General features: G+C 37.6%; 2 protein-coding genes and 1 pseudogene across 2 annotated transcripts in view; all 3 read right to left on the bottom strand.

The window, feature by feature from the left end:
- CTHRC1 (collagen triple helix repeat containing 1) overlaps nt 1-8,372 on the bottom strand; it is a 22,978-nt gene extending 14,606 nt beyond the window's left edge. The window contains exon 1 of the mRNA XM_020968250.2: nt 7,973-8,372. Within this exon, the coding sequence (XP_020823909.1) occupies nt 7,973-8,134 (162 nt within the window). The 5' untranslated portion in view covers nt 8,135-8,372. The remainder of the gene's footprint in view (nt 1-7,972) is intronic.
- Nucleotides 2,290-3,470, bottom strand: LOC144457204 (heterogeneous nuclear ribonucleoprotein M-like; annotated as a pseudogene).
- A 26,240-nt stretch (nt 8,373-34,612) lies between the features above and the next one.
- FZD6 (frizzled class receptor 6) lies at nt 34,613-108,069 on the bottom strand. Its single transcript, XM_020969715.2, is given in 8 exon segments — nt 34,613-36,680; nt 51,276-51,704; nt 56,451-56,599; nt 59,283-60,135; nt 60,137-60,295; nt 64,740-64,936; nt 106,107-106,440; nt 107,855-108,069. Coding segments are annotated over 7 exon segments (2,127 nt in total). The 5' UTR covers nt 106,284-106,440; nt 107,855-108,069; the 3' UTR covers nt 34,613-36,517.
- Between the last annotated feature and the right edge of the window lie 36,110 nt (nt 108,070-144,179).

Genomic DNA, 144,179 nt, shown 5'->3' with positions numbered 1-144,179 from the left:
GATATTCTCCCTAACCTTCCAGTTTTCTTATGCCTTACTCCCCTCTTCCCCCATATAATATATAATCCAGTGACACTAGCCTCCTTGTTATTCCTTATACAAGATATTTCATCTCCCAACTTGCGGTATTTTCACTGGCTGTCCCTCCTGCATGGAATATTCTTCCCCTTCACCTCAGTTTCCTGGCTTACCTGGGAACACTTCAAGTGTTAGCTAAAATCCCATCTTCTACAGGAATCTTCTCCCAATCCTTCTTAATTCTAGTGTCTTCCCTCTATTGATTATCAACTATTCATTCTTTTTTTGTTAAACTTTATAGCTTTGTATAATATAATTATATATTATTTACATTGTATTTGACAGCAGGCATGATCTTTTGCCTTTGGTTTGTTTTGGTTTGGTTTGGTTTTTTTTTGTATCATCAGTATTTAGCACAGTGCCTGGCACATTGTAGATATTTAATAAATCTTTATTGACTGACTGATAGTGAAGCTTTCCAGTTAGAGTTCTGAACAGTCAGACTTTGCTTTTTCTGCATCTGATCTGCTTCCTTGAGCATTCTACCTCCAACCATCATTCCTTTAAAATCAGTATTTCTGAAACATTGTGTGTTTAGTCATTTCAGTCCGTCTGACTCTTCATGACCTATTTTGGGAGTTTTCTTGGCAAAGACTCTGGAGTGGTTTGCCATTTCCTTCTCAGCTCATTTTACAGATAAGGAAACTGAAGTAAATAGGGTTAAGTGACTTGCCCAGGGTCACACTGCTAGTAAGTGTCTTATGTCAGATTTGAACTAAGACCTTCCTGACTCCAGGCCCAGTGTTCTATCCACTGCATCATCTAGCAGCCATTGCATTATAGCCCCATCACATTCTTTTTATTTCCACCTGAACTCTCCTGTAGGAATTAGGAATAATTTCCTCTTACAAAGCTTCTCAGCCTCTCTTCCTCTAAATCCGTTCCTGATCACTGACCCCTAAAAAAAAAATCCAACAGGAATGCCATGGGGCCACACCATATCCCTTACTGAAAGTCTTAATGTCCCTGTGGAATCAAATAAAAACTTCTATCCCCAAGTGACCTAATTCACCTCACTCTCTGCTAGTCAGCTCCATCCAGGCCAACGCTACCCATTCCCTCCTCTGAGTCTCATCACTAGCTGTCTTCTCTATTTTCTACATAGAGCAAGGTTAGTCCTTTTCCCAGGATTCCAAAACAGAGATACCACCAGGGGGCAGACCTTGCTGAAAGTGTGAAAGGAACATTTTGAAAGGTAATTAATATACAAAGAATTTTAAAGGATAGATTCAGTTAAATAAATCCTGTTTTCTGAGCTGCAACTGATCTGAGATGTAGGAGAGCTTTTCTTATTTTTTTTCCATTTTAAGAGGCTTTTAGAATTTGATTATTACCAAAGTAGTAACATCAACAAGATACCACAACTACAAAAACAATTGTGTACATCTCATCCTCAAAAAACAAAAACAAAAACCCAATCAAATGGAGTCCTAGTCACTTAAAAAGTAATTGAAATCACCGTCCCTCAGAAAACAAATGAAACATCTTTATATATCCAGAAAACAAATCAATACGGTTAACAAAGAAAAAATACAAATTTGGAAGTCTGGAATTGTTATTTTAAAAAGGGTAGCTCCTAGGGGCAGCTAGGTGGCACAGTGGATAGAACACAGGCCCTGGAATCAGGAGGACCTGAATTCAAATATGACCTCAAACACTTCACATTAGCTGTGTGACCCTACACAAGTCACTTAATCCCAATTGCCTCCCCCCTCAAGAAACGGATAGCTCCTTAAGCATTTTTATCAATCTGCTCAGCAATCTCTCCACCTCTGATCTTTATCCTATGCAACATCTAGCAAGTTTTCTTTGACACCCCTCACAACTCACACTTTACCACACCACAGCCCTTTGGGACTGCCAATTCTCCAACTTGATGACTGTATAAAATATATGGCAACATCAAATGAATTTGGTTTTTTGGCCATTTGCCATAAGAAGTCAAAAGGGAAGTTTCTTACAATATCTGGCAGACGTTTTGAATAACTATAAGCATATGGCCACTAGAATCTCCAAAAGTCCCTGTGAAACTGTCTTCAAAGTTTTCTCAAACCATTTCCATAGCTCTGTCAAAGCTATTTCACATGTGCTAGATTCCTGAGCCTAGAACTGGATCCATAATGGGTCTAATTTTATGTTATTGGCCCTTATATGGTCCAATCCCATGCAATCCACATTATTAGTACTCATAGGGCCCACACAAATAGACATTTAATCCATAATTTGGACCATATAGGCTATACCAGCTCCCATGCCAGTAGGTAATAAACTTGATCCCATTCAATCTATAGTTGAACCAACCCAACATATAGGAGTAGCCATTTCCTCAATACCAAAACCCATTTCCTCTACCCTCATACCTGTCCTACCCATTCTCTCAATGCCTGTGGTTATGTAGCCTATTTCAAGAGGATTTTTTTGCTCTATTCCTGATCCTGTTCCCTCTAGAGTGGAAACCATTCAATTCATATTAGATCATATTCTGTCTATTCCATGACCTAGGCCAGAACCCATTCCTTTCATCCCAGGTCCATTTATGTGATCAATTTGAGGGCCCATCCATTTGATTCCAGGGTCACTGCCACTGCTACCACCCATTCCCATCAGAAGAGTTTCTCAAAAATTGTGAGCCATTCCCATCTCATTTTAAGCAAAGTTTCTCTCAAATCTTCCAGTCATTCCACAATCCATCTTACTCATTTGGTCCATGTTCATGCCAGATCTAAACTGACCCATGTTTTGCATGTCACTACAGCTAAAGGGACCTTCCAAGTGTCTATTTCAAATTCTATGCTTTCCATTTCCATTTCTTAGGTCATATTTTGACATTCTTATGTCTTTTTTTAGATGATTGGCATCAATCGGAATTTCATCTGATTCTAGTCCCATGCCAATGTTATCAAGTCTATGAATGAGTTACTAGAGGTATCTCAGAACAAAAAGTCCCCTTTTGGCAAGGTCCTCTCATCCATTTTCACATGTGTTGGTCTATAAAACAGAAGTTGATCATTGCATATTACATTTCAATTAGCTGTTCAAAAGTAACAGTGTTGATTCCATGACTTTTCCCATTTTCATCTTCAAGAATGTCTACTCTAAATACATTAGCCATACAGAACACTTCCTTCAATTTATCCCAACCAACTTTATAATTTAGATTTGACACATACACTGTGCTTCCAGATCTTTAACACGTATTTAATCTAATTTGGGATAGTGGGTGAGATATTAATTATTCCTGGGTCAACTGGTCCCATAGCTATGCCACCAGCTGTAGACATCAACTTTTGTCTTGCTCTCTGGGCCTCTTCATCATCAGGATTTTCTATGACTTTCAGACCTTACTTGGTTAAAACTTCACTAGTTTTTTTCATGCTTTCTTCCATCTTGAATTCAACATTATAAAGAAAAACAACTTTGACAGGCTTGAGAACTCTCATCAAGACAATGACCAACAATGATTCCGGAGAATTGAAGCATTTTATCTGCCACTTCACAGAGAGGTGATGGATTCAAGATCCAGAATGAGACATACATTACTGAACATAGCCAATCAGGAATTTGATTTGCTTGACTGAGCATATTTCTTACAAGGATTCAATTTTTCTTTTTTGCTTCAATGACGAGGGATAAGGGCAGGAAAGAAAATAAGTGTTTGTAACTGAACTCAATTTAATTTAGTTTTTCATTTGTTTTTCCTTAAAGAGAATGAATGCTGGAGTGTCTAGAATAGCTTTTCCAAGCTGGGTGGATCCAATCTGGGTGACTACAGCAAAAGAAACATGCATAGGAGAGAGTTTAAAGAATAGCCAAATGTTAAAATTAAAAGCAACCTCAGAGGATATCTAGTCCAACCCATATCCATGCTGGGGAAAGAAGTGAATGCCACAGGCTTCAATAATAATAGCTGGCATTTATATAAAGCTTAATATCTTACAATGTACCACCTATCATACATCTCACTTGAGCCTCATCACAGTCTTGTGATGGAAGTATTACAAGTATTGTGATCCACATATCACAGGCAAAGTAACTAAGCTCCTGGATGTTAAGTGATATGCCATGACCACACACAGCTAATAATCAAAGGCAGGACTCGAACCTAGGTCTCTCTTAATTCAAAGTCAAAACATTCATTTCACTACTCTGCACTGCCTATCACATCTGCTTTAAAGGAAAAGCAACAAAGAAAGAAAGCGATTTTAAGTCTGTACCATGTAAATGGCATGCAAACACCAGACAAACTAGTAGACTTCTAGAGTTGACAGTTGGTATGCTTGAAATGTATAGATAGGGAGTGGACCTGGAGTTCATTGGTTTAGGATGAAGACACTCTGTCTACTAATGAAAGGGCATCTTTTCTGAAATTTATAGTCTCAGAGAGTTAGAGGTGTCAAACACCCATGCAGCTTACAACATTCTCAAGTGCAGCCTGAACCAGATTAAACTATTATTGGGAAACATTTAACAAAATAAATGAAAATACAATACAACAGATAAAGTTATTTTGTGGTTTTCTAAGTCAATATGTGGCTGTAGGAATCTTCACATGAGGTTAAGTTGCTCCTGTTTCTATTTGATTTTGATATCTAGTTTAGTCCAAAGAATTGAGAGTTTAAGTGACTTTCTCAGGGTCACAGAGCATCAGAAACAGAGGTCTTCCTGGCTTCAAAGTGAGCTCTTAATTCATAATAGCATGCTGCGCATAATGCGCATGTGCACACACACCACACACACACACACTATATATATATATGTATATATATATGTGTATATATATATGTATATATATGTATATATATATGTATATATATATGTATATATATATGTATATATATATAATAAGTTTATAACACACATACTTATATATGTTATTTATACAGTGCTTTAAGACTTGCAAAATGCTTTTATGTTTCGTACCTTATTAGACCCTCTCAACAGCTTTGGGACGTAAATATTATTATTCTCAACAATCTTACAGATGAGAAAACAAAGGTTTACAGAGTTTAAGTGACTTGCCTAATCTCACACAGTTTGTAAGTACCTAAGGTAGAATAATAATAGTTGGCATTTATATAGCACTTTAGGACTTGAAAAGTACTTTACATATGTTATCTGATTTGATTCTCACAAAAACTATGTGAAGTTGTTGTGCAGTTGTTTCAGCCATGTCCAACCCAGTGTAACCTCATCTGAGATTATCTTGGCAAAGATATTGCAGTGGTTTGCCATTTCTTCCTCCCACTCACTTTACAGATGAGGAAACTGAGTTGAGTGATGAGCAATACAGATGAACAAATAGCATTAAGTGACTTACCCAGGGTCATACAGCTAGTAAGTGTTTGAGGCTTGTCTTTGAACTCAGGTCTTCCTGACTCCAGGCCCAGTACTCTATCCACTGCACAACCTAGCTGTGAACTAGGTATTATTATCATCATCTGCACTTTACAGATGAGTAAACTGAGGCCAAGAGAAGTGAAGTGACATGCCTAGGGTCAAACAGATAAGTGTCTGGGACAGGGAGACTCAGGTCTTCCCTACCCCAAATCCAGAACTGTTTCCACTATGCTTTACTATAGAGTAAGCACAGGAAGATTACTAATAAATAAACACACTTATTCATCATTGGAAATGTCCATTGTGTCTTCAATAGTTGAAGGTTTTGTAATTTCCATGGTGTGGGCCCTCCCTGCACCCACAAGGACTACAACCCCATTCTCTGGGACAGGTGGCCTTGCTGAGTTGCTACTTCCAAAAAATTCATCCCTCCTTTCTCTCCTTGCCCCTACCACTGACCAACTTTTTTTTATACTTAGCTAGTACATGTACTCAAAGCCTTTGTGGGTTAGTAGGATTTCCAGAGCATGGGCTGTGTTCTATTTTTCCTGTGATTTTTTTTTTTGGCCTGACCTTTCCTTTTTTTTCCCTGACCTGTTAACTCATCAACGTAGGAAGCAGGCTTTAGATGGGAGAAGAGAGGCTTGGAAGTCTAAGGGAAAGAGAAAATGGAATGGAGAACGGGAAAGGCAGAGAGACTTTTCTTCCCTGAAATCCTTGATTTGTCCTTAGTCCCCTAACTAAGGAGTGGACCATGCAACGTGTCCTTACTTGGCTGAAATGAACCTCTCTGCCAGCAGGAAAGAATAACAATCCACAAAACCCATGTTGTCTGACTCCCTTTGTAATCTGAAGACTAGGAGAGAAGAGTCCCCATGGGTTGTCTACGTGGGAGTAGGAACTGCAGTTTACTTCTTTTTGGTGACCACAGCAATGGTCAGAAAGAGTTCAGTGTAAGGGGAGGAGGGAGAAATCAGGTTTCTAAATATTAGCAGGCAAGCTTCTCTCTGATTTGAACAACAGTTCGCTAAATATGCAGCCTTTCCAGCCCGTTAGGACTACTGCCTGAAGTTCTAAACCTTTTTTTTTGTTTGTTTGTTTGTTTACTAGACTAGGGGGGAGGTGGGCAGAAATGGAGTAAGGGAGATAATTGTGCTGGTCACTGGCCATACAAAGATGAGAAAGGATAACTATCTTTGCCTTCAAGGAGCTTACATTCTCCTTGGTAAGAATAAGCCTCGATACACAGATAAGTACAAAACAAAGTAATTTCAAGAAGAAATAACTCCAAGTTAAAAGGAGAATCCTTCAAGAGAGTAGGGAAAAAAAACTGCTCCCTTATACCACTTTCCTTCTATAAGTAAACAAGATCTTAATGGAAACCAGGAGCAGAGAGAAGAAAACTGCCTTACTACACAACTTTTTCCTGACAACCATCAGAACAAGAAGGTTATGTCCAAGATCAGAGGATCACTTGATACATAATTTCACAAACTCATAGGATTTATATCCTTAGAGATCACCTGGTCTAGCTCTTTCATTTTACAAATGAGTAAACGGACGCCCAGCTTTAAGAGACTTGTTCACGGGGCAGCTAGCAGGGGATAGAGCACCGGCCCTGGATTCAGGAGGACCTGAGTTCAAATGCGGCCTCAGACACATAACACTTACTAGCTCTTACTAGCTGTAGGATCCTGGGCAAGTCACTTAACCCCACTGCCTAGCCAAAACAAAAAAACAAAAACAAAAAAAGAGACTTGTTCAGAGGTGCATAGGTACTAAGAGGCAAAGCTGGGATTTGAACACAAGTCCTTGGACTCCAGATCCTCTTGAATCTCTTCTAGTAACTAACAGCTTCTAGATATTTCAGTAGTAACCCATAGGGAGCGCCGGCGAAGTTCTGCTCCACTGCATTGTCCAGGCATAAAACTAAGCCTGGTTTCTTGAATCCTGTAAGACTACAAGTTGCAAAGGTGCTAACCTGCGTGATTAGCGAAAGTTTCTTATGGGGAGCTCCTCCCTCTTCACTGTGGCAAAGCCTTCATCACTCCAAGATTTCTTCTTCAAATTAATTTCCCTCTCCAGAATCCCAAGCCCCATAGCACGTCCTTCCTTCCACGTAGACAGACATTAGACGACCCTTTCCCGCCTCCGCCCCCTCTCCCCGCCCCCCGCCTCCACCCCCCAAGTTCAGTAGACAGTCACACACACAGAGATGGGCAAGCAGGCAAGCAGACAAACACATAGATGAAGGAAGCGGGGCAGACAGCCACACCCAACGGTACCATCTGTAACTTTTGATCATCTCTCCAGCCTCAGCAGCCCGAGCTCCCTCTCCAGCTTTGCCAACACCACCCCGTTTGCCCCCACGCAGCTGGGGCCAGTCTCTTACCTCCATCTACTCCCTAGCCTGTGGTTCCAACTACCCTCTACTCCCCAACTCCCTGGACTCGCAGCCCTCCCACGGGACGAGATGGGGGTAGACTGGACGGGACGGGATGGGATGGGATGGGATGGGACGGGGTGAACTGGACGGGACGGGATGAGACGGGCTCACCAGGTCCACAACCTCCCTGGGACGGAGCTGCGATTTCTGCTTTCCTTTGGGGTTCTCCATGCCGCCCAAAGGCGCGGGCCACAGCAGAAGCAGCAGGAGCTGCAGGAGGCAGAGGTGCAGCCGGGCAGAAGCGGAGGCAGCAGCCGGGTCGGAGGAGCGCATGGTCACGCCGAGTGAGCGGCTGAAAGGCTTGGCTAAGCTCTGGCCCGCTAGAAAGAGGGGGTGGGAGACGGCTGAATTGGGCAGTGTCTGGCCCCGGCGCTCTCTGTAGCCGCTGCTGCCTCCGGCCGCATCAATGCGCCTTTCACACGCGCGCCCTCCCTGCGGACACCAGGAATTTTCATCCTGTGAGAGGCTGGGAGCCCGCCGCCCCCCGCCCCCTGCCCAGCCCCCAGAGCCTGGCCTCGGGGCAGGCCGAGACTGCTGGGGACTCCGCCCCTTTGGCTCTAGCCCCGGAGCCCCTTCCAGCAGCCAGAAAGCAGACCGACCCTCTGGGGAAGAGGGGAGGGCAAGAGAAAATTGTGGAGGGGGTAGGTGAGATTTATGGAGACGGTCAGACACAGAGCAGGGAGGGAAGCCGAAGATCACAGATTTCGAGCTGGAAGGGACTTTACTGGGCATGTATTCTCACTCCCTCATTTTACAGATAAGGCATTGAGGCCTTGGGAAGTTAAATAACTTGCCCAAACGTACAGATGTATTAAGTAGCAGTTTTAAACCCAAGTTTTCTGGCTCCAGATCTAGCGCTGTTCCCGCGGTACCTAAGCAAAATCAGGCACCAGAAGCTGGTGAAAGGATTGGAACTCCGGCATAGAAAGTTTGCACAGATGATATCCTCAGGCAGGAGAAGTAGCTGAAGAGGTAGGGAATAGCTACCGCCTTAGATGATATTGTAACGGACCGTCTATTCGATCTCCCACTATGTCTCCAGGATCTCCAGGGGTGGGGGGGAGAGGAGGAGGAGGGAGGGAGGGAGAGGGAGGAAGGGAGGGAGGGAGCCTTAAGGATGAATAAATTAAGGTTCTGGTGCTCAGTCCTACTCTGCTTTGAAAGCAGCAGCCTCACTGTCAGTAGATTAGATAACTGAGACAAGTGGTTATTTCTCTCATATTAACAGTCAATTATTAAAATTGGGGAGACCCCAGCTTTTTTTCCCTGTCCTATTTCCTAATCTCTCAAGGACAGGGATGATGGAAGATAAGATTAACATTTTCTTCATTCTGGGTATTGTTACTCTACCCAACTGGCTCAGGCTTGGGTGAGGGATATAGATTCTTTGTCTAGATTGCCCAAGACTAGGGGTGGTCTGGGTATGGGGATAGTTTCTCTAGCCAAGCCCCCCTCATTGGAGTGAGCTCACTTCTCTTTGTAAAGTCCACCTCTCATTTATTATTAACCAATCGGAGTTGACTGTCACCCTCAGGAACATTCCTCTTCCAAAGGGTATATAAACTGGGAGCCCACCACCATGATTGTCTTTGGTCTAAGAGAGAGACTGCCAAATGACCGTCCTTTTATTAATAAATGTGCTGGCATTATTAATAAAATGATTAAATTACCCAGAAATTGTATCTCTTGAACTTTTTAGACGCTACACAACCAGCCAGAATATTTTCATCCTTACATTTTAATCACTTGAGATGTGCACGAGAAAGTAGGGAGCCTGTTGTTTCTAGCCGACTCTTCCAAGCTGATGCACCTTCTTTGACCTCATTCCTGCTTTCTCTGTTGTCAAGAAGGAGGCAAGGTACTATCCCAGCACTGGAAGTTGGTATTACTGCATTCTTTTTAATATCATTTGTAACATTTTCAAATTGCTTTTGTTTCCCTGCCCAAGATACCTCCCCTCCAAACCCCATCCTTCACAAGAAACTCTGGTTTCGTGGGAGTTGGGTTTGATCCTGGGACTTAACCTCCAAAGCTAGTTCTGCCCCCATCCCTGAGTAAAATCTCAAGGCAAATCTAAAACAGAGCTTAGTTATGTGAGTAAATGTGAGCAGCAGGATGTCGTCTCACAAAGGTTCTCAGTTCGTAATATGGATATCGAGAGAGAGAGTCCCAGATCTCAGCCAAGAGAAGGTTCTTCAAAGTCTCTAGTATAGCAAACTGGGGGTAGGGACATGCTGGAGACTGCCAGATCCTCTCCTGTCTTCCCAGATCCTTTTCCTTCAGCACCTGAAATGGGGTTGGCCTTGTCCTCCATCTTCTTTCCTGAAGCTGGAAGCCAGAAGTGCCCAAAGTGACTTGAAACTAATTTAAAGAACACTTGATAAGAACTGAAAAGGTCTCCTCTTTCCTGCTCTCGCCAGCTCCACCTTTCCCTTGACACTGGCTCAGGAAATTAATCTACATCAATAAGAACAAAGTCCTATACTAATGGACTTTGGGAATGGAGTTACATTTAATTTTTTTTTAAATAAAATCTCTCTTCCCTATTCTGATCTGGACTGGAAAAATGACTCATGATTTTTTTTCTTGGATTTCCCAGTCAGGACTCAATGTGATATATTTTCTGCATCTTTGTGGCATAGTTGTGGGGGGAGAGCTTGACTGTACTGCTTCCTGCTACTCCACCATCTCGGCTGGTCTTCTATTCTAGAATTTTTATCTGACAGTCAGCAGACCAGTTTGGTTGTATCAGAGGGAGAAAAGTCAACAGAAAAGATTGAACCACAAAATCAGATCATCTTACTGTTGGAAGGAATCTCTGCAGCCATATAAGTCCAGTCTATTCCTAAGCAAGCGTCTCTTCTGCAATATCTGCAGCATACAGCCTCTGCTTAAAGAAGTATGATGGAAAGTGTTGGTTTTGGAGTCAGATGAACTGAGTTCTGTGTGACCTTGGATAAATCACTTAACCTCCCTGCATCTCATTTTCTCATCTGTATAATGAAGAGATTACATTCCGGGAGCTTTGAGACCCCTTCCAATTCTACATCTATGAGTTCTAACTTGAAGAACTCTGTTGATCTAGATGGGGAATTCACTACCTCCTGAGGTAGCACTTTGGGACGGCTCTAAATATTGGGGAGTTTGTTTCTATATCAAGGCAATATGTTTCCTACAGCTTCTACCTTTTCTTTCTAGTTCTATCCACTGGGTTCAAATAGAACAAACGTAATCTCCCTTCTGTATAACTATTCTTCAAAATACTTCAAGACTATAGCTGTTTATGCCTCTCCCTGACTTCTCTTTCTCCAAGTTAAATATCCTTCATTCCTTTAACCCGCCTTTGTAGGTCAGTACCATTATCTTACTGGTCACCCTCCTCTGGCTGTGCTACATTTGCACAATCAGTATGGCCCAGTCAAATTATGCAGGCTTGAATTCCAGGTTAATGAATCAAAATTGATCCTGTATGCAGTTAGAAACTAGTGATGTTTTTTAAACAGTGAATTGGCAAAGAAGCATTTTAGGAAGAAAAATAGGAGCGACAATGAAACACTGGATTTAGAATAGGGGCACCTAGGTGGCATAGTGGATAGAGTGCCGGAACTCGAGTCAGGAAGACCCATCTCTCTGAGTTCAAATCTGGCCTCAGATAATTACTAGCTGTGTGACCCTGGGCAAGTCACTTCACCCTGCTTGCCTCAGTTTCTTCATCTGTAAAATGAGCTGGAGAAGGAAATGGCAAACTACCCCAATATCTTTGCCAAGAAAACCCCAAATGGGGTCACAAAGATATGACTGAACAAAAGGACAGCACTGCTACTACAGAAACATCATACATACCTCCTATATTACCTTGGAAGAGTCCTGCCAGCTGTGAATCTATGGTCTATAAGTTACTTGCATTACTCTGACTGCCCTATAAAACAAAGTGATACATCCCGACCTATTATGAATGTTCTCATTTAAGAAAATGTGCAGTTAGTAAGTGATATTCGCCCTTCTCTCAGCTGGGATAGGAGACTCCTGGAGTGCAATGTTTTATATATTATCAGATTCAGCATGAAGTCACTGTCTTGAGGGGTTTGGCTTGTTGCCTGAATTATTTTGTCGTAAAAGAAAGTTCTATTTAGAGGGGAGTGAGGGAAAGGCATTTCCAGAATGACCGTAATATAAAAGGCAAAGGCATGAAAAAAAGAACTTAGAAAAACAAAACAAAATAAAAGACAAAAAAGAAGTGATGTTATTTGACTTGGGGGGGGAGGGAGGGTAGAGAAGATAACAAGCAGTCCCCACAGCTTCACTTTTAAGTGTGTTCTGTAGCTCAGTAATGTAATTGGTGTCCTATGTAAATATGACTGATTCAATAAGGTTCATTGTAGATAGAGAAGAGGTCTGAAGCACCTTGGCAGAAAGCATTCATGGAAGAAATATTTACATTAGCCCATATGGTCAACAGTGGGGAAAGTGTAATTTTTTTTTCTAAACCAGTTGCCAAAAATCTACAAAAGAACATGTGTTATTAGCTACTTGATTGGTAAGGCACTCTGGTACAGTGGAAAATGTGCTGCATTTGGAGTCAGGGACCTGGGTTTACACTGTGGCTCTTCCACTTACTACCTGCATGACCTTAAAGAAGTCACTTAACCTCCCAGGGCTTCAGTTTCCTAATCTGTAAAGTGAGGGAGTTAGACTAAAGGGCCTTGAAGACCCCTTCCAGCTATAAATCTATGATCCTATGAGCTTAGGCAAGCTATTCCCCCTTTTCTGGGCCTCAGTTCCTTTATTTGTAAAATGAGAGCAGTTGGACTAGATAGCCTCGGTGGTACCTCACAGCTTGAGATCTTTGATTCAAGGTCCATGGATTGTCTTTGGAGGAGCTTTGGTGACTCCCTGGTTTAGAACATGCTTTAACTCTGCCGGGGTTCAGCTGCAGAGCCTTCCATTCTGAAAAGAGATACCCTGTTGTTCTCCTTGTCTGCCATTCAACCTTGCTCTTGCCATATGATACTTTGTTGCCCATGTAGATTGGGCAAAGATGCTAAAGATGATGATGTTATTCCTAGACATTCCAGTGAATGTATGTGAACTGACAGAGACTGTAATTAATGCTAATCTGGGTTACTCTACTTTGCTTTTCACTTGTCCTCTTCTAATAGGAAAATTAAGGCATCTGGCAAGACTACAGCTAAACATCACGTTGTTCCCGTCACCCTCCAGCTTGGCTTTCATAGTTCTCTACAATCTGGCATTATGCTAACTTTCTAGATTTTTCTCAGAGTACTCCCCACCCAGAATTCAAGGTTTCAAACAGAGTCTCAGTGTTGGAAAGGGCCTCAGAAGCCATCAAGTTCAATCCATACTTAAAGAAAAGTCATCTTAATTTTCTTTTAAAAAGTTTCTTCAAGAGACAAAAATTCATCTTTCAACACCAATATTTTCTACAAGCAAAAAGTAGTGTGAATTGTGGAGAGTAGGCTTCAAAATTAGAAAGACCTGGGTTCAACTTGAACCAAATCACTTAACTTCTCAAGACTACCAGGGCAATTCTCTAAAAATATTTGATGAAAAAGAAAAGGGGGGGGGGGCAACTAGGTGGCGCAGTGGATAGAGCACCGGCCCTGAAGTCAGGAGGACCTGAGTTCAAATGTGACCTCAGACCAAACACTTGACAAGTACTAGCTGTGTGACCCTGGGCAAGTCACTTAACCCCAATTCCCTAAAACAAACAAACAAAAAAAGAATATTTGATGCAAATCAGTTCCTGATCTGCATTGGTAGGAGTTTCCTCATCAGGAGTTCCTTTACTAGGGAAATCACAAGTCTGATCCAGAAAATTCTGCTGTTGATGCTATATGACACTAAATTTCCACTAGATTACTTTGTGCCAGGCACTGTGCTAAGCACAGAGGATACAAAGAAAGGCAAAAGAACAGTCACTCACCTTCAAGGAGCTCACAATCTAATGGGGGAGACAATGCAAACAACTATGTACAAACTAGATACAGGATAAGTAGGAAATAGCCAATAGAAGGAAGATTCTAAAATTAAGAGGGACTAGGAAAGGCTTCCTTTGAAAGGTAGGGTTTAAAATGGGATTTGAAAGAAGCCAAGGAAGCAGGAAGGAGATGAAAAGGAAGTTTATTCTATGCATCAAGGAGGGCCACAGAGCGACACACGGTGGGTGCAAATAGGCTGAAGCACATTCACAATGACCAGTTACATCCATGAAACACAGTAAAAGAAATTGCTCGACTGGACTACTCTCTGCACTGAGTTGTCCTGCCTCTCTGCATATCCTCACTTTTACCCATGCCGGGAATGCCTTTCCTCCTACCTCTTTGACAGTTGAAATCCTATTTATCACTTAAAGCTCTCCCTGAATCTCTCCCCACCAGTAATGATTTTCCCTTTTGGACCTCACATAGCAAATACACTCCCCATACGCTTTGTATATCATAGCTATTTGTTTTGGTGGATTTTGGCCATACTTGAATGCATTTCAGCACCTAATAGGGCTCTGCATCTCAGTAAAAACAAATACATTGTTTGCTTTTCCTAGAGGAAGGCAAATACCATAGGACACCAGTGGCTCAGTAGGTGGCGCAATTCCCCTCCAGCAGTCCGCCTTGTTTCATCACTATGTGGATGAATTTGTACTTTGATCCTTCTCCCTTGACTCCACCCAACATAATTCAGCTTTAAACCACCTCTCCTCTTCCCTGCCCACCTAACTGCTGACCCTGTTAGCTTGGGAAGCCTAGGAATCCAACAATGGTGGTTCATGCTAGGTGAATGACCTGAAATTCTAGTCCGGTGGTGTCAAATTCAAATACAGATGGGCGCCATTAAACTGTACATAATGATTCCTGAAGGCCCATGTTGACTTAGAAAACCACGTACTAAACATTATCTGTGTTCTAATGTATTTTTATTTATTTTGTTAAATATTTCCTAATGACATTTTAATTGGTCCCCCCTTGAGTGTTGCAAGCTACACATGTTTTGATAATATAGCTAATTTATATGGCACCTACTGTGTGTCAGGAATTGTAGTAAGTGCTTTTCAAATACTATCTCATTTAATCCTCACAACAACCCTAAGAGCTATTATTATAATAAATTCTATTATTCCCATTTTACAGCTAAGGAAACTGAGACTAACAGAGGCTAAAAAGGCTTGCCCAAGGTCACACAGCTAGGAATCATCTAAGGCTGGATTTGAACTTGAGTTTTCCAGACTCCTGTACCACCTAGCTGCCTCTTCTGTACTGTAGGAGCTGGCTAGTAAATGTTTAAGTATCAACTCTCAGGGAAAAAAGTACTTACATAGGCACAAGTTTAATATGCATTATTAAAGTTTTCTCTCTCGCTTTCTTAAGTCTAGATAATCCACAAAACAATGAACCAAGCCTTCCTTTGTAGTGTTTGCATACTTCTGAGGTGTAAATACTGACACTGAAAACTTAAGGATAGGCTCAGGAGCTCAGCATACCCCTGCCTGGCTGGTGCTGGATGTATAACAACTTTTCTCATCCACCCACTCCTGGTAGAGTTTAACTATCTAAGGGCTTCTATGAACCAGGCCTGCTGGAAATGTCACCAAGTCATTTTTGCAGGACAAATTTTGATCAAATGAACTTATATATATAAAACACTTTGCAAACCTTAAAGCACAAAATAAATGCTAACTATTATTATTATTATTAATAGAAAAACATAGAAATGTTTTGGTGAAACTCATTGGTGAAAGAATAGTCCAAGCAAGGTATTTGCCAGACATCTTTATGCCAGAACTTCCAAGCCTCCTTGTCAAGTTGTGAATATTTGGACACCTGGGAGTTCTCATTCTGTGGAAGACTTGAGGGTAACCACTGGCTTTTGATGGCTCTACAGTATTTAAAGTTCTTTTATTTAAAATCATAACATTCTACGTGCTTTCACCATGGGTAGCCTTTCATTTCCTGCTGATTTTTTTTCCTTTTTATTAAATTACATGAAGTCACATAATCCTCCCCCACACACCTTCCCCATGCCCTGTGGGTAGAGCTTCTTAAATTGGTGTCCCCTGAACAGACTCTGCATTGTAAGGACCTCTCTCAGAAAATTGTGAACTACAGAGATTTGTGTTTGAGAATGGTCAAGGTGGAAGAGATTGCGGGCCAGTTCAGATGGCTCATTGCAGTCTCTATGTCTCTTTCAAGGCACAAAGAGCAGCCTGTTTTGTGATAAGAGAAAGCCAAAGTAAGTAGCCTTTTTTGGAATTGTATCTTGATATAATTAGGTTTATGACGTGCATTCAGTTTCTCCCTCCCCTCTACATGTCTCCACTCACCAAGAGGCAACTGTACCATTGTTTCATGTTCCTCTTTCTTCTGCTGTTGCTTATGTGAGAACTTTATTGATATAAAAACCAGCTCATTGGTGGGGAAGAAAGGAAGAATGTGGATAATGAAAATCTCCAGGTGTTGCAAAGACACCCTCATCACACTGTTAGCAAGTATTAACTCTTAGATGTTAGCAAGTATGAAACTGTTAACAAGTATTAAAAGTGATCAGCATCTTGGCTATTCTCCACTGCTGCTGAACAGTTTTGGGTAGAGATGTTAACAGGCAGGGAGATGGTACTAGATAGAGAGGAGAAGGAAAGGGAAAACAAGGGCATCTTGCTCTTAGACACAAAGAAGTAGCCAGATTTATCAGTCAGGGAAAAAGTTGTTAAGTTAGCTGTACTGCCTCAATCAGTGTTACAGCTTAAACATATCTATGAATGGCGGGTGTTATAATCTTCAGGATTAAAATGTCACTTAAAATAACTAGAACCCAATGACTCCTTCCCCAGAAGGCAAGGAGTTTTCTTCAGATCAGCCATGTTTCCTTTTCCTCTTACCTTGGACTATTAGTTCCCATTTTCCTGAACTTCTTAACCACTCTGATTACCCCATATGGGGTAATATTTTAGCAGTTTAAGAAGTGTTGAAGGGGTCATGAGTGGAAAAAGTTTAAGAAGCCCTGGATAGGAGACCCATTTATCAAACTTGCAGATGAAGGGGTGGTATGGGGAGGGAGGGAAAGAACAAATATAACTAATGACAAGACTTGAGTTTCATGAGCGTCATCTTGGCACATAGCAACAAGAATGAAATTTAACAAGGAAAATATAAACAAGGCCTCCGCTGAGGTTCAAAAAATCAATTGTCCATGGAAGAAAGGGTATTTAGAAAAATGGTTTGGGTAGTAGATCATTTGAAAACTATTTGGGGATTTTATTTGACCATAAGCTGAATGTGAATCATTGGTATGATGTCTCTGCTAAAAAAGCTAAGGAAACCTCTAGCTGGCTTGATGTAAATACAAAGTCCAGATCACAGGAAGTAATAGTCACATGGGATTGCATTGCTGGTCAGACCACTTTGGGAATATTATGTTCATTTCTGAGCACCACATTTTAAGGCCAGATGATTCCAGCACAGATGGACATTCAAGAGGGAGGGGGGAGATGATGAGGATGTTCAGGTTTCAGAAATCATATCATACTAAGAAGAGATGAGGTAACTATAGCTGTCAAGCATGGAAAAAAGAAGAGGGAAGAAATGATACACTCCAGCCCTTCAAAGGATTTGTGATCTCATCATTGTGGTCATAGCCTACAATGTTAGAAATTGTGACCCATATAGGCCTATCCAGAATCGCAAAATCTCAGAGTTGAAGGGGGCTGAGAGCCTGTCTTGTATGAAAAGGCTGTGCACCCTTCTAGCTATGGGGAGCTATCAATGGCAACTTTAGGGCAGAGGCACACTACAATTGTGCATGTTTCATCAATGCACCTGAGAGGTAGCAATGAGAGGCAATGGTAGATCCCAAAGGAATTGGATCCAGCCTTGGAAATGCTGTGGTGTAACTTTTCAACTTAAGTGATGACAGCTGTGGAAAAGGGAGTCTTGTGCCCAAGTTCTGGGAGTTCCTGATCTCTAGCCTTCTGGAAGAGTATCCAGATCAGCGTTCCTGGCCTGAGGGTCAAGCATGTGTCCCCAGAGCTGGAGGAACAGTAAGGAATTGAGCCAGGATTTAGAAGAGTAAATCTTGGATTTTGCTTTCTGCAAGTTATGAGTTATTCAGATGGTACAAATCCAATGGGAAAGGGGGTTGCCTCTCTAGAAACAATGTTTTTCTTTACCCTTCCAGAAGAAATCCAAGCCCTGAGGGCAGTCCCATAAGTATGGAGGTTCCTTGGGGGTAGGGGGATCATGGTGGAACTCACCAGAGAGTCAGGGGGTTGCCTGTCTAGCAACCTCAAGTTCATTTATCTTCTGAGGAGAATCTTGACTTTTAGGACAGTGTTGTTTGTCCCTTGTTTTCAAAGAGGACAAATGACATCACAGGGTGATGTCTTGACTTGTTCATGAATTGGATTTAAGTGAGGCAGAATTGCTCAAAGTTGTCAACCTCATTGTCTCTTCCAGTCATCTAAGTCCAATGGCAAGGCAAAAGTCAGGATGATTGGTAATGGCCCAGGATGCAGTGGATGACCTTGGCATCTTAGCTGTCTGACCAAGCTCTAAGCATTCCACAGTGCCTGCTTCAGCTACCTTTATGGCCACCCATTCCACAAGTCTCGAGTTTTTTGTTTTCGTTTTTTGTTTTGGTTTTGGTTTGGTTTTTTGCTAAGCAGTGGGGTTAAGTGACTTGCCCAGGGTCACACAGCTAGTGAGTGTTATGTGTCTGAGGTTGGATTTGAACTCAGGTCCTCCTGACTCCAGGGCCGGTGCTCTACCCACTGCGCCATCTAGCTGCCCCTCACAAGTCTTTATCATGTCTTGGATTACTCGGATTAGGTGGCAGTTGCCTGCTTATGCCCAGTCTTTCCCTTCTCTAATCTTCCATGTAACTGCCAAAGCAATATTGCCAAAGTGTAGGTCTGATTCTACTCAAGAAGGCACTGTGGCTCTCTTTTGTCTCTAGGATGAGATATCAATTCCTCTGGCTTCTAAAGCCTCCTCATCTGGTTCTAGCCTACCTTTCTTCTCTTAGTACAAAATACTCTCCTTCAAGGGCTCTACAATCCCAACAAATCCCTTACTTAGTATTGCTCATAGATGACATTTCCCTCTCCTCTTTCCATACCTTTGCTTGGGTTGTTTCCCATGCCCGGAATGTAATACTTACCTCCACTTCTTAGGATCCCTGTGTTCCTTCAAAACTCATCTCCAGTGCCTGGCCAGGGGAGGAGGTAGGATCACTGGGGACAATTAAAGAGAAACTCCTTGGACTTTTTCTCACCTCCACCAGAGCCATTCATTGCCAAGACCACCACTACCACCACCACTACTGATACTTCTCTGATCTTTTGGGAAGAGCTGGCCTTAAATCCTACCTCTACCTTGTGTGATCCAGGTCATATCACTTAATCCTGGGGTTTCCCATATATAAATGAAGGTGGTACACTAAATGACCTTGATGGTCCCTTCCAGTTTGAAAACCTTATGATCCTATTACTTTTTTGAGAATGCCAAGTTGTACCAGTGTCTGCTGACATTTCTTTCTTGCTATCAAAAACCCTAGGAGAATAAAGTCAGGGAGACTCCTCTCCTCTCTGTGCATTGCAAAGTGCTATTTATATTAACAAAAATTGGTGGCTTAAAGTCCAATCAAATCCGATATGACTAATTAAACTACAATTTTCCTGATAGATGTACACTGACCCTGGTCCAGAGTAGACCCTGTAAGTATTAGGGGGCTAAACCTCTGATTCTTTAGTGCATTTAACTCATGTGGTTATGACTCATAGTAATATGTTTAACAGCTGGCTTCCAAGCTGCACATCCAAAGTAACAGCTTTAATTATTATTTTTTAAAGAGATTCGTGCAAGTCTGCATACCAGCAGTCAAGTTTGGCTGCCTCAAGCCATCTTGAAATATTTAACTTACTAGACAGTAAAGGACTAAACCATTTAGAGCAGTTCCAAGAAATTCCCTTCAGAGATATCAATCATTCACCCAATATTCGTTTTAAACGAAACACTGGGAACAAGGATAAAATAAATAAAATGCTGATTGGATATTTAAGTTATTTGATACAGTGGATAGAAGGCTGACCTTGGAGTCAGGGAGATCTAGGTTCAACTAATATTAGCTGTGACCATGGGCAAGTCATTTCCCTCCCTTGGGCCTTGGTTTTCTCATCTGTTAAATGACGGGGTTGGACTGGCCTCTGAGGTCCCTTCCAGCTTTATGATCCTATCATCCCAACCTCTCAGTGCTCCCAGGCCAGAGGTGCGGAACTTGTGGCCTTCTAGGTCCTTAAGTGCAGCCTTTTCACTGAATCCAAATTTTACAGAACATACCCGCACTTAAGGACCTAGAAGGCCACATGTGACCTAAAGGCCACAGGTTCCCCACCCCTGGCCTGGGCAATTTCCCAAGGCTAGAAGCTGCAGAGTAATCTGTCCCGCTGATCAACCCCTCTATTTCTTAACTAGTACCAAATTGTTTTGATGATTATTGCTTTGTAGTGTAGCTTAAGATCTGGTACTAGGCAGCATTAAATCCGGGACTTCCTGATTCCCAACCCAGCTCTCTATCCACCATACTGTGCTATCACTGACCTCTCATTATTCCTGCAGTACTTTAGCAATCACACAAAGAAGTTTTCTCTGGACCTTATTATTTAATCGTATGGGTCCAGAGATTTGATATGGGGTTCAGTAATCATCTTTCTCCTCTGGAGACTGAATATACATACATATACATATCATAGAATATGCATATTCTATGATATGTATATTATACCATGAAAATAAGTAAAATATCTGTATTCTTTGACTGAGAGACTCTCCTGCTAGGTAACTGTATACACCATGAAAGTCAAAGATAGAAAGTCCCCATATATACTTATATATGCTTTCTAGAACACTTTTTGTAGTAGCAAAGAAGTGGAAACAAATTATAACAACTGGGGACAAGTTGTGATATATGAATACAATGGATTGTAACCATGCTGTAAGAAATGATGACTAAAAAAAAATTCACAGAAGCACTGGAGCACTATAAGATATAGAGTGAAGTAAGCAGAACCAGAAAAATATTCAATATGACCACAGCAATGTAAATGGAAATGACACACACAGAAAATCAAAATCAAATACTATGAAATAATGGTAATAACTAACATTTATATAGCACTTTAAGTTTTGAAAAGTATTTTACATATACTTTAACTGCATTTACCCCAACCAAAACAAAAAGAGATATAAGACGGCACTTCCCTCCTATCTTTACAGAGGTGGGGGGACCATGAGGATGGCATACTGCATGTATTGTTAGACCTGGGTTTGGTTAATGAATTGGCTAGTTTTGCTAAACTGCTTCCCCCTACTATTTTTTTGTTGTTGTTGTTGTTTAAAGGTTGTTACAAAGTTTATTTCTCAGTTGGGGAGAAGGGAAGGATCCACTGGGAAATGAAGGTGATGTGAAAAGTAAAGATATTAATGTAAATTTCTTTTTGAAAAATGAAAGCTTAAAAAGTGATTAATCTCATTTATTTATATGATAAATCAAATTAGGTTATCAGTTTAGAAAAAAACTAATAATCACCTTTATCATGTAACAATGGCATAGTAGCCACAGTGCCTAATTAATGGAAAGAGCATGTATTCATTCATCCATCCATTCATATATCCAACCATCCAATAAAAACACTACATGACATAAAGGAAACAGCCCCGGATTTTGAGTCAGAATATCTGGCTTTGAATCCTAGGTCTGCTACCTATGTGATTTTGGGAGTGATCTTATGAGCTTTCATACTTCAATAGTTGTTATCAATGTAAGTACCCTCCAGAATAGGAGTCATCAAACTTCAGCCTACAGGTCATATCCACTTGTTTCTTTACAACCAGCAAGCTAAGAAGAGTTTTTACCTTCTAAAAGAAAGTTTTATTGAATTTAACAATTGTATATAATTGTATTCAATTTTTGTATATGACTGTATAATGCAATAAGTATATTAAATTGCATGTAATTTAATAACTCTATTTAAATAGTTTTATTATTTAAAAATGTAAAAACCATTCTCAGCTTGCTGGCTGTACTAAAACAGGCTTGGGCCGTAGTTTGCTGGCCTTTGCTCTAAAACACTGCAAATTATATTAACTGCCTTCATATATCAGTTTAAGATTTCCAAAGTGCTTTTCACATAATGGTAACATCAACCCTACAAAAGTAAGTGCTACAGATGTTATTATCCCCATTTTACAAAGCAGGAAACTTAGATCCAGGTTGTGGCTTTCCAGGGATCACACAGCTGGTAAGTGTGTGAGACATCCTTACTCTACCCAACTGATTTAAGTGTTCACATCCTTCTTCCCAGTTGACTTAAGTGTTCTGATTTGATTTCCCTCATTTGTGAAATGGGGTATTACCTATGACATATGTTTTTGTGAGGATCAAATGGGATTATAGAAGCAAAGTTCTTTGTAAGTGGTAAAGCTCCCTTTTCACAAGAATAAAGATGTGAGCCATGATGCAATGAGGACTCTATATGGAAAGGAGAGAGGAAATTCAAGCAGGATGAACCAGCAAGGCAAAATAGATGGAATAGGACCTTCCCCCATTTTAGCGGTGTGGACCTCATAGCATCTGCCTGTTCCTCCTTGTCCTGACAAGTAGTCACTTCACTCATCCTAGCACCAAGCTTGTAGTTCTATTCAGTCAGAAAATCAGTCACTCAAATTTGTGCCAGGTACTGTGGAAAGCTATTCAGCTATAATTAGGTTTGAAATTTTGCAATTTTGTTGAAAACTCATATTTTTTTGTGATGTAGCTGTTATTTCTCTCCCTTTAGTATGCTTCCTAACCAGTATCGATATAAAGGGATGGATGGGCACAGCTTGACTCTTCTCTGTACAGAGGCTTCCAAGCAGAATGAATCTCCTCATTTTAGTGTGTACTTTGATCTACTTTCATGGTCGCTTCTTTCTCAAAGAAAACTTTCAAAGGCCCCAGTGTCTGCTGTATCGGACTGAAGTCACTGCCCAGGAACTGGAGACCAAACTTGCAGAGGCCATGCTGACCATAATTCCAAGAAATATGGTACTAATGGGTTGGTTTTTTTTTAAATAAAAATTCTTACTAATCCACAGTCTGACCACACAGCCCAGGACAGAAACATATGAAAGCATTCTTTCTCCATGTAGCTCATGATATTTGTGTCAATAAGATAATTTTCTAATGGCTAAAATTCCAGCAATAAATGAAATTTACAGATGTAAATTTAAATAACTAAAATCCTTTGATAATGATTAATTTTGTTTGCACCTTTTAAAGACAGTTCTTTTTTTGTTAAATTGTTGACAAATCAGTAGGGTGGCCATTAAGAATGAAGTAAATCTTCATTGAGTTAGGCAGAGGTAGAGTTAGGCAGCAGGATGGTACAATGGCTAGAGCAGGCCTCAGGCACTCAAGATACTAGCTATGCAACCCTTGGGCAAGTCATTTAATCTCTGTCTGCCTCCCTTAACTGTAAAATGGAGATAACAGCACTTATCAGCAAAGTTGTCGTGGGGATTAAATAAAATATTTGTAAAGCAGTTACCACAATGTCTAGCATGTAGTCGGTGCTTAATAAGTGCTTATTCCCTCCCCCTCTAATTCCTTCTAGTGAAGAAGTGACTAGAATCTGCCTCTACATACACATATATGTATATATTTTCCACCATATATGTGTGTGTATTTTTAAATATACATGACATATATACATACACATTATATATATATTTTTCCCACCAAAGAAAATAACTGAATGATGGAATAACAACTGAAAGGAACCAATGAGAAAACCAGATGGCTTTCTTCAGTGAGAAATGTTATTTTGCTTGATAAGACTGACTACACTGAAGGCATTTTCCCTCTTAATTTTAGAAAAATCTATTTTATTCATTTCTATTTGCCCTGCCTTTGGTTCATTTTCCTAACTTATGTGGATGACCATAGACAAGTCACTAAATCTCTCTTGGAATCTCTATTCCTTCATCTATAAAATGGGAATAATAATACTCACACTATCTACATCATAAATTTATTGTACTTTAAGAATTACAAAGCACTTTCCTCAAAATGTAGATACTTTTTAAAAACTTTACTAATTTTTCTGATCTATCAACAATCACTTCCAAAAGCTTTTGAGTTTTATATTTTTCTACCCCTCCTTCCCTCACTCCCTCCCCAAGACGGCCCACAATCTGATACAGGCTATAAATATACATTCCTATTAAACATATTTTCACAATGGGGATGTTGTAAGTAAGAATTAGAACTAATAGGAGGAACCACCAGAAAGAGGAAACAAAACACAACAGAAGAAAAAAATAGCTTTGATTTGCATTCAAACGCCATAGCTTTTTCTTTGGAAGTGGATAGCATTTTCCATCATAAGGCCTTTGTTTTTTTAATTTATTTTTATTTTTTTAGGCAATTGGGTTTAAGTGACTTGCCCAGAGTCACACAGCTAGTAAGTGTTGTGTCTGAGGTCACATTTGAACTCAGGTTCTCCTGACTCCAGGACCAGTGCTGTATCCACTGGGTGACCTAGTGCCCCTTATCACGAGGCCTTCAGAGATGTGTTAGATCCTTGTATTGCTGAGAAGGGCTAAGTCCATCAATGTTTGTCATTGCACAACATGGCTGTTACTGTGTACAACGTTCTGGTTCTGCTTACTTCACTCCACTTCATTTTCACACTAAAAAAATAGTATTTACATTGTACTTTAAGGTACAATTTATTTGTTATTTATTTGATTTTCATAACAATTCTATGAATAAGGTGACATTATTATTCTAATTTTACAGATGAGGAAACTGGATTAGACAGGCTTAGTAACTGCCAAGGGTCATATAGGTAGTTAGTGTTTGAGGCAGGATTTGAACCCAAGTCTTTCTGACTCCAAGTCCCATACTCTATTTACTATACCACTTGGCTCCCTAAATTTTTAAAAATTGTTATCTTTTGTTTTTACATTATCTAAATTTCTTCCTTTCCCTCCCTCCGCAGAGAGCCATCCCTCATACAAACAATATTTTGGAAAATAAAAGTAGGGGGGCAGCTAGGTGGTACAGTGGATAAAGCACCCGCCCTGAAGTCAGGAGGACCTGAGTCTGAATCCAGCCTCAGTCCAAGCACTTGACACTTACTAGCTGTGTGACCCTAGGCAAGTCACTTAACCCCAATTGCCTTAAAAAAAATAAAAGTAGGAAAAAGAGAAAAAAATTCAGTAGACCTTATCAACACATTTAAAAAAATCTGACATCATATACAATGTTTCACATATAGACACTCTCTACCTTTTTTTTTTAAGGCAATTGGGGTTAAGTGACTTGCCCAGGGTCACACAGCTAGTTAAGTGTCAAATATTTGGTCTGAGGTCAGATTTGAACTCAGGTCCTCCTGGCTTCAATGCCGGTGCTCTATTTACTGCGCCACCTAGCTGCCCCCACTCCCTACCTCTTTAAAAAAGTTGGGGAAGGGGGAGGCATCTTTGCATATCTTTTCTTTGGGGGCATGATTATTCTTTATGATTTTGCAAAATTCATTTTCAGTTATTTTATGGTTGTTCTTTCCATTTGCATTTTTGTAGCCATTGTGTATATTGTGTTCTTGCCTCTGTTTCCTTCATTTTGCATCAGTTAATATAAGTCTTTTCCTACTTCTCTATATTGATATATTCAATATGAACTGTTATTAAAGTTTTATATTTCTAGTTTTAATAGAGTATGTCCAAACATCCTCTACAGAATCTTACTTTGATGTCATAATGGCATCATAGTGATCCTAAGTTGTCAAAGGCAATGCCAAAAGAGTGTCAACAATGGTTGGATATACTATGCTGGAAAGGCTTTGGGTATGATCCCAGCAATAAATTGAATTTGTTTTTTGAGGACTAACCTAGCTAAATATGGAGGGGTTCTTGGTAGTCTGGGTACCTGAAGATGAATCATTTTTTTTTTCCATAGCTACTCATCAAACAGAAAAATGTCTCCCAGCCCTCTGTAGCTCCCTTCCACTTCTGCAGTGATAGTGGCAGAGTGGTAGAAAAGAGGACAGAGGGTGCGTAAGAATAACAGTTTTTAGATCCAATAAACTACAGAATTTGGCTGTTGCTACTCTGTGGAACCCTTGTCTGATTACCAATGAATCAACATATTATTGGAGGAATTAAATTATAACTTGATACTTTTGCTGCAAGCAAAGCCCAAAGACAAAGGAGCCGCACCCAATGGAGGACAGCTCAGATTTTACTACATTTGACATTCATGACCACCCTCTTTTCTGGATAATCTCTCCTTTCAGGTTTGTAGTGACACTCCTTTTCCCTCATTCTCCCCTTTTTTTTGGTCTGATCCAACTGTCTTTGGTGGTTTTTCATCCATGTGTCACCCTTAAGTGCTTTTCAAAGCTCTGTCCTTGGTTATTCACATGTTTCTCTGTCTGTCTGTCTGTCTGTCTGTCTGTCTGTCTGTCTCTCTCTCTCTCTCTCTGTCTGTCTCTTTCTCTCATCATTTTATTATAACAGAAATGCTTTTTTTCCTTGCTATTTCATACCTGCTACTCTTTATGAGACCAGACTTAAAAGATCTTTTGGGTACTTTTCTCCCTTAATTCAGTAAACTTTTATTAAGTACCTACTATGTACAAGTTGCTTCTCTCCCCTCCTCACAGTTTTAAAGTCTTATTCATCCAATTTGCAAGACTCTAGGCAATTATGTTTTTTTTACTAATTTATTTTGATTTATCAACAATCACTTCTATAAGCTTTCGAGTTTTAAATTTTTCTCCCCCTCCCTCCCTAACTCCCTTCCCAAGATGGCCCGCAATCTGATATAGGCTATACATATACATTCCTATTAAACATATTTTCACATTAGGGATGTTTGTAAGTAAGAATTAGAACTAATAGGAGGAACCACCAGAAAGAGGAAACAAAACACAACAGAAGAAAAAAAAATAGCAACTAGTATGCTTTGATCTGCATTCAAACTCCATAGTTCTTTCTTTGGATGTGGATAGCATTTTGTATCATGAAGCCTTTGGAGATGTCTTAGATCCTTGTTTTGCTGAGAAGGGTTAAGTCTATCAATATTAGTCATCACACAACGTGGCTATTACTGTGTACAATGTTCTTCTGGTTCTGCTCACTTCACTCAGCGTCAGATCATACAAGTTTTTCCAGGTTTTTCTGAAGTCTGCCTGTTCATCATTTCTTATAGCACTATAGTATTCCATTACATTCATATATCACATTCACAGTTATGATTACTATTTGTGTCTTTCTCTCCATCCTTTTTCTCCCTTGTTTATGCTTTTCTTTCTCTTTTCTCCTTTTCCCTCCTCACTAATGTTTTGCTTTTGACCACCGCCTCCCTCAGTCCCATGTCCCTTCTATTAGTCCCTTCCTTTTTCTTCCCCTTTACCCTACTACTTCTTCCTTCCCTCCTATCCCCCCTCCTTTTTCTTTCCCCTTTTCCCTCCTACTGCCTATAGGGCATGTTAGATTTCTATACCTAACCGATTATTTTATTCACTTCTTGAGCCAAATCTGATGACAGTAAGGTTCAAACAATACTCCTCTCCCTCCCTTCTTTCCCTCTGCTATAATAGGTTTTTCTGCCTTTTCTTATAATGTAATTTACCCTTGTCTGCCCCCTCCTTTCCTGTTCTCTCAGTACATTTTCTTAGATCAGATTAATTCATTTATTTGGATTCATTTAACCCACTTGATTAGATTTTTTTTTATCATTACATCAAAGTCAATTTATACCCACACCCCTTTACATATACCCCTTTAACATAGCGTAATAACAATGCAATTCTCTTTTCTTTTTCTTGTTAGGCAATTGGGGTTAAGTGACTTGCCCAGGGTCACACTGCTAGTGTCAAGTGTTTGGTCTGAGGTCAGATTTGAACTCAGGTCCTCCTGACTTCAGGGCTGGTGCTCTATCTACTGCGCCACCTAGCTGCCCCATAACAATACAATTCTCAAGAGTAATAAGTGTCATCTTCCCTTGTAAGGATGTAGACAGTTTGCCCTTATTAATAACATGTTGTTTGTTTCTGTCCCATTTACCTTTTTATGTCTCTCTTGAGTCTTGTATTTGAAGATCAAATTTTCTATTGAGCTCTGGTCTTTTTATCAGGAAGGTATGGAAGTCCCCTATTTCATTGAATATCCATCTCCTCTCCTGAAAGATCATGCTCATTTTCTCTGAGTTGGTTGTAATCCAAGCTCCTTTGCCTTATGTAATATCATATTCCACATCCTATGTTCTTTTAATGTAGAAGCTGCAAGGTCCTGTGTAATCCTGATGGTGGTTCCACAATATTTAAATTGTTTCTTTCTGACTGCTTGCAGTATTTTCTATTTGACCTGGTAATTTTGGAATTTGGCTACTATACTCCTTGGTGTTTTCAATTTGGGATCTCTTTCAGGAGGTGATCAGTGGATTCTTTCTATGGCTATTTTACCCTTTGGTTCTAGGACCTCAGGACAGTTTTCCTTTATGATTTCCTGAAAGATACTGTCCAGGTTCTTTTTTTCCATCATGATTTTCAGGTAGACCAATAATTTTTAAATTGTCTCTCCTGGATCTGTTTTCCAGGTCAGTTGTTTTACCAATGAGGTATTTTACATTTTCATCTATTTTTTCATTCTTTTGTTTTTTTTCAATTGATTCTTGCTCTCTCATGGAGTCATTAGCTTCCATTTGCTCAATTCCAATTTTTAACAAATTGTTTTCTTCTATTAGATTTTGTACCTCCTTCCTCATTTGGCCAATTGTATTTTTTAGGGACTTGTTTTCTTCAGTGTACTTTTTTTCCAGTTGACTAATTGTATTTTTTAAGGACTTGTTTTCTACAGTTAATTTTTGTCCTTCCTTTTCCAAGCTATTGACTTTCTCTTGAATACCTCTTGTTTGTTTTCCCATTTTTTCTTCTACCTCTCTCATTTGATTTTTAAAATCCTTCTTGAGCTCTTCCAAGAAGGCTTTTTGGGTTTCAGACCAGTTCATATTCCCTTTTGAGGTTCCAGATGTGGGTTTGTTGACAATGTCGTCCTCTTCAGAATTTCTGCCTTGATCTTCACTCTTTCCATAATAAGAATCTATCTTACTTTTGGCTCATGAGGTTTGCTTATTTCCTGGCCTTTAAAGAGATTGGGCTCTCCTGCTGGGGAGCAGAGGGCACTGACCCAAACTTCTTGTGTTGGGAGCCTAGGGCCTGGTCACTAGCTTTACATGCTGAGGCCTCCAATGTTGGCAGTTGGAGGCTGTAGGATTCTGGCACCTTACCTGGTGTTGGGCTGCAAACAACAATACTGGAACTCTAGGGGTAAGATTGGGTAGTGGGGCTCCTGGAGATTTCTTGCTCATCCAGTCCTTTCCTTCCTTTTGCTTTCTTCAGCTTTTTTCAGATGGATGTTGTAGGGTGTTTATCTGCCTGGGGCCCCTTGGAGGGCTGCTTCCCTTAGTTTTGCTGAGGCACTGGGAGAGCCAGTTGCTGTAGAATGCCCAGGCACCTGGTGGTTTTCCAAGTTGGTTTCCACAGGTTCTTCCACCCTTAGTGAGGCACTTGGGGGTCCAGGTGTTGGTGTTATGGCAATTATGTTTTTACAAGCCCTTCTTAGGTAGACTGCATCCCTAGCCAAGGGTTCAACATTCCTGTGATTTAAGCTCTCATCTAGAAATCAAATCCCATCTTCAGACTATGTTCATAGATACCTATTCATGTCTCAAACCTGCCTTTCTCTTCTGAGTGTAATGCCTTTAATCAGCATCATGGTAAGAACATAATCAGTGTTCTTTTCCTCAGGGCTTCAAAATCCTTAGCACTACTTCTTAGGCTCTTAGTCTGTAGGATTCACTAGGAGTAAGTAGGAGTTATTAGATTTGATAGAATCACAATATCAAAAAAAATTCAGAGTTGGAAGGGAAATGAGATGTAATCCATAGTCCAACTCATACCTGAAAATGTCTTTATACAAGGACCTAAGGTATATGCTCTCACAAAGAGATGCAATATACATGTGTAGAATGGATACCCATTCAGCTTGCAACTAAAGAAGCATACAACGTAGGAAATGTAGCCAAGACATAAATAAGAAAGGACGCTGACACCTTGGATACTGCAGTGTTTCAGGGCTGATGACATCCTTATATTGCTCCCACCAACCTTGGTCTTTCATTTTTTTTCTAGAAGCTGTTTCAGTGCTTGGCTGTAGTCATCATTACCTCCAGGCTCAGCTCACATTCTGGTCTGGGGTACTGAGGTACACTTTCAGAAAGAACCACAGCTTACAATCTAGGGCTGGCAGGATCCCTGCTTCAGGAGCCAGACTTCTGACTCCTCTCAAAGACTTGCTTGATTGCACTCTAACAGCTGACCTCCCCAGACCTCCTCCCTGCTTGGTGCATCTTCTTCTACAACCACATGCTGCTGCCACATCATTGTTAAATGTACATGTGGGAAAGAGAAATCTTTCTTCCCCTTCCCCCCACTACCCAAGCTTGACCACATTCTGGAAGAGGCACAAAGGAAAAGCTGAAGTGTGAATTCTTTCCTCAGAGCTCATTGTATCAGCTGACCCTGTAGTGTGATTCCTGAAACTCTCATCCAGATGATCTCCATCCAGGAGCAAGTTCATCCTTTCTGCCAATTCTCAGTTGAATTTGCTGCCCTGTCATGTTCAAATGGGCCAAAGTCCAAAGAAGTGTGGCCCTACATTCTACAAATGTAGTCACCCAAAATCTGAAAGAGGTATATACCCTTGTCCCTCACTGTCTCTGTCACTTGCTCCTTACATCTGATAATTTCATCAAGTGAATGGTGGGGTATTCAGTTATTGAGGGGTCCCCTGATACAGTCACAAATGTCCATCTATTCTCAGCTTGAAGATATTCAATGGAGAGGGGGGCCACTAAATCCGAAGGTAGCTCACTCTACTTTGGGATAGCTCTAATTAGGAGAAAGTTTTTTTTTTCCTTTTTATCTCTTTGAAACTTCCACCCCATTGTTTCTAATTGTGTCATCTACACCCAAGCAAAACAAGTCTAATCACTCTTCTATGGGAAAACTCTTCAAATACTTGAAGGCAGCTATTATGTCTCTTCTGTTTTTTCTTTTCTAGCCTCCACTGACACAGACACACTCTTTATGCTTATACTTATGAATCAAATGACCAGTCCATCTTTTTTCTCTCATACATTCAAGACAAAAATAATCAAATGTACTTTCCATATTCTCATTTCATAACTATTGGTTACTAACAAATCTCGCATCTACTGGAGGTCTAAATTAGTCCTTTCATCATCTTCAATTTACTTTTAAAAATAACTCTCAGATCAACCTTTCCATTGTTACCCATTTCTTTGCAACTAGTGTCATTTTCCCTCTCTGATTCCTACACTTGGATTTCCTGGCAAAGAACATGTAAATTATCTGCCCAATTCCTCAATCCCCTCTTCTGTAATTTCTCCAACAGTGGGAAAGATAATTACATCTCCTAGGCATTTAGGAATGGAATATTAATTTCATGCTGCAATACTCTCTTGACATTCTGTCTTTAGAATGACACTTCTGTAACCTCAAAGAGACATTTCCATTCCAGATGCTCCATACTCTGGACTTCTTGCTCTAAACTACTTGTGTGGTGTAATGAAAAGGACATTAAACTTGCAGTTCACTGACTTTGGTACAAGTCCCAGCTTCACTTCTTACTAGCTATGTGACCTTGTGTAACTTATTTGTAGATATGAATGTTACTTTCCTCAGCTATAAAATAGTACTTTCACTACCTACCTCACAGAAGTTGTTAGGAAAGTTCTTTCTAAACCCCACAATTCTCTATATGGCACTCAGGCTTGAAACCTTGACATCTAAGCTTTCATATAGTAGAGTGCTAGATTTAGAGTCAAATGATCTGGGTTTAAATCCCACTTCTTATTAACTGCATGACCTTTGTCGATGCTCATAATTTCTCTGGGCCTTTTGTCATCCTTAAAATGAGGCTGTTGGACACAATAACTTCAAAGGCACCTATCAGCTCTAAATCCATGATGATGAAAGTCACTACAACATCCTAGATGTATTACCTAGGAAGATGGCAGCCCTTGCTATTGTTAGGTTGACAGAAAGCCACTCCTGTCAATCTCTACTAGTCTTCTCTTCATCATCTGGCCATTACTGGATGAGTGCTCACTTAATAAGACCTATGGATTCCTTGGAACATAAGAAGCTATATTCTTTTGAGATAGTGCAGCACCTCCTCTGTAGGAATCAATCAAATCACTCAGCAACCTTTTTAAAATTTTTTATTTTTAGGCAATTGGAGTTAAGTAACTTGCCCAGGGTCACACAGCTAGTAAGTGTTAAGTGTTTGGTCTGAGGCCGGATTGGAACTCATGTTCCCCTGACTCCAGGGCTGGTGCTCTATGCACTGTGCCACCTAGCTACCCCTTCAGCTACCTTTTAAAAAAGTAACTACTATGTGCTAGGAACTCTTAGTTGTGGTGATTAGGAAGACCAGAGTATCCTCCTATTATGGGAAAAAGGACAAAGAATGAACATAAGCAAAACACATAGTACTTATTACTTCCCTCTAGTATCATTCTTTTCTACTCTCCCATCTCCTGGTACAGGTTAGAATTGCATTCTTCTTCACAGACTTTTCCCTTTTTGTTTCATCCTTGAAGTACCTCTTCCATTCCTTTAAAGAACACTTCATTCTCCTTGATAATCTAGAGAGTAGAATGCACTCTTCTAGCCCTTTCACTTCAACTATGATGGAGTACAGGAAGGAATCCAAACATAGCATAACCCTCCAATCTTACTGCTGAGTCTTGAAGGAAGTCAGGGAAGCCAAGAGGCAGATGTGAAGAGGAAAAGCTTTCCAGGCTTGGGGTACAGCCAGTGAAAAGGCAAGGAATTGGGAGATGGAGTGTCATGTGCAAGGAAAAACAAGGCCAGTGTCACTGTATTGTAAATCACGTGGAAGACAGTAAAGTGTATGAGGACTGGACAGGTAGGAAGAAGACAGTTTTTAAAGAGCTTTAAAAGTCATCAGAAGATTTTATATTTGATCCTAGAGGTAAAGGGAGCCACTGGAATTTACTGAGTAAAGGGGTAGGGGTAGGGTGATATGGTCAGACTATTCTTTAAGACAGCGCTTCTTAAACTATGGGTCATGACTCCCAAAATTTGGCAGCAGTAAAAGGTTTCTGGATGTGAAATGACCAAAAATTAATTCAAAATCTAATGTGTAATGAATCCGAGGTGTTTCTGGCAGTGCTTGCCCATGCTGGATCCCGCAACTTCACTGCAGCCTAGGGTCTGAAGGCAAAGCATGAGCACTTCGCATTGTGCATGTCCTCATGCCACACAATGCCAACTAAACATGAAAAAGGGTCCCAAGTGGAAAAAGTTTAAGAAGCCCTGCTTTAAGATGATTTCTCTGGCAGCTGAATGGAAGATGTCCTGGAGTGGAGACCAATTAAAGGCTATTTCAATTATCCAGAAAGACAGTATTCCTGCTCCTAAAGAACCAATATTGTGTACCTATTCTATATGGCAGCTAGTATAGATCAGTGTTTGAAAAATCTAAATTATTAAAACAAGGATTTCACACTTTTTACTTCTCTCCCTTTTTCTCCTCTCCTACGGCCGCTGCTTTAGTTTGGACTCTCATCATGTATTGCCTGAAATAGTACAATAGCGTCATATTTTTTGGTCTTCCTGCCTTGAGTCTTTTCTCACTCCCATCTGTCCTTCACACAGCTGTCACTGATTTTTCTAAAATGCATGCCATTCCTCTTCCCAACTAATTCCAATGGTTTCTTACTGCCTCTAGAATCAAATATAAACTTCATTGGTACTTTAAAGTTTTTCACATTTACACATATTATCTCATTAGATACACACACAGAGGAGGTTTCCTGGGTATAATGCAAGCACTTTAGGGAAGGAACCATTTCATTTCTGTCTTCATATCCTCAGAAACTAGTACATAGTAGGTATTTAACAAATAACTTGTTTGATTATTCAAGGAGCCATGAATTCTTAACAGGGTTGTCTCATAAGAAGTAGCAGTAACTAGAAATTTATGGGTTTCTCTTTGCAAGTCCCAAAATAGCCTTCCCATGAGTCTTTTGGGCTATTTTTGTTGTTTTGTTTTGAGACCTCCCATACTTTATTTTACTGTAGCTCTTTGTGTCTTGTTTCAGGGCATCCTGTTTAATAATCTTTATGATAGAACCCTTTTGGTCCTCCCTTTGCCCCCTATATCTCCCAGCTCCTAGTTTATTCACTGACAACTTTGTCTTGCTTACTCACTTTGTTAGAAGCAACTTAGATACTAAAGATTTTAAATACTTGCATATATACATAAATGTGTGTATCAATGTAAGGCTTTCCTGAAAAATTATAATTAAGTGTTGTGGACATCTTGTCCCCAAGCACATATCAGAGAACCTAATTCAAATCTTGATCTGAAGCTTACAGACGTTTATATAACATCTGCTCCAGGAAACCATATTGCTCTCAGGTCAGGTCTGTTCATATAATCAATCTGTCAACAAACATTTATATTGAATACCTATTATGTGCTAGACACTGGGGATAGAAAAGGAAAAAAAATGAAACAAGCCCTATAACGCGCCGAATACCCTGGAAAAACTGTCTTAAACAAACATCATTTTATTATGGGAAAGATTATACAAATAGTTGACAAAGTACATAAAGTTACATATAGCTGAAAGTGTCTATAAAGCTCACATTTATAAATGTAAAAACAATATTTACAACATTTTAATATAGCATATTGGATATCTTCTTTATACTTTAACTGTATTTAAAATAAACAGGAAAAATCAAAAGCATCAGGGAATCTTATTTAAGGCAATAAATACTAAACATTTTATTTGGTGTGAAATAAAATCACGTGAAGAAATATTTAAATTTCAAAGTATGCTGGAAAGTTTTTTTTGTTTACCATAACTACATTTCTTATTTTATTGACACTAATATTACTTATACATGTTGAATGTTCAGCAAAATCCTAAGGCATCTGAGTAAATTCTATACAATTTATTTGAAGAATCATGTATTTTGTTCAATAAATATTCAAAGTATTTTGATTATTTTAAATGTGCCACTTAAAATAAACCTATTACTAATAAGAGATACAATTTAAAAATGCTGTGAAGTTTTGATACCTCTTTTTGTGTAGGCAGAACAACTTGATTTGCATTACATGCTTTATTATCCATTTTTTGATAAAAATTATCATACAAACTTACCCTTATCACTGAAAATAATATTTTCCTTTGGGGAGTTAAAATCAAGTTATCTGTCAACTGTCAAAGTCTTAATTACATTCTTAGTAGATCATAAACATTTTTTTTAAAGAGGAGCACAATCTCATATAGCTAGATTAAAGAAGGAAACATCCCAGAATCCTTCAGAATATTGTCTTAATGAGCTTAAAAAAAGTAAAAGGACTGATTACAGAAATGTCATGAACAGCACAATATCATATTACACTTGAAGAAAGCATCTTAAATTCAGCTGCACTAAAGATCTGTTTAATTTTTAAAATCAATAGGCACTTCATATCAGTAGGAATTTCTAATATTTGAGGCATACAAAATTATTTACAGATTTTGGATTTTAAAGACAGATGGCAAAAAACTTAAAAAATTGTCATTTTAAGAACATTTAGATGGTAATAGTAATGGTGATAGCCAGGAAGACCTGGATTCAAGTCCTGCCGTTGATACTAGCAGCAAAGGGGCAATCTATTTACCTTCTCAAGTGGCCCTGACTATTCTCCAAGACCAGAAGTTGCAGGGCAGGTACCCAGATGCATTGGTAAAGAGATTTCCTATACCTATGAAGTCAAAAATACAGTTTTAGGGGGCCAATTTTTTTATTTTATCCTGAACAAATGAATATTAATAATATTAATAGTCACTAACATTTATACAGCGCTTTATGGTTTACAAAGTGCTTTACATGTATTATCTCATTTGATCCTCACAACAATGTTGTAAGATAGGTGCTATTATTGTCTCCATTCCGCTTCCTATTTTCTCTTTAAAATTCAGTGTAAAAACTACCAATGATAGTGTTAAAATGAGATAATGGCCCAGCAGTATAGTACATAATTTAAATCGTTTTGGCAAATCTTTATATACTTACTTTTAAAATAAAGAAGACAAGTAAGAAAATTTGGATTAAAATTATTGCAGTAAAATAAAATCTTGACAATCTCACAAAAGTGAAATCGTCAGCTTACAGTAAGTTTTAAGAGACAATGTTCATCAACTTAAGAGAAGGATTCTTCTCTCCACTATCTCCATATTTGTCCTATTATTGTTAAACCTGTGCCATTCAGTTCTTTGGGTTTCTTGCCATCATTAACCTCTTCATAAACTGACACAAGCATCCTTGAAATCCCTTCTCTCCATAGTAACAGCAGGTAATGTAACTCTATGTGCAAAACGAGAGAGTTATACAAAGGTGTTTGTAAGGCTTAGTGCATTGTTCTTTTCCAGTGTAACAATGAATCCCCTTCTAGGTTAGTAGTTAAGTGAAACTGTGGAGATTTTCCTTTTTCAAGTATCTGAATTATTTCCAGAACTCTGTTCTTTCCCAATGTCCAAAGCAGAGTGGATGAGCAGTGATGTAGAGCCCTTAGGACTATCTGGTTGTGAAGTGCTGGGTAACTGCAAATTGCTACTCTGCAGAAGGTGAGTTTCAGTGGCTTTTGGAGTTACCCTAAAGAAAAAAAAAAGATCAACTTTCATCTTAAATTAAACACATTGAAAAACACATCTGCACAAAATTATACTGGATTTGACCTTGTAGTAAGAATGGTAAAATTATCACTTAGAACAGTACAGACCTCTCTGGCCTTTAGATAATTTTGCTAGAAATGCTTACATCATTGCTGACTCGTGATAAATAGATCTCTCCTCTCTATTAATGTGTTGTTTTTTTTTTAAATGGAGGATAAAGGATACCATCTCACTGAAGCTGACTTAACAAAGGGAGAATAGGCAGAAGTCTGCCTTAATGTATCATCTAGACTAGACCCTTAGTAAAACAGAAGTATATTGTTATAGAAGGTAAAAAATGTATCTAAAAAAGACAGATTTTTTTTGCATAAAACAAATATCAGTTGCATATTGTATACAAACAACAAATGGGGTTGTCAGTGTTATGCAAAAGGATATGTTTTCCCAGTTCCAAAGCAGTTGCATCTGAGACAGTAAAATAAATTGGACTTGGTGGTAACTTTTAGCTTGATACAAGAAATTAATGAGAACTGACAGATTTTTCAAACAAATGTATTAGTGATGCTTTGGTTGTTCTGGCTGGTGGAGTTTGAGGTAAAAAAAAAAGTCTACTAGAATTCTATTAGTTCTGCAGTGGACAGAATGCTTGGATTTGGAGTCAGGAAGACCAGAGTTCAAATCTAGCCTTATGCACTTACTAGCCATGTGACCGTGGACAAGTAAGCTATTCTGTCTGCCTCAGTTTCCTCATCTGAAAAATGAAGATAATAATAGCACCTATTTCTTAGTGTTGTGAAGATAAACTGAGGTATTTGCAATTTTTTTTGCAGATGTCAAAGTGCTATATAAATGCTATTATAAAGTGCTACATAAATGCTAATGTTGTGAGGATGGAAGCAAAATGTGAAATGAATGTAGTGCTTTGTGAATTATCACATCTCAACTTCAGGTCATGATTGCAAGGTCCCAGATCCACACAAAGCAAGCTACAAAACTTTACAATTTGTTTCCGCTATGAATTATCTGGAGTCCTATCGTTATTTAGCTCCAAACAGCCTGGAAATAAATTTCAAATTTTATGAAGAATATTTGAAATTGTAAAATTATGGGCCCCATATACTGATGCTTTGCTGAAAGCACAGTATTTTTGTAAAAGATCGATTACTAGGTGGATAGGGACGTAAACTCACATCATCAGCATTAGCATGAACCATCAGTCTCTTTAGACAGATCTGAATAGTGATTCTGAATGGCTCAGTTAGTCAGGAAAAAGCTAATTTTAGCCACAGAAATAAGCTACCAGTTAAGATATATGTGGCTAATTTTACTCCGATGTCAAAAAGTTAATTCTAAAGAGTGAGAAACAGTATATTAGAGTGTTTTCCTGTAACTTGAAAATATTATTTAAAGGGAATAGAGAGTAAAAGGAAAAATCATCATCCTATTTTGTTTCCTAAATTAGCAGAAAACTTTATTGGATTTAGTGAAAAGATGATAGTGTAAGATGCCTGAGTAGAGGTGAGAGTGAACATTAGAAATTATAAAAACTCTAAGTCACTCTATGTCATTATTTTTAGCATTTCATTGAACACCTATTGAGATAAACATCATTCAAGTGATGTTACAGAAACTCCCTTCTAAAACATTTCTACTCTAGCTCCACTGGTTTCTTCTTGCCATTCACCTTCTGATTCTGCTGCACAGTGTCTGCTGAGGCTACACTAGCTTGGAAACCCCTTAGAGATAGATTTTGTGGAACAAACTGTTTTCTAGTGGTTTCAAACCTACCATAATTCAATCTCTAGGCCTGTACAGCCTTTACTTCACATGGGGTAGGTGTCCTCTCTGTCTGAGTCAAAAATCTGCAGTCTCTTTTCTGCATCACTATCCACATCCCAACCCTTAACTGTGGCTGCATCTCTAAGCTCTGTCCCTGGCCTTTTTCTATCTACAACCTTTCCTCATAGTGATTTCATTAGCTCCCAGGGTTTCAATTATAATCTCTATGCAGATGACTCCCCCATCTACATATCCAGCTTTTGTCTTTCTCCTGCACTCCAGTCCCACATATTGGACATTTTAAACTAAATGTTCTAAAGGCATCTAAAACAGAGTCATGAGTTTTGCCCTAAAAATTCATTCCTCTTCCTCACTTTTATTTTGGGGTTAAGTGACTTGCCCAGGGTCACACAGCTAGTAAGTGTCAACTGTTTGGTCTGAGGCCACATTTGAACTCAGGTCATCCTGACTTCAGGCCAGTGCTCTATCCACTGTGCCTAGCTGCCCCTCTTCCTCACTTTTCAAGACACTTGTTTCTCTTAAGGCATCACTATCCTTCTAGACATCCAGGTTTGAAATGAGAGGTCATCCTTAACTCCTCACCTTTCCTCAACCTCAATGTCTCATCACCTGCCTCGTCTTAACAATTCTATTTCTCCAACATCTTTTAAATATGGCCCCTTCTCTTGACTCACACAGTCACCACTGTAGTTCAGGCCTGCATCGTCTATCACCCTGTATTATTCAACAACCTCCTAACTGGTCTCCCTCTCTTTTCTAATCCATCACTCCTAAAGCAGAAAAAGTGATATTCCTAAAGCAAGAGTCTGACCATGTTATCCCCTCTCCCCCTCAAAAAATTTCAGTGCCTCCCTACTGACACTAGGACAAAATACAAAGTCTTGTTTGGTGATTAAAAATTGTCACAATCTGGCTCAGACCTACCTCTCTGGACTTATTACATATTATTTCCTTTCAGCAACTCTATGTTTTAGTGAAATTTTCTATTTGCTTCTCCTCACAAATATTCCATCTTCTCTATATGCCAATGAACAAACATTTATTAAGGATATAAATATATATGAAGTAGTATGGCCAGGTTGCCCCATTGTCCCCATGCCTTGAATGCACTCATTCTTCAAATTTACCTCTTAAAATTCCTTGTTCCCTTCACAGCCTGGCTCAGGTAACACCTCCAACATGTGGGCCTTTCTGATTATCCCATTAGCTAGTACCCAAACCTCATAATTACTTTGTATTTACTTAGAGGCAGCATGGCATGGCAGATAGAAAACTGGCCAAAGGCCAAGAAAGAGCGAGAAAGAGTTTGAGTTTTACCTCTGACACACCCTAGTTACATGACTGGGCAAGTCACCGAACCTCTCAGGGCCCTAGACAGTTCTCTAAAACTATGATAGAGAAGTTACCATCCTGGATTTGTAGGAGTTTCATCTGGGAGTTCCCTTCCTTATCCCAACCTACTTACTTTGTATATATGCTATATTTAATTATGTGTTTTCTCTCATAAGCTTCTTGAGGACAGAGAATATCTCATTTTGTCTTTGTATTTCCAGTGCTTAGCATAGTGTGTCTGACACACGGTAGGTGTTTGGTAAATACTTTCTGTTTGATTAGTAATGTCCTTACTTTTTCTTCTGTGGAGTTTACAAGTGAAGCAGGAAAATATAAACAACAAACTAACGGCTGAAACTCAATTTAACCTTCTGGTTCTAAGGAAAGTCTTAAATCTGGGCTAGGGCAAGAAATTAGTTTCAGATTCTTATGAAGATTTATACAGAGCATAATAGATTTAGAACTGGAAAAGACTTGGAGATCATTTAGTCTGACCCAGTCTAATTTAACCACAATTCTAGGCTTTAAAATGTGAGATTAATGTAACCATTTTTCACTTCCCAATACCACAATACTCCTCATTCTTCTTCCATTTTGTTATTTGTAGTACTTTTCATCTTCTATAATTTTCATCACTTAGTTCCCCAATCCAGTTTTGTTTGTTTTTTTTAGGCAATAGAGGTTAAGTGACTTGCCCAGAGTCACACAGCTAGTAAGTGTCAAGTGTTTAGTCTGAGGCTGGATTTGAACTCAAGTCCTCCTGACTTCAGGGCCGGTGCTCTATCTAATGAGCCACCTAGCTGCCCCCAGTATCTTTTTTTTTTTATTAACAGTGGCACAATGTCTATATATATAGGTAAGTGTCTTTTAGCATTTGGCTAGAAGTAGTTTTTTTTAAAAAATAGGTATCAATGGCCTAATTCTTTGTCATAAAATCCTCAGTTTATGCAAGTTACTTTATAATATGTTCTGAAAACCAAGGATTTTATGGGAACCAACCTTTGCAACATCCCGGAAATGATAATTTTGGAATTTTTTTTTGGTGAAACATTATTTTATTTCTTGATGCAAAGAAATAGCAGAAAGTTCTACTTTATGACTTACTGAGATGGGGTGATCAATGTTCACTGTTGGCCCCTAGGACTAGATATTCCTCATAGTTCAAATGTTATGTGACTAGCAGGAAGCTACAGAATTCACAAAAGCAAAGAAAGTTTATAGATTTAAAGCACAGATTTTAGGTTTTGACCTAGAAGGGACTTAAGGGATCATCAGGTCCATTCTCATTATTCTGCAGATAAGGAAACTGAGGCCCAAAAGTTAACTGACTAGTAGTAATGGTCATACAAATAGTAAGTAGCAGAGTCAGGATACGAATCTATGTCCACTGACTATAAATCCAGTGCTCTCTGCAGTCAAAATGTCCTTTCAGATACCTTGAGAATCTATTCTTTAACACATTCCATACTGTGCTACTTGAACATGGACCTACTCTGGGTAAACCTGTTCTAGTCAAGCTGTCCTGTAGTGCCCCTTCTGGGATATTACCCTAATTCACACTCACGGATTAGATTCCCCCAGAAGACAACTACTCTAGGTTCACGGTACTTTGTAGTTCTGCACTCATAAAACCACAGCTCACAAGCCTGTACTGGTATGTCTTGACTCTTCATTCTTATTCACTCCAAATATCCAATAGGTTGCCAATTTTTATCATTTCTACCTTCACAACATCTCAAATATATCCCCTTCTCTTCACGCACACAGCCACCAAACTAGTTCAGGCTCATACCAGCTCTCACCTAGACTACTAGAATAGCATTCTAATTGGTCTCTCTCAATTACAAACTGTCTTCTATTCATCTCCCATTAAATAAACTCCCTTGGCTCCCAGTACCTCCAGGATCAAATAAAGTCCTCTGGAACATAAAGGTCTTCACAACCTGACCCCTTCCTACCTTTTAGATTTTATTACAGACTGTAGATTTAATTTACTTCCATCCATCTCTACAATCTAGCCTTCTGTCTCCATGCCTCTGTATTGTCCCTCAAGCCTGTAATATTCTCCCTCCTCACTTCTCTTAGTTTCCCTTCAAGACTCAGCTCAAATCGCACCTTCCATAGGAGACCTTTTCCAGTTTCACCAGCTGCTGCCACCTTTCTTTATAAAATAACCTTCTACCTATTCTGTATTTTACATACACCTATTTTCATATTGGTCTCTCCTGTTAGAAAGTGAACTCATTGAGGATACAGACTATTTTTGTCCTTCATGTCATTAGCACTTAGCATAGTATTTGGAACATGGTACGTGCTTAATAATTTCCTTCTCAATTTTTCTTTGATAACTGCCTTCCTCTTTCCATAGGGACCAGATTAGCTAATGATTTCTTGATTTAGTGATTTTTTTCCTAAAAAAGCTTTTATTCTAAATATTCTTTTTTTCAATTTTATTTTTCATTTGATAGCTTCCTTCTTGTGAACTTGTTTTAGGATTACCAATTTGCTGATTTTCTAATTTTTAAAAAATTCATGTTCAACACTAGTGTAACTTCCTCTCTCTTTAGTTAATATAAATGTTCCGGGATATACATTCCTTCTAAGGAAATTGCTTCAGTTGCATTTTATCATTTGTGGCACATTATCTCATTGTTATTTTCATCATATTCTCCATTTAAGTCAGTCTCTTCTCTCTTTTTTTTTTTTGTTTGCTTTTTGGTGAGGCAATCAGGGTTAAGTGACTTGCCCAGGATCACACAGTTAGTGTCAAGTATCTGAGGCAAGATGTGAACACAGGTCCTCCTAACTACAGGGCTGGTGCTCTATCCACTGTGCCCCCAGTCTCTTTACATTTTCCTTACTGATAAAAATTTTTATTGTGTTATGGTCTGTCAAGAATAAATTATATATTTCTGTCTTTCTGCCTTTCTTTATGAATTTTATGCCCTAGCACATATTTTTTTTTGTAAAGGTACAATGTCATGCTGAAAAAAGTATAGTCAAAAATTCCCAGTCATAACTGGGAATTCTAGTATTCCAAAATGTCTCCTGGAGTTCTTTCTTGTTCTTTTAGATGTCTAAAGTCTGAAAAAGTCTATCTAAAGTGAACTACAATTATTGTCCTACAATCTAGGTATTTTTACAATTTAATAATGAACTTTTCCTTCAGGTATTTATGCTATAGAATTTTTTGCATTTATATTAATATTGATGCTATTTCTTTTATATATACCTATGAATATATATATGTTTCTCCCCCAATATAATGAAAGTCTTTTGAGGAAAGAAATGACTTCACTTTCATCTTTTAATATCTGATACTTTCCATAGTGCCTGGCACACAGTAGGTAGTTATTAAATTTCTATTAATTGATTTCATTTTCTACTACACTTTTAATTTTAATGTAGCTTCCCTATCTGTATCTGTTTATAGTACCCATTTGTACTATTAGATTGTTTGAAAACCTGATTGACACTTCTGCATTTTTGCATTCAGGGAGGCATCGCAATTTTACTCTAGCCCCTCACTTAAACTGCTTTACGTGTTTTTCTCACAAATTGGTTTTTCTTTTCTAATCCATTTTGCAGCTCATTTCCATTGTATGGGTGGCTTAGTCCACACTACAGTGAGTGTATGTATATCTTCACCACTTTATTCTATTTTTATTGCTATAACTTCATTTTACAATTTTTTTTTGTCTAGCCCAGATAAGGGTGTATTTCATGATTCTTCTTTCTCTTTGAGTGAACGTCACCTGTGAAAACCTGGTTCCACAAAACACTAAATCGCTTCATGAAACTTCCCTCTCCTTCTCTAGGATAATTCTTTCCCATTCCTCAAGCCCAAAGTTATTCTCTTTTGGTTGCCTCAATGCCTTTATATTCTGTTTGTTTTTACATTGATCATTTCTGGAAGTACCTATGCAACTTTTCTAGACTAAACCCTCCTTTTTAACAAAGAAAAATTAATCAACTCAAGCCACCAAGAACAATGGCCGCATCTGACAAAGCATGTTTCCTTAATAAGACTCTTTTTTTTTTAATCGTGAAGAGGGATATTTTATCATGTGTTCTCTGGGATCAGAATTATTTTTTAAAATATACTTTATTAATGTTTTTAATCTTTATATTATTGTCATTTAAAATCTCTCTGGCTGATTGAACCCCTTATAAGAAAAACAATTATGCAAAAAAAAACAAACCCGAAACAGAATGACATCATCAGATAATGAATATAACATTCTGTTCTAGTAGCCCTGTCTCTTAACATTGCAGGTAGTGGTGGAGATGCCAGAGGTATGTATGTTTAATTGTCTGTCCTCTGGGACTATCACTGGATTTTCAAATACTCAGAGCATGACTTACTTTTTTTGTTTCAATGATTCTCTCATTTACATTATAATAAGCGTGCTTGGTTTTGATTATTTTAGTCATAGTTCAAACAAGTCTTCATACACTTCTCTGAATTTCTCGCTTTCTTGCTACATAATATTCCATTAAATTCATATGCAATAGTTTTTTCAGACTTTCTTAAATTGGTGGCTAACCACTGTTTTCAGTTCTTTGTTACCACTTTGTTACATGTCACTATAAATATTTTGGTAACCAATTTGGAATATTTTGGTAAATATTTGGAAAACTCTTTACCCATCTATGACTTCCTTGGTTACTCAAAGCATACACAGTTGAGTTTCTCTTAAATTTTCTTTGCATAATTTCAAACTGATATCCAGAACAGCTGGATCACTTCATAGCTCCACCAATAGTGTGCCTGTCTTTCTCTAGCCCTTCCAACAATGACAGTTCTCATCTACTACTACCTTTGCCAATTTGCATAGTATAAAGTAGAATCTCTCCGTTGTTTTAATTTGCATTTGTCTTACCATTTGATATTTGGAGCACGTTTAAACATGGTCCTTTGTAGTGCGCATTTTGTAAGAAAAGTTCGTTCACATTCCTTGACTTTTTGAGGAATGGTTCTTGGTGTTGTATTAATTCTTTACTTTGGATGTCAGTCTTATAGGTAATATTTGATGCAATGTCTTCTACATCTATTGACAAAATTGTGTTTTCTGCTCTCTTTTTGTTTATGATCAATTATGCTACTGTTTTCCTAACACTGAACCATCTTTACATTCTTTGTAGGAATCTAACTGGGTCAAGTCAATAAACAAACACTTGTTAAGCAGCTACTGTGTGCCAGGCACTGTGGTAAGCAATGGAGAAACAAGAAAAGACAGTCCCTGGCCTCAAGAACCTTACAATCTAATCCAATCTACAATACACAAAAGGTAGCCAAAAAGGTTTGGGGAAGGAGGTAAGTACATATCCATGTTTGTGGAACTGAAAGCAAGCAGAGCAGCTGATAGAAAATGAAAAGTTACCTGGAAATCCTGAGCCCTCAAAAAGAAGGCTTTGGGAGGAAGGATTTTTATTGCTTTACCCTCTAGCCCTCCACTCAGAGGGGACGAGTAACTCAGGGTGCTAAGGTGTTGTGTATCAAAAGCTGAGTCACTCTGCATGATGATGATATTTCAGATGATGAGTTTATCCTGAGGAAAGTATGATGTTCGTGTTGTTGAAACTAATCAAAACAGTTAATGGAAAATGAAGAGTTACCTGGAAGGATTAATAACTGGGTCACTGCAAATTATTTTCCAGATATCTTCCTATAATCACTTTGCGAAGTTTTTTATAAAAAATTTTTATACTAAAATTACTTAGTGAGATTAGTCTATAGTTCTCTTTCTCTGCTTTCTTTCCCTAGTTTGGGTATCAGGACAAATGTTATTGTTTGGTCGTTTCAGTTGTGTCTGATTTTTCGTGACCTCATTTGGGGTTGTCTTGGCAAGACACTGGTTTGCCATTTCCTACTCCAGCTCATTTTACAAATGAGGAACTGAGACAAATAGGGTTATCTGGCTTGCCCAGGGTCACAAAGGTAGTAAGTGTCTGAGGCCAGTTTCGAACCCAGGAAGATAAGCCGTGACTTCAGGCCCGCACTCTCTTCACTGTACCACCTAGCTGCCATATATGTCAGGACCATATATCTGTCTTAGAAAAGAGGTTTGGCAAAGTGCTTTCTGCCTCTGTTTTTTTGCATAGGTATTAATTGTTCTTTAAGTATCTGATAGAAATCAATTGTAAATTCAGCTAGCCTGGGCTTTCATTTCTCCTTTAGCAGTTCATTTCCCTAATTTACTTTACATTTTGTTAATGTAGCAATTTTATATTTTGTACTCATTAAATTCTTTTGAATTTTCAGTTTTGCTAGCATATAATCTTCTAATGTTTTCTAATTCTTCTTATTTCCTCCCCGTTGCAAATTTCACTTTGTCTATTTAAAAAAATGGTAACTGATTTATCTTTTTCTTGTTCAGGTGTTTTTATTACTCTTTTCAAAAAACACTTCTCAATTTTGCTTTGCTTAGCAGTTCTACAGTCTTTATTTTAAAGCTTTTCTTATTCTAATTTTCAATATTCTTGTTTTTGTACTTGTTTTAGGATTGCTGATTTATTAATTTCCCAGTCTCTTTAAATTCTATGCTCAGTTCATTTATTCTAGCATAAATTTTCCAGTGACGTGTGCTTTAACTGTATCCTATAAGTTTTAGCATGTAAAATCTGTTATCATTATATTCAATGTAATTATTTATTGTTTCTACTATGTCCTTTGATCTATTCATTACACATGCTGTCATAACTTAATGTCTGTATCTTTCATTTATATTTCCCTTATTACTGTTTTTATTATATTTTGGTCTATAAAGCATTCATTTATTATTTGCCTTTTTACATGTTTCAGTTTTTTATACCTAGAACATGACTGATTCTTATAAAGGGATGATGAATTATTAAAAAAAATTTGTATTTAATATATTTTCATTCAGAAGTCTCCATATGTTGGTCAAGTTTAGTTTTTCCAACAATCTGTTCAGATCCATATTTTATAGTTTACATTCTAGTACTGTCTTTAGCAATATTCTGCTTGGAAAGTAACTCAAGCATTTACTCAATAAGGCATTTTCTGGGCTTTCTTAGTTGTCTTGTTGTGACAACAGATTTACATCAGTTAAATTTACTCTGCATAAAATTATCAAAATCAGTGCCATTATTTCTGCTTTCTGCTTACCATTTTTCATTGCTAATCACTTGTTTATATTTCAAATTTACTTTTTTGAATTGTATGCCATATATTTTTCTCACTATATTGTCCTTGCTTTTTCACTCACTGTGACTTTGTTGGTGGTTTGACTCTATAGATATAGCTGATTCAAAGATAAACGCCTACAAGGATATGCCCCTAAATCGATATCGGGTTTTTTAATTTTTGTTAAAAAATATACATATGTATATGCATATATATTTTTTGTGACGTTCTTTGATGCTAGACATGTTCACTACCTATAAATTATTTTCTTAATTCTATTCATGATATAAAGGTTTAAGGCTTGTGCACATCTCTAAGTCTTTAACTTTTCTCATTCCTTTTTCACAAATCATTCTTTTCCACATATTAATCACACTCCTCATCTTTTCCCATTTTTATATTTAGTACCAGAGTATATGCTGATTTAAATTTGAATGTCTTACCAAGTTCCTTGTGGAAAGTCTCAATCTTTAATCCTCAATAATGATACTGGTGTGGAAGCTACAATTGTTACTTTTACAAACACCTTCTTTAGCGATGCAAACGTGTTTGGGAATATGTCTTGACTCTATCAAATTTTGCTCCACATACATTTACAATGTGTTTACTGGATACAACAAATTGTGGAGTGGGGTGTGTGTATGTATGTTTGTGTGGTTTTCTCATCCATTCTGATATTCTTTTTCTTTTTATTGGAGATTTTAATCCATTCATAGTAAACTTAATGTGTTAAGTTTATGGGTTTCTTCCCACCATTAATGTCATTCCATCTTCCCTTTGAACCTATTATGCCCTGTTCAATCCCCTCTAAGTCACACCTTTCCAGTGGTCCATACTTCCTCTGAATAGCAGAAGTTAGCACCTAGTCAGTAACCCCATCATGTAGAATCTGATCTCTTTAAGTGATCAACTCCCCCAAAGAGTGTTTAATATAAATCCTTCTCTCATTCCTTTTTGTCTCTGAGGGGTCATTTCATGAAGTTCTCATAACATTTCCTTTTTGCTGTCTGTACTCAACTCCCATTCTTCCCCCCACTGTGATCGGTATACCCCATATTTGTTCTATCCTTATTTTCCCACAACCCCAAGGGAAGGAGGAGAAACTGAAGACCTAGGCTACCCTCTTGACTTCTTTTCTCCCTATTTGGGACATGTACACTTGTCCTATCTTATTGCCTACTGTGTAGTGAATAGAGTACTGGCTGGGCCTGGAGTTGGGAAGATCTGAGTTTAAAACCAGCCTCTGATACTTATAGGCTGTGTGACCCTGGCCAAGTTACTTAACACTGTTTGCCTCAGTTTCTCATCTGTAAAATGAGCTGGAGAAGAAAATGGCAAACCACTCCAGTATCTTTGTCAAAAAAACCCCAAATGGGGTCACAAAGAGTCAGACATGACTAAGATGACTAAACAACAAAATAAAAGGATATTTTCTTCCTGAAAAATTAATGCACATCTACCACCTACTTTTCTTTTGATTTTTCACATCATACCTTCTACTCTTTACATTCTTTAATACACTGATGCTTTCTTTGCCTTCTCGCTGCCTCTCATGTGATTAAAAAAACATACAAAGATAATTTTCCATACAACATTCACATTTTTGTCTAGCCCTAACCATGCGAAAACCAGTACTTCGTTTCTCAGTCTTCCATTATTAGCTGAAATTATTTAACTTTTCACTGTTCATCCAGTTTGGTTACTGAATTCTCTGCTTACCTATGGGTTCTTCTGAAAGAATAATTCAAGTTTTTTCCTTTTTTTAACTTTTAATTTTCTTCTTTGATATTTAGGTTCAACTTTGCAGGAAAAAATATTTTTGGATGTTAACTGATCTCTCTCCTTTTCAAAATATCATCTTTTAATTTCCCTTTACTTTCTCATAACCACAGAGTAATCCTATAGTATTCTGACTGGTTCTTTTTGGACTCTAAAGGGTTTTTTCCCTTGCTACCTGCAAAATTTGTTCTTTGAAATGTAGTTCTGAGCTTTATGATGTTTCATGATGAATTCAACTAAGGATTTCTTTCAGTTGGAGTTCTGTGGATTCTCTGAATCTATAATTTATTTGCCTCTAATATGCAAGCTATTTAACTTTTCTTTTTCGAGTTGTGTTGACACATGTTGCTAAATACTTTTCCTTTCATATTGTTCCCTTCTTTGGATATTTATTTATTTTTCATTCTTAATCAGCTTTTGTCTGTATTAATCATTCTGATTTTCCTATATAGTACCCTTACTAAAAACATCTTTGTCATTAAAATTCTGTAAGCTGAACACTATTTAAGGGATTAAATAATAAAAGGGTTGGGACTGACAAAGCCTTCAATGATTGTACTCTCTTCTCTAGGACTGCCAGGGTTAGATGAAGTCTGTGTCCCTTAGAAGGTGAAGATGACTAGTCAAAATACTACTTCAGGTAGAATGCTGGTGGCCATTGTAGTTATGTTTGTTTTCCACCTTTAGCAATACCTTATTTCTGAGTTCAGCCCTTCTCTCAGCAAATTGTCTTTCTTTAGTCTTCTGGCTAGCCTCTGAGTTCTGGCTGTGGAAAGGTTTGAGGAGGGTCCCCCAGCATATAGCTAAAAGAGACTCTCCAAAAAGCCTTTGCTTTTTACTCTTTAATCTGTTACTCTTTCTACTGACTACTTCTTCTTGTGCTATATTAAATCCCTGCAACCAACATAATATTTCTCTTTTTAAAAAAATTTCTTCCTCAGGCTCTACACTTCTCCATAGTCTCATCCTTTTATTCTTTTTGAGTGTTAGGGCTTCTCTGATTCATGAGTTTCAACATTCCCTGGAAGCAAAGCGTTAACTTTGAAATTCAATACCTAACACTGCAAAAGTTATGAAGGATTATCAGGCCAAGGTATAGATATTAGAAAGGGTGGAAAATTCAGGGGTGAGAGAAACTAGTGTGCCAGGACCTCTACCTACCTTGGGAATGGAGACTTATCTCCCTCTTCCCAGAAGTAAGCTGAGGGATCCAGTTGATATCTAAAATTATAGCAGCTAAAAGGACAACAGAGCCATCCAGGGTCTATGTGTAGGAAATGGAGGAATCCAGGAAAAGGAAACACAATAGGAGCACCAGGAATAACTGGCTGCTGATGTGGTATTTAACGTTTTTGGTTTTTTTAAATGAGATTGTAAAGGTTCTTTCACTTTTCTTCTTCCTGTTATTGCTAAGACGTCTTCTCTTGGGAGGGCAGGTTCTTCATTTTTATTATTTTATGGTGAAGGGAGAAGTCCCTTGGATATCTCTCATTATTGCATCTTCCCAGGAACTGGTTTTCCAGTTACTCAGTTCAATCTTTTAGTGATCCTTTAATTTAATAAGTATATGGTTCTTTTAGTTCTGCTTATTTCATTCTACATCAATGCATACCAATCTTCTCGTTTCTCTGAATTCCTAGCTTCTTATACTGCATAACATTTTATTACATTCATATACCAGATTTTCACCCATTTCCATTTCTTCAGGTGACTTCTCTCTTCTCTCTGTAAAGTCTACATTCATTAATGAAGCCTAAGATAACTTTCTTTGGTGACCACATCACATAATTTGTGGCATAACAGTATTTTAGAGATAGAAGAAGATCATCTAGTCTAATCTCATTTTGTAGATGAAGAAACTGATGCCTAAATTCACACAGGTAATAAGGGATAGAGCCAGGATTTGAAACCAGGTTTTTTTGGCTCTAATTCAGAGCTCAATTTACTATACCACAGTTTGTGTATTTGAATCTGCAGTCCACTAAGTCCTCTAGGTCTTTTTTTTCACATGAACTACAACCTAGCTACATCCCTTACAGCCTGTATTTGTGTAACTGAGTTTTTTTTTTTTAAACCAAAATGCAGACCTAGACAATGTCTCCAGCATATGTTAACTCTCTATAGAGAATCTATGGAAAAACAAAGATAAGAATGAAATACCTTAGAATAAGTGAAGAACTTATTAACTTAAACTCTTGCTAAAATTCATCTTGTTATATTTGGCCCATTGCTCTAGCTTAATTCGTTTTTTTTTTCCTCCTGAAGCCTTACTCTGCCAACCAAAGCAGTAGTGATCTTTCCTTTTTTTTTTTTTAAGGCAATTGGGGTTAAGTGACTTGCTCAAGGTCACACAGCTAGTAAGTGTCTAGTGTTTGGTCTGAGGCTGGATTTGAACTCAGGTCTTCCTGACTTCAGGGGTGGTGTTCTATCCACTGTGCCACCTACCTGCCCCTTAATTTTTCCTATTTTAAAGGGCCTGATAGTGGCTTTAAAAAAAAAGGAAGAAAATCTTACCTTCCTTCACTCCGCACACTTCCAGATATACTGTTCTTATCATTTGAATTTCCTGTCTTACACCTTCTTTCTATTTGCTCCACAGACAGTTTAGAACTAGAATCTGCAGGTGATATATGCTCTCCCACATTATTGTCTCTTGCTTTCTGAATGGAGGATCCATCTGCTCCCATATCTCTTACAGATGTTTCTGGGGACGTTTTGATTTCTGTCAAAGTCTCTTGCCCTAAGTAATCATGATTAGCAATCGCCACTGCAGATGTTCCATGATTTGCTGTAGCTCCTGTACTGGTTCCCATGGATTTGGAAATTACTTTCAGTTTGTGTGAACTTGATTTGTAGTGCTTCTTTTTATGTTTAACTTTAGAATTGTGTTTTAAGAAAAATTCACAGGATTCTTGCAACACTCTTCTGCTTTCACTGATGGGACTGAAAGAAAATCCCAGGAAAAATATTAATTTGGTAAATAAACATTAAATGCAATTATAAAAGTCATAAAATACAACACATATCTTTTATGGGAAAATGCTGCATATTCAAAGTCAAAGTGCCACAAATATTCAGGCAATAGTACAAATAATCCACAAAATCTGAGATTACAAATATGGTTGGTAACCTTTATTGGAAGTAATGCATTCTTAGTGAGTGCATTAAAGATCAGCAAACCAAAATCCTAATTATGTATGAGTTGTTGCCTTTGTCTATACTTTGGAGGGCCTAGAAAATTAAGCAGGTGAAGGCAGTAAGAAGATGAGATTGGTAAACTGTAAACTGGCCCCCCAAAAACCTGCTTATCTTTATTAAAAGCCAAATAATCAAACCAATAGGAATCAACCTTCACAATGGGCATTCAGAAAAGTCAAGAAAGATATGGCATGAAAGTACTATATTAGTGGTCTCTGTTTTCAAAGTTACGAAAATAAGTTAGAAAAAAAGTATAATAAATCAAGATCTCATTAGTTTTGACTCCATTAAGTTGGAATTTCCAAGAATCACAGAACTGAAAGGGACCTCAGATGTCATTTGTCTAATATACTCACTGAACAATATTTCCAATGAGAGGATATCTATCCTCTGCTTTAACATCTCTAGTTAGTTATGGAAAACTCTGCTAACTCATTTTACTTTTAGACACTTCAAAATGCTGGAAAGTTTTCCCCTTATGTTGAATTAGAATTTTTACTCATTATACTTAATTTTATTCTTTAGAGCCAAGCTGTACTAATCTTTTTTCCACATGATAAACCCTCAAATACTTGAAATCAGCTCTTACGTCTCCATGAAAAATTTTTACTAGTTCCTTCAACCCATTTTCATATGGCATGGCTTCTAGTATCCTCACAAATCTTGGTTACCCTCCTGTGGGCATATTCCTGTTTGTTAATATACCTTTAAAATATGACACCCAGAAATGAATAGGATACTACAGGTTTGTTCTAATTATACATACCAAAAGGTGACTGGCAGATCCTCAGTCAAGAAAGTTTGAACAGTATGCTTATAATTCCAAGTAGCTCCCTTGTTCAAGAAACTTCCCTATTTAGGATTCCCATAAATACTGGCATAAATAAATACTTCCTTCTACCCTGTAGTTTAGGAAATCTTTGCTATGTCTGATAAGAGCTATAAGCCGCTTCTACTCTGTAAAAGAAATAATAGTATTGTGCTGGGACAAGTGAAAGTTTCTCATATGAAATGGAAGCTATGCCCCAAAATTTAATTAAGGCTTTAGCATCAGCTGGGCCTAAGTTTTGTTTTCCTGTAAATCATGTGATCGGGTCATACATCTGTTGCCCACCCCCTCCCTTGTTTTGTAACCACCACCCCAGCCTTATCTTTGCCATATAAGGCAATCTTCTAGCTCCTAAGCTTGTTTTGGGTAAAATGTATCTCTTAGTTTCTAAATAGAATGTAAGGTCTCTCCCCTCAACCAATGAGGATAAAGAGACTGAGGTAAACAAATGGGGGTTTCTTAGAGTTGTTTGTCTAAGGGTATATAGCTGCTTGTTTGCTGCCTGTATCTTGCCTCCCTACTGGTCAGCCCTGGGTAGGTGATGACCAACCCAACTCTCCAGTGAGACGTGCAAAAAAGAACTTATGTTCCTACCTAGAGAAGCCTCTGAATTTTATTTTGGGTAAGTGGTCTCTATCTCACTCAGTATCTGTAAAGCTTTTGCTTGCTTGACAGTTTTCCTAACATTATCCTGAAATGCCTCATGCTATATAAGATAAAAAGTTTTGTCGAGGCCATACAGGTTTAGGCTATATGCCATTTGACAAGCAAGGCACTGACAAATTAAAAAGTCAAAATGCCCTCAAGAGAACATCAAGAAGCAGAAAAAAAGCAATAGCATCTCATCTCTCCAGTAATTAATGCACTGGAAGATCCAAAGCAGAAATCAAGAAGTGAGGTCATAGATAAGACCCTATAAGAGAGTACAAAATAACTTACGGACATTTGGAACTTGTCTTTGTTCATGGATGAAGAGCTATTTACTACTGAGCAACCATACTGAGGGGCCAAAGGCAGCCATGTATTACTCTAACTAGAAACCAGATAGCCATGGAATATATATCCTTCTGGAACATGGTGGAACAAAAAGTACATATAAGTATGTGCTAAGGGGAACACAGTGTTTGTTATTGAGTGGATCTTGAAGGTGGCTGGGACTGATAATCACATTTGTCTTGGAAGATCATGACACAATAGTTGCTAATGATATAGGTGCTATGACCTAGACCTTGCTACCTCAAAACCGTAAGGGCAAAGTAAAGTGGGACAATCACGTGCCTCATTCTGAACACTTAACAGCTTAAGATCTATTACCTTTTTTGACTGCCCTATCACACAGCTGACTTATATTCAATTTGCTGGTCATTAAAACCCTTGGTTCTTTTTCACATGACATATTTTCTAGCCATTACTTCCCAGTATTTGTACAGTTGAATTTCTGCCACCTAGGTTTGAAATGGGGATATACGTAAACTCTGATACTTAGGTTCAGAGACCACTTCACGTATTTAATAAGAGGGAGAAGAAATTGAGTCATCTGAAAAAGACCTTGGGTTTCTAGTGCACTGAAAGTTCAATGTGCCAACAGCATAATATAGCAGCCAAAAAAAGCTAATATTATTCAGGGTTTCATTAAAAAAACAGCAAATGTAAAGCAAAATGCTTAGAATTAAGAGTTAACAATGCCAGACAATCGGAAAATCTGAGAGAGGTAGCATACTATCCTTAGGTCAACAGGACCTACGTTCAAGTCCTGTTTCCAACAAATGCTGACTGTATTCCCCTCATCATATCACGATTTTTCAGTAATACCGAGTGGTATGAATTGATGTAGAATGAAATAATTACATTTTTCAGAAATGTAAATTTCTAAGATTATAATTTACTGAACAGTTGCTGACCTACAGTGATAGAAGGGGTCTCACTGGGAGCTTCACAATGAAATCACAGTTGGGGATCATAAATGTCCACTGATTGGCTGATAGGGTTAAAGATCTCAAGCTAGAAGATTACCTATTTAACCCCTTGACATTATACAGAGAAAGAAACTGAAGCTCAGAGACTTTAAGTGAACTGTCTATATCAAAACAAAATACAGCTCTCTAAAATTGAAATGGGCTGCCTGAGGAGGTAGTAGGGTTCCTCTCACTGGAAACCTACAAGCAAAGGCTGGAGTGACCACAACTAAGAGTACTGCAGTCAGTTTTAGAAATGACACTGCATGACACTGACAAGCTAGATAATATCCAGAGATGGGCAGCTGAGAAAGTGCAGTTGGACATGTGCACTGCCAGAATGAAAAAAATAGCTGGGCTAGAAATGAACAGGAAGAGGACAGCAGGCTGGACTGCTTTTGGGAAAATGTATAAGGCTTTTAATGGCCTCCTTTCCCTGAAACAAAGATTCTCCTGGGAATCAAGCAATATTACAGTTTTCAGAGAACTAGAGCTGTGGTTATGCAAAGGGCAATGGAGATAAATAGGGTGGGTGTGAACATGCTGTGATATATTATCAAAAAGGAGCACAGAAGATATCAGAAAGATGTATAACTAGAAAAGGAGGCAGCAGCAGCAATGTAGTAAGAGCAAAGGACAACTAACTAATTGATGGCCCATGAATGTACTCCACTGATATCCCTACAATGACAAGAGTAAAGGAATGCCCCAAACATGATGAGTGCACCCTTTCCCCCAACAACTGATGGGAAAATATGGACAAGAGTCAGAGAAAGTGACAAGATGTGGACAGTTTTGGACCTGCATATTTGAAAGGGTAAAGCATTTATGAGATCATACTGATATCAAAGTAATACATTTAAGAAACTGTAGGAGCCAAACGAAATACAAAGAATAAGAATCTTCACCACTAGAGTCCCAGTTATGTACTAAAGGGTAGGAAATATAAAAATGGTACAAATAATCTAGTCCTAGTAATTATTATGTGTGTGTCCTTCAATAGCTTCTGTGGGCCTTAGTTTCCTCATCAAAAAATCAAGATTAGGCTACATTTCCTTAACATCAACCAAAGTAGGATCACCACAATGTCACACCAGTACCTCAGCACCTGACTGTTATGTAAAGATGTGGAAATGTAACTCAAAAAGATTAAATCTGGAAGAGTGAGTGGGCCTGACATAGAGAAAACATCTGTGTTGGTGATGACAATTTAAAAGGCACTAAAGGAAGAGGGGAAGATATCAAAAGAATGGCAAAGAACACTGACAGTATTAAACCAAAAACATGACAAGATCTCAACGACTGACCCATATGTTTAATTTCTCCTCTGTAAAACCTTTATAAGAATAGTATATGCCTGTAATGAAGGATATCTGATGGAAATGAGAAAGGAAAAGACAGGCTTTCACAGATGGTTTTCTACAACAGATTACTACACCTTCATAGGCACACAAGGGACTGAGAAATATAGGCAACACAAGCTTCTGTCATGTTCGATTTAAAAAACAACAATGGATTCAATGGAGCAAAGTGCAGTCTTTGTATTCTCGATACTTAGCATAGTGTGGGACACAGTAAGTACTTAATAAATGTTTGCTGACTAACTACCAGCCTGCACATTTCAAAATATACAATTAACTGTTTCATGTTTAGCTATTAAAATACACACAGACAAAAAAAGAATTACAGTTTTAAAATATCTCTTACTCTCTCTTGCGATTTCTGTTGAAGAAACTGGCCCATTCTGTGCAGGTCTTTTTGCTTCCCACCCAAAAGACTGCAGAGATTCCAACAATCAGTGTCATCAGATACTTTATCATAAACAATGCCAATTCTGGACGTGCTAATGTTTTTGCCTAATGAAGAAAATCAGAGCAATGAAATCAGTTTTACGGTATTGCTTTTTAAAGGGTATAAAAGCTTCAGATATAATTTACCCACATAACTAAATCATCTATAATATGAGGATAATAATAGCACTTAGTTCCCAGGGTTGTTACAAGGATAAAATAATACTTTCAAAGAGTTTTGCAAATCTTAAAGGTCTAAGTGATGGTTATTACATAAAACTAAATGTTACATTAATTGTGAAAGAAAAACTATGTAGAGGTGACCAGAGTTTTAAGATAATAAGATTCTTTACTGAATCTATAAACAGACTAACATAGAAGGTATATCTATCAAACATGGTGCTTCAAGAGAAAAAAGATTGAAATCTATTAAAAAAGCTTTATAGCATGATCTCTTTTCCATTTCCATTTCCATTTCCCCCCCTATTTCTGGAGGGGAAACTTGTAGCTAAAATATCTAGCTCTTTAAATACTTGTTTATAGTTCATTCCTATTTTTAGATTCACTTAAATGCAAATGATAATCTAAATATTTAGAGGAAGAACAAGATAAATAAGAAGTACCACTGTCTTGTGTGTGTAAAAGTTTTATCTTAAAATCAGAGACAAGAAAATGGGCAAATCTGTTATTCCAAGTTCAAAGTTTCATCATGATCTGTTCAAGTTTTTAGTCACTGAAAAACCAAATAAGATCAGGAAAAAACCAAGTTAAACCATATTACAATATACCTATTCTAGATTTTCTACCTATAGTTTATTTCTATGTCTTAAAAGGTCTGATTGGCCAGACCAGTCTATGGATTATACCTTATTTAACATATATCGTAACACTGACACTCAGCAAGTGAGAACAAGTTGAAAAGAATTAAACCTGAACTCTGAATTTTTGTTCCTAAAACAGAGTTTAAAAGTTTTTAGCAGAATGTGTATTTCCCTTCAGTTTACATAAAGGCTCAAGAATATATAGCAAAAACCATTTTAACATATTAGCTGGATTTGGTGGTACTAAGAGCTAAATCACAAACCCCAAAACACATGGTAAAATCCAATCATAATTTGGGTTGTCTATATGCAGGTGTTACTTTGCCAAAGCCAAATGGGTTCAAATATGTTTATCCACTGACCAAATGACACACTGGTTGGCAAATTATTTATTATATTAATACCTATTTAGGAAGGAAGGAAACAAGAATATATTAAGCATCTACTTTGAGTCAGGCACAGTGCTAAGTACTTTATAAATATAATCTCATTGTATCTTCACAACAATTTAGGGAAGTGGGCACTATTATTCCAATTTTATAGCTGAGGAAACTGAGGCAGACAGAGGTTAAGTGACTTCTTCAGGGTCACAAGATAATAAATGTCTGGGGCTGAATTTGAATTTGGTTCTTCCTGACTCCAGGCTGACTGCTGTCTAATGCTGTCTCTAGGAGTTATTTAGCCCAACTCATCCCACAAACTGCTTGATTTAAGAGACTATGTTTTCACTTGTTTAATAAGATCTGTTTTCTTATGGCTCATACACTGATACGCCAACTCTCAGAATGTTGCTAAGATGGTCCTCAGATGATAGGACCCTTACACAATGCCACAACGCCTAGCTTGGTAGTACCTGTCAAAACCTGTATTTCATGGACATAGTCTTCAAGAATTCTGGGTAACGTCCCACTGTAATAAGGCATCAGAATAGGACTTAAATGGAAGAATATTAATATTATGTACTAGAAATAATTCTCTGCTAAAGTTCTACACTGATGCTTCACTAAGTAATGCAGATGACTAGATCTTTGAAGACTATGCTAGTAAAAGACAAGGTCTAGAAAGTCTTAACAAATTAGAAAGGCTTTGGCTACAGGCTAAGTAATTGATGAACTTTGTGCCTACCATTTGGGGTCCAGCCTAGCTACATTGAGAGAGGTAGAATCTGGCTTCACCAAGTGGTAAAAGATTTTTGTCTACAGAAACTTACATCTGGTGAGGTATAGTGGGCTCATGGTCTGCATCAATGGAAGGATTACCTATGCCAGTGAAATCATGGATGTTTTGAAGTACTAGATATAATAATAAATAATTAATCCAGAGAGGAATATACATGGTGTCCCAAAAGTCTTAGTGCAATTTTAAACATTAGTAGCTCAAAGCTGCACTGAGATTTTTGGAACACTGTATAAGAACTGTTGGCATATGAACTAAATTTCTATGAAAAACATTGTGAACAACTATGCTTATAGAACTGTATTATATTCAGAAATTTAAAACTTTAAATCTTAAACACTAATCTACAACTTTTATAAGCAAGTCTGACCAAAATCATAATAAGTAAAAAAGGATTATAAACTCTTTGAGGACAGGAATCACATTTTGTTTAAACTCTGTATTCTCCCAATGCCTAACTAACATAGAGCTTTTACACAGTGGAGGCTTAATCAGTGCTTGTTGAATAAATGGAATTTTAAGAAAACTGAAACCACATTTTATTTCAAATGGTGTATGTTTCCTGTTAGGAAAAAACAGACTGATTCAACCATATTTCTATTAAAATTATGCTGCTGAAGAATATTTTATGAGAAAATAAAATTCACTAAGATCACAACTTAAAGAAAAATACATATCTTCAATAAACAAAATTACATTTTAGTAAACATAATCTTCTATGTTAGTAAAATGATACATATGGTTGTTTTTACCTGATGGGGGCATGGGATATGGTACCGATGGCAATGGTCAGAGACCCAAGTTGTTTCCCAGATAATCCTGTATATCTGCTCGTAGACGTAACATCCAAGAAGTGTAACTAATGGAACAAGGTATAAACCACTGAAGACTCCAATTCTAATCATAAATTTCTTGAGTTTTTCTTGGTTTCTTCCATCATGCTGAATAACTTGCCGTACATGATTTAAAGAAATAATGCCAGCTAAAAGAAGAGACAATCCAACAAACACACAAAGGCACAGAGGCAATAAAACAAAGTACCGAGAAGCATAAAGGTCATAAAGGCCAACAAAACAAACACCACTGATATTGTCCCCTTCAACTTTGTTCATAGCCAGAAGCATAACTGTCAAGAAACCAGGCATCCCCCAAGCAAATGCATGAAACCACACAGCCTTTTGTTCAATCGCCTCACAACTCCACTTTCTTCCTGCAGCTAAGAACCAAGTAATGGTAAGAATCACCCACCATACAGTGCCTGCCATTGTGAAAAAATACAAAAGCATAAAGAGAACAGTACAAGCCTTATTTTGGGAACCCAAAACAACCGTTTCACCAAGCTCTAGTTTTTCATCTGCCTTATTACAAGCTGTGCTATTGCCTAGCAAAAATCCAATAAAGTACATTAATGATACAATGCTATAACAGACAGAATAATATATGATTGGTCTTTCTGGGTACCTAAATCTTTTAACATCAATTAGAAAAGTCAGGAAGGTGAACAAAGTTGCACATAGGCAAAATATTGAAACAATTCCAATGAAGCTTTTTGCAAATTCCAATTCATCATTTTTGAAATACATGTTGGGGCACGGAGGTGCACACAATTCCAAGAAATTTGTAGCCTTGTCCACCAGATGTCTTCAAATGCCTTGGACACCAAAATCCATAGTCTCTTTGAACCTGTTCTGGTGTTTTTGGTGGGTCATGAAACTTGGTGGTGAGGTCAGAAGCAACTGCAGCAGTCTCATCACAATATTGCAACCTGCATAGATTATATAACTTGTTAAAATGAACTGCAACTATTCTAGAGACTATATCCTTTAATACAATACTTGTGAAACTTAAAATATAAGTTTTTTATGAATTCACAATTTGGGGGAGCTAAACTAAATCACAGGAAAAAAGTACAGCATCAATTTAAAATTTTATCATAGCAAAGGTGATACTGCTTAAGAGTAACATTGCAAATATGTACTGGAAAAAATTGGCATATTTATGAATTTTTTTAAAAAAACACTTAAAAGAGACTTTAAAGAGATGTCACCACTAGGCATAATCCTAAGGAGGCTATAGACAAGAGGAAAGTCTTCAATATACATCAAAATAGTTACAGCAGTACTTCTTGTAATAGCAAAGCTTTATAAACAAAGTAGGTGCTCATTGACTGTGGAATGGCTAAGTAAATTATGATACATGAATGCAATAGAATGTTATTATGTTCTAAGAAATGATGAATAAAATGAATATAGAGAAGCATGAACCAATGCAAAACGAAGTAAGCAAAGCCAAGAAAACAACATACACAATGACTACCTACACCAATATAAATGGAAAGAACAAACAAAAAACAGATAAAATGAATGTTTCAAAATTATAAAGAACAAGCATGGCTCAAAAGAGGAGATATGAGAAGACATCCCAGCCCCCACCCCTCTGAAGAGGTACATTGTACATACTTTCAGATTTTTTCATTTTTATTTATTTTTTCTTCTTTTTTTGTCTTTAAAAATGTTAAGTTATATTGAATGGCTCTTTCAGAGGGTAAGAGGAGGAAAACTGGGGAAGAGTTTGGTGATATAAAAAAGACACCAATAAAAAACTTATTTAAAAATACATTTAAAGAGACCCTAAAAGACCAAAAGGATGCAAGTTGTGCCTATTAACAATGGGCATCCTCTAAGGCTCTCTCTTGGGGCTCTCTTCTCCCTATATACTATTTTGCTTGGTGATTTTATCAGCTCCCATGGTTTCAATTATCATCTGTATGCAGATGTTTCTCATATCTATACTCCCTAGTGCCCCATTACTGCCCTCCCTTTTCAGCTCCCTTTGTATGTTCACTATTTTTGTTTGCAAAAGACCTTAATTTAGACAGACCAGGGTCATCCACTGCATCCCAAGCCACTACCAATCATCTTGACTTTTGTCAAGGAAGACGATGATTGAACAGCTCTACCTCACTTAAATCCAATTTATGAGCAAATCAAGACATCACCCATGTGTTGTCATTGGTCTTAGAAAACAACTATCACCACCACTACCACCAACACCACCATCACCTCTCTACTGACCTCCAGCCTCATACCTCCAACTGCCTATTCGATAGACACCTTAAACTCAACACTCCCAAAAGCTGAACTTATTAATATCTCTCCAAAACCTCTTACGCTAACATCCCTATTATTGTAAAAGACACTCACCATCATCTTTCCAATCACCCAGGTTTGTAACCTAGGTGTTACCTGGACTTGCAGGTCTGACCATATATTACATAGATGTATTACAGTTCTCTTCCATTTACCAGCTCCAGCTCTACTATCTACCCAAACCAAACCACACCAAAACATAATCCCATATCCTGCCAAAAAAATAAGCCAAAACAAAACAAAAAAAACACACCCCCACCCGCAATTGAGATCTCATGAGAACACATCTGATCCAAAACCTTATTAAATATTATTTCTCTCAATATTTTAAATTTTTAAGTAGCTATCACAGCTATCAAAAGAAAGTAAATTCAGTTTATAAGGGCAAATACACATTAAGAAACATTACTACATTTTAGGAGAAAAATATTGCAGATATCAATTTACAGAATTTAATTATAATATGTAATTTAATTATTTTTAAGACAAAACACTTATATATACCTCAAACAACTAAGTGCCTAGAGAGCTAGTTGGACTAAAATTCACGTGTTTTTATACTCATACACACACACACATATATGCACACATGTACATATATGTATATATAAACATGCAGGTATACATATACATATATATCAAATATATTTTACACACACATAATTGTATCTATTCCTTTGCCTTCTCATCTTGGCCCTCTCCCTACACTCAGACAGTTCCCATTTCAGACAGCTGGCTGGCAGCTATTGCTTCTTACTTTGGACATGCTGTGTACCCCTTTGTCTTTTTCCTTACCTGGACTGCTTGACTGCTCAGAGGGTCTGAATGATATGGAAGCCAACAATTTGATTCCTTCTGATGAGATGGACGCCTACCAAGCCTTACTTTCTGGCTAGCCACTGTTTCCTATGCTTCAGCAGGCCAACCTTATCATCTGCCTTACCTTTCTGTAGTATAGTCCTTCAGACACAGTCAACTTAATTTCTTAAGTAACTTGACCTAAGGATCTTTGAGCCTTGTCATCTGTTCCACAATTTCACTGTTAGGACTTCCAATCTGCACTACTACTAAACTTTGTCTTACATGCTCTCCCAATTAGAGTGAGATCCTTACAGGAAAGGACAGTCTATCTATTTCTGTTTGCATCCTATTGCTTAGCACAGTGGTTGGCACTTAGTAAGCTCTTAATATTTTTCCTTCACTCGTGTCCAATCTGAAGACTGAAGGGTTTGAAATCAGCCTAAAATCAATCTACAATACATTATTTTAGGTTTTCTCCCCACTTTTCTCCCCATCACTGAAAGTCTTATGCTAAAGATCTGTTTTACACAATACATTATACCTTTGTTTTGTTTTGCAAAGAAAATAGGATCCACCTATGTTGCAACAAACTTATATGACTCACACTTTTTACTACTGTTTTTGTGGTATCTGAAAAACTGGATTTCAGTCCTGCTTCTTCTACATACTAACAAGTCTTGGGTCACATAACCTCTCTGGAATTCAGTTTTCTCATCTGTAAAAGGAGCCCATTGGATTAGATGATTTCTAAGCCCTTCTAAGTCTAACATACTATGGTTCTATAGTATTAATGTAAACTAAAAAATGTCATTTTTAAAAATCTACTTTGTTCCATTTTTGATAATCAGTCATAAGACTATTTTAGAATACTACTGAATGGCTAATATGGTTCATAGTATGTGCTCCTAAGAGATGAAAGGTTTGTCAGAAAAACAAATAATCTCTGAATTGGAAGGGAGCTCAGAGGTCATAACCCCAATCAATCTCCTCAATGGCATCCCTGAGAAGGAGTTGTCCAGGCTTTCTGAAAGTCCTCTAGAGAGAATGAAGTCCAATATATCCTCAGGCAGCCTACTTCACTTTTGGAAAGGTCTAATTGTTAAGAAGTCATTCATTACGTTGAAACTAAATCTGATCTTTGTAACTTTCACCCATTGCTCCTGGTTCTGTTGATATATGAGAGTAAAACTTAAGTTTAATTTGAATATAAAGTTCTGAAGTGGATATACAGTCCTATTTGAGAAGTCATTATAATTCAAATTATTTCATTATGGCATTCAAGAGCTTTCATATATCTGAAATATTATAATTTTATGTAATTGGTAAAAAAATTGCAAAGGTCATCTATAAGTACTTATCAAATGACTGAATAGTATTGTTCTAAAAACTGTCGAAAAATTAAGATTCAATACAAGACCTAGAAATCAAGTGACACATTTACCTTAAACAGGATATGTTTTTCAATTTTATTCATTTATAACACTTTATTTTTATGGAGATATAGACAAATATAGGACAAGTTTATGAATTATGTATACTTACTATAGTGATTCCAAACTTTGGTTTGGGGAAACTGGATGATGTCCCCAATGATATTCAATAAGATATAGGCATACTGCATACTTAAACACCAATTTTGTTTATCTTAGGAGAAAATGAATCATAAAAGTAATATTAAGAACTTTCTAGCAGGTTTTATGTGTGTGTTGGGAGGGAACACGCAGTATACCAAAATCAAACTATTCAGTACTGAAACTCCAAAAATTTATTAAGGTTATTACCTTAAAATTTATTATAAACTTAGCAACCATTCAAAACCAAACAAACAAATATGCAAAAGAACTCCTTATATCCATAAAGCTCTTTCACATATTGCATCAACATTACACAAGGTAGAAAGAATCAAATAAATAACCAAGCAAAATGTATTTGCTCTTGTTCCCTTTTGAGCCTGCTTTAGTTTTGACTATCTTTGTTTTTTGTTCTCTTTTTTCTATAATAACTTTATCCACATTCCACAGGTTGCTATTTTACAACGGAGCAAGAAACTGCCTTAAGAATGAATATTCAATTAATTATCCAAATGGCCAAATATAAACAATATGAAATAGTGGTCATCAGATTTTGGCCAAGGAAAAATAAGAGATGCAATCTATCTTTCCTTCATTTATACAATAAACCTGTCACAAACCTTCAATTCAGTTAGGGTTAAGGCACTGCATTAAAATACTTTGCTTATCAGCTAAAATAATACCATACCTGCTGCATTCAAGTTCCTCAGGCCACGTGATCCCAAAAGTGTCAATTAGTTGTTTACAATCAGAGTATACTCTCTCACAAAATTTTCGACAAGGAGGAACCACATGAATTTGCTCAGTGCAGGCTGGCACAAAAGCATTGCAGAGGAAAGTGTCAACATCTGGTGAACAGTGCAGATTTGCTAGAGGGAGAAAAGGCTTTCAACAAAAATAAGATCTGGTTAGAAATTCTTTTTAAAGACATATTTAACACCTGTTTAAAGTAATCTTTAATCTTTCCTCTCCATGTAACTGTATTTTAAAGAGATGGTACATTTACGTACCTCTCCTTTAATAACTATACAAATGGAAAATTTTGTTTTTGTTTTTCATCCAACAACTCTATTCTTGCTGAGAAAAGAAAAGAAAAAAAATCTTTCTTATAACTGAACTATTTATTTTGGAATGTATACAGAGAAGGAAAATGGAGAGCTGAAAATCATATCATTGGATTAGTTGAAGAAACTAGGTATATTCTGACTGAAAATGAGAAAATTTAGGGAGAATAAGATAGATGTATTTCAATTACTTGAAGGACTGTTAAGCTGATGTCAGTGGGGGTCAGGTTTATTTACACTGGCTCCAGACTGTAATTCAATTCAAGGAATATTCATTAAACAGGCACTGATGGATGGTAGGTTTAAAAGACAAACGTGATGCCCCCTTGGCCCTTAAAAACCTGAATTTACAATCTAGTTGGTTAAAAGCTTTCCCAATAAATTCAGTGAGGTAAAGCAAAGATTGCCCCATTCTCTACTGTTATTTATTCTAGAAATAATAGTGTAGCAATAAAACAAGAGAAAGAAATCAAAGGCATAAATATCAGTAAAGAAGAGACAAGATTATAGCTATTTCTAGATTACATGATGGTTTACCTAAAAAACCACAGGAAATCAGAAAAGAAACAAATTAATAACATCAATAAATAGCTAGCTAGCCAGCATTTATACAGTGCTGTAAGTTGTGCAAAGTGCTACATATACATATATGTATATGTATGTATATATGTGTGTGTACGTGTGTGTGTGTGTGTGTGTGTGTATATATATATATAAAACTTAACCTCAGATACATATATCACTTAACCCCAGATTGCCTCTGTTTCCTCAACTATAAACGACGATAATAGCACCTACCTCCTAGGGCTGTTGTGAGGCTCAAAAGAGATAATAATCGTAAAGCACCTAGCTCAGTGCCTGGCACATAGTAAGCACCATCTACACCTTAGCTATTATTATTATCTTATCTCATTTGACCCTCATAACAACCCTATCAAGTAGAAGCTATCACTATGTCCATTTTTATAGAAGAAAACTAAGGCTGACATTAGTAAAGTGACTTTGACCAGGGACACACAGCTACTATCTGAGGTAGGATTCAAACTCAGATGACTGCAGCAAAACAGAAATATCATATAGCAAAAAGATAGGCTTCTCTAAAAAAAATCCATGAAGCATAACAGAAAGTATCTGGACAAGGATCAAAGGAAAGATAAGCAATATTATGGTGGGAACATACTGCAGATCACCTGGGCCAAAGGTATAAATTGATGATTAATTCTGGAAGCAGACAGAATCCCAAGGTGACACAGAAGTATAATACAGTAGTAACAGAAGACCATAATTATTTGGATAATTTCTTTGAGGTATTTAAAGTATAACAGCTGGTGAACTCTTGTTTTGATGAGAATTTTATTTCTTAAATCTAAATCAAGTGATGAGGGGAATCTGAAATTATTTTGACCAATATGGAAGAATGGTTTGCTGAAGGAGAAATAATAGGAAGTGATCATTTCACCTTAGAGTTTTTGATAGATAAGGAGAGGAAAGCCAAGCACAGACTGAAGTATATCCTAGATTTTGGGAGAAGAGATTTCAAAAGAGTTCAGAGAAAGGGATAGGTAGGATAGGTCTAATATGTTAAAAGAGAAGTCAGATCAAGAGGGATGAGATGCTTTCAAGAAAGAAATTCTAGCTTTGTGACGGAACAAATCATCTCATCTCTCAGTGAGATGGCAACTCTCCAAGTCAAGTCAGTCAACAAGCATTAAGGGCCTAATATGTGCCAGGCATTGGGCAAATAAAAACAAAAAGCAACAGTCCCTATTTTTAAGGAGCTTATAGCCTAACAAGAGAGACAATATGCAAACAACTATGTACAAATAATACATATTAGCTGGGACTTGAAAGAAACCAGGGAAATCAGGAAGTGGACATGAGGAAAGAAAAAACTGAAGGCTTATGGAATAGACAGTGAAACTGCACAGGAGTCAGGAGATGTGAGAGGAATAGCAAGGTCAATGTCACTGGGTAGAAGAGTATGTTGAGGATGTAAGAAGATTGGAAGGACGGGATGGGGTAAGGTCATGAAAAAGCTTTAAAAACCAAACAAGATTTTGTACTTTATCATGTTGGTAATAGGAAACCACTGGAGTTTACTGAATAGAGGAGTGACATGGTCAGAATCATGTTTTAAAAAGATAAATCTGACAGCTGAGTAGAGGATGAACTAAATGTGGAGAAACTTGAGACAGGGTGAGTAACAGGAAGTTTACTGCAGTAATACAAAGCATGAGGAGATGACATCACCACCACGGATGGTAGTACTATCAGAGCAGAGAAGGGCACATAATATAAGAGATATGCTATGAAGGTAGAATTGGAAGGAGTCGGAAACTGATCTGATACAGAGAGTGAGATAGTGGGGAAGTGAAGATGACCACTAGATTGCTAGCCTGGATGACTGGAAGGATAGTGATATCCTTGAGGGTAATTGAAAAATGTTACACTGTGGTCAAGATATATGTATATATATACAATTACTCTCTGAAAAGCCTACATCCTATTACCATGACATAGTAAAAGACTTAATAGCTCAAATCGCTGTCTCACTTAAGTTCTTTTTCATTCTATCCTACAACTCAACTGGATCTCCAGGCATGGTTGACACATAGGTGAGTATCTTCAAAGAGACCTACTGAGTATGGTTTCACTAGCTTCCTAGAGAGTTCCAGTAGCAGCAGTCTGGAACCTTGTCTGTTTGAAGTAGTGAACAATCTTTCACGAATCTCTGGAAAAGAAATTTCCTGATTAGAACTCTACTGATATCTGGTAATGATGAATCTCCTGAAGTGGAACAGTACCATGTTCTACCCCATTAACTATGGATCTACTTTTAGGCTCTTGGCAGTCTCTCAGGAGCTCAAATGTATGCTCAATTATCATTTCAAGACAGATAACATCCCCTCGGTATCTCTCAACCCCTAACTGGACACTCCCAGCCTCTAACCTCTCCCAAGTCTAATCCCATCCTCTACAAAAAGGTAATATTTAAATAGTACAGGTCAAACAACTCCAATGGCTCCAGGTTACCTGTAGATTCAAACACAAACTCCTCTGTTTGGCATTTAAAGCACTTTACAACCTGGTTTCAACCAATTTTCCAGGCCAGAAACTCCCTTTCACAAAGATAAGATGGACAAAGATGGACTTTTCCAAAGTCCAGCCAAATTAGTCTTACAGTTGTTCCTCACACATGACATTCCATCTCCTTCCCTCTGTATGTCTACCTTGCCCGGAATGCATTCTTCCTCATCTCTGCTTCTTTGATTCCCTAGTTTCCTTCAAAGCTCAGCTCCAATATCAGTTCCTCCATGAGATGAGTTCTTTCCTGATTGCCCCACCTACTAGTGTCCCCCCCAATTACTTTGTTTTTATTTTGTTTATACTTATATGTGTGCATGTTGTTACCCTGGACAGAATGTAAGCTCCTTAAGAGCAGGGGCTTTCTTACTTTTGTATGCATATCTCCAGTGCCTAGTAAATTGCTGGGAACACAGTAGGCATTTAATAAATGCTTTGTCTTAAAGTATAAGACTGACCATGTCACTTCCCTACTCAATAAATTCCGGTGGCTCCCTATTCTATGTAGGGTTAAGCACATAGGAGACATTTAATGCTTACTGACTGACTGATTTAACTACTTTTCTATTGAGAAATAGCATATATGTATGTATACATACATATACACTCAATATACACATACATATATGTACAAATATATACATACACACATGTATGTGTGTGTATATATGCACACATATGTTACATTTACACACATGTACATATTCCAATTTTCTCTCTATGGTGTCAGACTTGTCAGCAATATTTGATAAAAAAAATTCCTGTTGGTAATTTCTCCTTTCTGCATTGATTTTGCTTCAAAATCTTTATATTTTATATAACTGAAATTGTCTATTTTATGTTTTACTATCACTTCTATTCCTTGTTTTGTTAAGAATGTTCCCACTAGCTACATATAGCTATAAAAGGTACCTACTTCTATTCTCCCCAAATCTAAATGATATGATGTTGTACATTTTGTTTCTATCTTTTCAAAAAATTATTTTGACCTTAAAACATCAAAAAAAGAGTATCACCATACACAGCTCAACCTCAAAAGAGGATTCTATATGAAACCATGAATCTCCACTTCAAAACACTTGCTTTTTTGAAACATACATAATAAATTTCTCATATTTCTAATACTGTCCTACTTGTCTGTGTTCTTCTGAATTTCCTTCAGTTTTAAGTACATTTTTAAAAGAGTGTTATAATGGCCCTCTTTTTTTTTTCTTGGCTAGGTAACACTCCCTGGATCCTCCTCTCAATTAACAGAGAGAAAAGGGAGTGGAGAGGGATCTTACAATAAATAAGCACAGTCAAACAAAATGAATCAAGAGTGGTCAGGTCCAAAAGTGTATGTCACTGTACCTTGTTTCTATGACCTCTCTGTCAAGAGAGTAACATGTCTCTCATAGGTCCTCTGGAGACACTGTTGGCTACTACTTTGGTAAGACTTCTTAATTCTTTCAAAACTGTTTTATGCACAATACTGTTATCTTGTCTAAATTGTTCTTCTGGTTCTCCTCACCTCACCTTGTCTCAGTTCATGCTACCCAGGATTCTCTGAAATCACTGTCTTTTGTCATTTCTTATGGTCCGATATTATTTCCTTAAGTTTATATAACAATTTGTCTAGCCATTCTCTAACTGAGGCAATTTAAAGTAACCTCTTAGATTCCAGTTTTCTTTATTTCTTCCCTTTTAGTTCCCCCTTTAGTATCAGAAGCTTGTTTCACTTGTGAGTATTCCTTCCCCAGTATTCTCTTCCCTTTTAACCTTCCCCCAATTCCCTATCCCCATGTTTCCTTGTTAAGTTGGATTTATTTCTACACCAACCTCTAAGTATGTGTGTTCAACCTTCCTTTTTCCATTTCACCTAAGAATTAGGTTTATCTAATGCCCCTTCCCCTACCAATCACTCTCCATGTTTATATGTTTTTCTAGCACCCTCCAATTTTGAGAAATATATTTCAAGTTCTACTCCTTTCTTCCTCCTTGCTACACTATGCTTTCAACTTGCCTTCTCTTTATCATCTTCAAACCTTTAGAATAGAACCAATCCACTTACAATTTCTTGAAATGGTATTCAAGCTTTTTTTTATTTTTTCAGTCATGATTTTTCAGGAAGTCAAATGATTCTTAAATTATCTCTACTTGATCAGTTTTCTGGGTTAGTTTTCGATACCAGATCTTCAAATTTCTTTTTTTCTATTTTTTTATTTTGTTCTAATATTTCTTGTTTCTTGGAGCCAATGATTTCTGATTGGTAAGGTGTGAAGAAGAGCATGACCTTCTTCTGACCACATCCGTGACCTCAGGCCTTGCTTCCTATCTCTTGCTGTTAATGTTCCCTGAAGGAAAGTGGTCAAGAGCCAGGCAGACTTCCATCTGCACTATCACAAGTTAACTTCCATCCACTGCTGCACCCACCAGCCTGATCTCCTGCCTTCTGTGATACGGCAAGTTTCTGTTTGGGGAGTGAGTGACCTTCCCTCTGATCTCAGGCTTTTCATCTCCTAATGAACCTGTCCCCTAGAGGAAGAGGAAGAGGAAGAGGAAAGATGGTAGGTAGAAGGATTTCTAACTCCTACTATAAAGGTTTGACCTCCATCTCCTGCTTCATTGACTCCTACCTAATTTCCAGCCTTCAGAAGAAGGAAGATGAGAAATGAAACAGGATGACCACATGCCTTTCTGCCATCTCTGGATGTGCCTGTCTCCTGCCTGATCTCTAGCCTCCTCTGGGAAGAGAAGTAGCACTGTCCACTCAACGAAGAATATACACCCTACACAACCCAGTAATTCTGATCATCCAAACCTTGTTCTCCACTGTTCAATTCCTTATTCCCATCCCCCTTAATCCTCCCATCCCAGATTCCCAAACAAATGCTACCTACCCCTTCCCGTGCCCTCTGGAATGCCTATTCCATAGGCATCAAACTTGTTTCCATCCAAGGTCTTTTACTCTTCCATCAAGATCCACCAAGACCCAGATTCTCTTAATGAAACAGACTCCCTGGTCACCCTTTCCAGTACTGACTGAACTTTACTCATTCTTCTTGGCTCTGGAGTTGAGGTGGGAATGTTGGAATACTCCTTCCTCCCCACTACCATTTCCCAGTTCTCTCCTTACCTCCATCAATCAGTAACCCCTCCTTCTTTAAGGTTCATGCCATTCCTATCTGCCATCCAATCAAAATTCTGGTACTTGTTGTCTAGAGATCTCCATGTCATTTCTTTTCCTTCCCTTCCTTATAGAATTCAGTACTTGGATCACAATTTTTCTGTCCTCTCCAACTTCTGCCTTCATACTAGGGAACTTCAACACATATAGTGACTCTCCCTCAAATGCCCTAAACCATTTAGTTACTCCAACTACTCACTTCCCATGACCTACTCTTCAACCCTCACACAAAGATGTTCACATCCATGAGCTTGCAATCACCCACAAATGCACGCCTCCTTGTTCAAGAATTCTGAAATCCCCTTATCTGACCATAATTTATTGGCTTTCTACCTTTCCCCTCTGCCATCCCTTACCAAGCCCTATTCTTTGTTCATATCATCACCTTCAAACTCTTTACCACTCGGCTCACTCCCAGGCCATTACCCGTATATTAGCTACTCTCTCCTCTTTTCCCCATCTTGACCCTTTAATGAACCAATTCAACCCTACAAACTCTCTTGAGTACCTGACCCTTTATCTTATCAATGATTGTACCCTGCCCAGATTCAGGCTTGGATCACTTCCACCATCCATCACCATTCCTACACATATGCTGCTAAACAAAAGTGGAAAAAATCATGTAACCATTCTGAGTTCACTGTAAATTTATATTATATGACCTCATTGCTTCTAGGCAATCCTTCTGCTCCTCCCATTTACTTTCCACAGTGGCTTTTCCAGCCTTTTCATTCTTCCTCAAACTTCCATATTCCTCTTATCCTCTCAGCTAAGAGCCTTCCCTCATATTTAATACAACAAATTGAGGCCATCTGCCATAAGCTCCTTCTTCCATCTTCTTCACATCATATTATTCAGGTGGTTTGCCTTCTACCACTCTTTCTTCCTTCAACTCTGTTTTCCACAAAGAGGAGGCCCTACTCTTTACCAAGGCAAACCTCTGTACTGCACAAGCAATTTCATTCCATCCTGTGTCCTTCAACAGATTGCTCCCTCTGCCATCTTGATTCTCTTACTTACCTTTAATCTCTCCTTGTCTAGCAGCTCCTTCCCTAGTGCCTAGAAACAAGATCACCTTTCCTCATCTCAAAAAACTCTCACTTGATCCTTCAAATCCCATTAACTACAATTTTGTGCTGATCTGGCTACCCCCTACTTAATAAACTCCAGCGTTTCCCTATTGTCTCGTGGATGAAATACAAAGGTCTTTAGTGTTTAAAGCCCTTCATAACCTAGCACCTCCACTTTCCTCGTCTTCTTCCATACCTTAGTCTCCTGTGCTCTCTGATCCAGTAACATTGGCTTCTTTGGTGTTCCACAAACAAGACACTTCAGTTCTTGGGTATGGGAATTTTCTCCAGTTGTCCCTCAAGCCTGGAATGCCCTCACTTCTCATCTCTACCTCCTGACTTCCCTGGTTTCCTTTAGATCCAAATTGGTATAATGTGATCCTCAAACAGAAGCAACTGGAAAACTTTACCGTATAAAGGAAGTTCCCAATAATTTGGACTCTGGACACAATTTCCTTCATAACTATGGCAAACACAGATGTCTTCCTATTTTATACCTCACTTAATGTTAATAATCATAGGACCAAACAAATGTTAGCTATCATGATGAATATTAAGGGCTCAACAAAAACGTCCTATTTAGCTTTATCAATCAACAAGCAAACTATATTGCAGGCACTATGCTGGATGTTATAGATACAAAGAAAAAGCAAAAACAGTGCCTAACCTCAAAGAATTTACATTCTAATAAGTGGAGAAAATAATAATAAGGTATGTGCAAGAGTCACAAATCACTTATAAAGATACAATAGAATAATAGGAGAATTTCTTGGATAGATATTGCCAGTAAAATATACTTCTCCTTATTGATGAAATTATGTCCCTCATCTCCTTCAAAACTCTGTACTGAAAATGCTCAGTCAGCAAACATTTGATCTTCTTGCCAAGTGGCAAGAAATGCCAGCCAAGGATAATATAGATTTAGATGAAAAGTTTGTTGTAAATTGTTAGACTTAAGTCAGATGGCAGTGAGAAGTTTCATCTAAGCCTATTTCCCCTTTATTACCTCAAAAGAAAAAGAAATGCATGAAATAAAATAATAAAATAACAAAAAAGAAATATCTATCAGGTGTTTTACAAAGAAAAACTATTGAAGGCAGACACTTCTGACATCTTCCTACTCAATTCTCCATTTAGCACTGAGTTTACCTTCTTTTCAGCTCCATGAAGACAACTACAATCTTTATAGAAACAGAAAGCTGCTGGGACTATCAGGTGTAGCAGTTCCCTACTAAGGGCTTTTACCAGACCCAGTGTCCGTGGCTGTCTCTTAGAGTCTCCCCTAAGCATCTATTAAATCTGATGCCTTTATCCCTCACCAGATAAAGCTAGTGAACTTATCCAATCCTAGTGCTATCTAGTACCTGTGGGAATGGGCTGAACAAAAAAAAGGTAAGTCAGGACAAGAAAGAGAAGAATTTCATAGAAATAAGGCTATGTAAGACACTCAGCTCCCTCTCAAAAACTATTATAATTATGTGTCCAAAAAACCCCCCCAAAATATGTGAAATTAAAGAATATTTATGAAAATATTAAATATGTATATAAGAAGAATAGAATATGGAGGATGTAAATAACTTAATCCCCAAAAGAGAAACTGAAGAAGTTATAAATGAACAGGAAATGGGGAAAAAAGGTACCAAAGTCTAAATAAATTTACAGGTGAATTGTATTAAATTTTAAGAGTAACAACTCACACTTAAAAAAGTGTTTCCAAAAATAGAGAGCACCTTAGTATTTTGTGAGACAAATGTAATTACTACCTCAATCTAGAGACAAAACAGAATAAAAGAGAATAACCCAATATCACTAATGAAAATGGATGCAAATATATTTTTAAAAGTTAAAAAGGAGTATACATGGAGGCATGGTGGAGAAGCTGAAAGTCCAAAATGAGTACAGCCAGACAGGAAATGACTTGCATGAGGGATAAGGAAAGACTTCATGGAGAAGGGTTGTAGTAAGAAGCAAATATGATGATATATGTAAAGCCCTTTGAAAACATTAAATCAGGACTTCCAAGAGCCAAGATGGTGGAGTAAGCAGTAAGTCACTGTAGCTCTCCCATATTCCCCTCCATAAAATCATAAAATAGCACCTTAGAACAAACTCTGGAACAGCAGAGCCAGTAGAAAGATGCGGTGAACCAGTCTTTCAGCCCAGGAGACTTGGAGGATTGGAAAGAAAGGTTCATCTCACTCAGGTAAAAGTGGTATGCATTCCAGGTCAGGAAGCTCTCAGCAAACCAGCAACAAGGCCCACCCCAGAAAACCAATGGGAGATCTTGAGCCCCAGTGTGATGGAGCAAGCAAATGCCAACACCAGGACTGCCGCCTCCCCCCCCCCCATGTACCTTAGCATAGCCAGAGGAACCTGCACTCTAGTTCAGAAAACTACCACGTACTTCAGCGTAGCCTAAGGTAACAGGCATCCTCCAGCTGCTGAATCTCCCCTTGATTCAACACAGCCTAGGGCAAATAGGCATCCTTCAGGGACCAGACCTCCATGTGCTTCAGTGTAGCCCCAGGGAAACACAGAAAAACCCTACATGGCCTCAGCACATGCCAAACACCACCACTAGGACCCCAGCTCAGCACCAGGTAGGCTGCCAGACCCCTGTAGCCTCTGGCTACAAGCACTTGAGGCCCCAGTGCACAAAGCCAGTGACCACATCCCTGGCCCCAGCTCAAAAAGTTTGGGGCAATGATCCCTGTGCTCCAGCAGGAGAGCTCAACTTCAAAAGCCACAAAACAGGCAAAAAAAGATGAGCAAGAAGCAAAAAACGAACACTGACCACAAGAGTTACTATGGTGACAGGGAAGATCCGAACACAAATTCAGAGGAGGACAACACTGTCAATATACCAACATTCGAAACCTCAAAGGGAAACATGAATTGGAAGAGCTCAAGAAGGATGTTAAAAGTCAAATAAGAGAGGTAGAAGAACAATTGGGAAAGGAAATGAGTCAACAGCTGGGAAAAGGAAGGGCAAAAACTAAGTGATGAAAACAATTTCTTAAAAATACAATTGGTGAAATAGAAATAAAAATCCAGTGAAGAAAACAACTGCTTAAAAAGTAGAATTAACCAAATGGAAAAGGAGGTACAAAGGCTAACTGAAGAAAATAATTTCTTAAAAATCAGAACTGGGCAAATGGAAGATAATGACTCTATGAAATAATAAGAATCAGTCAAACAAAATCAAAAGAATGAAAAAATAGAAGAAAATGTAAAATACCTCACTGGAAAAACTGACCTTGAAAATAGATCCAGGAGAGGTAATTTAAGAATTACTGGACTACCTGAAAGCCATGATCAAAAGAAGAGCCTGGATAGCATCTTTCAAAAAATTATCAAGGAAAACTGCCCTGATATCCTAGAACCAGAGGATTCTAGGATAAAGAAAGAATCCACCCATCACTTCCTGAGATCCCAAAATGAAAACTCCAAGGAATACTGTAGCCAAATTCCAGAATTATCAGGTCAAGAGGAAGATACTGAGAGCAGCCAGAAAGAAACAATTTAAATATCATGGAACCACAGTCAGGATTATGCAGGACTTAACAGCTTCTACACTGAAGCATCAGAGGGCTTGGAATATGATATTCCAGAAAGCAAAGGAGCTTGAATTACAACCAAGAATCAACTACCCAGCAAAACTGAGCATAATCTTTCAGGGGAAAAGACAGATTTTTCAATTAAATAGGGAACATTCAATCACTGCTGATGAAAAAAAACAGAGCTGAACAGAAAATTCGATCTTCAAATATAAGGCTCAAGAGAAGCATAAAAAGGTAAACAGGAAAGAAAAAAACCATTTTATTCAATAAGGTTAAACTGTTTACATCGCTACACAGGAAAATAACACTTGTAACTCTTAAGAAATGTATCTTTATTACAGCATTTAGAAAGGGTATACATAGACAGAAGGTGTAGGTATGAGTTGACTTTATGCAATGATAAAAAAAATTAAGGGGGTGAAAAAGAGGATTATTCTGGGAAAAGAGGAAAGGGGGAGGCAGAATAGGGTAAATTACATCACGTGAAGAGGTGCAAAGACCTATTGCAGCGGAGGGAAAGAAGGGAGGGGAGTGAGCATTGTTTAAACCTTAATCTCACTGGATTTGGCTCAAGGAGGGAATAACATACACATTCAGTTGGTAATAGAAATCTGTGTTACCCTATAGGGAAGCAGGAGGACAAAAGAGTAAAAAAAAAGGGAGGGGAGATGAATAGAAGGGAGGGTAGATTGAGGGAAGTGGTAGTCAGAAACAGGAGGGAAAGTGTGAAAGAAGAGAGAAAAGTATAAAGGGGGGGAGAAGGAGAATAGGATGGAGAGATAGAAACCATTAGGGATCATAACTGTGAATGTGAATGGGATGAACTCTCCCATAAAATGGAAGCAGACAGCAGGGTAGATTAAAAACCATAATCCTACAATATGTGGTTTACAAGAAACACATTTGAAGCACAGACATACACAGAGAGCAAAGGCAAAAGTCTGGAGCATTATGCTTCATTTGAAGTTATGCTTCAGTTGAAGTTAAAAAAAAAAAAACCAGAGTAGCAATCCTGATCTCAGACAATGCAAAAGCAAAAATAGATCTAATTAAAAGAGATAAGGAAGGAAATTACATCTTGCTAAAAGGTACCATAGACAATGAAGTAATATCAATACCAAACATATATGCATCGAGTGGTATAGCATCCAAATTCTTAGAGAAGTGAATTATAGGAAGAAACAGACACCAAAATCATACTAGTGGGGGACCTCAACCACTCCTCTCAGAACTAGATAAATCTAACCATAAAATAAGCAAGAAAAAATTAAGGAGATGAACAGAATTTTAGAAAAGTTAGACATGGTAGACCTCTGGGGAAAACTGAATGAGTATAGAAAGGAATATACCTTTTTCTCAGTGGCACATGGCACCTACACAAAAACCGACCATGTACCAGGGCATAAAAACCTCACAATCCAATACAGAAAGGCGGAAATATTAAATACATACTTTGTAGGTGCAATAAAAATTACATGTAATAAAAAGCTATGGAAAAACAGACTAAAAATTAATTGGAAACTAAATAATCTAATCCTAAAGAATGAGTGGATCAAATAACAAATCATAGAAACAATAACTTCATCAAAGAAAATAACAATAATGAGACAACATACCAAAACTTATAGGATGCAGCCAAAGTAGTTCTTAAGGAAAATTTTATATCTTTAAATGCTTAAATGAATAAAATAGAAAAAGAGATCAATGAATTGAGCACACAACTAAAAAAGCTAGAAAAAAAGAACAAATTAAAAACTCTGATTAAATACTAAATTAGAAATTCTGGAAAATCAAAGCAGAGATTAATAAAATTGAAATTAAGAAACCTATTGAACTGAAAAATAAAAGGAAGAGCTGGTACTATTAAAAAAAACCCCAATAAAACAGATGAACCTTTAGTTAATTTGATTTAAAAAAAGAATGAAGAAAACCAAATTACCAGTATCAAAAATGAAAACGGTGAATTCACCACCAATGAAGAGGAAATTAAAATAATAATTAGGAGTTATTTTGCCCAACTGTGTGTCAATAAATCTGACAATCTAGATGAAATAGATTAATATTTATGAAAATATAAATTGCCCAGATTAACAGAAGAGGAAATAAAATACTTAAGTAACCTCATTTCAGAAAAAGAAACTGAACAAGCCATCAATGAACTCCCTAAGAAAAAATCACCAAGGCCAGATGGATTTACAAGTGAACTCTACCAAACGTTTACAGGACAATTAATTCTGATATTATATAAATTATTTGGAAAAACAGGAGGAGTCCTACCAAATTCTGTTTATGACAGAAATATGGTACTGATATCTAAACCAGAAAGAGCCAAAACAGAGAAAGTTATAGACCAAAAGCTAATGAAGATACTGTGACAACATGTTCAAAAATAATTCACAATGACAAAGATAAAAATGATTATATCAACAGGTACAGAAAAAAGCCATAGACAAAATACCATACATTAAAAGCATTTTAAAATAGTAATAAAAGTAATCTTCCTTTATGATTAAAATAATCTATCTAAAACCAAAAGCTATAATTATTTGTTAGAGAAACATAAGAAGCTTTCCCAGTAAGATCCCAGTTTTGTAAAGCAAAGATGCCCACTGTCTCTACTTTTGCTTGACAACACAAGAGAAATGCTAGCTATAGCTATCAGAGAAGTTAAAAAACATGAGACAATAAACATAAACAAGAAGAAAGATATGAAAATTATCTCTGATTAAAAATGACCTAAGAACTAGAAGCAAATTATAGAATTTCAAAACTGGACCTCAGCAGTTATTTGGTCCAACTTGTCCAGTGTTTATTTGAAGACTCCCAAGAACAGGAACCTACCACTTCACAATCAATTATATTTTGGTATAGCTCTAATTATAATGAAGTTTTCCCCTACATGAAGCCTGAATTCTCTTCTTTGTAGGTTCAATCTACTATTCCTTCCTGATTCTTTCTGCTAAGGAGTCTTCTGTTCTTCAAGTTAAAAATCTCTAGTTATTTGGTCCAATTTTTATAGGCCCTTCAACACTGATTGTTCTCCTGTGGGTAAACTCTCCTTGATCAATGTCCTTCTTAAAATGTGGCAACCAGACTTGAATACCATACTGTAAATGTGGTTGAATCAGGGCAAAGGACAATTAAACTACTAGCTTTTTTGGCTGCCATATTGATTCTTGTTAAGCTTATAGTCCATCAAAATACCCAATCTTTTTCAGATAAATTGCTTAGTCTCTCCTAACATACTTGTAAATTTTCTGAATCCAAGAATAAGACTACATATCTAATCCTATTAAATTTCATCTTAATTGATTTGGTCCAATGTCCTAGACTTGGTCAAGGACCTTTTGGAATTCTAACTCTGTCAACTAGTACCTTATCAATGCCTCCCAACTTTGTATTATCTGAAAATTTAATAAGCATGCTGTCTATCCCTTTACCCAAGACACTGATATAAAGGTCAAACAGCACAGGTTCATATCCAATTCTAGACACTCCACTGGATATATCCTTATATGACCAGAGAAACAATGAAACAGATAACTGATAACCAGCAAAGAGGCAGGATACCAAAAAAAAAATCTACAAAACCATCAACTTTCCCATACATTGCTAAAAAATAACCCTTGAGAAAAAGAATGGAAAATAAGTTCCCTTTAAGAAAACAACAAAATGTGTAATATTAAGAGATTTGACCTACCAAGGTATACATAGGACTTAAATACAACTACAAAGCAATTTTTATATAGACAGTTCTAAGCAAAGAGATACTAGATGTTTATTGGTCGGATCAAAATATTACAATATTACCCAAATTACTCTGTAGACTTTGAAATTGAAATTATCAGACAGATGTTGTATAAAGAGAGACAAAATAATAGCTAAATACATTTCAAGGAATAAAAACTCAAGAATTTCAAGGTACAATAATAATGGAAAAGCTAAGAGGGTAGCAAGCTTGGGGTTACCAGATCTATACTACAAAGCAATAATTTTCTTTCTTTCTTTTTTTTTAAAATCACTGTAGTATCACCACACCCATTTGCATACTGCTTAATTTGTAGACCTGATGATTGATGATTTGCTTGCCTGTTTCGGCCGAACTAGTGATCATTGTACATTACCATCTGTCCTGTAATCACTGTATATCACCATCTGTTCCATCTTTTGTTTGGAGATTCTCAAACACACAATGATGAAAAGTGTGTTGAGCTCAGTGCACTTGGTGGATGATCTTCTTGATGTGGAAGCAGGGGAGTCCCTCGTGCTGATATTGGTCTGAATCTTCTTGACCTTTATGTGAAGACTCTTGAACTTTATGTCTATAAATCAAGACAAGTTGTTCAACAATGTTTCCACATTGTCAAGTTTGTCTATTAATTGGTTCCAAAGCTCTTTAAGATCACATGAGATGCTACCACTTGGGAGCTCATTTTCTTGTCTCTTTCTTTTGGTTCTGGCCTTCTTTTGTTGGGATTTGTCCTCTATTACAAATTCTTCTGGGGTTTGCTCCTCCTTGGCTCCAATGAGAGGAATAGGTCTTGGCACTTTGACACCTGAAATTCCCTCAGGGAAAGCTGGAAGAGTGCTAGATTGAGGATTCTGAGGTTGAGATGTGCCCTAAGATGGTGAGATGCAGATTTGGGTGCAGTGTCTGACAGAGGGCTGCAAGATGTAGGTGACTGCTAGTCAGACATCTTGATGTGAGTCACCTAGTTCAATTTTTTAGTCATTTATGTCAGAATTGGATTCAGGTGACTCATCAGAGTGTTGTTCCTTGGTGCCCACAGTTGCATCAACAATCTCTGGTGTAACTCTACAGGCTCACAGCACATTTCATTGCTCCTCGGTGAATGCTGCCTTGCCCTTCTTACACAGTTTCTGTTTAAATGCATCATGGAGTTAAGTCTCAGGTACGCTTCCAGGTATTAGGCGCCCTTGCCAGTAGTTCTTCATAGTAGAGTTGGTCTCACTGGAATGGTACAGTTCTACTGATGCTAACTTGGGAAACACAAAGGGAGCTATTCGAGTACAGCCAGGGTGATACACTGCTTTTGTGTAAGGAAACTACTCACACTGCTCTAGATGGGCCCATGCATCTCTAAACTTTGTGATCTCATCTATCACACCAGGAATTGGGATTAGTGGAGTCAGACTCTTTAAGGAATATGTTTATAGCAACCAGAGCTGTCATTTGTACTTGTCTTGCCACCATATGAACTTCAACCATCAACTGACCAGCTGGTCCTGTGACTTTGGTTGAAAGAATGGAGATAAGTACATCATGACACCAGGTACAGGTTGACATAGTAGCAACATGGATGGAAATATCAAGCTGCATGTAATCTGAATACGACATTGAATACTGCTGACGCCTTAAATGCACTGTATTTGTTATCTGCTGCTTGTACATGTGAATTATTCCAAGAATCTAGAATAATGCAATCAAAATATGCACTGCTGCACAGTATAATCCAGGGGTGGAGAACCTGTGGCCTTCTAGGTCCTTGCGTGCAGCCTTCTGACTGAATCCAAGTTCTACAGAACAAATCCTTCTATTAAGAGGATTTGTGCTGTGAAGTTTGGATTCAGTCAAAGGGCTGCACTTGAGGACCTAGAGGGCTGTATGTCACCTCGAGGCCATAGGTTCCCCCACCACTGGTCCAAGGCAGTGGCAGGCATCATCAGGAATACCTCTGATGTAGCACCATCCATGCCATAATCATCAGGTAACCAGGGAACTGGAATGCCATCAGATTTCTTTGGAAACGCAGGAACATCAAAGCTCTTGCACAAAAGCTGGCACTGTGCTGCAGACTATGTATGTACATATTGTCATAATGGTATACTTTTTTCTGACTTCATCACTGCATAATATGCGAAGTGCTGGTAGATGTGTCTTCTCTCATTGCTGGAGCAACATGCTAAATTTCTAGACTATGTATAAGGAGATTCTTTTTCCTAAGCTTAGTCAGTTCAACTTAGGGACATGACATACTAAGGGCTCTTCTCCCAAAGCAATAATTTTCAAAACTATTTAATACTTAATTAAAAAATAAAAAAGTAAAAAATCAATCAATGAAACAGGACAAACAATACCTAGAAATGAATGCATAGGGCATGACTATTGTTCAACAAGCCCAGGATCACAAATTACCAGGGAAGGTGATTCCTTTTTCAACAAAGGTCTTGGGAAAACTGAAAGGCTGTCTGGCAAAAAAAAAAAAGTCATTATCATAATCTATATACCATAATTCAAAAAGGACAGAAAAGAACCCAAAGCTATATATTTCAAAATTATGAAGGGAAAAATTTGTAATAAAAGAAAAGAAATAGTCAAAAAAGATAAAACAGATGTTTCATGATAAAAATTTTAAAGTTTTTCCACAAACAAAACTAATGCATTTAGAATCAAAAATAAAGATACACATTAGGAAAAATGTTTTGACATTAATTATCTCTAATCAGAGTATAATGTCCAAATAGAGAATTGACAGATATATAAAATAAAAAGCACTTCCCAAAAGACAAGTGGTCATAAGGACAAAACCACTTTAAAAAAAAATACAAAAATTGAAGGAATTAGAATAGGCACAGAAGAAACAAAGCTATCGCTCTTTGCAGATGATATGATGATAGAGAATCCAAGAGAATCAAGTAAAAAACTACTTGAAATAATAAACAACTTTAGCAAAGTTGCAGGATATAAAATAAGCCCACATAAATCATCGGCATTTCTATACATTACTAACTAGGACCAACAGCAAGTGACAGAAAGAGAAATTCCATTTAAAGTTGCCGTAGACGTTATAAAACATTTAGGAGTCTACCTACCAAAACAAACCCAGGAATCATATGAACACAATTAGAAAACACTTTTCACACAAATAAAGCCAGATCTAAATAATCGGAAAAACATCAGTTGCTCGTGGGTAGGCAGAGCTAAGATAATAAAAATGACAACTATACCTAAACTAATTTACTTATTTCAGTGCCATACCAATCAAACTACCAAAAAAATATTTTATAGAGCTGGAAAAAATAATAACAAAATTCATCTGGAAAAACAAAAGGTCCAGAATATCAAGGGAACTAATGAAAAGAAATGCTAGGGAAGATGGCCTAGCCATACCAGATCTTAAGTTGTATTATAAAGCAGCAATCATCAAAACTACTTGGTACTGGCTAAGAAATAGAGTGGAGGATGAGTGCAAAAGATTAGGTATTAGGCACCCTTGCCAGTAGTTCAATGACTACAGTAATTTACTGTTTGATAAACTCAAAGACCCCAGCTTCTGGGACAAGAGCTCACTATTTGACAAAAAATGCCAGGAAAAAACTGGAAAATAGCATGGCAGAAACTGGGCATAGACCAACATCTTGTACCATATACCAAAATAAAGTCAAAATGAGTACATAATTTAGATACAAAGGCTGATGCTATGAGCAAACTGGGAGAGCAAGGAATAGTTTACCGGTCAGATTTATGGAGAATAGAAGAATTTACGACCAAACAAGAGATAGAGAATATTTTGAAATGCAAAATGGATAATTTTGATTACATTAAATTGAAAAGCTTTTACAAAACAAAGCCAATGCAACCAAGATTAGGAGGGAAGCAGAAAACTGAGAATTTTTACAACCAGTGTCTCTGATAAGGGCCTCATTTCTAAAATATATAGAGAACTAAGTCAAATTTTTAAGAATACAAGTCATTCCCCAACTCATCAATGGTCAAAGGATATGAATAGGCAGTTCTCAGAGGAAGAAATTAAATCTATCTACAGTCATTTGAAAAAATACTCTAAATCACTATTGATTTGAGAAATGCAAATCAAAATGACTCTGAGGTACCACATCACACCCATCAGATTGGCTAACATGCTAAAACAGGAAAATGATAAATGTTGGAGAAGATGTGGGAAAATTGGAACACTAATGCATTATTGGTAGAGTTATAAACTGATTTAACCATTTTAGAGAGCAATTTGGAACTATGCCCAAAGGGCTATAAAAATGTGCATACCCTATGATTCAGCAATACCACTCTAGGGCTGTATCCCAAAGAGATCATAAAAATGGGGAAAATGGGGGAAAATGGGGGAAAAAAGGGAAAAAATGGCACCCACATGTACAAAAATATTTATATCACCTCTTTCTGTTGTGGCCAAGAATTCGAAATTGAGGTGATGCCATCAACTGGGGAATGGCTGAACAAGGTGTCGTATATTAATGTAATAGAATACTATCATGCTATAAGAAATAATGAACAGGTGGACTTCAGAAAAACCTGGGAAGACTTGTATGGATTGATGCTTAGTGAAGTGAACAGAACCAGGAAAACATCGTACACAGTAACAGTCACACTGTGTGATGGCTAACTTTGATATACTTAGCTCTTCTCAGCAATGCAAGGATCTAAGACATCTCCAAAAGACTCACCCAGAGAAAGAACTATGCAGTCTGAATGGAGATTGAAACATACTATTTGCGGTCCTTTTCTTTTGTTATTTTGTTTTGTTTCTTCTTTCTTGTGGTTCCTCCAATTGGTTTTAATTCTTCTTTACAACATGACTAATGTGAAAATATGTTTAATAGGAATGTATATGTAGAGCCTATATCAGATTGCACGCCATCTTGGGGAGGGAGAAGGGAAAAGAGGGGGAGAAAATTTAAAACTCAAAAGCTTATGGAAGTGAATGTTGAAAACTAAAAATAAATAAATTAATTTTAAAAATAAATAAATGCAAATGATCAATCATCTAAAAAAAATTCAAAATTACTAATAAGGGAAATGCAAATTAAGAGGACCCTGGGGAAATGGTGGCATGTTGGGACCTAGAGAAGCGTAGATCCCCCACAGACACTCCACTAAAGCTCTAAAAATCCATGAGAAGAATGAAAAAAAAAATCTTAAGGGAATCATCTATAAATTCCTCTTTCCTATTCAGGACTATACACAGACTACCAGAATCCTTTAGAAGCTCTGAGCAAAGACAGTAAGCTAAGATGAGTGGAAGGCACAGTCTGAAGTAGAATGGTCTCATCACAGAAGACAAGGCCAGAGTGGTACCCAATATAGGGAAATCTAGGGGCTCAGCCAGGGCAAAAGACAAGGCCAGAGAAGTTCCCAGCTATCCCAGCCACAACAGAGCCAGCGTATTAGCCAGTACATGGTAACTCAGGAGCGCTAGCCAGGGCAGAAGACAAAGCCTTAATGTCCAGGCAGCACATACCCTATTCAGATTCCTAGAAGTCCTTGCCAAATCTACCAACTAGACAGCCTAGGCCTGAACCCCAACAAGAGGCAAGGTGAAGAATTCCTACATAAACCAGAACCTAGTCTTCTAAGCTGGTGAATTCAGAATCAAGCAAGGCCTACACCATCATCCAGCATGGGAACAGGCACAAGCCAACAATCCAAAAACTGAGGTTGGAGAAAAGAGTAAATATAAAAAAAAAACCAAACATCTAATACAATGAAGAAATACAGTGTACTGAAAGAAGCTTAAGGGTAAACCCAGAAGTGAACAACTCCACAAGTCCAAGTAGAATCTCAGAGCAAAGGATGTCCAAACCACAAAGATTACAAAAATACCTCAAAGAAATTAAACAAGAGATAAAACATGGAATGACTAGAGCAGGAAGAATTGCAGAGTATTAGTACTTTAAACAGTGGTAAACCTTACCCAAGATCTGAATGCTCTGAAAATTACAATGGTCTAAATAGAAAAAATCACTATGAAGATTTCTAAGAAACAGTAAAACAAAATAAAAATATTGAAGAAAAGAGTGGAAGGTGTATTATATATTATAAAAACAATTGACCTAGAACATGATTCAAAAGTAGACATTCTAAGAACCAAAGGACTACCTGAAAATCATAACTGAAAACAAATCTTGCATACAATATTTCAAGAAATGATTAAGTGAAGAAAGAAACAATTGCCCAAATCTCACAGAAGCAGACAGAGCACAAAGTTAAAATAGAAAGAATCCAGTGGTCATCTCCTAAAAGAAAACCCCTAGCAAAGTCATACCTAAAATCCAGAGCTTCCAAGGCAAAAAACCCCCCAAAAAACCAACAACCTGTAAACAGCTAGAAAGAAAGAGTTCAAGTACCAAGGAGCCACAGTCTGGATCACACAAAACTTCACAGTAGCAATTGCCATTACATAAAACAAAAAGTCCTACCTTGAAAAGATAAAGGCTTATAGTCATGAATAATCTACATAGCAAAACTGAGTACTCATATAGGAGAAAAAGTGGACCTTTATCTAAATTATATTTCTAAGTATTCCTGACAAAAAGACCACTTTGAAACAGAAACACAGGGGACAAGATAAAGAAAGAAAAGCACATAGTTTTGATCAATTGGATGGAGCTAAGTAAAGAGGAATGTTTACTTGCTAATAGGTGGAGAAGAAACAATTATCCTCTCAGAACCTTGTAAGGGTCATTGTTTTTCAGTCATTGAGTTATGTTTGTCTCTTCTTGACCTCATGGATCAAAGCACACTAGGCCCTTTTATACTCCACTGTCTCCCAAAGTCTGTTCAAGTTCATGTTCATTGCTTCTTATGCAACTATCTATCCATCTCATCCTCTGCCACCCCCTTCTTTTGCCTTCAATCTTTCCCAACATCAGGGTCTTTTCCAATAAGTCCTGTCTTCTAATTATGTGGCCAGAGTATTTCAGCTTCAGTATCTGAGCTTCCAATGAACAGTCTGAATTAATTTCTTTAAGTATTGACTGATTTGCTGTCCAAGGAATCTTAAAAGTCTTCGGCAGGCACCACAATTTAAAAGCATCAATTCTGGGCACTCAGTTTTTCTTATAGTCCAACTCTCACAACCATACATTACTACTGGAAAAACCATAGCTTTAACTATATGGACCCCTTGGTCCATATATGGTCAGCAAGGTGATGTTTCTGCTCTTCAGCATGCTGTCCATATTTGCCATAGCTTTCCTTCTGAGTAGCAAGCATCTTTTAATTTCACAGCTGCAGTCACCATCTATAGTGATCTTCGAGCACAAGAAAAAAAAAATCTGACACTGCTTCCATTCCTTCTCTAGTTGCCAGGAAGAGATGAGACCTACTGTCATAATCTCAATTTTTTTTAATGTTAGGCTTTAAGCCAGCTTTTACATTCTCCTCCTTCATCCTCATCAAGAAGCTTCATAATTCTTCACTTTCTGCCATCACAGTGGTATCATCTGCATGTCTAAGATCATTGATATTTCTCCTGGAAACATTAATTCTAGTTTTTTATTCATCCAGTCTGGGATTTCATATGATACATTCTGCATATAAGTTAAATAAATAAGATGACAACATACAGCCTTGCTGTACTCCTTTTCCAATTTTAAACCAATCAGTTGTTCCATGTTGGGTTCTAACTTGTTCCTCAGCAGACATTAAGATGAATTGGTCATCTCATCTCTTTAAAGATTTGCTACATTTTGTTGTGAACCACACAGTCAAAGGCTTTGATGTAGTCAATGAAGAAGTAGATGCTTTTCTGGAACTCTTGCTTTCTCTATAATTCAGCGAATGTTGGCAATTTGGTCTCTACTTCTAACAATTCTGAGTTCACATACAGCTGAGGCCTAGCTTGCAGAGTCTTAAATATAATCTTTTTGGAGTGTGAAATGAGCATAACTGTTCAGTAATTTGAACATTCCTTGGCATTGCTCTTCTTTAGGATTGGGATATAAATTGATCTTTTCCACTCCAGTGGCCATTACTGAGTTTTCCAAATTTGCTGGCATATTGAGTGCAGCACTTTAACAACATCAGCTCAGCTCGAATTGGCCTGAGAGTTAGCAATGCTTGCTAAGGCCCATTTGACTTAATTCTCCAGGATGTCTGGCTCTAGATTGGTAACCACACCATTGTGGTTATCAGTGATGTGAAGATCTTTCTCACGTAGTTCTTCTGTATATTCTTGCCACCTTTCTTAATCTCTCCTACTTCTGTTAAGTCCCTACCAGCTTTTTTTTATCATGCCCATTTGTGCACAAAACATTCCCTTGATATCTCTAATTTTCTTAATGAGATCTCTCATCTTTCCCATTCTATTGTTTTCTGTTATTTTTCCATATTGCTCATTTAAGAAAACCTTTTTCTCTCTGCTTACTATTCTCTGCAATTCTGCATTCAGCTGGATATATCTTTCCCTTTGTCTTTTCCTTTTTGCTTTTCTTCTCAGCTATTGGTAAAGCCTCACCAGCCATTTTCTTTTCTTGCTCTTCTTTTTCTTTTGAATGTTTTCGTTGCTGCCTCCTGCACAATATTGAGAAACTCTGTCCATAGCTCTTCAGGCACTCTATCTACCAAATTTAATCTCTTAAATGTATTCATCGCTTCTACTTTGTACTCATAAGATTATTTAGGTCATACCTATACAGTCTGATGGGCTTTCCTACTTTCTTCAATTTAAGTCCGAATTTTGCAATGAGAAACTTATGATCAGAGCCACAGTCAGTTCCAGGTCTTGTTTTAACTGACTACAAGAGCTTCTTGATCTTTGGCTGAAAAGTATATAATCAATCTGATTTCAATATTGAACATCTGGTGATGTCCATGTGTAGAGTCACCCTTTGGGCTGTTAAAAAAGTGTTTGCTATAACCAGCAAGTTGTCCTGACAAAACTCTGTTAGTGTCTGCCCTGTTTCATTTTGTATTCCGAGGCCAAACTTGCCTATTATTCCAATCATCTCTTGATTTCTTACTTTAGTATTAGAATCACCTATGATTAGTGTGTCATCTTTTTTTTGGCTTCATTTCTACAAGGTGTTATAGGCCTTCACAGAATTGATCAACTTTGAGTCTCTTTGGCATCAGTGGTTGGAGCACAGACTTGTATTACTATGATGCCAAATGGTTTGCCTTGAATTTGAATAGACATCATTCTGTCATTTTTTAGACTAGATAAGGGTCACAGAGAATTAGTTGAGAGAGGCGGGGACCTGGAAGTGGTTTTGTCCTGTTTTGATGGTCTTAAAAGAAGAAGAAAATGAAAAAGACAGGAGACTATACTGGGGAAGAAAGAAAAGTAGAGAGAGGGAACTCTATCTCACATAACAGAGGCCTGAGATGAACAGTATATAAATACGTAGGAAGGGATGGAGCAAAGGGAATTCTATGAACCTTGCCTCCATCTGAACTCAACAAAAGAAGGTTAAGTACACACATGCATAAAATACATAAAAACATATTAAAATACATAAAAAAGACATAAAAATACATTAAACTCAACAGGGAAATATGTGGGGTCAGAGAAAGGGGAGGGGAGTATGAGTAAGGCAGGATATGTAAAAGAGTGCTCAAAAGCAAACAACAAAAACCTTCCAACATCAAAGGGGTGGGGGAGAAACTGAAAGGGAGATTGGAAAGAAAGAAAGAAGTGAAGAAAGAATAGAAACATCAAATTTATAGATCTCAACTGTTAAGCAAATTCCTCTTTAATGGATTATATCTTTGAGAAGAAAAAGTACTTAAGGATAACATGGAATGTGAGTGAGATGAACCTATCCATAACAGGAAAGATGATAGCAAAAGAGATTAGAAAGCAGAATCTGATAATGTTAATTAAAAAACATACTTGAAACATATTCATGCAGAGTTAAGATGAGGGTCTGGAGCACAATCTATTATCCTTTATGTGAATAAAAAAAAAACAACAGGCTTAGTAATCATGATTTCTAACAAAGCTACAGTAAAGATTAAATAAACTGGAAAACACATTATGCTTAAAGGCACTATAGATAATGAATCATTATCACCACTTAAAAATATGTACTGAACAATCTAGTATCTAAAAGTGAATAAAAATTTATTTGAATTATATGGAAAAATATATGATAAAACTTTAATGGTGGGGTCCTCAATATACCTCTTTCAAACTTAAATGAATCAGAAAAAAAATAAAGAAACAGGAAATACCTGAATAAAACATTTGGAAAATGAAAGAAGATAGATCCCTGGTGATTACTGAATGGTAACAGAAAGGAGATTACATATTTCTCAGATATGTACTGCACCTTTACAAAATCTGACCACATATTGGGACAGAACTACCTCACAAATAAATTCAGAAAAAAAGAAATATCCTTTACTGAACATGATGCAATAAAAATGATATTTAAAAAATAAAAATTTAACTGAAGTTTAAATAATACAATCCTGAAGCATATGTAAGTTAAAGAACAAATCAAGGAAACAACAGAAGTTTCATTTTTTAAAATGACGATGAGACATCATGTCAAAATTTTGAGGAAAGACAAATCAAACTGGGCATGTAATGAACAAAAGTTTAAGAATATTAAGGGAAATAATGAAAACAGAAACCAAGAGAGCCTAGCAGTGCTCTCTTAAAAACATTTGACAGTAGTTAAAAAAAAAAAAAAGATCAATCAGAACAGATCACGTACACAACAACACACAGAAGTAAATAATACAGTGCTTGATAAACCCATATGACAAAAACTGGTGGGAAAACTGGGAAGTTTTCTGGTAGAAAGTCTGGTAGATATTAGATATAGACCAACATCTCACACCATCTACCAAGATAAGCTCCAAGTAAATATATGGATATATAAAAAGGAGACATCATAAACAAATTACAAGAGCAAAGAAGAAATTATCTTTCTGATCTATGGGTAGGGAAGAGATCATGACCAAATAAGGATAGAAAAGCCCACAGAAAATAGACAATTTTGGTTACATAAAATTTTAAGTTTTGGAAAAAAAAATAAAACCAATGCAGTTAAAATTAGAAAAGAATCAGGTAACAGGGGAAAGGCAAGGGGAAGAGAAATCTCTGCAGCAAAATTTTCTAACTAAAGTTTCATATGCATGATATATAAGGAACAGATTTAAAAATTTTAAAACTATACCCTATACTTCCAACAAAAGAGAAATCTCATTTAAAAAAAGAGAAATCTCACTTAAAATAACTGCAGACAACATAAAATACTTGGGAGTCTACCTGCCAAGACAAACCTAGGGAGTATATGAACACAATAACAAAACACTTTTCACAGAAATAAAGACAGATCTAAACAACTGGGGTAATATTAATTAATTGCTCATGGGTAGCCTGCACCAATATAATAAAATGATAATTCTTCCTAAGTTAATTTGTTTATTCAATTCCATACTAATCAAACTGCCAAAGAACTATTTTATAGAGCTAGAAAAAAAAATAGTAACAAGTCACCTGGAAGAACAAAAGGTCAAAAATATCAAGGGAATCAATGTTAAAAAAAAATGTGAAGGAAGGCAGCCCAGCAGTTCCAGATTTCAAATCATATTATACGGTAGTAATCATCAAAACAATTGGGTATGTCTAACAAATAGAATGGTGGATCAGTGGAATAGATCAGGTACACAATACATAGTAGGACATGACTACAGTAATGTAGTGTTTGATAAATCTAAAAATTCAAGCTTTTGGGGTGAGAACTCAATATTTGCCAAATTGGAAAGTAGTTTGGAAAAACTAAGCACAGACCAACAGCTCACACCATACACCAAGATAGGGTCAAAATGGACAAATAATTTAGACATAAAGGGAGTTACCATAAGTAAATCAGGGGAATATGGGAAAATATACTTGTCAGCTCTATAGATAAGGGAAGAGTTTATGACCAAACAACAGACAGAGATTACAAGAACTAAAACAGATAATTTTGATTAAAATTAAACAGCTTTTGCATAAACAAAATTAATGCAGCCAAAATTAGAAGGAAAACAGGAAGCTGGGGTGAAAAAGCTGTGACAAGTTTCTCTGGTAAAGGCCTCAATTCCTCAAATATATAGAGAACCGAACCAAATTTATAAAAATAAGAGCCATTTCCCAGGCGATAAATGGTGAAAGGATATGAACAGGCAATTTTCAGAAGAAGAAATCAAAGCTATCAATAGTTACATGAAAAAATGCTCCAAATCACTACTAATTAGAGAAATGCAAATCAAAACAATTCTGAAATACCACCACACACATCAGACCACCTAACATGACAGAAAAGGAAAATGACAAATGCTAGAGGGGATGTGGAAAAACTGGGACACTAATGCACTGTTGGTGCAGTTATGAACTAGTCCAACCATTCTGGAGAATAATCTGGAACTACTCCCAAAAGGTTATCAAATTGTACATACCCTTTGCAATACCACTACGAGGTCTATATCTGAAAGAGATCAAAGAAAAGGGAAAAGGGCCTATTTGTACAAAAATATTGATAATAGTGCAAAGAACTGGAAACTGAGAAGATGTCCATCAATTGGGGAATGGCTGAACAAGTTGAGGTACATGATTGTAATGGAATATGCTTATGCTTATGCTATAAGAAATGATGAGCAGGATGATTTTAGAAAAACCTGAAAGACTTACATAAACTGATGTTGAGTGAAGTGAGCAGAACAAGGAGGATGTTTGCTATAAGAAATTACAAGCAAAATGGTTTCAGAAAACCCGGAGAAGATTTATATAAACTCATGTAAAGTGAAGTGAGCAAAATAAGAACATCGTACACAGTAATAACAATATTTTAAGAATAATCATCTGTTGGGGCAGGTAGGTGGTGCAGTGGATAGAGCACAGGCCCTGAAGTCAGTAGGACCTAAGTTCAAATCCAGCCTCAGACCAAACACTTGACACTTACTAGCTGTGTGACCCTGGGCAAGTCACTGAACCCCAACTGCCTAAAAAACAAACAAAAAAAAACAAAACAAAATAAGAATAATCATCTGTGAAAGACTTAGCTACTCTGATCAAGACAATGATCCAAGACAATTCCAAAGGACCCACAATAAAAAATGCTATCCACCTTCTGAGAACTGATGAAATGTGAATGCAAACTGAAAGATAGTTTTTTGACTTTATTTTTGTTTTATTTTGTTTGTGTTTTCTTTTGCAACATGGCTAATGTGGAAAAGCTTGGCATGACCTCACATGTATATTCAAAATCAAAGTGCTTGCCTTCTAAAGGAGAGGGGAAAAGCAGGAGGGAAGGAGAGAATTTGGAATGCCAAGTTTTAAAAAATTATTGTTAATTTTTTTTTACATATAACTGAGAAATATTTAACAAAATAATTTTTTAAAAAAAGAGCCATTCCTCAACTGATAAATGGTCAAAGGATACACACAGGCAATTTTCAAAGCAACACATGTAAGACATCAACAATAACATTAAAAAAATGCTCCACATTACTAAAAATTCAAGGAACACAAACTAAAGCTCCTCTAGGGTTCCACCTCATTTCCATCTGATCATTGAAGATCTTTAAAAACAAAAATGACAATTGTTGGAGGAACTGCAGGGGGAAAAAAGTACACTAATACATTGTTAGAGGAGCTATGATTTGGATTAGCCATTCTCAAAAGTAATTTTGAAATATGTTACTAATATTGTCATACTCTTTGACCCAACAATACCACTACTAGGTATATACCTCAAAGATTAAAAGAAACAGCAGAAGGATGCATATATAGTAGAAAAATATTTATAGCAGATCTTTTGTAGTAGCAAAGAATTGGAAACTGAATGGCTAAACAAATTATGGTCTATGAATGTAATAAGACTATTATTGTACCATGAAAAATTACAAAAAGGACAGTTTCAGAGAACCCTGTACAAACTGACGTAAAGAAAAGCGAACAGAACCAGGAAAACAATTTCTACAATAACACTATAAAGAAAAACAACTTTGAAAGACTTGAGAACTCTGACCAACTATAATCCAGGGGACTGATGATGAAGTATGCTTCTCACCTTTTGACAAAGAGGTGATGTGACCTAAGAAACAAAAAAGGACACATATATTTTCAGATATAGTCAATGTGGAAATCTTTGCTTGACTATGCATGTTTGTTACTAGGCATAGACCAATATCTCACAGATCTCAGAGCTTTGCTTTTCTTTTTCATTTTTTCAATAGTAGGGCAAGTAGGAGGGCAAGGGTCAATAGAGATAAGGCAGCTAAAAAGAAAATTGAAAGGGTAATTAAAGTACTTTTAAAAAAAATCTAAAGATACGAACAGAAGGAAAGCCAGAAAGATACATATACAATGTCACACCCAGAGCGGCAAAGACTGCAGAAAAAGGAAAATTACAATTGTGAGAGGGAAACAATCAATGCGGGAAAATGGGCCTGTTAGTGGTACAATTAATTATTCTGGAAAGCAACTTGGAATTTTATACAAAAAGTTACTTTAACCCACCTACACCACTACTAGGCCTATTCCCCTCCTCTCCACAAAAAAAAAAGAGGAAAACTTATGTACAAAAATATTTTTTACAAAAATATTTACAGCAGCTCTTTTTTTGGTGTCAAAAAAAACCCCAACAACAACTGGAAACCAAGAGGATGTCCAACAATTAAGGAATGGCTAAATAAGTTGTGGTATACAACTGTGATAGAATACTACTCTGCTTTAAGAAATGAGGAAATATATAGAAAAACTCATGTGAACTGCTACAGAGTGAACAGTTTATACTATGACATCAATATTATAAAAATTAACAATTACTTTTATAAACTAACAAAGAATGAAGTGAGCAGAAACAGGAGAACAATTTGTATGAAAACACCATAAAACCAAACAACTACAAAAGCTATAGGAACTACAATCAATATACCAATCATTCATGATTCCAGAAGACTGATGATGAAATATTCTATCCATTACAGAAAGGTGATGGAGTGAAAGGGCAAAATGAGATGGGGTGGGGAGGGATGCAGCACCATTGAGAGAATTTGTTTTGCTTGACCACATGTATATCACTAAAATTTTGCTTTTATTTTTTTCCCCCAGTGGAGTGAGAAAATAGATTTCTGTTAATTTCTTTAAAATAGAGGAGTGTTATAGATGTGAAATGTTACATAAATTTTCACATGAGGTCAGTGTATTATTAGTTTTACTTTGTTACAAGACACTTCTCGTGAAGCAGGAGTAATCTGAAAATGTTTGAAATGTAAAAACAAGACTCCAATAAAACTGCAATTGTAAAAATGAAAAAAGAGTAAGATACCTTTGACAGTTACATGTTGAATTTATTATATTTCCAAAAGTAAGCTATATATAACAGAAAGCTTCAGTTTCATGTATAATTTTTTGTTTTATTATGCTATGTATTATGTCATATGCTCATTTTATTTATAGAGCTTAAAATGAAAATAAATAAAACAGTGAAGCAAAAGAAAAGTAAATTAAAACAACTCTAAGATACATCAAGCTTGCCAAACTGCTAAAAAATAAGGAAACTCAATGTTACAGTGGTAACATTGGTGGAGCCATGATTTGGTTCAACCACTCTCAAAAAGAATTTGTAATTATGGCAGAAAAGGTATTAAACTGTTCATACACTTGACTTAGAAATGCCACTACTGGGAATTGCTAGGAGTCATTATGACACTAGCACTCTGTTAGTTTGGGTTCAACACTGGGATGAAATGAGGCATTCACAAATCATTGGAGAGTTAACAAAACATGGTTTACTAATCCTGGCATAGCAAGCATACAGCAGCACTTAAGTTCTGTAGACTTGCTCTCTTTCTCCATAAGGAAATGTGTTTGATCAGCAGGACAGGGTATAATGACTCTCATGATGTTTCAGTATTCACCAAGTGTAAGTGGCACTGGCCCCAGGGGGGAAGGACCTTTTATGTCCCTAGGTTACCAGGCGGAAGCCACCTGGAAATTGTGTTAAGAAGTACAATTTGAACCTTCCCCTTCCTCCCAGGATCAATCAAGTACGATCTTCACTACCGGTTAGGGAAAATCTAGCCTAACCCCTGTTGTAAGAAGGGAGGTGCCTTGGTCTTGACACTGGAGAATACCCCTAACAGGTAATTCACTAAGAAAAGTCCTACATGGATAAAAATTTCACTAGCAGCACTATTTGTTGTAACCAAAAACAAGTAAACAAAAACAATATTATTCTAAAACTCCAATGTAAGGAATTTCAATGTAGGTACTTATAATGACATCGATTGTAATCCAGCCATTCTATGGTACTTTTGTCTTCCAAAAAATTAGCCAAAAGAAGTCTATTCATTTAACTAGGTGATTCTTCACATTTTCCTAGGATTATAAGGATATCAATGGAGCACATGATTGTCCCCTAGCTATCCCTCAATCTTTCTTCATGACCAAGCCATATTATTTTTTCAACACTAAATCAATACTAAGAGGCAACAAAATTGTATTAAAATATAAAGGCAATGTTAGTACCATACTCCCAAAATTAAAGAACACATCCCTTCTATCTATTAATAATAACTATTCAAACTGTTCTCTCTGGGAATTTACTTTGTTCTGGTGTATGATGGGAAATATCTGTTGTATGAAAATGTGCTAATAATTTCTTTTTAAAAATTGTAAGGAATTTTGAAATATATGCATATGTAAGGATCTATAGAAAAGAAGATGGAATATTATAAGCAGCACTGCCTCACAAAATAGCAAAAAAATAGCATGTAAAAATGAGTCTTCTAAAAGCTTAGTGAGCCCTAAGCTAGAAAGCTTTTACAAGTTACACTAGGAAGGCAATAAAAAAATGTGAAATAAAAGAATTCTGCCTGTGTGTCAAAACAAGTGAATCTCATGCTCGTGGTGTGTGGAATCACCACATCTGTCCTCTAACACACCTCAATCCCTGATATGTATGTAATAAGGCAATGGCATTCAAGAAATTGAAGTTGGAAAGAGTGTCTGGACCCAACCAAATAAACATGCGGAAATCCATACCAGAAGGCACAACAGAGGTCTTCAAGTGAAGGTTAGGTGGTTACTTGCTGAAGATGTTACATAGCAGATATTTGATCAGATAAGGGTTGAGATTCCTTCTAACTTTGAAATTTTGTGATACTTTAAAGACACTCAAAAACCCATTTTCAAGATTTGTCAGAGAAGGGATATTGAAGAATATAAAAGCTCAAGGGCAGTATTGCCAAAAACTGGCAACTAAGAAGTTAGCATCATTGACCTTTATGCTAATATTTTTATCTTCATAAAATCTTTGAGAACAACCTGCACTGATGAAATTTTTGTGAAGGGAATAGAAAAGCTTTCAGATGATTCGCTATAGCACATTATCCGTTTAGTCATGCCACTGACAAATTCATGGAATATACAATCAAGGTCTGTCTCAAAAAATCTGATGCAACATTTATTAAATACTTACTATGTGCAAGGCTCTATGGGAGGCACTGAGGATACAAGGGCAAAAAGAAAAAATCCCCCAATAGTTTCTGTCTTCAAGGAACTTATATTTTACTATAATAAAATATGTACACAAATAAAAGTAGCACAAGGAAAACTGAGAAAGGAGAGTGCATTAACAATTGGAGAAATCAGAGAAGGCTTTACAAAGGAAGTGACATCCAAACTAAACTTAGAAAGACGTGCTCTGAAATAGATATGGAATATATTTCAGGAATGGGGGATGGCTTGTGAAGATGCATAGAGGTGCCTCATCATTCATTTTTTTGTCAGTCCAAAGGTCATTCCTCTTTGGCAGAGAAAATGAGAAGATTAAGAAATAAGTAGGTTCACCTTCTCAGTCAGTCATTATTATCCACCCATTTATCTCCAGCACTGGTCTTATCTTTAAAACTCAGGGATACTTGTATTGTGATATAAGTTAAATGTTTTCATGAAAACCGGCACACAGAATTATATGCACTGACAAAGGTCACTCCACAGCCCAGTTCAGGTGCTATCTCCTCCATGGAGCCTGGTCCAACACAGTTGAAAGGATCTTTCTGTCCTCCTATTTTCTTATGGCACTTGTCTTGTGCTCTACATCTGTCCTTCATGTATTCACCTAGTATCCCACTTGTTTGTGTACATATTAGATTACAAACTCTTCAATATTAGGAAATGTGTTATTTTTCATCTCTGTATGCCCAGTACCTAGCACAGTACCTTGCATATAGAATGTACATTCATTTCAAAATGAATTACTTCAAGGAAAAATTTTGGAAAAAATTAAACATTTCCTTTGGTGTCCAAGATCCTCTTCTTTCTTTATAACAGGATGAATGCACAAGGAACTCATTAGGAGAGTCATAAAAAAGAACCTCCAAAGGTGTTAAAGGTGTTAGCTGAAGTGGAAAAATACAACTATACATGCTGCTGAGCAAAAAGAAGCAAACCAGGGTAGAACAGTAACTTGGAAGACAAAATGATTCAGAAGTAGTGGGTATTAAAAACTGCAGAGAGTTTAAGGAAAATGAAAACTGCACTTCAGTTTATTATGTGTTGTCAATGCCTTTTACAAGGTGGTGATGATGAAAGTCTGAAAGCCAGTGACTGCCTGGAAATATTCTAATTTCATTACAACAAATGCCTAAAATGGCCCACTTTATTCCAAGAAATATTCAATACAGCAAAGTTCAGGTAACACACAAGAATTTCATCACGCTATCAAAATGGTCTTTTAATAATAATGATGATGATGATAGCTAACATTTATATAGTGTCTTATACGCCAGGCACTGTGCTAAGCTCTTTACACAGATTATCTCATTTGATCCTCACAACAACCCTGGGAGGTAGGTGTGATCATTATCTCCATTTTATACAGTTAAAGAAAATGAGGCAAAGGTCTCAAAGTCAAATGACTTGCACAAGGTAATACAGCTTATGTCAAAGGCTGGATTTGAACTTAGGTCTTCCTGACTGCATCTGGCACTCTATAAAACAGCTATATAGCCCAAAGAACACTGTTCTTTGAATCAGAAGACCTTGGTTTTAGCATTGATTTTTTTTTTCATTTAGGACAACTACTCATTTTAAAGTTTGCAAAGTATTCTGCTCACAATGACCTCCTAAGGTAGTTGTGCAAGGATTATTATTCCTATTTTATAAATGAGGAAAGTGGTTCTTTCTGCCATATAACACACCATGGAGGCAAGTCAATAATACTTGCACTACCTACCTCCCATAGTACTTAAGAAAAAACCACTTTGTAAATGGCAAAGCAATATATAAACATTTAGAATAACAGAAAATTAACCTGTATATATTATAGGAACTTAGAAGTGAGGAGAAGATAAAGTCAATTACTTCATAAAATATAAAAAAATGAAGACCTCTTGATTCATTTTCCAGGTAACAATCTTTTGCACTTCTCTTTCATTTTATCATAAAATGCTTTGTAAATTTTAAAATAGATAGAAATGTCAGCTCTTAATACTACCAGTATCACTGACTGCAATACTATCCTGTTTCTAAAACAAATTTTTATCTATTGTATACTTTTTTAGCTTTATAAAATTGGTCAGTTTTTTTTCTTAGATTCATAGTCAGTAATAAGAAGTAGCAAAGCCTATTGTTTCAATGTTTTAAACTCTCATAATTTTTAAATTTGAAAATATCCAGACACTGAACTCATAGGTTTTCAACTTCTAATTAATCTTACCTGATAATATATACTCTTTTTTTAGCAATGTCCTCTCAGAGTTGCGATAACAATTTTCAAATATCTCTATTGAGCCTGGCCTGTTCCATCTGGAAATTATCTAAAAACAAGCATTCATTCCTGTGTGAAAGGCATTAACCTAGGTACTAACATACAGAAACAGACAAAACAATTCCTGCTTTCAAAGAGCTGGGGGGAAAGTGGGAGAAGGAAACATAACATCTACTTTTGTGTTCAGTCATTTTTCAGTTGTGTCTGATTCTTTGTGACTCCCTTTGGTGTTTTCTTGGAAAGATATTGGAGTAGTCTGCCATTTCCTTCTCCAATTCATTTTACAGATAAGGAAACTGAGGCAAACAGGTTTAAGTGACTTGCCCAGAGTCACACAGCTATTAAGTGTCTGAGGCCAGATTTGAATTCAGGAAGACTCATCTTCCTGACTCCAGATCCAGCTTATCCACTGCATCACCTACCTGCCCAAATACAAAATATATACAAAATAAGTAGGAAGAAATTTAGTGAAACACTATTAACTTGGGAGGAGAGATTAGGAGTCAGAAGAGGGCCCTTTTATGACATACTACCTGAGCTATGCCTTAAAGAAGCTGGAGATTCTAAATTTTGATACTGGATATGAAGGGTTTTCAGGGAAGATTAGGAGAGATGGCAGCAGAAGTCGAATCCATTAGATTTCATAATAAAACAACTTACAAATATTTAAGAATCACTGGCCAATAGAAACAGAATTTTTTTGTCTGATTATCCTTTCTTCCTCTACTCCTTTACAAAAATGGAAATGGATATGGAAACAATACATTGTTTCTGTATAACACATTAACAGGTGGAAAGGAAAAGGAAGGTTTTTTGCTCATTTCCGTTTAGAATTCAACAAAAGTAGAGTCACCACATGCTGTTCCAAACACAATACATAGCTTTGCTTTTGCCTAGGCTTATATGAAAGCAATTCAGCAAGAAAAAAAATGTTCCTGTTTCCATTTTTCCTACACCAGTTTCAGCCTTCTCCGGAAAAGATCATAATTTCCCTCAGGAGGCTAGCCTCCAAATTTGAGAAACAATGCTCTACACAGCAAGCAAAAACTGACACAATGGAAAACTAGCAACCATTTGTTTTTCACTTAGGTAATTAGCCTGTGCAAAACAGCTTTTAAAAGCCAAACTGTACATGAGACACAATCATTCTTTGCAATACAAAGGAGAGACTTCTGATATCAAGTTGGAATATTTAATATTTCTTTCCCACTCACTGAATTCCTAGAAGGAATAGATCTAAGTGACATTCCATCTTTTTGTCCTAATGTTTTAATGACCTTTAGTGGTTATGGTGCTGACTTGGAGACAGGAAGGCCTGTCATATCCTGCCTTTAATACTTAATAGCTGTGTGACCCTAGGCAAATCATTTCACCTGTTTGTCTGTTTCTTCATCTGTAGAATGAGGGAGTGTCCTCCAGCTCTAAATCTATGATCCTATGATCTTCATTTATGTGTTAGAATTTTAGCAGTGATTAGGAAGTATCAACCTAGGCTGTTTTTAAAAAAATAATAATATGAACTATAGTTTCATTAAAATAACACTGCCAAAGACACTAAAGGTTAGTAACTCAACATTACTGGGCCATGCATCCTGTCTGAGCTGAAAGGCAAGAGCTAGTACTTGAGGCTAACGATCCCATATGATCCAGCCAAAAGACTAAATAATGTCCTCTCATTATTCCAAATACTTAAAAGCCAGTCAAAAATGGCTCTGAATACAGTTTGGCAACCGTGTATGAGGCTGGAATGGGAGTAAAGAGGAGGAAGATGACACTAAATTGCACAGTTCATTAGAACTAAGGCAGGGAGATGTCTACAACATCCTAAATGCCAATCATTCGATTTGGAGAATAAGGGTTTGGGCAAAAATGATTAGAAAGAATGTTCTCAACTGAATTGTTGAGACAGTAGTACCTTTTTCTTGATAATACTGAAATTCTATTTAGATATTGACTCTAATTAGAAGGTAAAAGAGGTAAGTAGGAAAAGGGAACTGACAAGAATCATTACAAGTAAATTGACTTTCTGATCCAAGGTTACATCTAGAAGATTTTACAGTTGGCAAAGACTTGAATCAACACATCTCAATCTGAATCTATAATAATACTCCCTGTTCATCTGATACAGTCAGGAAAGATCACATGAAATAGACACCATATAATAAGGTCTGGGAATGCAGGGTGCTGGAAAGTGTTCCCACAAAAGATTTATCATGCTTAGACAGTTTGGAAGGTCTCTTCCTACTCTACAAGTCAATTCATTCTAAACAGCCTTCTAACACTTCAAAAAGCCATTATTTCATAACAATAAGTATTCCCTCCACCAGTACAGTCTGTTGTAGTCAAATTTCATCACCTTGTAGCCAACCTGGTGATAAGCCTCCCCAAACACAAGGCTAGTTTAGTCCTTCGAACAGCACATAGTCTGTGTCACTGAGCCATATTTGAAATCTTTATAATTTAGGTAGACTCTAGTAGAGCTTGGATTCTGCTGGAAAAGCTTAAAAAAAAAAAGGATCACCGCAGAATGAAAGTATGACTTGGTGGATGAGGGATAAACATTCATTTAAAAAAAATGAAAAGGACTAAGGCAGAATAGGAAGGGGCAAGAAGTTACAAAATGCAGTGGAAAAAATATAAGCATCATTTATAATCTGCCTTATTAATATTTATAAGTCACTTGAAAAAGAATCTCTGCATTTCAAATTGGAGGTAAAACAAAGCTGGGATCTATAGCTAATACAGTAAATGACAGAATCAGGATATTTTAAAAAATCAATAAGCGAGGATAAATTCAATCTAAATCATTTTTCGCCTTTGAATTTTATTAATTTATTTTGATTTATCAAGAATCACTTCCATATGCTTCTGAGTTTAAAATTTTTCTCCCCCTTCCTCCCCACCACCCTCTCCAAGAGGGCACACAATCTGATACAGGCTGTACATTTACATTCCCATTAAATATATTTTAACATTAGTGGTGTTGTGAGTAAAAATTAAAACCAATAGGAGGAACCATCAGAAAGAGGAAAAAAACTCAACAGAAGAGAAAAAATTCAATTCAACTTTCATAGCTCTTTCTTTGGATGAGGTTTCTGGAAAAGTCTTAGATCCTTGTATTGCTGGGAAGGGTTAAGTTTATCTAAATCTAAATCTAAAAGATAAAATGTAATACAGAGATATGCAATGTCCTACACTTAAGTATTTAAAAATCAACTACACAAATACAGAATGAGGCAGACATGGCTAGACAATGGTATGTGTAAAAAAACCAGCTAAATGTTTTATTAACAACTAAATCCATCTAAAAAATGCAATAGGTTGCATCATGAGGCAGTAAGTTTCCCATCACTTAATAGTATTTAAACAGAGATTGGATGATCATTTGTTGGCAATTCTGTATACAAGTACAATACAACCTCTTACAGGCCTTTCACCTTTGAAAGTCTATTATTCTAAATATTTCCTGCTTTGTCTCTAGGTAGTCATGCCAAAACTTGCCTTATACAGTACCATATAAACTCTTCTGAGAACAAAAAGTCTAATGGAAAATGTTTTTTTTAAAAAGTCCATTTTACCTTCTCCTCTCCTTTCTCTGTGTGGCCAGAAAAGGAACAGGTGGCCTGCTTTTTTTCCTTTTAAACTCAGAAAAGTACTAACTGAAGCAATAAAACTCAAATAGTAAGGGCAATTGATATGCTTAATATACAAGGGAAAAGACATTATAGGAAAGAAAAGAAGCTCCCTTTCTACAGCCCCCAAATTTGCTAATAGCAAAACAAAATGATTGGCGCTGTTTTTTAAAAAGTAGTAAATGATTCAACATTTCACAAAGAAATTTTATGTTCAGACATAGTATAAATAGGGCATGCAACACAGACTAGTTCCTACTTACTTTACTATTGTAGTTATTTAGTAGCAAGAATATATCTCTCATAGCTTTAAAATACCTTTCCAAGGAAGAGACTAAGTAGCTGAATATCATATGATCAACACGAGTATTCAAATTTATCTTGTGAAAGGATGAATTATTTGTATGGTGCCAATAGATCAAACAGGTTAGGTAAATATACATGAGATTCTTAAGAAATGGGATATTGAAAATACCTAAAGCTACTCTGAAAGTTTAGTTTTCATACAAAGAATAATTATGCATGATGTAATATAAAGATCATAAATGATATAACTAAGAATGCAATGCATATTATTGAAGGCACCCTATTACTTTAAGAAATTGAAACCCTCCATGTTGCAATGCGCTAGTTAAAAATACACACTAAAAGAGTGCAGCTTTGTAATTTGTAGTACACTTCTAAAAATATTTTTAACAGCTCTTCTATACAACGAAGTAGCCTGAGAACTATTCTTTGCACAAATTAAGTTCAATACGGTATTTCAACTCTTGGTTATTTTCCCTACAGAAAATAACCTTTCTTGATAAAAGTGATTAAAAAACAAAATGAAACAGTGCTGTCTTCCAATATATGTTAAATCAGCTTTCTAGATCTGTACAGTAGGGCAAAAACCTGCTGCTACAGGTAACTCTTTATTCCCTCAACCTACCTGTATTTGCATATCTCTAAATAAGAGGTAGGTAATGATGAGTGGCACCTAAGGCAACATTTGTTACAACTATCAAACCATAAGATGTCTTCTCTTAGTCCCCCCACATTAGAGATAGGTTTGGTTTTCTCTTTCTCCTTTTTTCTTCTTCCTCTTGGCCCTATGATTTAACTGTATTAGCAACATTTATGCACACTTTAACCTAGAGTAAAAGTAAAGCTCCCAGAGAACCAATCCAACTCCATGAACATTTTTTCTCCTTTTCTTTCAGTTCTACCAGTCATTCATTCCCATTTTCCCAACATTACATAAAGAATAGTGCATGGCTAGCTAGTGATAGATAGAAAGACTGCATATATGTTATAAAAATATATATTATGTATTTGTATCTATTTTATCAATCAGGAAAGGCTTCATGTAGAAGATGCTACTTGAATCAGTCTTGGAGGAAATACATATTTGAGTTATAGATTCACCTAAACTCATTATCTCATAATTTAATATTAAACTATTTATATTATGCAAGTCATCATTCAAATAAGTAGGGATATATACCCAAGAGAGACAACATGGCATAATGGATAGAGAACAGGCGTCTGAGTCAGAATTAGGTTCAAGTCCCACCTTTGACTACATATTTGCTGTGTGACATGTTTGTGCTGCTCGAGTCACTTAAGATTTTTTTGTGCCTGAGTCAAATCTCTTAGACTAAAAATTGCAGAGAAGGTGCTGACCTACACTGGTGGAGGAAATCCTCAGCAAAAGCTCCCAACACTGAAGAAATCAATGGTCCAGTAAAAAAAAAAAGACAAGTATTATACACATACATATATGTTAAAAAGCATTTATTAAATGCTTACTTTGTTTTTGGGACCATGCTAAGCCTAGGGATACAAAGACAAAAGTGAATCTGTTCCTCCCCTCAAGGAGCTTACATTCTAATGGAAAAGACAACATAGACAAATAGAAGTACAGAATATATATAAAAGGAGTAAGTGGTGCAGTAGACGGAGAATGCTGGCTCAGAAACAGCTGAGTTCAAATCTGTTCTCAGACAATTACTAGTTGTGCGACCTAAGTCACTTTATCTGTTTGCCTTAGTTTCCTCAAATGTAAAGTGGGGATAATAGGAGCACCTACTTTGATATTCTTTTTTTTTTTCCTTTGCGAGTCAGTTGGGGTTAAGTGGCTTGCCCAGGGCCACACAGCTAGTAACTGTCAAGTGTCTGCTCTGAGATCGAATTTGAACTCAGGTCCTCCTGACTCCAGCGTCACTGCTCTATCCACTGTGCCACCTAGCTGCCTCTTGGAGCACCTACTCTGCAGGACAAAATGAGAGAGAATATTTGTAAAAAGTGCTTAGCAGTATGCCTAGCGCATAGCAGGCACTATTTAAGTATTCCATCCCTCCTCCGCTCTACAAGGTAGTTTGTGAAGGGAGTACACTAGCAGCTAAGGGGATCAGGAGAGGCTTCACGTAGAAAGTGGCAGTTAACCATGTCTTGAAAGAGATAAACATTTGTCTAGAGACTGTTAAGAGTTAAATGCACTATTTAAGAGAATTTAAGTTGAATGATTTCTTTACATTGTTTAAATTATTATTCAAACAAGTATGAAAACTTGTTTGACAGGCACATAGTATCAAGTTCTCATAGTGTCATGGTTAGATATGAAATGACTTTTTATTGAGGTAAGAAAAAAATCTGGTGTAAAATTTGAGGACAATTATATTCCATTCAGAGATGCCAGATATTAATTACTAACTACATGACATTTCAAAATTGTTCATTGCTATAATTCTGTACAAGTGTACTCCCATTTTAAGCAAATCATGTATTTGAAGATTGAAGTTTTTTAAAAACATAAGGAAGAATTCTTAACTTTATAAAAGACTTCCCCATAAGATTCATTTAAATAAGCTAATTTCCCATGTGTAAGTTATTTGACATACACACCTTGAGAAGTACATCAATCTATTGAATAAAGAAATTTATACCTGTAGTTTACTATTAGAATGCCCTACAAAATTTCAAAGTTAAAGGAAGAGAAGCAACTCACCTCCATTTCTAGTGCAGCAATAGACTGGTCATAATGTCCCATCAAATTAGGGAAAAATGTCATATTGTAGGTCATTTTCACACATTTGGGAACAGTAATTGGTTCACAGGTAAAGAAACTGTGACCTCTTATGAGGGGCAACGTTATACACATCACAAAAAACAGAATTGTTTCCATTTTCTTCCAATTCCTGATTTCACCACCACATAGTCTGGAATGCAGTTATTTCCACCCTCTTAGGCAACATCACCAAAAGGTTGCTCAAATTGCTCTTTTCGTTATTTTACCATCCTCTAGGACGTTGTTCTACTGAAATTTACTTCTTTATCATCAACTGCAAAACCAAACAAGAACACGCCATCAACATCAGTCACAATTTTAAATTCAGGCACAAATGTTAACATGAACCACGTTTAAAATGATGTCTAAGTAATAACTTTCATTTACAACTGCATGCCTTTTAAGAAGAAAGGCACACATTTCTATTATTTTTAAGAAATAGTCACAAAATCCTTGTATTATGTTGCACATTCTGTATACCCAAACATTAAGAATTCAAGTACAGAGTGTCAAAGCAGGTATGGGAAGAAAAATGCTGGTAAAAATGAATCACAAAGGAATTAAAGAATTATAGTAGCTTAGAGACCACAGAGGTCATCTAGCACAACTCCCTTATTTAATAAAAGCGAAAACTATCCCAGAGAAGTGAGATGATCACATAGTTACTTAAGAGGGCCTGGAATAAAATTCTGTTCCTCCGATCCCTAAATCCTGCAAGCTGCCTCCCCAGACTCTATTTCAACGTGTTGGAGATAAAGTCTTCCTCTTGTTGAACAACTAACTAAATCTGAACTTTCTCGAGTTCCTTTATAGAAGGCACTGCTGCATGCACAGTGCTGGAAGAACACTGCATCTGGCGTCAGGCGACGTGCGTTAAAATCCCAGCTCTGGCACCTATCTGTGTAGACCCCCAGCAAGGAACTTCTCCCAGTTTTAGGTGCATTTGTAAAATGAGGGAATTGGACTAGATGACCTCCAGAGTCCTTTCCAGGTCTAAAAAGATGACCCTACGAACCTACATCTAGTTGTTATGGAGTATAATCATCACCCTCAGCACACCCCCGCTCCCCTCCCCTCCAAAATGGCAGGAATGGGGGATTAACAATTTGATCAAGGGTGGGGAGTGCAAAAAGCAAAGGAAGCCCTTCCCACCTCCCCCACCCACCACAAATCTCCCTGAAATAAAGCCCCTCCACCGGTTTCCTAGCCAACCGGGGCCCAAGGCGAGATGCCCTCCTGGCCGCAGCAGGACTTGGTTGCCCCTGCCACCAAGCTGGGCACCTGTCCCTGCCCTGCCCGCCGTCTCCTCTCATGCACCGGTGGCCGATTTCCGCCAGTTAACTCAGAAAGTGGCTTAGGGGATTTGGCTCCCAACTTCGGGAGAAACTTTCGGCGGGTGCGGGCAAGTGACCACAGCCGCCTTCCCCAAGCACCTGTAGCAGCGAGGTGCGCAGGGGGCCCTCTTCGGCACCGAGGCCAGGACCAGGCTACTCTGGGGGTGGGGGAGAGCGCCACCCCCGCCTCCTTCCGGCTCGTGCAGCCCCGCAGCAGCCGCTCCCCGTTACCTGGACAACCGCCCCCTCCCCCACACCTCCAGCCAGCCAGCGCCCGGTGGGGGCTCGCTCCGCCAAGGAACCACAGGTTCCTCGCCTTCGGGACGGCCCGGGTCACGACGGCCGCCTCCTTACCTGTGGGGAACTCCTGAGTGGCCCCAGCGCCGGCGCCGCTATCGCCGCCTCCGTCGTCACCGCTGCCGCCTCCCTCCCCTCGGGTCCCCCGCGGCGGGAGCAAATGGCTCTGGCGAGTTGCCGGGATCCGGCCGCCGCGCGGGGCGCGAGAGCTAGGGAATCCCGCGAGACTGAGCTGGGGCAGGTCGAGGCGGGACAGGTCTGGGCTCGCGGCTCCGGGGCTGGAGGGGAAGGGCTCCCCCGCCCCCGCACTAGTCTGAGCGCCCGGCCCTCGCAAGATCCCAGGGGAGTGCACGGGACGGGGGCGCGCGGGAGGGGGAGCCCTTGCGCGAGCCTCCGATGCCTCTGCCCCAGGTGAATGCGCGGGGGTAGAGTGCGAGGGGGTGTCGCGCAGTGAAAAGTCCCAATTATATCTGGCGGCGAGGTGTGGGGAAGAGAAGCTCTTTTGCCACCTGCTTTTGTAGAGTACTAGAAAGAGTGAACCGACTCCAGGTCGTGGTTTACCCGCTGGGAAATGGCAGAGTGCTTGGGCTGTGCTGTGTTTTGTTCCCCAGGGTCTGGTGAGGCTCAGTGTAATTAGTATCTGTGAAGCACTCTCTGAACCTCAAAATGAGGCGTCCTTTGAAGAAGAAACAGCACAGCTTTTCATCTCTTGTTTTCAGTAGCTGAGCGCTCAGTGAAAAGTATTTTCCCAGGGTCGGTTTGCTCTGCAAAACCTGTGTTTCTAAGGAAATCTGAGCTAGCGATTAGGCGGGACAACCTCTGTTTTGGATATAGACACTCCTTGTGCACAAATGTCCAGAAAATGATCACGGTCACAGAATCTGCAGGTCGGAAGGGAATTCCAGATGTGACTTCCTTTGTACAACGGATGCATTTCTCAAGTTCTATCTGTTAAAAGTTTAAAATAACTAGAAAAGCAATCTTATTTAAATCTAGAGTTCCTTATGGATTCTTTTATAAAGTGAAATATCATGCCCTAATTTATCTTTTTAAAAACTTTAATCTTCCTATATAGGATTTGCTTAAAATGAAGGTTTACCTGTACAGAAGTATGCCAGTAATTAAAGAACTTGGCTTCTCAGAATTGCTTCTCAAGTCCATCTTGAAATATATACAAGGATTTTTCATTAAACTCACTTATCACCTGCTATAAGAGAGATTTGACATAGATATAAATAGGTATGTATACATATATAATATATACACACATATGTTTATATATACATATAAGTATGTATGTGTGTGTGTGCATATAGTCTCCTTGTTCTTCCTTGATAAAGAATTTCCCTTAAAACATCTAATACAAACTGTCATAAGTCTTTCGCAGGAAGAACCATAGTGAGAGGGGATCCTCTGTATCCCAAGGAAGCAACTTTCACATATTTCTAATTGTGAGGACATTTAGTCTTATATCAAGCCAATAGCTGAATCATTGCATCTTGCACATGGTCTAGGTCAGGATATCTGCTTACCTCTCTGGGTTTGTGATGAGGGTATATCAATGAAGAGACATCACTACATCACTGAAACACTACTGAAAAGCCCCAGACTGACCCAGGGAAAAAGCCCTAGACTTCAGAAGGGCAGCTACTGTAAATTTCCAATAGTCTTAAAATTTAGAAACCATGAGATGGGTGCAAAGTTAAAAATCATAAAACTGAGTTGCATGAGCCACTTACGCTATCTAATTTAAGCTATCCAACTACAGAAATCCAGATTTTTAGTGTCTAGATTACTTTGTGGAACAAAAGTAATTTAGCAAATTAATAATAATAGCTAAAATTTACATAGTGCTTTAAGGATTGTAAGCACTTTACAAATATTATCTCATTTTGTCTTCATAATACAAAGTTACCAGCCTCATCATTTAACTTAAACTGCTCTCTCCAAAGTTACCAATGATCTCTTAACTGCTAATTCAATGACCTTTTCTCAGTGATCTTTCTTCTTGACCTCTCTACAGCCTTTGACACTTGATCACCCTCTTCTCCTTGGTGTTCTCTTCTAAGTTTTCTTGACACTCCTCTCTCCTGGTTCTCCTCCTATCTATCTGATTGTTCCTCCGCATTCTCTTTTGCTGGATCTCACTGCTGGACCTCCAATCTCACATCTCCAACTGCCTATTAGACGTCTCAAATGGATATCCTTTGACATCTTAAACTCAACATGTCCAAAACAGAACTCATCTTTACCCCTTATACCTTCCGCAGTTCAGGTGTCGTGTTTGATTCTTTACTCTCTCTGGCCCTCATCCTTCACATCCAATCTGTTGCCAAGGCCTGTTGATTTTACCTTTGTAACATCTCTCTACTATACACCCCTTCTCTCTGGTCCTGCCACCACTCACTAGAGCAGGTCCTCATCACCTCATGCCTGGATTATCGCGATAGTCTGCTGGTTGGTCTGACTGTCACCAGTCTCTCCCCACTCCAGTCTGTCGTCCACTCACCTGATAAAATGATTTTTCTAAAGCACAGATCTGACCATGTCATTCCCCTACTTAATAAACTCCAGTGGCTCCCTATCACCTCCAGGATCAAATGCAGAATCTTCAGTTTGGCATTCAAAGCCCTTCATAATCTGCCTCCTCCCCATCTTTCCAGTCTTCTTACATCCTATGCCTCCTTCACTCTTTCGTCTAGACACTAGTCTCCTTGTTCTTCCTTGAACAAGACACTCCATCTCCTGACTCCTGGCATTTTCACTGGCTGTCCCTCATGAATGGAATGTTCTTCTTCCTCATCTTGGTCTTCTGGCTTCCCTGGCTTCAAGTTCTAGCTAAAATCCTACATTTTACAGGAAGCATTTCCTAATCCCTCTTAATTCTACTACCTTCCTTTGATTATTTCCTATTTATCCTGTATTTTGTGTATTTGTATATAGTAGGTGGCATGTTGTTTCCCCCTTACATTGTGAGGCTCATGGGCAGGGACAGTCTTTTGCTTTTCTTTGTAGCCCTAAAACTTAGTACAGGGCCTTATGCATAGTAAGCACTTAATAAATATTTATTGACTGACAGCCACCCTGGGAGGTAGGTGTTGCTATTATCCTCATTCTATAGATGAAGAAACTGAGGCAAATAGGTTTTAACTTGCCCAGGGTCACACATGTAGTGAGTGTCTGAGGCTGGATTTGGACTCAGGTTTTCCTGACTCCAGGTCCAGCATTCCATCCACTATGCCAACTAGCTGTCTACAATAACTTTTTTCAAGAAAAATTTAAACTGTTTTGTACAACATTTTTGGCATGTTGTCTTCTCCATTAGAATGTGAGCTCCTTGAGGTGAGGAACCATGTTTTTGCACAGTGCCTGGAACACTGTGAGTACTTATTAAATGCTTGTCAACTGATTAATTAACTAAACTTACAGACAGGGAAATATTGAAACTCACTATATTTTTTCCACAGTGACACTTTATTAGATCAATAAGCACTCCTCCCCTGTATATATTGGAACCCATCCGCAACTTATCCAGTTTAATTCTTGCCCATGTCTATCCATATTTTCTATACATGTAGCTCTTCCACTAGTTTCTTTTAATATTTTATAGGTACCCATTGCAGCACTTGAGCTATCCATCTGTTGTCCTTCATCCTTGATACATAATCAGCCTACATCCTTGTCTTTTCATAAGTGGCCTTGATGATGCCTTTATGCCACAGCTTAGCATTAGTGATATGCTGCAGCCTGCTCACACCCTCTCTTTAGCTTTCAATTGTTCTTTGAAGGTCAACTACAATTTTGATTCTTCCATGATTCACAGCCATAGAGTTTTATCAGGAGAGTATTGTGTTTAAAAAAAAAAGCCATCTGAAATCACTGAAAGGTTTGTGTAATTTCCCATATGTGATCCTGGCAGATTTTTTCCTTCTATTCAATTCTGAACATGGAGTGTGTATCTAGATATTGAAACTAAGGGACTAAATCATTGGACTGCCCACCCAATGCCTTTCTGCTAAATCTGAGGTCCTGAATACTTTCTGTGAAATTTCAGAAATCATGTTCTTAAATTTAAAATGTACAGATTTTAAATTATTGGAAGAAAGTTATTTTATATTTAAATATATATTTATACTTAAATATTAACAAGTTTATACTTAAATATGTAAATGCATGTACACTTAAATGTGTTGAATGAATAGAGATGTCATATACGAACGAACATAAATGCCAAAAAATGTACTCTTTGTTTCAGTCAAATTAGCCTGCTGGCCAGCTCTTCTCCATAAACAATATTATATCGCTTCTCTTCTACCTTTATATGTAATTCCCCACGTCTGGAACGTACTTCCTCCTCATTTTTAATGCATGGATTCATTAGCTTCCTTCAAAGGACAGCTCAGGTGTCCCATGGCCTTCCCTAATCCTCCTAGTTGTTAGGGCTTTATTCCCCCTGAAATCACATTGTATTTCTTTTCATCTTTGCTCATTAGTGTCCTCTTGGTGTTGTGGGAAGAGTACTGGCTCTGCATTCATATCCCACCTCTGACACTATCTCTGTGACTTTGGGCAAATGACTTAATCTCCTTGGCCTCAGTTTCCTCATCCTTAAAATAAATAAGGGGATTGGACTAGATAGCTTCTCGGTTCTTTTCCAGGTCTAGAGCTATTATCCTTTGATCTGTGAATAGCTTGTTTCTCCCAAGTCAAATGCAAATTTCTTGAGGTTTAGAATTGTTTCCTTGAATCTACAATGCTTGGGATGTAGTAGACACTTAATTAATGTTTGTGGAATTGAATTGCATTGGATGCTAATGAGTTTAGGCACCTTGAGGGCAAGGGCTTTTTTTTTTTTTTTGGTCTTGATATTCCCAGCCTTTTGCCAGCAGGTGCTAGATATCTGTTTAATTTTGTTTAATTGTTGAAATGTACATTGTATAGCAAGACTATGGACTCACTGCAACCCCGTCCCCATCCCAGCAAGGCCAGCTCCATCTCCTCCTCAGGGTCCTAGGGGTACCTCTGCCAATAATTAGTGCCCCAAGTTTCATTTAACCAATTAACACTTGCAGAGAGACATATACTGAAAAGATAAAGACTAGAAATTATAAAGCAGTTTCCTTAACTCTCAGACTTCCTAGCTGTATGACCCTGAGCAAGTCACTAAACCCTATTTGCCTCAGTTTCCTTGTCTGTAAAATGACCTAGAGAAGGAAATGTCAAACTACTCCAGTATCTTTGCCAAGAAAACCCCAAATGGGGTTGTGACAAGTCAAACACAAATGACTGAACAACAATAAATCCTCCCAGCACCTGGAGGCATACTCTGCCCTATATCATCTCAGTTTCTGGGGGAGAGTGGGCTCAAACCAGAGCAGTTTCTACATAGCATTTTCCCCAGAAATTTCACTCACTGAATTCAGCATAGCCAATAGATGAATCACTATAGCTCTATCCTGGCTTAGATCTATGCTGCATCAAACAGGTTGCTATGGACTTCACTCTTCACCGTCTTGCCTGGCTGCAGAAACTGGCATGGACCATACCTCCTCCCCCAGACTATGGTGTCTCATTTTTCTCACTCCCCTTCCCCACTTTTGAAGTGGTAAAGTTCTTCCCATTTTGAAGTTCACAAGGTTGTAGGCATTTCTGATATTCCACCTAAAAGTAAGAAGGAGAAACAGAACAGAGATAAAATCGACAGCAGGGCCATGCATTCATGAGCCACCTGGTAGTTGTGCTATTGGGAAAATAAAGACCTGAGACTTCCTCCTACCAAAGATTCACATCAGTTATTGCCTCCTCACTTGAACACAGGTAGGCAGGAAAGAGGAAGAAACTTACTTAGGTTGGTTAGTGACTTTTGAATGTATCCTCTCCACTGAGTAACTGGTTATATGATCAGAACTAGTTATAGGATATCTGTGTATACTCCAGATTGGGGAATGGGGCGCTTCTACTACATGTCACTTTGCCTTTCCAGAAACAGGCTCCCCCATTCTCTTCTATATGGATCACCAACAAGTGAAATGTGCTGCAATACTCCAAGAATAGAGCTCCTATTGGTCAAGCCCCCTTTACATAAGTTTTACCTTGAGTTGTATTTTATAATGGAATGGGCTGGGTATTCCTGGTTAGTATACACTAAAGAATTGCAGAGGTGTTATGAAAGCTTCCATATTTAGTCCATCTGTGCTGTCATTGATGTGGGTACCCTCTTCTACATAAAGATCAAAACCCACCCTTGTGTTCTCGTTATATGTAATTCTTTTCCTTGTCCTCCTTAGATCCTACACAGATCTATGTAACATCCTAGAGACCTTTTCAGGTAATAGTGTAATGCTTGGGCCATCCATTTCTTGTTTCTTACTCTGATGAATGATTGGGATGTGTCCTTTTCCAATAATTTTCTTGTTTTTACCTTTTATCCCACTTTTTGTATGTCTTTATTTACAATGTAGTACTATCTACTTGCACTCCCCTATATGATTCTCCATTGCCCTTTGGGTCCCCCATAGTTTTCAGTATTCACTGGGACTTTTTTTGAACCACAGCAATGTAGCAGTACTAGAAAAATACTGATGCTAAAAAGGTGAATTTTTGTTTCAGGAAAAAGTTGGGCTGCATGATTTCCCAAATGGAAGCCATTTCAATACAAAATGTATTTGTTATATTCCTTTCATATACTGAAGATACATAGAAGAAGAAAAAGGAAAAGAAAAATGCTGTTCCATTTTTCTTCTTTAATTTTGAGCCCAACTCATTTGTCTGTCTTCAGCACCCATCCCCAATATATGTACTCATAGACTAACTCAGTGGGCTGCCTATCCAACCATGGTATTGTGTGTGTGTGTGTGTGTGTGTGTGTGTGTGTGTGTGTGTGCGCATTCTTTATCCTTTTTTTGGGTACAGATTGTTAAGCTGCCTTTTTTGACTGAATCCTCACTGCAATAAGACAGTCCTTTTTGTTTTTCTTTGATTCTCTCATTCTCCGTGTGGCTGTTCCAAACCTTCTCTTCTCTCCTTAAGCTTTCTACATCATTCCCTTCAGTGACAGCAGAAGACATTGCCTCGTACTTTACTACTACAATTGCCACCACCACCACCACCACCACCCCAACCACTACTGCTGCTACTACTGCTACTCCTTACTACTACTACTACTAGTAATAAAAATCATAATCATCATAGCATTTATATGGTGCCTAATACATTCCAGGCATTGTGCTAAGTGCTTTACAAATATTTTGTTATTTGATGAGATAAATAATATATATGTATTTATGTATGTATATATTTACGTATATGTATACAGTATATACATATATGTAATTTATGTGAAATATAGCCATTGACTATGAGCTCCCTCTCTTCTCTTTATCTCACAACTCCTTTACTGACATCATCTCCCTTCTCTCCTTTGCTCTAATTTTCTGATGAAGAGGTGAGCCTTCTCACCAAAGCCAACCCCCTTACAAGTATCTTTCATTCCATTCCCTCCTGTCTTCTCAAGCAGATTGCCCCCTCCATCATTTCCTCTTTCTTTCTCCCTTTTTACTAACTCTGTCTCTAATACCTACAAATATACCCATGTCTCTCTAATCTTTAAAAAACAAACAACCCCCCCTCCTCACTAGACCCTACCACTTCTACAAGTAAATGTCCTACAATTCTCTATTTCTCAGCCAAAATCCTAGGAAAAAAGCTTCCTACATTCCTTCAATTTCTTCTCTGTTCGCTGTCTTCTAAATCCCCTGTAATCTGGCCTCAGTTTTTATCATTTAATTTAAACTACTCTCTCCAAAGTTACCAATGATCTCTTAATTGCCAAATCTTATGATCTTTTCTCAGTCCTCTTCCTTCTTGGCCTCTTTGCAGCATTTGGCACTGTTGACTAGCCTCTCATCCTAAATATTATCTCCTCTCTGGGTTTTCATGACAATACTCTCTCCTGTTTCACCTCTTACCCGTCTGACATCATGGTTTCCTTTGCTAGACCCACATCAATGTCTTGACCATTAACTGTGAGTTTCCCTCAAGTTTTGGTCCTGGATCTTCTCTTTCTTCTCTGCCCTATCTTATTTGGTGACCTCATCAACTTTGATAAGTTCAGTTATCATCTCTATACAGATGACTCCCAGATCTACACTTCTAACCCTCATCTTTCTCCTGAGCTATAGTCTGGTACTACCAAATGCCCACTGAACATTTTGGACTAGATGTTCCATAGATGTCTCTTTCCCTCTAAACCTACTTGTCTTTTAAATGTCCTTATTCCCGTCCAAGACACCATCATTCTTCCAGGTTTCCAATCTGATTATTATTTTAGAATCCTCACTCCCACTCACCTCACATATCCAATCCTTTGTCAAATCTTGTCATTTCTACCTTCATGAAATCTCTCATATCTGTCTTTTCTCCATTCACATGCCCTGGTTCAGGTCCTCATCCTCTCCTTCCTGAACTAGAGCTTCCTAGTTTATCTCCCCACATCAAATATTGCTCCACTTCAATCCATGTTCCACACAGCTGCAAAAGTGATTTTCCTTAAGCATGGCTGACCTTGTCATTCCCTTAGTCAGTAAACTCGAGTGACTCCCTATTACTTACAATTAAGTATAAATCCCTCTGTTTAGCATTTAAAGCCCTTCATAAACTGACCCAAACCTATCTTTGTAGCCTTATTAAATATATCTCCCCTTCATGAACATTAAACTGGTCTTCTTACTGTTGCTTATTCACAATATTCAAACTCCTGCCTCTGGGACTTTGAATTGGCTGTTCCCTATGTCTGTGATGCTCTCCTTCCTCACTCAAATTTCTTAGAATCCTAGTTTCTTTCAAAGCTCAATCACTACCTTCTAAATAAGACCTTTGTTGATCCCCCCAGCTGTTAATGCCTTCCCCTCCAAATCATCTTGTATCTGGGGTGTGTGTGTGTGTGTGTGTGTGTGTGTGTGTGTGTGCCTTGTACAGTGCCTGGCCTATAATAAGCACTTAATAAATACTTATTGATCGATGGACATATTAATTGATCTCTAGTATTCTGGGGCTAGATGCAATTAGTACAACGTCATTTGTAAACAGGAACATCTGGAAGCCACATCCCTCTATATGGAATCCCTCTTCCATTTAAACAATTACCATGATCATAGAGGACATCTGGTGAACATATATATCCTTGTTTTATATTTATTTGATATTGAGAGACAGAGACAGGTTGAGGCAAGTTATTTATGTGGTTATAATTGTCAAAAATTTTGTTAAACATTTGCATGGAAGCTACCTTATTAGAGAAGAATCTTTGCTCTACTCTCTAATACTTTTTATAGTAATCAGTGAACCATAAGTACAGCAGAATACCATATTCTCTTGATTATATGACTGGAAAAATGTGTATTATAGAAAATGAATTGCAGAAACCTGCTTGTTCCTGTCTTGTGTTTTCATCAAGTATGCCCTTAAAACGTGTAGATTATATTGCATTGACTTTATACAAGAGAATAATAGGCGTATGGGTTGGTAGTTATTGATGTCTTAATTATGGCTTTTGTTTTTGTTTTTTTCTTAATTATTCAGCAACTTCCTCTCTTTCAAGTGTCTTGAAAATTAGTCCCTGAATGTTTTCAAAATTGTGTTAGTCCTAACAAGGATTGCTTTTCTGTGTCCTTGATCTGGTTGTGTTGCTCTTCCTGTCTTTGTTTTGTTTTTTTTAGTGCCTATTTCCACTTCCTCATATAACATGTTGCAGACTGAGGTGTTAGAATCTAGGTATGGTAGTTCCACTAGCCTGAATAGTGGAAATAATTTGTTGTAGAAATGCAATCGAAGCTGTTCCATTTTTCTACTTGTTCTTGTCCTTCCAGTTTCATATACTCTTAGGATGACCTGATGTACCTTGGTCTCATGCCAAATTTTCCTTATATTCATTATAGCTTTAACTACTTAATCTATACCATTATCTTATGTAACATTTTAGAAACAAGTTTATGCTATATGTAGTTCATAGTCCCTGGTGACTATCCCAATTCCTACTCGTATTTATGAGTCAGATTTTCAGGGCATGGCTACAGTATCTCTACTTAGCACTCTAGGAGTTAATCTAAGAAGTTCGGGGGAGGGATGTCCTTTTAATGCTGTGGTTTGTGAGCCCCCACTAGAGTTTTTCTCCTTGTGATTATTGCTAGTTGGTTATTAATTTGTCAGATAGGATCAGTTAGCTCTTTTAGAAAGGAATATTTTCTAAGGTGGTACATTAAGAACAGTTAGTATAAAAATCTCCCCAAAAGTCTGTGGCATTCTCTTCATGAGTATATACAGAGTCCAAGGTGAAGTGGACTCAAGCTTAAACTGATGTGACAAGTCAGTGATCATGAAAGTCCCTTTCTGTTTTTCATAAGGCTCTTATAAAGTTTCACCTGGGTATGGTATCACTTCTGCTAAGCTACTTGGTACTTCCCTCATCATACCCAATCCGTTCTTTGCTCCCAGTTTAGGACACTGTCACCAACTGCTATTGTCCTGGAGAGCAATGCTATAATGCAAATGGGAAGATGAGAGGTCAAAAATTCTCCAGGCCCTTCTAAGCTTACAAGGTCCTACTCCATTTAAGGGGAAGAAGAGGTAGAGTGAGGGAGTAGGGAAAAGACCAAAACAGAATGGAGCCCAAGGCTCTGCTTCCCACCTTTCCAATCAATTGCTTCTTAGAGGTTTAGCTGAAATGCTGTCAACCTCTCAACCTGCAGGAATCTTTCCAGACTTTGAACTAGCTCCCTGTCATTATATAGGCTCCACGTGGCATTGTCTAGCTTCTTCAGTGAATCTAAACCAGGGCTTCTTAAACTTTTTCCACTTGCCTCCCCTTTTGCCCCAAGAAATTTTTACTTGACCCCAGGTATATAGGTATATAAAATAGGTATACAAATTAAACATTTACTGATAATAAACCATAAAGAAATTTATTTTAAAATAATTCTTTGGTATACATGTAATTTTTCTATGTATTAAAGATGAAAGCAAACTTGCATACTAATGAGATAGATGTGCATGTTTATTTTTACATAAAGAATTAAATCTTGGTAGAATATTTGATACTGTAGGACATAGAGCATCTTCAATGTTTTTCAGAGTTGATTGATATTTTGATTTTATAATTGTCAATGCTGAGAACGCTGCTTTGCATAAATACATAGTACAAAGTGGCTGAAGTATGTTTAGGGCCATTTCAGAAATGGTTGGAAGTTCTGTCCTAATCCCAAGACAAATTCACTTAATGATTTTTTTAGGAAACTTAAGTTTTAAAACTGTGTTGCTTGATAACTTGGTGAATTCTTCTTGAACTTTTAATGGCAGATGGCTGACATTTTTTATTTCAATGGAGTATGGTTTATGAATGCAACTTAATATTTTAGAATCAAAATTTGAAGGGAAGTATTTCTGAAACTGTGTCTTCAGGCACTTCAGATGATCAATTATAACTCTTAGAATTCGATCTTTGGGAAGGTTATTTTCAATTATAAAATCATATGTAGCTGTAAACATTTGTCTTTACTTTTTTATTTTTAGGCAATTGGGGTTAAGTGACTTGCCCAGGGTCACACAGCTAGTAAGTGTCAAGTGTTTGGTCTGAGGCCAAATTTGAACTCAGATCCTCCTGACTTTAGGGCTTTGTGCTCTATCCACTGTGCCACCTAGCAGCCCCTGTAAACATTTCTAAAGAACTGATTTCCAACCTATTCTTCCAAATGTTAACTATTTAAGTAAAACTTTGAATTTTATCTTTTAACATGAATATGTTACATTTTTCCCCTTGAATCACACATTTAAGTCATTGAGTTTTTTGAAAATATCTGACAAATAACAGTTTTGAAACCCTAAAAGCATCATAAGTCATTATGAAAAAATTAACAGAATTGGATTTCTGCTCAGTCAAAATTATAACAATTTCATCTTTCAATTTCAATAATATCTTTAAACTTTGTGCTCTTGAGGCCCACCTTACCTTTGGCTGTAGTAATAAGCTTTTGTCATTAGAGTCCATGTCTTTCCAAAGGTTTGAAAACAAATGACTATTAAGGGCACAGCTTTTCATGAAGTTAATGATTTGACAGTATCATGAAGCACATCATCTAACTCTGGTGATTTATGTTTTTGGCTATGAGTGCCTCCGGATGGATCATGTGGTGAGTAAAAGTGATATGTTCATTGCCACCAGGTTAACTTGTGCTGCAAATCCATCACTCACGCCCATCATTGTTCCAGCACTGTTTATACAGACTCCAATGCAGTTTTTTCCACTGTAAACCTTCATTTGTAAAAAAATTCCTTGACTTTAAAAAATATATATCTTCCCCTCTTGTGTGCCCTTACAAAGGGCGACAAAACCATAATTCCTCATGTATGTTTCCTTCATAAACATATCTTATGTAAAGTAACAAATGTGCTATGTTAGAAATATCAGTTGTTTCATCTAACTGAATTGCTTTGGGCTGCTCTTAAGCCTGATAATAAACTGCTGGAATTGATCATTACTAATTCCATAAATTCTTTTGGAAACAGTATCATTCAATAAAGGAATTTTATTAATTTCATCCCCATACTTTTTTTCCATGCACTATTTCTGATATTTTAATAGCAGCAAGTAACACGAAATCTTCTGTCACATAGGACCTTTTAGTTTTCGAAATTAAATAAAAGGTTTTGAAAGATGCAAGTAAATACTTTCCATTGACAGTAACAAATTTCTCAAAACATAGTTTTTCTTTATTTAAAGATTTTAAAAGTCATTCAAAATATTCCTTTGGTTTATTGCAGTACGCTGCATGCTTGGTATTAAGATGTTGTTTTAGTTTGGCTGGTTTTGTGCTCTCTACAGCCAAAACTTCATTACAAATTAAGCAAAGAGGTTTTTCCCCTTTCATCATTATTAGAAGTAAATCCATATTGCAAAAATGATTCAACATATTTTCTTTTTCTTGTCAATTTAGGTGTACCACAACCTGATGGTGAAGACTTTGCTGCATTGTCATCTGTATTTTTACCTCTTCTGTCTAAATTTAGCCACTTATCCATAACTGAAAAATATTTTTATCCTAAAATAGAAATAAATTGCTAATAATTTCTCAAATAATTACTAGGCTTAGTTTATGAAATTACATTTATTTATATGCTTAATTTAAAAAAAAATTGATGTTCACACTTACATACCCATACAGCAGCGATGGTGGAGGGTGTTTGCCTTTACTTCCTACAGTTAAACACTTCATGTCTCTGTAAAAGAAGAAGATAACAGCAATTTTTAAAATCAAACATTGTAACACAATACAATCCAAAGATAAACTGATCTGATGCTTACGTATCAAGGAATGACAGTAGGAAAATAATAGAAGTCTTTATTTTCCATAATTAAACTATTATGTTTCTGTAAGAGCAGAAAACTTTGTATGTACAGTAAAAACACTGCAATCTATAACATACAATAGTCTTGAATCTGAGTCGAGGTGTTTCTGACAGTGCTGCGTGGCATGGCAGCATATGCAGTGCAAAGTGTGCATGTTGTATGTTCAGAACCAAGGCTGCAGTAAAGTCGCGTGATGCAACACGGGCAAACGCTGCCAGAAACACCTCAGATTCATTACATGTATGGTTTTGAATTAATTTTTGGTCATTGCACGTTCAGAAACCTTCTGCTGTTGCCAAATTTTTTTCTACCCCCACATTCAGTTATGTGACCCTATGGGGTCATGATCCACAGTTTAAGAAGCACTGATCTAAACATGCTTCCCCTGCAACTTCATTCTGGTTGATCAAGGACTTTTTCAGCACTTACTCTAAAACCTATGATTAATTGATTGTGTTGTAGTCTTATCTCTTCGAAGTATCAGTACATAGTATTTTATCACTTGCTTTAAATGGGGTAGGATAACTTGATTGATTTGTTCAATCACTCCCCACCCTTAGGTATAAAACACTGTTGCTCTTGGTTGCCGGGACTCTCTGCTTGGCAAGGTTATTTCAATGCAATTTTGATCTCTCTATGGTGATCATCTTACGTTGGTTACATTTCTGTAGGAAATATTGATAATCAGAATCTGTGTCTTCTCCTTCATCCATTTTCTATTCTCAATAGCTTGCTTGAATAGATTGGATTTGTCTTAACTATACACTGTGTGTTCTTTTCATCTTTATCTTTCCTTATGATTTGGTGTTGGTTTTGGTTTTTTACTCTAATGAGTTGATGGCAAAAGTTAGTAGAATATGAAAAATCACATCCCTTAGGCTAACAATATTTAAGGAAGCAGATAAATGTAATTCTAGCCCAGTCCACCCCTCTCTCTGAGGAGAGCAGAGTGTCCTCTGGCCCCAACCTTCAGCCTCTCCTACTGACAGAAATTAAGGGCTGTGTCAGAGAAGGGTGGAAGGAGAAGAGGGAGAATAGAGAAGTCTATCTGCCTCCCTTTGATACCCCCGTACTACATATAGGAGACAGCCCTTGCTACATCTACTTTTTGAAAACTCCTCAGAAATACTCCGCAGTTCCCTCTTTGAAAAACACTCATTTTCCCTCTTGCTTGGACAAGAAGAAGACAGTGATGTTACAGGGAAATTGCTCTGCTCATAGCCTACATTCCCCAGCTTCTACTGAATGCAACTTTTCTCTGCATGCCTCTTTTGTTCTCCTATTCCTTTAGGATTTGAGTTTTTCCTATGACAAAAAACATCACTTATCTTCAATTCACCTTGTACACCACACTCTCCCAAAACAAAGATGTGACTATTTAGGTCAATCGTAACAATTGATCCAGGATTTAAGGACTGAACATTTATAGAATAAACCTCAAGTACTAACAATAAAGCCAGCATCTATGGGGCCAGAGTTTGCCTCTAAATATTCACATATGTTTTTAGGACCAAATTTAGTCTTGGAGAGGTTTTTTTTTTCCCCAGGAATAAAAATAGTATTTCAATGCAACGTAGGATGTGACTTTTTTGAACTTACACATGTAATGATGTAATTAAGGAGAGTGATATGAAAACATAAGCAGTAGGATAGCATCTGTAATAACTTTCACTTGGCATTAACTGTCCATTATCTGTCACTCCTGCAATAAAAGCTTATTACTATAGTGTGTTTGTAGTATAGCAATTAACCTTTTAATACGCTCTAGTCAGGGCCATTATAGTTGGCTACAACTGAGGCACTTTCTAATTGTTACCTCCAGAATTCTTTGAAAAATATATTTTTCAGCTCTATGTCAACAAAACATGTGCAGAAAACATCTACACTTTAAAAAAAAGAAAGCCACTTACCATGTGTTAGTTTACCTTTCGGATGCTCTGGTATTTCCATTTATTTCTCATTATATTTACATCTCATACTTTTAAATTTAAAAAAGTTTCAGCTAAGTAGTATTTTGGACCACATTTCATATCCCTGGCTTTGCCGTATTATTTGTTTTTTTTCTTTTAATGACATCAATGTAGAACATCTGATCATCTTTAATATCCTGTGGACATTTCTGGCAATAATTCTATGAAGTAACATTTTAATTTATTACTAGTGACAATTTTCTCCTCCACTTCTCTCTTTCAATTCCTTCCCTGACCAAGAGTTTTTTGGATTTTTTTTTAACCAGAACAGTGATTTCGTTAACAGACAGAACTCCCATTGAAGAAGTTCTCTCTACCAATACAGGTCAGCAACTCTTCTGTACTTTATAATCCTAGATAGTTGTCTTGGGCACTGAGAGGTTGTGACTTATTCAGGGTTACACAACTAATATATATCAGAGGAGGGACTTGAATCCAGGACATCCTAACTTTGAGGCTAGTATTCTATGCTAATGTTACCCAATTTAGTGGGAGAAATTAGGTGAGAGAGTAGTGATGGAGGAAAGAATTGGATAATAATTTTTTAAAAGTCAGTTCTTTCCTTGCCATATTTAATGAGTTGGCACATGACTATTATTTGAGATGTCTCACAAATGAGTGATACACAGAATTGGGGTGACAAGGAAATGTCGAGGATGTGCAGGTGGATTTCTTTGCCTTTCCTCTTCCTGGCCAAATTACTGTTATAGTTATATGTAGTTCCCTGTATTTAACAAAAATTGTTACATGAGAAATTTTAGCAAATATTCTGAGCCAGTGTGGAAACAGTAATGAAAGAACATTTGGCAATTGCATCTCTAATAGAAAATGTTTGGATTAATCTGCTAAGGCCGTTATTTATGGCAGCCACCCTGTTTAGGCCCCTCAAAGTTCATGTCATATGTTTTTTCAATCTCAATTTATGCTCATTTGCCATGTCTAAATTATGGAAAAATCTTTCCTGTTAAGAGAAAAGTCCTCTGAAAAATGATATTTTTTCCCATATGTTATCTAACTTTTGCTAAATATGTTTTAAAATTAAGATCCACTTTGGAATATTCATGAGACCAAATACTCAATATGCCAAGACTGAACTCATTATAGAATGACAGATTTAATGACAAAATTAATAATAACTAATATTTATATACCACTTACTATGTTCCAGGCATTGTGTTAAGTGCTTTACAATTCTTACCTATTTTGATCCTCACAATAACCCTGGGAGGAAGGTGTTATTATTATTCCCATTTTATAGATGAGAAAACAGACAAACAGGAGTTAAGGGATTTGCCCTGGGTCATACAGCTTTTAAGTGTCTAAGGCCAGATCTCAAGTCTAGTCTTCCTGATTCTAGGCCCAGGGCTCTAACCATTGTATAAGTGAGATGTGGAGAAGATAAGTGATTTATTCAAGTGCACACAGGTAATAGTGACAGAGTTTAGATTAGAATCCAGATGTTCTGACTCCAAATCCAGCCCACTTTGCAGCTACACTATTATCATCCAATATCCCAATTTGCTCCCCCTCCCACTTCCCTATTTTTATTAAAAGTACCACCTATCTTTCAGTTGCATAGGTTAGTAACCTTTGAATAATCTTTGATTTATTCCTGTCCCTTAACCCTATACATTCAATCATTTGCCAAGATTTTCTACCTCCTCATTTTGCCAAGATTTAAACCTCATAGGTTTACTATTTGGCCCCATCTCCTCCCTGCTGAAGGCGTTATATGTTCTAACATAGATTACTACAACAACTTCCTAATGGGTCTTTCTCCTTTCAGTCTGTACTGTGCCTTCTGTAATCCATTCTTCTTATCACTGCCCAAGTAATCTTCCCAAATAACTGCCAATCACTTCAGTTTTCTACTCAAAAACTTCAGAAGCTTCCCATTTCTTACCGAATGAAGTCACAATCTATAATATAGTTATCCAGTCTTAATCTATACTTCTTCCCTGTATATATTCTCAGAAGAGAATAGCTTTTTTTTTTTTTTGCCTGTCTTTCTCCTCTCCTTTCCATTCTCCACATTTACTTAGAAGGTTCCCTATGCTTGGAATAGACTCTCTGTCTGTTGAAGTCCTTCTATTCCTTCAAGGCTTTCCTTTTTCATGAAACCTTCTGCCTTTACTTTAATTGAGTTATGAGGCTACAAGCAATGCTACTCAGTGAGGTAAACTGGTCTCAGAAAGGGTCTAAATTATTTAATTCCCATTACCATATAATAACTAATATTTATATTGAGTTTTAGGGTTTTCAAAGTGTTTTACAAATATTTTCTCGTTGTATCCTCGTGACAACCCCTGGGACGTAGGTACAATTATTATTCCCCTCCCCGCCACTTTTCACAGATGAGAAAACTAAGGCAGACAGAGGTTAGTGACTCACCAAAGGTCACATAGCTAGTAAGTGTCTGAGGCTATGTTTGAACTGAGGTTTTCCTGACTCCAGGTCCAACATTCCATTCACTGTGCCCCTGAGCTGCCTCTATGCTTCAAATAGTCACTGACATATAGGTTTTATAAATGGTAAAAGATGAAAAGACCAAGGAAACAAAGGTTCAAGCTTTCAAGCATATTGATTTATTAAACAATGCATACAAATTGCCCAACAAATTGGGACCAGGACCCTTCCTTAGCTGTGGCACTGGATGCCAAATACAGGGGGAGATAACTTTTATACATTAAAAACAATTAATAAAATAAGACCAATTAATTAAAAGAAAACAATTAAACCAGGATACAAAATTAGGTAATCTGATTTCTAATTGAAGGAAAGATTAGGGACTTTCCAAGTTGGGAGGGGGAGAGTGAACAGGTACAATTTCCTGAAATCAGAAAAAGAGGTGTCCTACTCCCTGCAAGTGTCTATAAACAATCAAAGGAACATGGAAACAATGATTGATCAGTATGGGGCCAGTTTTCAGATGAGACATATAGGTTACTTGAGATGTACAATTGTGAGAAAACTCATTGGATTAATCTTTGCATTAATCTTGCATTAATCTTTGGATCTAATTGGATTTCTGGTCAGCATAACCAAGGCCCTTAGTTAAGGGTCTCTAAGCAATAGGTAAAGGTGGTCCAGTTTCCCAGCCATGTCAGACTAGGTTCAAACAATGCAATTAAGTTTTCTCACAATTCCCATAACTGAATAAAGTTTTCTCACAAAACAGAAATTAGACTAGACCCATAAATGAATAGAAAGAGAACTGAGCTAGATCCAGAATTGAGTCATAAGATGGGGTTAATATTCTCATTTAATTTTCACTTAATATTCTAATCCCCTCTATTACCTCAGTTTTATCAACATCATTCATTAGATGAGTGGAAGAAACAGTATATAGTACAAGGGAAACCAGCATTAAGATACCATGGACACATTATATCCAACTCTGTTACTTATCATTTGTGTGACTTTTAAAAAGTCACTTGACCCCCTGGGCCTCATTTTCCTCGCTTGAAAAATGAGGACAATTTACAGAACCACAGAATCACAGAAATTTAAGGTTTGGAAATGATTTCAGCAGCTATTTAGTCCAACCTATATAGGAAAGGAATCCATACTATGAAATACCTAACAATGGGCTTTCCATCTTCTGCTTCAAAGAGGGGAACCTGCCACCATCGAAGGCAGCCCATTCTACTTTTGGCCAGCTTTCACCATTAGGAAGTTTTTTTCAAATATTATCAAATGAGATGACAATGATTAAAGGTAAGTCATCACATGGAATGTAATGACTCAGTTGTGCAGTGTATATATAATCCTATAGAAAAACTGGGATCCAGATCCCTAAGTTCACATAGACCTCTTTCAAATGGGCTTGGATATAAGCTGTTCCCAATTTTCTTTGCTAAATAATAGCTAAATATAGCTAAAGAAAGATTGCTGGTAAATAACCTTGGAGGGTGGAGTACAAAAGAATGCTATGGCTATTGGCACAAAAACTCAAATGAACAAGCCTGGCAATGTGGGGCAATATGTTTGCCACAACCTCTATAGCAAGGTTTATATATGGCTGTAAGGGTTAAGTGGGAATGAAGATCAAAACCCAGTACCCAAAAAATCATGACTCTTATCACTACTTCTAAATAAAGCCTAATTTTACCTAATGCAGGATTCCCACCAGTGGACAAGAGTAGTTCATAGCACATAGGAAGCTAAGAAGATATTTGGTATCTATGTGATGTGCAAAGAAAAAAATGAGCAAAGAAAAAAAAACAATCCAGAGAGGTCCCAGATGAAAAAAATGAGATATAATTGAACACATAGATGAAAGCAAACACTATAAGACAGGAATCCATCTGTCCTCAAAAACTATGAAAGTAATGGTCTAAATTATCCTTTTTGCTACTTCCACCTATTACTCCTTTTACTGCCCCTAGGAGCCAAACAAAATCAGTCTAATTGCTCCTACATGTAACAGCCCTTCAAATGCTTGAAGGCAGCTGTCATAGGATCGTAGATTTAGAGCTCAAAGGAACCTTAAAGGCCATTGAGCCCAAGACCCTCCCCACCATTTTACAGTTGAGGAAACTGACTAGGAGAGGTTAAGTGACTTGTACATATGGTCACGCTTATTAGTGTCAAGCATGAAATTTGAACCAAGGTCCTCTTGAGTCTAGGTTCAGTATTCTATTCACTACACCAGAACTTTTTAAACTTTATAGTCTCAGGATTCTTCTTTACTCATAAAAATTATCAAGGACCTCAAATAAATTGTGTTGATGTGGGTTATATCTATTTATATTTAGTATACTAGAAACTAATATTTTAAAAATTGCATTTAAAAATAACAATATTAAACACACTATGTTAACATAAATAACATTTTTGCAAAAAATGGCATCTTTTCAAAAAATTTAGTGAAAAAAAAGTCATTGTTTTACATGGGTTTTTGTTGTTGCAAATTTCTCTTATGTCTGGCTTAAGAGAAGACAACTAAGAATTCATATCTATTTCTGCATTCAGTCTGTTGTAATATATTGTTTTAGTTGAAGTATATTAAGAAAATATGGCCTTGAACAGGTATGTAGTTACAAAAAGGAGGAGTATTTTAGTAGACATATCATGTCAGTATTATTATGAAAATCACCTGAAAGGGTATTGGGGATGCCCAGGAGTCCACGGGTCACATTTGAGAACCACTGTCCTCCATCAGGCTACTTCTCTTTATCATGTCTGCTTGGAGCCTTCTCTTCTACAGGTTAAACATTCCTAATTTCTTCAACCAATGCTCAAATGACATGAACTCAAGGCCTTTCACCATTCTGCTTTACCTCCTCTGTCATCTCACCAGCTTATCAATGTCCTTCTTAAACTGTGGTGCCCAGAACTTAATGCATTCCTGGTGTGGTATGACAAAGGCAGAGTATGCCTCTGCCAGGATGGGGGTCAATTATCCCCACCCTAATTCAAGTAAGTGACAGGATGCTGAATCCAGATACCTGAACCAGGGAAGAACTATCTTGATTGTTCACTAGATGAGAACATGCCCTTGATAATTCTGTTGAATTGGCCAATCAATCAATCACAGGCTTTAGACCATTAGATTATAAGCTCCTTGAGGTCAGGGATGGTCTTTTGCCTCTATTTCTATCACTAGTGCTTATCATAGTGCCTAGCACATTGTAGGCACTTAATAAATGTTGATTGATTGATTGTCCAAGTTCAAAGAGTCATTGATCAATTTAGCTATTTTTGAAAGCCATTGGATGAATTGGAGTGTTATTACACAGGAAATCTATTTGGATTGGTTAAAGGAATTGGTCACACCATGTGAGACTTGCATAAAACCAGGAGGAGCTCTTTGGAAATAGAGATTAGAAAATCTAGAAGCTTTCAGCAATCTAGTCTCTTTAAGCTCTGAATTTATGATACTATGTTATAAAAGTGAGACTATAGCTGACAGTCTACCATGCGAAGTCAAAAACTCAAGCAAACACATAGATATGTATTTTGCATGCACATGTATTTGTATTGAGAAACAGGACCATGCAAGTGCAAGATATTAGCACATTGAAGTAGTACCAAAAATTACCAATGGGATCAAAAGAGTGAGTTATAAGGACCATCTGTATAAAGATACATTTAGCTTGCATTATTTTGATATGCTAACAGCTCCTAATGAAGATTGCCTTGCAAGTTAAACACAAAAGCCTTAAGAGGCCCTATGAGAACAGAACTGTCCACATAGATACAAACTACTATCATGACACACACATGCATCCTGAATATGCTGGACATGTGCGGAAATGACAAAAATGAGTGGGTCTCTTTTGGCCCTAGAAAAAGAAAAGTAAGGTACGGCATGATACTAGTCAAGAGGGTAAAAGGTCCAAAGAAAGACTGAGATTAATATACGAAGATATAAAAAAAAATAGAATGGAAGATGGGAAGAAAAAAAAAACAAGTGCCAATATGTAGAATCGTAAAATCACAGAGCAAGAAGGGATTTCCAGAGGCCATCTGTTCTGGTTATTTTTCAAAACTAATGAAAATATTGATTTCATGCAATTCCTGAACTGGAAAGTCAGATTGGGAAAATGTTATGGTTTACATAAAATTGAAAGGCATAGAAATTAACTAGTTAATCTCAGCACTAAGGAAAATGAGTATCTAAGGATCAAAATCCTTTTGGGAAAAGTATCTCTTCTTAAGTTTAGCCATAGCTTTACTCTAACTTCATAAAATACAGATTTTTTAAATATGTAGTAAGCTGGCTAATCTGAACATTAGTTATAATTTGGACTTTAGTCATAGTATGTACAAACATCTAGTCTCATAGAATCACAGAAAGTTAGAACTGAAAGGCACATTACAGATGATCTAGTTAAGTGTTTCCTCATCCAAATTATAGGGTAAATGTTAAAATATCCAAATTCTCTACCTTGGACTGGTCTGTCCTCTAAAGATTCAGCACAAGAGCTCTCAGAGGCAGCTACATGCCCGGTGGATAGTAGGGTGGTGGGCCTGGAGTTAGGAAGACCCGAATTCAAATTCAGCTTCAGACACATACTAGCTGTGTGACTCTGGATAAATCACTTAATCTGAGTTTTCTCAACTGTAAAATGGGGATAGTAATAGTGTCTACCTCCCAGAGTTGTTGTGAGGATTAAAAGAGATATTTGTCAAGTGCTTAAACATTACTTGAGATATAGTAGATGCTTAATAAATGCTGGTTTCTTTCCTTCTTGATAGCTCAGAGAACAGAAGTTAAGAATGAAGAGGACCTTGGGAATTGCTCAAGCAGGGACAGGGGATTTAAAAGTTATGTTAATAGGTTTTAATAATACACCAGACTTGATCTCATCATTACTGGTGGTTGGGAATCACCTAATCCATTTTGCAAATAAGAGAACTGAGGCATAAAAATATTAAGTTACTTTCTCAAAGTCACATAGCTGAACTTAGTGGGAAAACTAGAACCAGAATCCAGGGTTTCTGACCTCTGGTCCTGATGTGTTTCTACTATTTGACACTGTCTCTGGTAATGAGATGTCCTTCATCGGTGTGCTAAAGCCAACTCCAACCCAGCTCGCAGAGGTCCATTGTTAAATTTTCAGTGTGAGTACCTCAGAAATCAGCAGATGCTACAATCAGGGCTTGCTTCATTGTTTTGTTGATTGTCTAGACCAGGGGTGGGGAACCTGTGGCCTCAAGGCCTTCTAGGTCCTTGGGTGTAGACTTTTGATTGAATCCAAGTTTTACAGAACAAATCCTTTTACTAGGGGGATTTGTTCTGTGAAGTTTGGATTCAAAGGGCCACACCTGAGGACCTAGAGGGTCACTTGTAGCCTCGCAGGTTCCCCAACCCTGTTCTAAACTTTAATGGATGTAGAAAATGTTAATAATGCAGATCAAATTTAAAAATGTGTTGTACTTTTTTTTTCCTGCAGAAAACCAATTGTTAAACTTTTACCAGCATATCCTTGGATGTCTGCAGGCTCCTGCTATCTGTTCATGGCAAAAGAAACAAGATGCTAGAACTTGAGCTTCACTTTGGGTGGCTCTGCTACTCCCTTGACAAAGCCTTTCCCCCTTCCCTACTCTCTCATCCCCAGCACTCCCACCTCAAATGTGGGTGGGAAGGAAAAAAGTAGGAAAGACTGGGAAATTTAGCTGTAGCTAGTTATAAGATGGAAGGAGAGACATTTGGCCTATGACAAAGAAATCCTTGCAATTACCTATTTATAAAAGTCATGTCCCCAGGTAGTTCCTGGAGTCCGATAAGGCTTGCTTCCATCAGCAAATAATCAAAGGGGGTTAAAGGAGAGGGAGAAACAATCACAGGTACTTTGTGATGGTGTAAGTCTGACTATGGAATTTGGGGGAGTATGGAACTAATGTAGATGGTCCTATGTGATGATATCAATTTCTTGGGAATCATAATTCACTTCTGTTCCATGACATCTGGCTCTTAAGTTACTACTGATTTCTCAATAGCAACCTGGTATTAACAATGATGCTGGGATGAGCTGAGGATGGCAGACACAGACATAGAAGGAGAGTTGGATGGATCTTAGAGGCCATCTAGCTCAACTCTGTGTTATTACAAATGAAGGAGAAAAGGCCCAACGAAGTTAAACAAACTGCTGAAGGTTGCACAAGTAGTTGAAAGAGGCAGAATTAGTATTTGACACCTTTGACTCCATATCTATCCTGGATTCCACTACACCATGAGTAAACAATTTTTACCCCACTGATGCATTTCCAAGTGTTTTTTGAAGTTTTAGGCGTGCTGAAGGCAGGAAGGAGGCAGCAAAAATAGCTTCAGGCATCCTTGTTGGAAAAGAACAAGGGTAGGAACCTTTCCCCCCTCCTATTTGGAAAATCACAGCATTTTGAGGAGGCCTGAAAATGCTTCTACAAAGGACACTGAAGCTGGAGGAGAAGGGACAGTTTTACCCTTTTCATCTTTCTCCTCTATATGGTACTTGTCACATTGTGTTCATTTGTTTCCAGAATGGTTCTCTGTTGGAAACTTAGGTCTGGCAGGGGCCTCACTTCAACTCACCTCTGTGCCAGCTAAGTGGAGACAGAAACTAGAGGAGGAGTTTTGAAAGACTTCAAGTTAAATTGGGATTGTGTATGAATAAGAGAGCCTTGGAATGGGAGCTTGTTAGACCTATTCTGGAGCACAGGAACAAATTGATCGTAGCAGCTTGCTCTTAACAGTAAATGTGAATCAAAGGGCAGGTGACTTTTTTCACCTGAAATTAGCTACAGCTTTCATGAACTATCTGTACTTGTTCTGTCTGTACTGTGTCCCTCTCTGTCTCTGTATCTCTCTGTATATCTTTGCCTCTGTTTCTCTCTGTCTCTGTCTCTCTTTCTCTCTGTTCTTCTATTGGCAGGGGGGAGGGAAGGAAGGAGGAAGCAGGGGAAGGGGAGAGAGAGAGAGAGAGAGAGAGAGAGAGAGAGAAGAGAGAGAGAGAGAGAGAGAGAGAGAGAGAGAGAGAGAGAGAGAGAGAGAGAGACATTATGGGATTTGACATAGTGTTGGGAATACACTTAATAATGTCTAAGACATAAGCAGGTTTAAAAAAAAGGATGAAGAGAAAATGGGAGAAGGGAATAAAAGATCAGGGAGAGAAGAAGGGCCTTTAGTCCATTACATATAAGGACCATTTCTCCTCACCCAGGTAGACATGAAGACATGAGCATATCACATTCTGCTGCTTCTCTCCCTGTTGCATTTATTCTTTCCTGATTTAGGTGTTGGAGACAAAATGAATGGACAAATCTGCAACTTTGTCAGCTTTGAGAGAGTTGGGCAGAGTTCACTAGCAGTCAAAACCTGGTGAAGAGTGAAGCTTTGAGCAACTTGCTTGACTTAGCCTAACAATGGATGAAAGATAACTAAGAGAATGCTGCATTTGGAAGTGCACTTGGTGGGGTAAATGTTTGGTAGCAATGGCTTTAAGTTGGAGCTCACTCTTCCCAATGACCAAAGTAGTATAGAGAAGAGCGTTCCCTTGGTTTGAGGGCATATGTTTGTAACTTCTGGTCCCCCTGTTACATGTGACAAGTAAAACATGGAGGAAGTGAGCAGTGTAAATACTTCAGGCAAAAAGGTGTAACTGAGTAGATAAACTATGGCATGACCATAAGTAAGGGACTATCCAGGGCTGGTGGTAGTATTGCTCTTCCCCATCATGGTACATTTTTCAAAAAATCATAGTATTTAGAGCTGGAAGGGAAATTAGAAGTCCAAATTCCTCATTTTATAGATAAAGAAGCTGAGTGACTTGCATAATGTCAAATCCCAGAAGTGGGATTTGAATACAGGTTATTTAATTTCAAATCTCTGCTATACCATATAGCCTTTTGATTCAATCCAATAAATATTTATGAGCACTTACTAGGTTTTTGGAATTATTTTCTTCCTTCCTTTACATCCTCATTTTCACCATTTTCTTCAAATAATTGCAGAATTTCAGAGCTGGAAAAGGTTTCAGTGGCTGTGTAGTCCAAAATGAAAAAGCATTCCCAATATATCATATCCAATAAAGGGTTATCTAGCTTTTGTATGAAGATTATTAATGAAAAGGAACCTGCTACCTTCCAAGGAAGCCCATTTTATTTTTGGATCCCTCTAGTTGGAATTTTTCCATTATATTAAGCCTAAATTTGTCTATTTCTACCCATTGCTCCTACTTCTGACCCCTGGGAGCAAATAGAAATATCTGAAGACAAGTATTGTCTTTGGCTCCCTCCCTCTTCCTCACTCAGGCTTTTCTTCACTAGGCTAAACATCCTCAATTCCTTCAAGCCATCCTTATATGTAATGGACTAAAGGCCCTTCTTCTCTCCCTGATCTTTTCTTCCCTTCTCCCATTTTCTCTTCATCCTTTTTTTTTAAACCTGCTTATGTCTTAGACATTATTAAGTGTATTCCCAACACTAGTGACACAGCAGATTAGAGGTTGATGACTCCTACTCTAATTCAAACTAAGTTTATCCAGAAGAATGGCCATACTTCTTTTGTGACTTCAAGAACTTTCACGGGTATCATATTGACATCTTGAAAGTTTCACCAGCGTTATCTAGAAGTCCTATCTAATGCTACACAGCAGGGTTGGGCCTTAGAAAAGTTGTGAAATAAATGGTTTGTCTTCAGGGCCCATTGTTCCTATTTGACACCTGCCCATTATGTGCTCAGGGCTCTCTTAGGCTGATACCTTTGTGCCCAATGAAACCCCATTGTACCTGCCTTTCCTAAGCAGCAAACACCAAAAAGCAAAAGACTTTTCTCATTCTATCTACCCTATACCTATCATAATGCAAACATTTATCCTGCATTCTGTTTCTTTAGGGCTTTGCTCTCAGCTTTCCACGTTGATACTTGACTAATCAGATAAAAGAATCAGCCCTAATGTTTTGGTGGAAGAACTAATGTCTTAAACAGATTTTCCCTCCCAAAATGTAAATACAATCAATCCTTAACATTCCCTCATTTAACTTTCCCAACTTTAAGCATTCTGTGATTTTATTAGTAACCTCATTTTCACTTTCATGTTGGTAACCCACACATTCCTGACTATGTGCAATATGAAAAAAAAAAATGAGTGGCTTGATGCACATGTGATGAGTGATGAGTTAAATGTGGTGGCTCAAGAAGGTCTTCAGGACAGTGAAGATGATGAAGATGAACAAGCTCTCAAGATTGTGCCACTCACGTTTCCAAACTTGAAGGGTAGTTTGGCATAATCAACCAGCTGACTACAGATATCAAGGCTGCTGATCACATTGATTGCAGCCCCGAGGTTAAATGTCAACTCACCTCTGCTAGGCACCCATTCTCTGAGACCCTTAAGGATCTCAAATGGTACATAACGCATATGTTACTGACAGATTATTTCAGACTGGTGTGTCCTTCACAATCTCCAATGCCATCTACCAGCCATGAAGGACAGAGTGTCAAAAGGGATGTCAAGACCTTGACAGCATCCACGCTTAAGACAGTAACAACTAAAATCCCAGCAACCTCTCTCTTGGTTTTCCAAGGGCAGCCAAGGTGGAGAAGTTTATAGCAGTATAGCATACAGTACAGTGCCCTCACACCACCATCTGACACACCATCTGGAAAGTAAGTTTCAGGTTAAAAATGTTTTAGTTTTAAGAATTTTATTCGTTGTACAATATGTGATACTGTAGATTTCAAGTGTTATCAAAAGTGAGTATGTCTAAAATCAATTTTATTTTATTGAGATGTTAGCACAAAAGGTCACAGTTCTAGGGAACTACTAGTGAGAAAAGTTTTGCATGTTACTGATTTTATTTCATGTACTGCATTTTATGGGTTATTACATGGTTACTGTGTTAGGAAAAGTGCATATTATCAGAATTAATGTTTTATTGTAAAGAATCATATGCAGGAAAGTGTATTTTCAGCAGTCTTTAGTGAAAGATTATAGTTTGGGTAATCATGAGACTCTAACCCCCTATTTCTCGTAGGTCTAACGTATCAACATTTGAGCTTTTTACTTTTGTGGAATAATAGCCCTTTCCTGCCCCCCCCAGTTGACAATTAGCTGTATTTGCAAATTAACAGGAACCTTCTGGAAGCATAATGCCTTAATCCAAAAAGAATGGCTCTAATAATACTTTCATATAGTACTGTACATACCATAGCTTATTTGAGCCTTATCATACCCCTATGTGTTAAGTGATATTATTATCCCCATTTTACAGATGATGGAACTGAGGCTTAAAGAGATTAAGTGACCTTCCCAAAGTCATATAGCTGGGTAGTGTCTGTGTCAAGATTTGAGTCATCTTCTTGACTCATGATCCAATGCTCAATACCAGGATGCCTCTCTGGAGATTTTAAACATCATAGTTAATTGTACAGGCAGGATTTTCAGCATCCTTTAAATCATACCAAATAGGTTCCCAGCTAGGTTCCTGCTTTTGCATATACCAAGCCCTGCAAATAACTTGGTTACACTGAAGTGATACTTGCTATCATGGAGCTCAAGCAAGCTGGAAAGCTATAGAGAATGTGGTTTAAGAGAGCCACAGTGGCAGGGATGGCTAACAAATGTAGATATACCAGAAGACTAACTCTGTTTTACATTCCTTTGGACAGAGTACCTGCAGGTAAGAGTATGATATTCTATGTGGACAGAGGGAAGGGAAGGAAAGGGAAGGGAAGGGAAAGGAAAGAAGAAAAGAAAGAAGGAAGGAAGGAGGAAGGAAGGAAAAAGGATGGAAGGAAGAAGGAAGGAAGAAAGAAAGGAAAGAAGAAAGGGAGGAAGAAAGGAAGGAAGGAAAGAAAGAAGAAAGGAAGGAAGGAAGGAAAGAAGAAAAGAAGGAAGAAAGGAAGGAAGAAGCCATGTTGCCCAAGTGGCCAGTTCAGTTAGGTCCCCAGTGGGGCAGCTCCTATTACTACTCACATAGGTTCTTGTTTGTCCTTCATTCTCGAAAAAGACCATGATGTCAGGGAGGTGATGGCATGGCACACAAGTGAATTGAATTTAAGTGAGGGAGAGTTGTGCAAAGTCACCAACCTCACTTTCTCCTTTGGAACCATCTGGGTCCACTGGCAAGATATGTAGATCAAGATGACTGGAGATGGCTCTGGATATAGTGGGAGATATTGGCTCTTTAAGCCATGGTCTTTAACATGTCTCAGTTTGAATGAGGCAATGCCCATTCAGTGATTAAGGCTAGGTAAGAAATGAGGCAAAGAATGGCCTCCTTCACCTAGTTTAAAAAAAAATCAGTCTGGGAGGGGAAGACCCTTAGGGTTTCAGCCAAAACAGAAACAATTGCTATTTATATTCACTCTGAGACAATTGGGGCCCAAACAATGACCAAGTGGGGCTTGGCCTGTTTGTTGGCCACTCAATAAAGCCAGAGTAATTGGGGTCTAAGGCATGGTCCTTAAGAAAGAAATCTAGACCAAGAAACACCAAGATGCCTTACAAGGTTTCAGCAATCAAAATCTATATTCCTTTGGGCAGAACACCTGCAGGTAAGGGTATGATACTCTATGTGGACAGAGGGAAGGGCAGAATAGGGAAAGGAAAGAAGAAAGAAAAAAGAAAGGGAGAGAGAAAGAAAGAAAGAGACAAAGAAAGAAAGAAAAAGAAAAGAAGAAAGAAACTAGCTTAGCTGAGCTCTGTGTTCCCCATCACAAGAAGTTTGGACACAGTCTGATTGCATTTTTTTTTTCACTCATGAAGGTTCCTTCCTACTCAGACATACCTGTGTTTCTATTTGTGTTACTGGAGGGAATATCCACAATGATAAAATCATGCATCCTTGAACTATTGATAACACTCCTCCCCATTGAGTGAAATCTACCTGCTGCTTTCATGTTATCATGTGTCATACTATCATGTGAGATAATGTTTGAAATGAAGGCTGCAGCAATAACAATACAATGCATTAAAGTGCTGGAGTGAACATAAAAGGATCAAGATTTGAATCCTGGCCACACATACGAGTTATATGACCTAGAGTAAGTAATTTAATTTTGAAGTTCCCTTATTTGTGTAGAGAAGTAATATGCTAGTAATATACTGGCACTTCAGTAATTCAATTTTCTTCATTTTACCCTTCATCCTGGGATGCTCTGGGCCTACAGGACATGGACACTGAGGGAACAAACATACAACGAGGGGAGTTTTGTAAAGAACACTGGGAAGAAGATTGTTGTTCAGTCATTCAGTCATATCCAACTCTTCCTGACCCCATGGACACCACGACCCTTCTATCCTCCACCATCTCCCAAAGTCTGTCCAAGATCATATTCATTGCTTCCATGACATTATCTACCCATCTTGTTGAGGTTTCATGGTGTGTTGTGGGGGTCATCTCAAATGAATTCATAGACTCAGACCATCTCCCACCCAAGAAAAGACATTATACCTTCTGGCGGGCTGAGCTCCTTCAAGGAACCAGCAACTTCAGTGTAATGATGCTGATTACACAACAGAAATTATGAGTATGAATTTCATCCTGTCAAGTTGGAGAGAGTCATGAACCAGTACATGGAGCAGGCCAGGGCCTTGCTATGGTATAAGGCATGCAGAGTAATGAATGCCTCCCAACATCTCCTGACAACTGCCCAAACCACTCTGATGAAGGAGTACTTGTGTTACATAAGTGGCATGGGGACTGGGAAATGATTGGATTCCAAGCTAGGAGTAGAGGAAGACATTGACCCTAGGAAGGAATTGTGTCTACTTCAGTTTATACTAACTGAGCACATCCCCATATATGTATATTTTATTTATAAATTTATAAAAACATGTATGATTGATTAACAATTATGCATATAAAAATACACAAAAATGTAAAATGATGAGATCAAGATGAAATAATATTTGATCACAGATTCAATAGGGAACCACTAGAGTTTATTGAGCAGGGATGAGGCTTTAGAATGTGCTTTAGAAAATTACTTTGGCTTCTGTCTAGGGGATGGATTGGAAGAGTGAGACACTTGGCAAGGAGAACAATTAGGAGGCTTTTGAAACAGTCCTGGAGAGGCATCGAGGGCCTAAACTAGGATGGTGCCTATGTGAGTAGACATGTATGGTCACAGATGTAAGAGGTTTTATGGAGGGAGAAGTGATGATATTTGGTAACTAAGTGGATAAATGGGGCAAGGGAGTCAAATGAGACTAAGGTGGTAAGCCTGGGTGATTGACAATATTAAGGAAGTATGGAAATGGGGGAGAGTTTGGGAATAGAGATAAGGTAATGAGATATAAGATGCAGTCATAATCCATCTCTTCTGGCTCATTCTGTATGACTCACTCTTTCATCTGAAAGGAACAGGGAATGAGTCCTGGAGCTCTTCTTGGTCATTGCCCCTAACAAAGGAAACCACCTTCTCAGGGTCTACAGTTACAAAAAATAGTTTACCTAGAGGAGGGAGAGGGTGGAGTCATGGAATGTTGGGAGATAAAGGGGTGTGTGTAGTTGTGTCGAAACAAGCCTTACAAATGGCTAGGGTAGGGAGGGTGGGATGTGACCTATTTTCCTAGCCTCTGATTGGTTGATCAAACACCACTTATGATCAGACCTCATACTACTCTCCCTTACCCTAATTTGGTGACCACTACTCTACCAGTGACACAACAGGTCAGTTAATTTGGCTTTATTAAAATACATATGCATTTAAACAGACTTTACTTTTAACACTTGGAATAGCCCAATTTCATTCTGATTATTAGTGAAAACCATGTATTTGACTTCTGAGCTGATCAGCATATTTTAGATGCTATCACAAATCCCAAAAGACTGAGCTGGCCCTTTTCCCCTCAGCAGTGAGGCAGTGTTTTTCCCAAGGGTTCATCACCATTCTGAGTCTGAAGCAGCCAGTGCCAACTTATATAGATCTCTACCTGCCCTGGATTCCAAACTCAAGTGTCCTGAAGAATCAAAGCTTGGGAACTCGTAAGGAATTCCCTCCATGTTATAACACCTTATGCTGGTTTCTAAACTATCACTAAGGAGAACAGAGACATAAGGTTAGTGATTTGAGGAAGAAAGCCAGGAGAAGGATGGAACAGAGGCATTCTTAGGAATCAGCACAGTGACTTCTTTCTTCCCTCTGGGCTAATCTCTCCTTATATTCCTCTTTCTTTTCTCTCCTTACCTTGCCTGACACAATACACCTTTGAATTTTTTTTCATAACTCAGTCTGCCAACAAACATATATTGAGTGCATCCCATGTGTCAGGCATGTTGCTCTGTACTGAAGGGGATTTGGTAGAAAAACATTATCATATATATCCTACTGCACAGTTGCCTCTTTTACTGAAGATATGACTATGTCCCCCCCTCTCCTAACTGCAGTCCCCAGTGAATTGCCTCCATCATCTCTGTTTATTCTTGTTTCAAAGTTCTCACTACCCACGCCTACCTGCCAGACTTTACCTCTCCCACATATTCTGATTCTTCTCAGTAGCACCCTGAATGAAGAAAAAGGGAACACAGGAACACTGGATTTTAGCTGCAAGGGTTCTTGTAGATCTAGACTTATACTATCATTTTAAAGAAGAAGGAACTGAGACCAAAAAAGTGCAGTATTTTGTGGGAACAAATAACCAGGCTATCTATTTACTATTAAGATTTTTGATCAGTCTTTTAGATGCTGGATTAATGAATCAACTGTTAAAGCTTAGACAATTTTGCATATTTCTAGAATACACAATTTTTAAATTTTTTTTAGCATATGCAGTATTTTTGGAATTTTAGAATATATATCAAATAGAATAAACTTCATCAAACATACTTTTTAACAATCATCAGATTTTTTTAAAGAACAGCCAGCAAATGACAACAATAAATATTGTCTTAGAAAATCTTATCTCTTTTCCCCTTCAACATGAATGAAAATCAACGATAATGAACTTTAAATGGTATTATAAAGCTTGCAAAATACTCTACCTACATTGTCTCATTTGAGCCTCCTAATATCTCAGGTGAGTAGGTTCTACAGGTATTATTTTCCTCATTTTACAGATGAAGAAAGGGGATGTTAGAGAGGTTAACTCACATCCCAACAATGAGATAAATTTCCTCCCCTTTTCTTTTCTCTCTTCTTCTGTTTTGCTTCTCTGCCCTTTCCTTTCTCTCTTCTTACTTTCTCCTTCCCTCCTGTCTCTCCCCTCTTCTCCTATCCTCACCTCTTCCTTTCCTCTTCTACAGCCCTGTTCTCTTCTGCTTCCTCCCCTCCTCCACTCCCTCCCTTCTCCTGTTCTCTTCCCACTTCTTTGGATCTAGCCCAATACCTTATAAATTTCAACAAAACTCCTATGAGGCATGTATAGGCAATTACAATTAACTCCATTCCATAGATAATGGGGAATAGGAAACACTCAGAAAGGTACCTAAAGAACACAGCATACCCAGAAATGGTGTTTCATAAATGGTTCATCCTAGACAAAATCATGTCGTGGACAGCTTGTCCTTCTCAAAGCCCTCTTCCCTTCCTGTGTTCTTTCCCCATTTTCAACGCTTTCATGAGTCTCTCTAGTGCTTTTGGCTTCCCCAGAACCTCTATTCAGTTAGGAAATGTTTGATAAATTAATCTATGTGAAAATAGACATTTAACATGTTATTCCTCCCAGTACTATTTTTGTTTTTAAAAGAGTATAGAGAGATTGTCCCTCATTCAAAACAAAGGATTTTATTGTTAATGATAGAATATCAGGCCTCACAGGGTAGGAAGTTTGTGGAAACTCTTCCAGGCACTCCTAAGGTGGGATTTCTAGCTTGCAGGTCGTCTTTGTCCCAGGCTACTAACATGCTACTACTACTTTGACTAGGCCACAGTGCCTTGAACTTTGGGTAAGAGCACAAAATGTTGAAGTATAATTAAAATTAACCCAGTAAAAAGGTAATCTGGAAGCAACAACACACAGTTTTTCCCTTTTTCTTACTCCTTTTCCAATCTTTAATGTTCAAAAGTTATTCAAGTATACATGTTATGTGTGCTAGAGAGGAAGCATGACATAATGAATGACTTCAGAGCCAGGAAGATCTGGTTTCAACTTATGCTTCTGACTCATTTGGCTGTATGACCCTGGTCAAGTCACTTCACTCTAGGCCCCAGGAACCTGTATAAGACTATATATTTCAGGTCAATTTCAGATCTGCATCAGTAAAAGGAATTTCCTCACTGGGGGCTCCCTATAATAATTAAATAACAGGTCCCATATTTATTTTTTTAAAATTCATACTTTATGGTATGCCTGTTGACCTTGAATTTGGTCTGTGTAAGCCCAGGGATTAGGCTACAAAGCTATGAATTATATTAGGAGATTTTGGGTCAAGGAATGTTTAGAAAAACAGATAATTGCCCTTTGCTTTGGGCTGCTATTTATTTCATGACTGCCAGTGGCCTGCTTGGAAGCAACAAATTTTTCCTAGGGTCCATCTACAGCTTTTGGTGGTTGGCTGTTATTCTCCCAATTAACTGACTTTGGGACCCTGTGCATGACTCAGCAGCAATTTTCCTCCTTGCTCTAGAAACATACAATTGACCCACTGAAACCCCATGCTTGAGTATATCCTGGATTTGTGCTTTTTATGTTCCTCTGGTCGGTCAGCATTCTGAAATCAGAATAATTCATGTCTGCTCTCTAACTACCACAAACCAGCATCTCAGTGCTGTTGAGAAAGATGAGATATGCATAAAGAAAAATTAACTTAACTTATTAACGATGCTGGTATGATAGCTACTCTGAGATTTCTCAAATTCCAGAAGACTAAGCAAACAATTCAATCAAAGAGACATTACATGCAACAAAAAAGGCAGAACTATCTGTGTTTGTCATGTTGCATGATTTCACGCACCTCCACCCTCTCTGCTCTGGCATAACAGCAAGTTCAGTCACCATGAAGCATGTGGGAAGGGCAGGAGGAGGCCAAGGTGTATCACAGCCTTATTTTCTCTGTTTTTATAACCATATATAGTAAAGGGCATAATTTCTAATGGGCTAAGGATCTAAAATTTCATAGAATATGGATTATGATGGTGCTGCTTCATCTGTCCTAGTAAGCCTGGGGAGGTTTGCAGTAGGAAGGTCAGAAATAATTATTTTTCAGCTCAGAAGTATATGAAATATAGTGAGTCAGAGGTAGCCTGTGGTCTCTGCAATGATATCAGAGACGCAGTCTTATGAAGGTTGCTACACTCCCCAAAGTGGTAATAACATTATTGCTTTTGGTTGAGGTTGTTAAATGTGCTTATTGACCAATTACCCTGAGTCTGGGAAGAAGATACTGCTTTGCTTAGGAGGAAGTATTACATTTATTAGTTTTCACTTGTTTTCTTACACATCTGTAATCTGATTTTAGGAATTGAATGTACAAGTTAGGATTTATAACTAATCTCCAAATATGGATACAGCATTATGCAAAGACAGAGTTCATTGTATACATTTTCTCTCCATTGTTAATTTAGCAAATTAGCTGCCATGCGACAGGTTATGTTTATATCCTCTTTTTTTCTTTTGTAAATTATACTGTTTATCTTTTGTCAAGTAAAAATTCTAAAATTCTCACTTTTAAGAAACTTGCTAAGTGAACTAATAAAAAGGTATTTATTGAGCCCCTACTATGCACCAAGAGCTGAGCAAAGTGGTTGATGCATATAGGTGCTTAGTAGGTATACAGCAAGAGCGTTCAGCATTGGAGATACAATTGTGATGGGGCTCTGGCTCGTTTGCCTGATGCTGTTTCTCCGCCTGAGGAGAATGTGAGGAATCTGTTTCCAAAAGACTCATCCTGATATGTAAGGGAAGTCCCCTGGAAAGACTGTGTAACATCAGTAGACATTCTGTGACTGGTTCTGATTGGCTAACCCCATGGTGAATGGGAGGCTCTTTATCTGGCTCTAGAGGAATTCCAAGGGCCTTAGAAAGACTCCACTATCGCTTCTCCCTTAGTGCTTTTCGGCTTCTCTGTTCATAGCTGGATCCTTTTCCTCCAGGTGTCCAGTGAGAGACATTGCTGTAAGGGGAGGGACTTTGGGGCTTTCTCCCAACGGAGGCCGTGTGACCTTGAAAAATGGGCCTCTGGATTTATTCTTTCTTATTTCTAGATAAAGGGAACTGAGTTTCTTACCTTGAAAGATGAGGAGAACAAGCCATAGGAATCTGGGAGTTGGGCTGTTTATGCAACCACAGATGCTCTAAGAAACAAAGATTGACCTTTGAGAGTGACCTTTTGGACCCAAGCCAGTGGAAGCTGAGATAAGAACTCACCTGGCAATCATGTCACACTTAGAGATGAACTTAGTGGGATTCAAGCTATGTTTTAACTGTGCTAAGAGCCTTCTCTTCCCAGAGACTGAGGTGGTGTGGGGAAGAATATGTCCCTGAGGAACTGGAAAGAAATGCTTTATGCTTTTTCTTGCTATATATTCAAAGTAAACACCCAGTTGTAAAAGGTAGTTTATGTTAAGTGGTTAAATAGAACTGAAGCATTAGTTAGGGCCCCTAATAATTGGGAGAAAAACAGCCAGCAGGACTTTGAGCCA

The sequence above is a fragment of the Phascolarctos cinereus genome, unplaced genomic scaffold, assembly GCF_003287225.1.
Source record: "Phascolarctos cinereus isolate Bilbo 61053 unplaced genomic scaffold, phaCin_HiC Scaffold_4;HRSCAF=312, whole genome shotgun sequence".
NCBI lineage: Eukaryota > Metazoa > Chordata > Mammalia > Diprotodontia > Phascolarctidae > Phascolarctos > Phascolarctos cinereus.
The sequence above is the reverse complement of the archived record's forward strand: the minus strand, read 5'-3'. Positions and strand labels throughout refer to the sequence as shown.